This window comes from Triticum urartu, chromosome 3A (assembly GCF_056163025.1).
Source record: "Triticum urartu cultivar PI428250 chromosome 3A, HENAU_Tu73, whole genome shotgun sequence".
Classification (NCBI taxonomy): Eukaryota; Viridiplantae; Streptophyta; class Magnoliopsida; order Poales; family Poaceae; genus Triticum; species Triticum urartu.
In genome coordinates, this window is record NC_141875.1 from 15,772,693 (window position 1) to 15,897,833 (window position 125,141).

General features: G+C 46.3%; 6 protein-coding genes and 2 pseudogenes across 8 annotated transcripts; 2 read left to right on the forward strand and 6 right to left on the reverse strand.

Annotated features, from left to right (window-relative positions):
- Positions 1-15,454: 15,454 nt before the first annotated feature.
- LOC147977849 (uncharacterized) lies at positions 15,455-16,330 on the reverse strand. The gene has a single exon (XM_087545987.1). The coding sequence runs from the start codon at positions 16,328-16,330 to the stop codon at positions 15,455-15,457; it is 876 nt and encodes a 291-aa protein (XP_087402113.1).
- A 1,543-nt stretch (positions 16,331-17,873) lies between these two features.
- Positions 17,874-19,160, reverse strand: LOC147977850 (E3 ubiquitin-protein ligase SINA-like 8). Its single transcript, XM_087514565.1, has 3 exons — positions 18,968-19,160; positions 18,692-18,744; positions 17,874-18,395 (listed from the first exon to the last, which is right to left on the reverse strand). The coding sequence occupies exons 1-3, from the start codon at positions 19,158-19,160 to the stop codon at positions 17,874-17,876; spliced, it is 768 nt and encodes a 255-aa protein (XP_087370691.1).
- A 3,582-nt stretch (positions 19,161-22,742) lies between these two features.
- LOC147977851 (putative F-box protein At1g53370) lies at positions 22,743-26,335 on the forward strand. The gene is made up of 2 exons (XM_087514566.1): positions 22,743-23,724; positions 26,157-26,335. The coding sequence occupies exons 1-2, from the start codon at positions 22,743-22,745 to the stop codon at positions 26,333-26,335; spliced, it is 1,161 nt and encodes a 386-aa protein (XP_087370692.1).
- Positions 26,336-34,185: 7,850 nt separating this feature from the next.
- On the reverse strand, positions 34,186-62,746 carry LOC125546504 (putative E3 ubiquitin-protein ligase SINA-like 6; annotated as a pseudogene).
- Positions 62,747-64,889: 2,143 nt separating this feature from the next.
- LOC125547670 (putative E3 ubiquitin-protein ligase SINA-like 6) lies at positions 64,890-68,592 on the reverse strand (annotated as a pseudogene). The gene is made up of 3 exons (XR_015617969.1): positions 67,671-68,592; positions 66,719-67,498; positions 64,890-66,281 (listed from the first exon to the last, which is right to left on the reverse strand). The product of XR_015617969.1 is annotated as a putative E3 ubiquitin-protein ligase SINA-like 6 (transcript).
- Positions 68,593-69,013: 421 nt separating this feature from the next.
- Positions 69,014-71,686, reverse strand: LOC125542399 (beta-1,2-xylosyltransferease XAX1). The gene is made up of 3 exons (XM_048705427.2): positions 71,302-71,686; positions 70,934-71,194; positions 69,014-70,621 (listed from the first exon to the last, which is right to left on the reverse strand). Exons 1-3 carry the CDS (start codon positions 71,519-71,521, stop codon positions 69,402-69,404), a joined length of 1,701 nt encoding a protein of 566 aa, XP_048561384.2. The 5' UTR covers positions 71,522-71,686; the 3' UTR covers positions 69,014-69,401.
- A 29,824-nt stretch (positions 71,687-101,510) lies between these two features.
- LOC125542398 (disease resistance protein RGA5-like) lies at positions 101,511-106,070 on the reverse strand. 2 transcript variants are annotated; one of them, XM_087545988.1, is made up of 4 exons: positions 105,573-106,068; positions 104,490-105,490; positions 102,100-104,034; positions 101,511-101,989 (listed from the first exon to the last, which is right to left on the reverse strand). In XM_087545988.1, the coding sequence occupies exons 2-4, from the start codon at positions 105,323-105,325 to the stop codon at positions 101,794-101,796; spliced, it is 2,967 nt and encodes a 988-aa protein (XP_087402114.1). In that variant the 5' UTR covers positions 105,326-105,490; positions 105,573-106,068; the 3' UTR covers positions 101,511-101,793. The 2 variants fall into 2 exon arrangements, with proteins under 2 accessions (XP_087402114.1, XP_087402115.1); XM_087545989.1 differs by lacking the exon at positions 101,511-101,989 and having other exon boundaries at positions 102,054-104,034; positions 105,573-106,070.
- Positions 106,071-109,879: 3,809 nt separating this feature from the next.
- Positions 109,880-112,126, forward strand: LOC125546503 (putative E3 ubiquitin-protein ligase SINA-like 6). Its single transcript, XM_087514567.1, has 4 exons — positions 109,880-109,935; positions 110,194-110,281; positions 111,237-111,848; positions 111,974-112,126. Exons 1-4 carry the CDS (start codon positions 109,880-109,882, stop codon positions 112,124-112,126), a joined length of 909 nt encoding a protein of 302 aa, XP_087370693.1.
- Positions 112,127-125,141: the final 13,015 nt, after the last annotated feature.

Consider the following 125,141-nt stretch of genomic DNA (forward strand, 5'->3'; position numbering starts at 1 on the left):
TACTCTGAGCGTTTGAATTCAAAATTTTCAAAACTTTCGAGATTTTTTGCCCGGCATGAGTGTTTCTCGACGGGGGGCGATAAACGTGGTAACCGGGCAAGATAGCGAAATTTCGTTCGGTTACCAAAACAGTAGTCCTGTATGGGTTCGAAGGTGCGCCCGTTACCAAGTAAAGTAAGCGTTCTTGCCTCAAAAAGAAGTAGAGTAAGTGTTCCCATGAGGAAACAGCCACCAAACTCGCCCACGTGCCCTTTCATGCCGGTGAGGTATTCATCCAGCTCCAGAGAGATCTACAAATTTATGCCAAAAACAGAACAATGGATAGATGAAGTGCTAACTTGCCTAGGCGCACGTGTTTATGATTCAAAAATAGTTCGTTGATTGGAATGGCGACCTGCCACGAAGAATAATGTGATGCATGAAGTAGGTACTTGTATCACCTCTGAACGTTGTCCTTGAGGACGACCGCGCCTGCATGCGATCACCTTGACGATGCGGTCGCGGTCACGCACGTCCATCTTCCAGACGTCGCCACCGGGGCCGGCCGCAAGGGCCCATCTTCAGAACCCGCCCCTGCATAACACAACCCAAGAGAACACCACGTCCGATGATTCGCCTTCAGATCGAGAGATTGCCAGATACATCGAACCACGTATGTACTTATATCCTAGGTGTGTGTGCGCACTACCACTAGTAAAAAACAGGGCTATGGTCCAGGCCGGCTCAGCCCATTAGTCCCGGTTCAGTGTAGAACCGGGACCAATGTGGGCATTGGTCCCGGTTCGTGAGCCCAGAGGGCCGGCCGGGCCACGTGGGCCATTGATCCCGGTTCGTCTGGACTTTTTGGTCCCGGTTGGTGGGACGAACCGGGACCAATGGGCCTCGCTCCTGGCCCACCACCATTGGTCCCGGTTGGTGGCCTGAACCGGGACCAAAGGCTCCCCTTTAGTCCCGGTTCATGCCACCAACCGGGCCCTTTGGTCCCGGTTCAGGTCACCAACCGGGACCAATGAGGTGCCTATATATACCCCCTCGCGCAAGAGCAGAGCACAGTGCTTTGTTTTTTCTGGCCGAGGGGGAGAGGGCTTTGTGGTGCTTTAGCTCACCTCCTATGCACATGAGTTGTTCGATGGAATGCCCGAGCCACACTACTTAAGCTTTCTCCTCTCGAAGCTCGACCTCCAAACTTCATTTTCCTCGAGATTTGTCTAGATTTAGCGGTCCGTCATGCCCCGTCCCCGTCTTCACCGTCGTCGATCACCCGCGCCGATCTCATCACCGACACCACCGTGGTGAGCCTCTTGTTCTTATCTTCTTTCTGAAAGGAAAAATATTCTTACTTGTATGTTTAGATAGATACTTGTATCATTTTCTTACATTTATTATTGCATCTTATATAGTGCGATGGTTTTGGTATCCGCCCCCGTTGGCCCTCGTCCTGTCTATGATTCGGATTTGGTATATATATTATCTTTATAACTATTGGTTCATTTATTGTTTATGAAAATTATGCCGACCAACGTGACATAGATTTTATTTATCTAGGATGTATGTGAATCGGAAATGCCAACCGACCCTATTGTTGAGAGGTTAAATTTAGTTGAAGAAGAAAACAATTTGTTGAAGGAAAAAAAATAAAAAAATTGAGGAGGAGAAGATGATATTGGAGTTGCATGTTGCGGATGTCGTCGATGATCACAAGATCAAGATGGATGCAATGCGCTTGAAGATTAGAAAGATTAGAAAATATGCCATTCATACCGAGGCTTGGTATCATTATGCCGTTGGATCAATTGTTACCTTGGTTGCGATTATGATCGCATTTGTTTTCGCATTGAAATGTTTTACATAGTTTCAATGTATGATTTAATTAATTAGATGCTCTGGAGAGCTATATGTTGTTAGATGAGAACTATGTATGCACTTTGGTTTTAATGTGATGATAAACTTCTATTAATTTGGACACTTAATTATATATAATGCACGCAGATGAACCGGCAATGGATGTACGGTGACAGACACACCCGCGAGTACATTAAGGGCGTGCATGAGTTTCTCGATACGGCTGAGGCAAACAAGCAAAATGGTTTTATGTGTTGTCCATGCACTGAATGTGGGAATACGAGGTCTTACTCTAACCGGAAAATCCTTCACTCCCACCTGCTTTACAAGGGTTTCATGCCACACTATAATGTTTGGACGAGGCACGGAGAAATAGGGGTTATGATGGAAGACGGCGAAGAAGAAGAGTACGATGACAACTATGTGCTCCCTGAATACGGTGATGCTGCAACGGGGGGAGCTGGTGAAGATCAAGAGGAACCAGACGATGTGCCCAATGATGCTGCCACGGGTGAAGCTGCTGAAGATCAAGAGGAACCAGACGATGTGCCCGATGATGATGATCTCCGTCGGGTCATTGTCGATGCAAGGACGCAATGCATTAGTCAAAAGGAGAAGCTGAAGTTCGATCGCATGTTAGAGGATCACAAAAAAGGGTTATACCCCAATTGCGAAGATGGCAACACAAAGCTCGGTACCGTACTGGAATTGCTGCAGTGGAAGGCAGAGAATGTTGTGGCTGACAAAGGATTTGAGAAGCTACTGAAAATATTGAAGAAGAAGCTTCCAAAGGATAACGAATTGCCCGACAGTACATACGCAGCAAAGAAGGTCGTATGCCCTCTAGGGTTGGAGGTGGAGAAGATACATGCATGCCCTAATGACTGCATTCTCTACCGCGGTGCATACAAGGATCTGAACGCATGCCCGGTATGCGGTGCGTTGCGGTATAAGATCAGACGAGATGACCCTGGTGATGTTGACGGCGAGCCCCTTAGGAAGAGGGTTCCTGCGAAGGTGATATGGTATGCTCCTATAATACCACGGTTTAAACGTCTGTTCAGAAACGAAGAGCATGCCAAGTTGATGCGATGGCACAGTGAGAACCGAAAGAAAGATGGGAAGTTGAGAGCACCCGCTGACGGGTCGCAGTGGAGAAAAATCGAGAGAAAGTACTGGGATGAGTTTGCAAAGGACCCAAGGAATGTATGGTTTGCTTTAAGCGCGGATGGCATTAATCCTTTCGGGGAGCAGAGCAGCAATCACAGCACCTGGCCCGTGACTCTATGTATGTATAACCTTACTCCTTGGATGTGCATGAAGCAGAAGTTCATTATGATGCCAGTTCTAATCCAAGGCCCTAAGCAACCCGGCAACGAAATTGATGTGTACCTAAGGCCATTAGTTGAAGAATTTTTACAGCTGTGGAATGGAAACGGTGTACGTACGTGGGATGAGCACAGACAGGAGGAATTTAACCTTAAGGCGTTGCTGTTCGTGACCATCAACGATTGGCCCGCTCTCAGTAACCTTTCAGGACAGACAAACAAAGGATACCACGCATGCACGCACTGTTTAGATGACACTGAAAGTATATACCTGGACAAATGCAGGAAGAATGTGTACCTGGGCCATCGTCGATTTCTTCCGACCAACCATCAATGTCGAAAGAAAGGCAAGCATTTCAAAGGCGAGGCAGATCACCGGAAGAAGCCCGCCATGCGCACCGGTGATCACGTGCTTGCTATGGTCAATGATTTACACTACGTATTCTTTGGAAAGGGTCCCGGTGGACTAGCTGTTCCGAATGACGCTGAGGGACACGCACCCATGTGGAAGAAGAAATCTATATTTTGGGACCTACCCTACTGGAAAGACCTAGAGGTCCGCTCCTCAATCGACGTGATGCACGTGACGAAGAACCTTTGCGTGAACCTGCTAGGCTTCTTGGGCGTGTATGGGAAGACAAAAGATACACCGGAGGCACGAGAGGACCTGCATCGTTTGCACGAAAAAGACGGCATGCTTTCGAAGCAGTATAAAGGTCCTGCCAACTACGCTCTTACGAAAGAAGAGAAAGAAATCTTCTTTGAATGCCTGCTCAGTATGAAGGTCACGACTGGCTTCTCGTCGAATATAAAGGGAATAATAAATATGCCAGAGAAAAAGTTTCAGAACCTAAAGTCTCATGACTGCCACGTGATTATGACGCAACTGCTTCCGGTTGCATTGAGGGGGCTTCTACCGGAAAACGTCCGATTAGCCATTGTGAAGCTATGTGCATTCCTCAATGCAATTTCTCAGAAGGTGATCGATCCAGAAATCGTACCAAGGCTAAGGAGTGATGTGGCGCAATGTCTTGTCAGTTTCGAGCTGGTGTTCCCACCATCCTTCTTCAATATCATGACGCACGTCCTAGTTCATCTAGTCGACGAGATTGTCATCCTCGGGCCCGTATTTCTACACAATATGTTCCCCTTTGAGAGGTTCATGGGAGTCCTAAATAAATATGTCCGTAACCGCGCTAGGCCAGAAGGAAGCATCTCCATGGGCCATCAAACAAAGGATGTTATCGGGTTTTGTGTTGACTTCATTCCTGGCCTTAACAAGATAGGTCTCCCTAAATCGCGGTATGAGGGAGACTGACTGGAAAAGGCACTCTTGGAAGAGACTCAATAATATGCAGGGACGGATATTCTTGGTCTCAAGCACACTACACAGTTCTACAGAACTCTACCTTGGTGACCCCGTATATCGATGAACACAGGAACAGTCTGCGCTCCAAACACCCGGAGCAGTGCGACGACTGGATTACATGTGAACACATCAGGACTTTCAGCAGTTGGTTGGAAACACGTCTCAGAGGTGACAACACTGTTTGTGATGAGTTGTACTTGTTGTCCAGGGGACCATCTTTGACTGTATTGACTTACAAAGGATACGAGATAAATGGGAATACATTTTACACGATCGCCCAAGATCAAAAGAGCACCAACCAAAACAGCGGTGTCCGCTTTGATGCAGCAACCTAGAGCGGAAAGGACACATATTATGATTACATACTGGACATATGGAAACTTGACTATGGACCTGATTTTAAGGTCCCTTTGTTTAAGTGCAAATGGGTTAATCTGTTAGGCGGCGGGGTACAGGTAGACCCACAGTACGGAATGACAACAGTGGATCTGAATAATCTTGGGTACACTGATGAACCGTTCGTCCTAGCCAATGATGTGGCACAGGTTATCTATGTGAAGGACATGTCTACCAAACCGAGAAAAAGAAAAGATAAGGAAGCGAATACATCATACGATGAGCCAAAGCGCCACATAATTCTTTCAGGAAAAAGGGACATCCTGGGAGTGGACGGCAAGACAGACATGTCTGAAGATTATGAAAAGTTTCATGAAATTCCTCCCTTCAATGTCAAGGCTGACCCAAGCATCCTGATAAACAATGAAGATTATCCATGGTTACGGCGCAATAAGCAAATGACACAAGCGAAGAAAAAGTGAAGACTTTCTCCCGCAACTATTATGATGATACCATGCCAAATTTGTAACAAACGAACATGCTACCGTTGTCCGTTTTGTACATGCACATGCTATGTGGGTGAAATTATGATACCATCCCAACTTTCAACTTTTTCAGAGTTCATTTGAAATGCTTTCATGTCTTATGGTTTGAAACTTTGATACTTCGAAAGTGATTGTCCATTTTGTACACGAAGTGCATCAAGTTTTTGCCGTAACCCTCTCTACTTTTTGGAACATGCTATGTGGGTGAAATGATGATACCATGCCAACTTTCAACCTTTTCAGAGTTCATTTTGAAATGCTTTCCAATTTCAGAGTCATTTAGCTCAAAGAATGAATTAATAGTAAACAGAATGAACTACAAAACTTTTATGAAAATAAAAACAATCAATTAAAATATTATGTTATGATCAACTAAAATAAAACTATAATATTCTTCAATAGCAAAAAGAATTTTTATAGTATTTAATTTTTGTGACCTAAAATCAAACTATAAGTATTTAATTGTAAGTATAAATAAAAAATAAATAGCAAAGAAGAAAAAAATTCTATTTTTATAGTAAAGTTATTCATAAACTAGTGATTCACACAAATTTTTAAAAATTCAAATTTAAACTATTTGAAATTTAAAACTAATGGCACTAACAGAAAGTTTATAATTTTTGTGACCTAAAATCAAAAAGAAATCACTAAAAAACTATAAGTATTTTGATGCCACGAACCGGGACCATTGCTCTGGCTATATAAGCCAACACTTGTGAAATTTTGGCCAACCGCTCCCATTCGCCCCCAGGCCGTTCGTCGTCGTCGTCGCCGCCCCGAGCCCGTCGTCGCCCCGCGCCCGCCGCGCGCCGCCCCGAGCCCGTCGTCGCCCCGCGCCGCCCCTTCCCTGACCCCGTCGCCGTCGTTGTCGCCCCGCGCCCGCCGTCGTCGCCCCGCCCCGTCCCCGAGCCCGTTGTCGAGCCCGTCGTCGCCCCGCCCCGTCCCCGAGCCTGCCCCGCCCCGTCCCCGAGCCCGCCCGTCCCCGCGCCGTCGCCCCGCCCCGTCCCCGCGCCGTCGCCCCGCCCCGTCCCCGAGCCCATCGTCGCCCCGCCCCGTCCCCGAGCCCGCCCCGCCCCGCGCCCGCCGCGCGCCGCCCCTTCCCTGACCCCGTCGCCGTCGCCGCGCGCGCCGCCCCTTCCCCAACCCCGTCGCCGTCGCCCCGACCACACACCGCCACTTTTGGTCCGGCCGCCGGCGCCCTTTTTATCACTGATTTTAGGTTGATGATATGATGATGTTGATGATGTTTTTTTTTTCTGTTGATGATATGATGATGTTTTTTTCTGTTGATGATATGATGATGTTTTTTTCATATATGCATTTTTTCATATATGTACTAATTTTTTTAAGTTGTTAGTAGATATCGATTTTAGGTTAGTGCATTTTATCACTGATTTTAGGTTAGTTGATCGATTTAGTGCATTTTATGTTTGTTGCATTTTAGGTTAGTGCATTTTATGTTAGTGGAGAGGAAGAAGGAGAAGACGAGGAGAGGAAGAAAAGGAAGAGGAGAAGAAGAAAGGAATAGAGGAGAAGAAGAAAAAATAGAGTTTCTATTTTTTCTTCTTCTCCTCTATTCCTTTCTTCTTCTCCTTTTTTTTTTCTTATTTTTTTTCTTCGATCTTCTCCCCCTCCCGATAGGAAAGTTTTATATAGAAAGTTACAATTTTAGAAGAGTTTTATATATGCAAAAGTTACAATTTTAGAAAAAGAAGGATAGGAAAGAAGAAAATAAGAAGAGGAAAGAAAGAAGAAGAGGAGAGGAAAAGAAGAGGAGAAATAAATAAGAAGAAGAAAAAAGAAGAAAAAGAAGAGGAGAAGAAGAAAGGAATAGTGGAGAAGAAGAGAAAATAGAATATATTCTATTTTCTCTTTTCTCCTCTATTCCTTTCTTCTTCTCCTCTTTTTTTCTCCTCTATTCCTTTCTTCTTCTCCTCTTTTTTTTCTTCTTTTTTTTCTTCGACACGTGGGGGGGGGTCGAGAACGCCGGACATTCATGAGAGAGGCGAGGAAGAAGGAGAAGAAGAGGGAGAAGAAGAGGAGAGGAAGAAGAGGAAGTCTTCTCCTCTATTCTTTCTTCTCTCTTTTTTTTTCTTCTTCTTCCTCTTTATTTTATCGGGAACGAGGGTCGTCGAGAGGTCGAGCGGTAGAGGAGAAACCCTAAATAGAAAGTATCGTCGGTGTGAGATACATGTACCATCGGTGTCGGACACTACACCCACATCCCACAAGTGGCGCGCGCTTCGACGCCCACGTCACTTGTGGGACGTGGATGTAGTGTCCGACACCGAAGGCCACATGTATCTCACACCCACGATACTTGCTAGCTATTTAGGGTTTCCTCTACCGAAAAGAAGAGGAGAAATAAATAAGAAGAAGAAAAAAGAAGAAAAAGAAGAGGAGAAGAAGAGAAAATAGAATATATTCTATTTTCTCTTTTCTCCACTATTCCTTTCTTCTTCTCCTCTTTTTTTTTCTTCTTTTCTTCTTCTTCTTCTTCTTCTTCTTATTCTTATTAGCCGGAAGTAGAGAGAGGTTTCCTAGTGTCAAAGTATTGAAGAAATCCATGCCTTCATCATTAGCCGGAAGTAACCAGGGCATGTTGGTACGAAGTTCTGCAAAGTTATTCTGGAACGGAGACCCGGATAGAATAATCCGCCTTTTGGTACGAATTCAGCAAAGGCCTTCCAAATAGCGATATTCGGAAGGCTCTTGCTGAACTTTGTACCAAAAAGCGAATTATCCTATCTGGGACTCCGTTCCAGAACAACTTTGAAGAGCTTCGTACCATCATGCACATGTTACTTTCGCCTAATGATGAAGACATGGTTTTGTTGAATCCCTTGACACTAGGCAACCTCCCGACCCCTCGGCGATGCTATCGAACATGAGAGGAAGAAGAGGACAAAAAAAGAAGAGGAAGAAGAAAAAAAAGAGGAGATCTTCTCCTCTATTCTTTATTCTCCTCTTATTTTTCTTCTTCTTCCTCTTTTTTTTTATCAGGAACGAGGGTCGTCGAGGGACATAGATGTAGTGTCGTCGTTGTCGATATATACCCCCTCCCGATAGCTTACTATGATTAGGTAGCTAGTTCTACGTTTGGCACTAATATATCCATCTGTGATGTTTGAATAATAATTGCCATGTTGTAAATATTTGTAGAAACTATGGACACCGCCCTAGACGAAGCAACAAAAGAAGCGTTGTTGAGGGACATAATCGCAGAAGGAAGTGATGCCATCTCGTTGTTTCTCAACGAAACCGATGGTCTGGAAGGAGAGGGTGAACAAGCTGGCTACGGTGTGTTGGGGAACGTAGCAGAAATTCAAAATTTTCTACGCATCACCAAGATCAATCTATGGAGAGACTAGCAACGAGGGGAAGGAGAGTGCATCTACATACCCTTGTAGATCGCTAAGCGGAAGCGTTCAAGTGAACGGGGTTGATGGAGTCGTACTCGTCGTGATTCAAATCACCGATGATCAAGTGCCGAACGCACGGCACCTCCGCGTTCAACACACGTACAGCCCGGTGGCGTCTCCCATGCCTTGATCCAGCAAGGAGAGAGGGAGAGGTTGACGGAGATCCAGCAGCACGACGGCATGGTGGAAGATGCAGGGCGTCACAGTAGCAGGGCTTCACCTGTACTGCGAGGGAGAGACGTAACGGGGAGAGAGGGAGGGGCTGCACCAAAGGCAAAAGGTGTGTTTGAGAGGCCCTCCTACCCCACTATATATAGGAATCCCAAGGGGGGGGGGTGCGCCAGCCCCTAGGAGATCCAATCTCCAAGGGGGCGGCGGCCAGGGGAGGAGTCCTCCCCCCCCCCCAAGGCACCTAGGAGGTGCCTTCCCTCCTTGGGACTCTTCCTTAGGGTTTCCCCTTTCACCCTAGGCGCATGGGCCATAAGGGAAGTGGCGCCCCAGCCCACTTTGGGCTGGATCCCTTCCCACTTCAGCCCATGGGACCCTCCGGGATAGGTGGCCCCACCCGGTGGGCCCCCGGGACCCTTCCGGTGGTCCCGGTACAATACCGATGACCCCGAAACTTGTCCTGATGGCCGAAATAGGACTTCCTATATATAAATCTTTACCTCCAGACCATTCCAGAACTCCTCGTGACGTCCGGGATCTCATCCGGGACTCCGAACAATATTCGGGTTACTGCATACACATATCTTCATAACCCTAGCGTCACCGAACCTTAAGTGTGTAGACCCTACGGGTTCGGGAGACATGCAGACATGACCGATACGTTCTCCTGTCAATAACCAACAACGGGATCTGGATACCCATGATGGCTCCCACATGTTCCACGATGATCTCATCGGATGAACCACGATGTCAAGGACTTAATCAATCCCGATACAATTCCCTTTGTCTATCGGTATGTTACTTGCCCGAGATTCGATCGTCGGTATCCAATACCTTGTTCAATCTCGTTACCGGCAAGTCTCTTTACTCGTTCCGTAACACATCATCCCGTGATCAACTCTTTGGTCACATTGCGCATATGATGATGTCCTGCCGAGTGGGCCCAGAGATACCTCTCCGTTTACACGGAGTGACAAATCCCAGTCTCGATTCGTGCCAACCCAACAGACACTTTCAGAGATACCTGTAATGCACCTTTATAGTCACCCAGTTACGTTGTGACGTTTGATACACCCAAAGCATTCCTACGGTATCCGGGAGTTGCACAATCTCATGGTCTAAGGAAATGATACTTGACATTAGAAAAGCTTTAGCATACGAACTACACGATCTTTGTGCTAGGCTTAGGATTGGGTCTTGTCCATCACATCATTCTCCTAATGATGTGATCCCGTTATCAACGACATCCAATGTCCATGGTCAGGAAACCGTAACCATCTATTGACCAACGAGCTAGTCAACTAGAGGCTTACTAGGGACATTGTGTTGTCTATGTATCCACACATGTATCTGAGTTTCCTATCAATACAATTATAGCATGGATAATAAACGATTATCATGAACAAGGAAATATAATAATAACCAATTTATTATTGCCTCTAGGGCATATTTCCAACACGGTGACCTAATGCCGGTGCAAGAAGAAGAACATGAGGACGGCTCCGGTGACCCAATGCCGGTGCAAGAAGGAGACCGTGATGACGGCTCCGGTGACCGAACCGAGTCCGGCCAGGTATATATATTAGTTAAGCCTATGCTGACTAGCTGATTGATGCATTCATTGTTTTGGTATGTACACATATTAATTAAGTCTTTGTTCTTTTTTCTAGCCCTCCGAATCGAGCACAACTTCGGTAAAGAGACGAGGCTCGAAGAAAAAGTTGAGCTCGGATGAAAAGTTTGAGATCATAGCAATCGCGCCCGACGGCCAACCTATTGAACCCCTCCGGACAAAGAGCGCATTTGTTGCTCAGTGCGGGGTTCTGGTTAGGGACAAGATCCCGATAAGCATCCAGCAATGGTTTAAGCCGGCTACAGAAGACCCTGAGGTGTCTTATGTCAATGATATGCAGAAAAATGATCTTTGGACTGAGCTGAAGTCAAATTTCACCCTACCGCCTGAGGATAATCCAGAGAACCCAGTTAAAGAGAAATTAATCAAGTCTTTTGCTCTGAAGAGGATGGCAGAACTATTCAGGAGGTGGAAGAAAGAGCTGAATAGGTTTGTCGAAAATAATGAGACACCAGAATTCAAGGGCAGATATGAGAAGATCAGAGATCACTGGCCCGCATTTGTGGCCCACAAGACATCAGAAAAGAGTAAGAAGATGTCGGCGACAAACAAGCAAAATGCTGCGAAGAAGAAGCTTCACCATCGCACGGGGTCAGGTGGCTACCTCGTAGCCCGGCCTAAGTGGTCCAAGACTGAGAATGATCTGGTTCATAAAGGGATCGAACCAGAGACAATTAACTGGCCAGACCGTTGCCGGACTTGGTTCTTCGGGGCTGGCGGAACACTGGACCCTGTAACAGGGAAGTGCATTTGGACGAACGATCAAATGGACATACCAGTCAGTAAGCTTAAGCAGTATATCGAAGCAGCGCAGGAAGGGACGTTCTTTCCAGACAGAGAGAACGACGAGCTCACAATGGCCCTCGGGAATCCTGAGCACCCTGGACGGACACGAGGCACGCCAGGCTCCATTCCGTGGAAGGTTGGGTTTCCGGACGCAGGCGGTTACAAATCCCATGAGAGGAGGAAAAAAGTGCAGCAGACCCAAATACAGGCGCTACAAGCAAGGGTAGATGCGATAGAGGAACGAGAAGCAAATCGCAGCAAACGTACTGCCGAAGCCTCCCCTGAAGCTACCCCGCCATCTCAGCGCAGAAGCAGCGTGGCTTCCACCGAGCTGCTTCAGCTGGAGCATGCCTTGACGGCTCCTGCCAGCTATCCCGTGGATGCTATAACGGAGTCTCAAAATTGCCACCTTATGACGCAATGGATGAATTTGAAGGTCAAGGCGGCTGTTGGCTCTGTTTATCCTACTGAACCCGGCGCAACTTTTCACTGCCGGCCGATTCCAGAAGGATATTCTAGGGTGATGGTGGATGAGATAACGGAGGGATTTCAGGACCTGCAGCTTGACCACCCTACCGGTGAAGGGGAGACTCGGCTGGGGTCTGCTCTGAAGACTCCATGCCTATGGCGGAAGGAGCTCATCAACCTTCCGAACTGGACGCCACCGCCTCCTCCTCCTCCTCCGGCGAGTCAGGGCACTCCGCCTCCACCGCCTCCTCCTCCGGCGAGTGACGATCAGGGCCCTCGGCCGGCTCCTTCTCCGGCGCGTGGCGGCACTCCGCCTCCTTCTCCGCCTGCGCCGACGCGCCCGAGCAGCCAGCCTCCTCCTTCTCCGCCTCGTCAGCAAGGGCGGAAGAGACCTGCCGCCACTCCAGCTGCTCCGGCGCGTCGTAGTCCTTCTCCTCCGCTGCTTAAGCAAGTAAAGAAGACAACCGCTCCGTCTGCTCGGTCGGCGTCTAGCAGTACAACCAGAGGCGGGAGGACATACAGATTCGGTCCTTCTCTGAAGACTCCAGAGAAGTTACCATATGAGAGGACCCTGGAGGAGAACGCCGAGATCGCGCGAGAAGAAGTGAGGAACTTCTTTGAAGGGGTGAAAGCAAAGAAACATCCACCTCCGGAGGAGAAGGTAGATCGGGTGAAAGTGAAGCGCACTCTGGCTGCCCTGACAAAACCACCGAAGTCTGATCCGCCGAAAGGAAACTATGACCGCATTATTGGAAAGGAATTTGCCGAAGCGGATCGGTCGGGAAGTACTGTCAGTGATCAAAGGCTGAAAGAACGACGAGCTGGGAAACAAATTGCCCAGCTCGGCGAACAAGCGAAGCAATCGTGCCCCCCGCTCAAGGTGCGCCTAGCCACAACGTCGATAATGATCCGAGGATGGTGCCCGGTTATAGCAATCTTGCAGATTACCTGCCCGACGAAGTACATTATGAACCCATGGAGGTGCAGATACAAAGATACGAGTACGGGAAGCCTCTCGTCAAAGATGAAAGATCTCTATCAACGATGATGCGAAGATTGCATGATTGGTACTTGAAAATCTGCAGAGACTCTAGGGGGAGGAGTACTTTGTACGCGAGAGTTAAACCGGAGCATGACCTCGTTGGAATTGATCTGTTGCCTGTTCCATTTGAGGAGTTCTATCAGTTTTTGAATCAATTGGCCCTCGATAAAACAACGGTCGCCTGCTACTGTCTGTAAGTAGTACTACTTCTGTCATTAAGTTTCTCTATATAGCTTAGCTCTTTCATTGCATGTATTTATAATCATCCTCACTATATTATGCAGATTGAAGATCGCTGAATTGAAGAAAAGACAAGTCGGTGATATTAGGTTCATTACCACATATCTCATAGATGCAACTGAGGTTAAACTTCATGCCGCAGCTACCAAGGCCAACTTGCTACGATCGTTCGTAATAAATCAAAACAAAGATATAATACTCTTTCCTTACAACTTCAGGTGAGTGTTACTGTCTTGTGCGTATTCGGTTTCCCTTATATATTAGTCAAGGTTATAGTAATGTAATTAATGAGTTATGCATGTGTGTGTGCAGTTACCACTATATTCTCCTAGAGATTAAGCTTGAGCAGGGAGTAGTAACCGTCTTGGACTCTAAACGAAAAGATCCCAAGGAGTATGCAGACATGACTGAAATCGTCAAGAAGTAAGTTAAATCGATCATTATCCACCATATCAGCAACTTTGTTCATTTCCTAATATCAAGTAATTGTTTTCTTTGTCCGGCAGGGTTTGGAGAAAATTCACCAAAACAGTTCCGGGACTGCCGAAGGAGCTGGAATTTAGACACCCGAAAGTAAGTACTATAGTAGCATGTTCCGCGCATCTCCTAGTGATTCAAGCGCTAGTTTCATCAATACCATTTAGCATTCTTACTTATCAGTTTGATTGACCTCTATTTCTTGTAAAGTGGTTGTGGCAGGAACAAGGGAATGATTTCTATGGATACTACATCTGCGAGTCCATCTGCCACACGACCTGTGAGCGGGGCGGGTACTCTAACGAACAATATGAAGTACGTAAATAACAACATTCACAATTTTATTTTATTACCATCATTTGTGTTGAGTTTCATTCATTTATATATATATATATATATATGTATTGACCCCCTTCTTCAAATTAGATGTTTCGGAAGCGGGATGAACTCCTAGCACCAGCTCGCATGCGAGCAATTCAAGAGGAATTGGCGGCATTCTTTCTTGACCACGTGATCCCTGAAGACGGAGAATTCTATGTGGACCCTGAGTCCGTATGATTATATTTGTAAGAGATAATTATTGTATATATGTAGCCGGTAGTGTCAGATAGATATACGAGAACTTGTTGTTCGACCAATCTCTCGGAGAAGGAGAGGTGGTCGATATCACTTCTCTCTGTATATATGCATATATGTTCATGACGATCTTCTGTTTCCTTCGTTTGCTTACTAGCTAGCGTGTCTAGTCCTCTCTATATACGTATGTATAGTACGTAGCGTCAACCAAGCACGGACATAACAGAGGACACTTCTCTCTGTTAATTATAACTAGCTAACACAATATATGAAACACCTAAATTAACCCCCCCAAAACCCCCAACCCCCTCCCCCTTTCAAAAAAAAACAAAAACCCCAGCCACAGAAGTGCTGACGCGTGGATGCCTACTGGTCCCGGTTGGTGCCACCAACCGGGACCAAAGGGTCTCCTGACTGGGCTCTGCGCACTGCCCACGTGGAGGGCCTTTAGTCCCGGTTCTGGATTGAACCGGGACTAAAGGGGGGAGGTATTAGTACCGACACCGGGACTAAAGGCCCTTACGAACCGGGACTATAGGCCCTTTTTCTACCAGTGTACCTTTGCCTTTAACTTCTTCCTCTTATCCTCGGTGGCTTTCGCCTCGCTGCGATGGTTGCCGATGCTGACAGTGATGGTCGCGAGGGCGCCACAGGTCAGGCAGAACAATCGTGAAGCGGTCCGCCGGCAACCACGTAGCCTGTGTTGGAACCGCCAGTCCCTCGCGGCGCTCCTCCTCCCTCTCTCTGTCGCCGTCGCTCGAGCTCACCGAAGAAGAAGGAGAAAGAGGAAGATGAACACGATGGCACGGTGGTTTTTCCCGGCGCATGAACGCCAACTCCGCGAGCTCGTACTCGCAAAACCCCGCACCATTACAACGATCAGCTGCCACGGCTTTATACCCGGAACCAGCGACTGGGAACGCACCCACGCTCCCTCCCCCTCGCGCCCGCGATCCGCTCGCCTCGCTCGTTCCCACGACGCGCTCCGACGCGCATGGGTCACGACGGGCCACCAGCTGATCGCACGCGATCACCCTCGCGCAGCTCGCCAACGGCCTACAGTCACACGCGCACACACTGCGCACGTCCGCACGGACACGCCCGTGCTGGACCTACACGCACGCACGCACTACTCGCCGCGGTCCCGACGCGTCCACCTCGCCCGACTCGTTCGACGCCTCGCCGCGGCTTATTGCCTAACATTCGCGCCCTAAGCCGCGGCTCAAAGCAGCCCGGCGTCCTCGACGTCGGCGTCCGCCATCAGCACACTCCCCGCGGCCGGCTCCTTCCGCAGCAGGGGGCACTCCCTCTTGAAATGTCCTCTGACGCCGCACTTGTAGCACTTCCCGCGACGGTTGTCCCCTCCGCCTGATGCTGTGCTGGCCGAGCCATCGTCGTCGTCCCTTCCGCGTGCACCGCCCCGGCGCCGCTCGCGCGCCCGCCACTGTGCCACGGTGAGCACGAGCTGCTCACCGTCCGCCTGCTCGCCGCCTGCCTGTCCACACCGTCGAAGCCGTTCGTCGAATGCCTTCAGCCGCCCGAGTGCTTCCTCGAACGGCATCGTCGATGCGTCAAAGAACTGCTCGATCCTGGCTACCGCTGCGTACAAGCGGTCCGGCACGGAGTCGAGCAGCTTCTTCACCAACGCGGCGTCCTCCAGCGTCGAGCCGAGCGCCGCGTAGCGAGCCGCCATGCCACCGAGCTTGCCGGCGAACTCATCCAGTGTGTCGCCGCTCACCATGCGCAGGAGCTCGAACTCCCCGCGCAAAGTGCCCAGCCGCGCCGCCCGCACGCAGTCCGCGCCAACGAACCGCGCCTTCAGAGCAGCCCACACCTCCGCGGCAGTCTTCTTCGCCACCACTTGCAGCAGCAGGTCCTCTGCGAGCGCGCCAAGCAGATACGCCCGCGCTGGCTTGTCCTTTTTCGCGATCACGGCCGCCGCCGCGTCCTCCGGCACGACCACCGCCTCCCACAGCCCGGCCGCATCGAGGTTTGCCTCGACCTTGATCGACCACGCCGTGTAGTTGTCGCCGGTGAGCAGTGGCACCGACTGCGGTAGCGATCCGCCCGCTCCGCCGGCGTATGGGACGATCGACATCGCCGGCGCGCCCTGAGCTGAACGTGGCTCTGATGCCAACTGTTGGAACTGCCAGTCCCTCGCGGCGCTCCTCCTCCCTCTCTCTGTCGCCGTCGCTCGAGCTCAACGAAGAAGAAGGAGAAAGAGGAAGATGAACACGATGGCACAGTGGTTTTTCCCGGCGCACGAACGCCAACTCCACGAGCTCGTACTCGCAAAACCCCGCACCATTACAACGATCAGCCGCCGCGGCTTTATACCCGGAGCCAGCGACTGGGCACGCACCCACGCTCCCTCCCCCTCGCGCCCGCGATCCGCTCGCCTCGCTCGTGCCCACGACGCGCTCCGACGCGCACGGGTCACGACGGGCCACCAGCTGATCGCACGCGATCACCCCCGCGCAGCTCGCCAACGGCCTACGGTCACACGCGCACACACTGCGCACGTCCGCACGAACACGCCCGTGCTGGACCTACACGCACGCACGCACTACTCGCCGCGGTCCTGACGCGTCCACCTCGCCCGACGCGCGCCCATACACGCGCCCGACTCGTTCGATGCCTCGCCGCGGCTTATTGCCTAACAGCCTGCTGGAATAGGAGCACGGCAGTCGATCCTCCCGTCACGCCGAGCATGGTGGCCGACAATCATCTGGCCTGCGTGCCGCTGCCGTGACCCCCCCTGCTGCTTCAGCTTCTCTACTTTGACGGTCACCTTGCTACCGGTCGTCTTCTCCATCTTCTTGTGGATGGACGTCCCCTCACTCCAGGAACTGGCTATGCGGAATTGGTGATCGGCAAGCTACAAGCTACAAGCGACGTGCTAGTGGTAGATGCACCGTGAGGCTTTTCGCTATGTCTTCCACAACATATCAGTTAAGACCGACAGTACCCAGGAGGCAGGGGAGGTTTCCGCTCTCATCTATTCCGATTCCAAGGAAACCATACTTCAAGTTAAAGTGCAGGTGCCAAAGAAAAGGATTTTTTAGGGTTAGTACTCCCCTTCTGTTTCTATGAAAATCGACAACCGCTGAAAGAAATTTCAAGTGACTTACAAGTACCAAACGTGCAGCTTAATTGTATTGTGTTGTGTGAGCAGGTGTTCACAAAAAACTGGTACTGCTCCATTTTTCGAATCGGAAAATTACCAGCCACCACACGATTCAGAAAATTATCTGTAACCCTCGAGATATTGCCGCTATCTGTGACCAAGCAATCTCATTTAATGACAGAAAAATGAAAGAGAAGAGACTTACTCAGTTTTGCAAAACAAGAAGAGGCTTAATGTTATTGTGAAACAACAACAGTACAATAGTCCAAAACAGAGTAACTGCAAAAGTTGGTGTTTCAGACTCGATAAGCATGTAATGCACAGAAATGTACTAACACAACTACACAAGTACTACTATTTTATGGTATCTACTATTGTGCAGTATCCTTCGATGGGACTGCCAAGCCTTTTCTAAATTGGGAATAAATATCGAAGATCGGATACAGTCAGACGACTCGGACCTTGACAATGAATGGTGACTTTAAGCATGATACCGTTTGCATCATCAGAAACCTTAGTCATACACTGTCGGAAGCCCATCAGAGAGTGAAGAGCTCCTTATGCCCGAGCTTGTACTTGCACGATAGCCGGTCGTTTTGCAGTCGTGACTCATTTTATATCTGAACTTGGATTCCGTCCAGTTTGGTTCGACGCACATGACTGAGATGGCATGTCCAAAAGGCTCTGATGTCATGCGGAGCAAGACAAAGTAGTTGTTCCTGCTGCATTGCAGAACATGTAATCCTGGCTGTAAGCAGAGAGACATAGTGCGAGAGTCAAGGAGGGTTGTTGACGGACACATGTGTTGGGTCATCAAATGGTCCAGGAGCTCTTCTGTTGGTCCAGCGAAGCCACATCCAGACTCTGGGCAGAAGCATGGAGCACACGGGCATGCCTTCTTGTGTTCTTCTTTCCTGTAGTAGGTGACCTTCTCCACACATCCATACTTGTCATTGGAGCAAGATACTGTGACCGACCGGACAACATGTTCCATTCCAAAGCAGCGCTGGAATGAAGTTTCTACTATGCGGAGTGCCTTTTATCAGGAGCTCGGTAATGAAAGCACTTTGCCGAGTGCCGAACAGAAACAACTCGGTCTGCACAAATTGTCGCCGCATGGATTGTGTCATTGACTCCATCATGGTGACGTGCTCCTGCGCCACACCTGGTTGTGCCATGACTATTGATCTATTGCCTACCATGAGAAGTCATGCCGGCACGCCTGTTCTTCTGTTCTGCCCGGACCAGTGTTGTGGCTTCGCAGGCACAACCGAAGCGTTGCTGGACCACTTCACCGCTGAGCAATAGTGGCCCATCACGACCTTCAAATACTTCGAGCCGTTCGACTTGCCCATAGAGGCCGGGGTACACGTCCTCTACTGTAGCTACAAGCACGAAGAAGACGAAGACAATGTTAGCAACCTCTTCTTGCTTCATGTGGGGTCACTGGATTACGCGTGCGACTTGCTGGTTCGTGTACAGGCACACGCGCAGGAATACGTTACCCGATGCTCCGTGGGTTTCTCTTGGTTCATGGGCTAGTCGCAGGTCGTGACGCTGGACATTATCTAACGCTCGTCGCTGTTCAATGGGCTGCCGAAATGTTGCCTTTGTACTGTCCCAGGTTCGTCGCCGAGATGGCGAGTGTGTCATGCTCACTATCTCGATCGGGCACGTGGGGCTGCCTCGTCACGCCGGCGAGGAGCTGCCTCATCATCAAGCGGACCTCCAGCTCGGTGTGTCTCCTCCCGAAGCGGTCGTGCTTCATGACGTTCCTGAGGGTTGGCCCCACGAACTCCATGGCGCCCTCGAGGTGGGCCGAGGCGTGCAGCTGCACGATGGATTCTCTCGGGCAGGTGTAGTAGCTTGCTACTACTAATACGATCGACCACGTGGGGCAGGTGTAGTGTCTTTCTACAAACCAGCTAGTCATTTAATTTGTCATCACCCAAAACCTAGCTTGCTAGATGCGAGATAAAACTATGGGCATCCATCCGCAGCAGCATCAGTAATAGAGCAGAGCCAAACTCATTCTAAAGTCATCAAACAGCCCGAAAATTGATAGGCGTGGACGAGCGCCTGCGCTCCTGGTACCAAAGGCTTTGGGAAGTACTCCCTCCGTCCACGAATAAGTGTACATCTAGCTTTTGTTCTAAGTCAAAGTTTTAAAATTTTGACCAACTTTATAGAAAATAATACTAACATATATAACATCAAATTGATATATTCTCAAAGTACATTTCAAAACGAACTAGTAGTACTAATTTGGTTCCATAAATGCTTTTACTTTTTTCTAGAAAGGTGGTCAAAGTTTTTAAAACATTGACTTAAGACAAAAGCTAGATGTACATTTATTCATGGACGGAGGAAGTACGCTGTATTGAAGGCTTTGTAGAGTGTCTGTAAGGCACATTGAATAGCGTATGTATATAACGGAGTTGTTCCTTCAGATGTCCGTTTGATTCTCACGCCGCGGTTTGGGTATGTATATATGCGAGATCCGAAGCTAAAGCAAGTGCTTCACGACATGCTAGAGCTTGCAGTGTCGGTGGGTCAGTAATACCCTGTATTGTGATTACTGAGGAGCCCAAAGAAAGTCCCGATGAGTCCCTGCATACCGCACTGAAAGAACCTTCATTGTGGTTTCTAGCAACAGCACCATCCAGCCTTATCTTTATAGATCCAAGTGGTGGTGCAATCCATCATGGAGAAACCTGTTGCTGATTTGCCACAGTTATTGTTGGAACCCTCTTAGGCTTGCACTCTTCCAGTTCCCGGATGTACCTCAGAAAGAAATTATGTGTGGAAAGTGGACTTTGGAAGATATTTTCGTGCAAAGCTTGTCTCCTTGAGTACCAGAGTGCCCAGAGAGTTACTGCCACCTGAATAAATTCCATCGAGGAAAGCGTAGGCATCATAGCAAACAGCCATCTTTTAGCATCAGGTTCTCTTGTATTGTTTAAAACGTCGACAAGGTCTGCATCCTGTAACGCCCATACGCATCTGGGAACAGTACAGTGGAGCAAACAATGTTGCCACGAATCCTCATAACTGCACAAACCACAACTAGTGTTGATGGACATGTTACGGTGGTGACGTACATCCGTTGTAGGAATTGACTGATGAGAAAGTCTCCATAGGAAGCCTTTAACATTTGACGGCGCCTCAACCTTCCAAAGTTTATCCCAAAGCTTGGACTCTCTTTTATTGTTTGAATTAGCTGACCGTCCTTCAAGCCATGCTTCTTTAAAAAGGTTCACATATTTGAAAAAATAACCGAATTTGAAAACATCACGTGGACTTGGAAAAGGTATCCAAATTTGAGTCGGAACGGTCAAAACCGGGGTGGGACAGCACCAAAACCGGTCAAAACCGTTACCAGGGATGAATCTTGTCCGGTTTTAGAAGTTAAGGGTGCAAGTTGTCCGGTTTTGAAATTGAGGGACCAAATCTAGACTCCGTCAAGAATTGAGAGACGAAAAATATACTTTTCTCTACTTTAATTGTAGAATAGTCAAGCAATCCGTGAGGAATACCCCAAGAAAATTATGATTACAGAAGAGGCAAGCAAACCATTTTAGCTTCTAGACTTAATACTTTTTGACAGTGGTATGTGACAAGGGACATTGTATTGGAGGCGCTCGTCGCAACGTGCAAAGTAGCCCGCTCAGCATATCAGGTTTCAACCGCGCGATGTATTTCTTTTCAAACACGTGTTGGACCGCCGCCTTCCTTGGGGTGGGAACGCCAACGTCCGCGCCGGTCTTCGTCATGTTATCGGGTTCTTCGTTTACTTCGAGCACCACCGTGCTGTCACTCGTCTTCGGCCGCTGCCACCACCACCCGTCCACCCCCTTCGTATTTGTCCAGCACCAGCTTCGTCATCTTCCCCGACCACTTTGTCTACTCTGACCACGGTTAGTGACATCGGCCCCACGTCGATTGGCGCCACAACCATCATTGTCGAGTCTCCTTCTCTGCTAACCCCTCCGACTCCTTCACATGGCGTACAACTCGTGCAGGTCCCTCGTCTACGCATGCCCGTTGCTGGCAACACCGATGCGGTGCTTTTGTCAGCTTCATCTTCGTCCGTCTACGCATGCCCGGTACTGGCACCATCGACGCGTGCCTTCGTCTACGGCGTGTCCCCCGGTTTGGCAAACCCGACGCGATGCCTCATCAACAATGTCTTCTTCCCGGCGCACCACTACTTCGACACCACTGCGCCTATGACTAACATGGCGCCTCCTTGCGCCCACCGCTGCATGACGACTTCATCGACACCAGCAACCCCGACTCGACATCAACCACGGCGTACTTCACATGGCTACCTCGATCATGGCTACGCCACCCTACACTCTCGGCTACCTCTACAAACGGCATAAAGGGCTACCGTCTTGTTTGAGCAACCTCGTCGGTTTTCACTCAAGCCACGATTTCCACGATGCATCGACCATTACGACAGGGGGGGGATGTCCGTCGGCTTACCCTCGGATTCTTCTCCAGTCTCACCATCTGCGTCGCTACCGTTGTGACTGCGACGGGGTGTTGAGTATAATGATTATATTAAAAACATACTAGCAAAAAGGCCCGTGCACTGCAACGTGACAAAAAGATCCTCTCATATCTCTAGCTGGGTCAGTTGGACAAACTGTGCATGGCCGGTTGGCGGGTTATGAGATCGAATCCTGCCATCGGCTTTTTTTTTGCCAGCTCTCCGGACGTGGGCCACAGTGCGACGTGAGGTGGGTTTCCTTCGTTGGGCCAAAACAGGTGGCAAGTAAAGAAACCAAATAGCGTAAGTGAAATTAATTAAAGCGGGACCAAACAAAGCGCGACGAGACTAAGAATATCATCTCCCTTTAATAGTAGGTATATATATAGATGATAGACTAGCAAGTATTCTGACTCCAAATAGATCATGTACTCCTCTATATATATGCTCTCAAGGCTTAAGCAATAAACAACGATTCCACCAATCCCTCTTTATCCCTTCTAACAGCTCTGCTAGGAGAAATCTCACTAATGGCGCCATTCAGCTCGCAGTCGATCGAGGAGACCCCTAGCGCTGGCTGCTGTGATTAATGCGTCTTGCTTCTTCTCGAGAAAATCACATTAGTTTGCCATGATTTTAAGGGGTATTTCTAAGTTTTTTTTTTTTTGAGATGAAGGGGCATTTCTAAGTTTGCCATATGTTTGGCACGATTGGCGTAGGATGGGCTCTGACTAGAGTTCAGGACGCTACAGTTCTGACGGCCCATGAGGTCAAGTAGATCCGAGAATATATCTCCACGCTAACTCAACCTGGTTTTGTTAAAGAACAAAACAACTCAACCAGGTCACGCCGCCGCCTCCCTCAATCCCCTCTGGCTCTGCTTCCGCCATGGCCCCTGCACCGGATGAAGGAGACGCCGGTGTCTCCGTACCAAACGATGTCATCTTCGACATCCTCTCGAGGTTGCCCGTGAAGAATGTCTGCCGGTTACGGTGCGTGTCCAGAGGGTGGGATTCCCTCATCTGCGGCCCAGAGTTCCTCGCCCTGCACAAGTCCCGCTCTCAGCCGCTACTCATCACCAGCGACGACCTGCGTGTGCAGCTGGTGGACATGGGCGGAAACGTCCTTAGGGAGCTCAAGGCAGATCGGTTTTCCCGTCTTCTCCCGAGCAGCGACGGCCTTGTCTTCACGACCAACATGAGGTACAGCGATGCCAAATTGACGGACCTTGTCACGGGGAAGGTGCTGGTCTTCCCCTGCCTCAGACCAGCCACGACAGGGTTTTCTATCCTCGTCTTCGGTCCCGCCAACCTGTCGGGTGCGCACAAGGTGGTTTGCATCGGACCTGAGACTTGCGAAATCCTCACTTTAGAAGATGGCGCGAGGTGGAGGATGACGCTGTCGCCCCCAATTCGCGTCAAAAGTAACCATAATAGTCCCGTGGTGATTGATGGCGTTTTATATGCTCTGGCGTCATCAACACAATCAACAAGACAATACCCAGACACGGTTATCTGCTTTGACCTTGAGAGCGAGGCGTGGAACAAAGTGATCAATAGCCCCCCAAAAGTTGGATTAGAGCATGGGTGGTTCGACCATATAGGCGAGCTCACTGGCACGTTATGCCTGCTTCAGTCAGAGGCGGTGAGCAATTGTCATGGATACGCCAACGTATGGCTCCTGAGCGACTCCGACAAGAGCATCTGGGGCAAAGCATACACTATCCCAATGCCGTTTCTATTCGAATATATTCCGATGCCATTGATGGTGATGCATGGTGGCAAGTTGTTGTTTTACTGCTTATGTACTGTAAAAACAACATCGAGACTCAAAGTCTACGATCCCCTTGACGGAACGTGCATAGATGCAGGTAAGACTCTCGACCAGCATGGCGGTAGATTTCAACTTTGTAACTTGGATTTGGGGGATTTCATCTCCGCCAATAAATAATGCCCTGAATCCTCTTTCCGTATTGTGGACTTGGGTTTCGGAGTATTTGAAGGCGTGATACATAAAGAGTTAGGTAGACAGAAGCAGGCCAGCAACGGCACTCAATATATGTCAGTTACGAAATGGGATTAACTAGAAGGATCGTCTGTCGTGTGGCATTGACAAGAGTATACATCTTTTTTCTCTAACTTAGCTCTTGGTTCAAGTTAATTTTACTATTGTCAGCCATTACCTTTTCCTAATAGTAACAGAAGAGAACTCTTGATTGATGAGAAACACTACATATCAACCAGCTACTTATAACACTACAGATCACAACAACAGATTACCATTCCAAGCACATGATGGCAATTTGACGACTTTTATTAGCAGCCATCGCACCTCTCATGGATAGCAAAACAGTGTCCGCAAGTCGATCAATATAGTTGCAGCTCTTGGCACAGCATCGCCAAGTTCCCACTAACACTCCCTTCACAGTCCAATCAACGACGGAGCTTGTGGTTCTCATCACTACAAGCTGTATAAAGAAAATTCAGACGTATCATGTTCTTTATCACAGAGCACTAGATTGATGAGAAAGACCAAGCTGTTAACATGCATCATACCCTATTTCATTACCTTCTCCATAAGTTCCTCCAATATACGAGTAAAGAAATGGGAAATACACTTAGGTTCCTGGTTGTATATGCACACTATATGAGGAATTTTTTTAATATTTTAATAAAAAGTCAAAATAGGTCAAAACTATTTTGACAAAACACTTGACTTACTTTTGCACTGATATATAAATTTCGACGAAGAAAAAACAAAAGTTGACCTCACAGCAAAAAAGACAAAATTTATTTGCTATTATAGGTCACTATTCACACTATTTTAGCCAAAATTTGTCTTTTTTGAAAAGAAGTCAAAAGGATATTTTTTTGTGGATTTTATTTCTCACGAGTACAATAGAAGGTCAAGTTTATTTCAAAAATATTTTCAGGAATTTTTGAATTTTTGTTGAATTACTAAAAAAAATTCCCATATAGAGTGTATATGTCCCCATAGACCAAAAGTTCCCCTCCGTAAAGAAATCTATCTCATTTTCTCAAGCAGATTTTTCAGAGCCTCTCCTTGAGCAGAAGATGCACCATTACCAACAGACAAAGCTTGCAGAGCGCGTTTCCGCTTCTGCGTATGTGTATGTGAACTTTTCCGCCGTTGTGTTGCGCAAAAAAAATAAACTTTTCAGCCGCTGTGTATGTGAGTTGCATAGTGAAATAGCTCTTGCAAAGTAGTACGAAATTGCATCTTCAAGCATGGACTTCAACTCCCAGACAAAACATACGCGGAAGTTTCTGAGTCCATGTGAAGGAATATTAATAAAAGCAAATATCTACAACATACACGCATTATCTAAACTCACATTGTCCCTGCAGTTATACCAAAACATGTATGTATAACAAAATAAAAGTGACACCTCTCGGCACTTAAATCTTCATCTTAGCTGACCAAAATGTACTGCCCCAAAATCCAATAAATAAACTGACACAAGGATGTACAACAACACGAGGCAGACAATTGACATTGTCATTACCAGAAGGTGGATACAGTTCAACCATCCGACGATGGTGGTTCAACCAAATTCTCCGGGATGCTTGAAGCTTTGAAATAAGAGAAGTGCAAAGCATAGAAGGGTAGAATGGTCATAAAGAGGAAACGTATACCCACCTCGTATTGTACACTACAGGCCGACGTACATATACCCGTGTGCATGCAAAAAAAACGATCTGCCGCCGCCGCGCGTGTACAGGAAAAAGGGAAGTTACATGATTTTCGCGCCCGTCGGCTATCACGCTCCTCCCGTTCCATTTTTCCAATTGGCCGATCGCCGCTGGTTGCCGGAGGTGTGGAATAACGTCGTCTGCTGGTTGCAACATCGTCCCAACCTCGTCCGACGCCGCATCTCACCGTCCTCTTCCGATGCCGCGGACGTGAGCGGCCCACGTCTGCCCCTGCCTCCGCCGCGACTGACCGCTGTCGTCCCCCGCCGCGGATCTGGCCAAAAATCCCGCGACTTCCTCGCCTTGCAAGTCATCGCCGGCTAGAATCAAGCCGGAGATCCCCTACGTGAAGGCCCGTCGTCCTACGCCGGCGACGTCTACACCGCGGCCCAAGGCTTGGCATCTAAACCTAGCATGATGGATGAAAGTGATTTAGTTCATGTAGTGATTTAGGGTCTAGGGTTCATCTAAGCCTTCTGCCGCAGCCCCGCCTCCATGGACGACCGCATGATGTAGAGAACTAGTGTTGCATTTGGACATGATCCACTGTACAAAATTTAACACACGATAAATTATCAATGTTGTGCAGTTTTGCGAGTTAGGTGTGTTGACATGGACGAACAAACCGCATTCACGGGGCATGAGAATAATACTGATAAGATGACTCAGACGGATAATGATCGTTATAACGAAGATGATGACCGCAGCGACAATGATTCGTGCTTGTCATATGATATCTTACCTCTGGAGGATTTTGATAATAAGTAACATGGCACGTATAGTGAAAACATAAGTGGCGTATATTTTGATTTCATTTTTGAATTTGCAAAGTATGGCAAGGCTAACGATTGCCACAACCGCAGCACAGACGCAAGTTCAAGTTTAAACTGGGTTGGTTGCATCGGGATGGATTCCATGACATGGTCAAGAAGGTGTGGGATAAATCGGTTGCCGGGCTTACCCCAATACACAAATGGAACAACAAAATTCGTGCATTACGTAAGTTCATTAGTGGTTGGGCTAGGCACACTGCCGGTATCGTCAAAAAGGAGAAGCTTCGTCTTTCGTCTATCATTGATGAATTAGAAGCCTTGGCAGAGGTTAGACCTCTATCTGAGCATGAAATCGAGATCAAGAGTCATTCGAATGCACAGATAGCTAGCATGCTGCGTGAGGACGAACTCAAATGGTACCAACATAGTAACTCTCAATTTATCCTGAAAGGTGATTCGAATACTAGATTTTTCCATGAAGTTGCCAATGGCAGACACCGGAAGAAAATTATTCATTCCCTACAACAGGATGAGGGCATGATTGAGGGACATGAGCAACTTAAATATTATATCACTAATTACTATAAAAATTTGTTCGGAACCCCAGAGAAAGGTAACTTCTCAATGGATGAGTCCCGAACGGATGACATTGGTCTTTGATGAGGAAAACGACCTTCTAACAGCTCCATACTCCGAGGAGGAAGTTAGAAAGGCGGTTTTCCTAATGGAGCACAACAAAGCCCCGGGTCCAGATGGTTTTCCTGCCGAGTTCTACCAGAACTTCTGGGAAGTCATCAAGTCGGATCTCCTACTTTTGTTTAGCGACCTACATGCTGGCCATCTGGAATTGTTTCGCTTAAACTTCGGTGAGATTATTTTATTACTTAAGGTTAATGAGGCTGAAAGGATACAACAATATAGACCTATTTGCCTCCTTAATGTTAGTTTAAAAATATTCACGAAGGTTGCGACTATTAGGCTAAATTCGGTTGCTGAACATGCACTAGTAGAAAAAGGGCCTTCAGTCCCGGTTCAATCCAGAACCGGGACTAAAGGGCGAGGCCACGTGGAGCTCCACCTTTAGAAATTTTATGATTTTTTTTTTGAATTTTTTTTTTTGAATTTTATTTTGATTTTCAAATTTCTGAATTATTTTAACCTCTAGTCTGTAATCACCACCCCTCATCACTTCTCAATTTATCCTCTAATCACCCCTCATCATTCCAAATCATCTAACTTCCCAAACGGTCACCCATCCTCCCACTCCCCCAGCCTGAGCACGCTTAACTTCCGGGTTCTATTCTCCCTCGCTCCAAGTCTGCATTTGTTGTTTTCCTGACAATACTAAGATGTCAATCCTATTAACCTTCAGGAATTTTGCTTGAGCATGAAGTGACACATTTCATAGTTTTATTTTGAAACTATTGTTTTAAAAAACAATAATTATTTAGTAACACTAATATTTCTTGAATAATTAGTTTGACCATTGTTTGACCACAGTTTGACCAGATTTGACCAAAATTGAAATAACAGAAATAATTATTTAGTAACACTAATATTCTAGAATAATTAGTTTGACCATTGTTTGACCACAGTTTGCCCACTGTTTGAATTTTTCCGATTTTTTTCACTCTAGATCTTAAAAGCCCCGTAACTTTTTTTCTATTAGGTTTTTGAGGATTTTGAAAATGTTTAACGGGGTCCCCAGTTAAATTCGGATGTAACTTTTCGAGTAGATGATTTTTCATATAAAAAACTTTTTCATCCGAGTTAGTATGCAAAAGTTATGCCCATTTTTACAAATTTCAGAGAGATTTTGCAAATAAAGTCAAAATTCACATTTGCAAATTTTCCCAACAACTAGACCACATATCACATGGGAAACTTATTTTCTTTTATTTTTTTGACATTTCCATCATTTTCTTTTATTTTTTTAAAACTGAAAAGGCGATCCACGAGGGGGGGGGGGGTAGAGTTTGAAAATGGAACCTTTAGTACCGGTTCGTGGCACGAACCGGGACTAAAGGTCTCATCCCCATTGGTCCCGGTTCGTGCCTCAAACCGGGACTAAAGGTCTAATCTTTAGTCCCGGTTTGAGGCACGAACCGGGACCAATGGTTGTGGGCCAGGAACGAGGCCCATTGGTCCCGGTTCATCCCACCAACCGGGACCAAAAGGTCTAGATGAACCGGGACCAATGGCCCACGTGGCCCGGCCGGCCCCCTGGGCTCATGAACCGGGACCAATGCCCCCATTGGTTCCGGTTCTGGACTGAACCGGGACTAATGGGGTTACCCGGCCTGGACCAAAGCCCCCTTTTCTACTAGTGATGTGATTCGTCCCTCACAGACTGCTTTTATGCAAGGAAGAAACATTCTAGATGGAGTTGTTATCCTTCATGAAACAGTCCATGAATTACATCGGAAAAAGTTGAATGGGGTGGTACTCAAAATAGACTTTGAAAAAGCGTATGACAAAGTCAAATGGCCATTTTTTCAACAGACTCTCGGAATGAAAGGATTTTCTGCAGAGTGGTGCGCTATGGTCCATAGCTTCGTTTCTGGAGGTAGTGTTGCCATTAAGGTCAATGATGACGTTGGTCACTATTTCCAAACAAAGAAGGGATTACGACAAGGTGACTCGGTATCGCCCATGCTATTCAATATAGTGGCGGATATGCTAGCGGTCATGAGATGAAGGCACTAAGATTTATAAGATGAAGGCACTAAGCAACGAAGACTCAAGAAAGCTATTTTTCAGAAGAGTATTTGGTTCAGAGGACGCTTGCCCTCTGTATTTGGAAGAAGTTTCAACTCAGATTTTAAAAAGATGTGGTGGCTTACCTCTTGCAATTGTGACTATATCTAGCCTTTTGGCTAGTGAGCGAAACAAATTGAAGGAGCATTGGGTGCACATAATGAATTCTCTGGGCCCCAATTTTGAGGTGAATCCAACATTGGAAGGAATGAGGCAAATACTGAGCCTTAGTTACATAAATCTTCCACACTATTTGAAGACATGCATGCTTTATTTGGGTATGTATCCGGAGGACTATATAATCAAGAAAAGTGATTTGGTCAGGCAATGGGTAGCCCAAGGTTTTGTAAGTAAAGCACATGGACAATGGCCAGAGGATGTTGCAGAGTGTTATTTTAACGAGCTTGTTAATAGAGGCATCATTCAACCAGTTGATACAGATCATAATAGTGAAGTCCTATCTTGCAGACTGCATGATATGATGCTCGACTTTATTATACACAAGTGCAAAGAAGAAAATTTTATCACTGCAACAGATGACATCCAAGCCATGATAGGTTTGTCTGACAAAGTCCGCCGACTCTCTCTTTTTCAGGATGACATAATAGATGGTACGGCATTCGAAATCACCCAGCTCTCACAAGTAAGAGCGCTGGTGAGATTTGGTAACTCTGCATATGCACCTCCTCTCTTGAAGTTCAAGCATCTCCGAGTTTTAAATCTTGAATTTGGAATCCTTGGGTCGGAGATGCCTGATCTCACTGGAATATCTCATTTGTTCCAACTGAGGTACCTGAAAATTAAAGCAAATGGTAAAATAATGTTACCAAGGAAAATTCGGGGACTAGAGCAATTGGAGACGTTGGAGTTAGGAGCATATTCTCTTGAAGTTCCGTCAGATGTTGTTCATTTGGGCCGGTTGCAGCACCTGATCGTCCCTCGTAGTACAAATTTGCCCAATGGAATTGGCAACATGAAATCTTTATGTACGCTGCCACAACCTGGACAGGAGCGGAGCGTCCAGGTGCCACAGACCATAACTGAGGAATAAAAAAGCTACGTAAAAGGTAAAACCAGTCATTACGCTGATAGCATAGTTCTGTATCTCGAATTGTCGGTGTTGCTTCCTTGCATTTTTCTCTCCTTCACTTCGATGTAATGTAATACGCACATTTGTACTAGATAGATGCTGCTCCTGTTTAGAAGTTCACTACCTGCACCTGTAAGCTTAATTTGGGGCTGAACATATACAGTTTTGCCTGCTTGGCAGTGTCGCTCTCTTCAGTTAATTTCCAGCACAGTAATATGATGGACTGATGGTGTCACCTTATTTAAGCACAGCCACTATGGCTATTGAAGCTTCAGATCTCGGTATCTGATAATCTCCTAGCTTGTTCCAAGCCTGGGGGAGAAATTCTAGTATTTTACATAGTTTTGCATATGTTTTCCTTTCTGTAGCTATATCTTTTATGGCAACTTTTCCCCCACAAGTGTGCAATCTATAATATCATCCCTTATACTAAATGACATGACTTGTATACTATAGAGTGAAAGTTATTTCTATATTAATGAGAATTTCGTTTACTGTGTTTTGATTATTTCTTTTCTATTCAATATTATTATGGATGTGAAAAATTTTACCCTGAAAGGAAAGTCATGACTTCACTAGCAATCATTAAGCACCTACTTGGACTTAGTTGAGAGTTGAAAGAATATATAGTTGGCTAAAAAGCAAAACCAGTCATTATGCTGGTATCTCAGGTTTGTCGGTGTTGCTTCCTTGCATTTTCACTATTTCACAGCGACAGTGTCGAAAAACGTCTTATATTATGATACAAAGGTAGTATATGTAGTTTAGAAGTTCACTGCCTGTACCTGAAACCTTAATTCGGATCTGAACACATTCAGTTCATTTCCAGTACAGCAATCTGAACATTTTTCACTTCATTTCAGACAAATTTATACATGTAGAAAGCCGCACGTATTGGGGTGCGGATTGCTAGTTATTATAGTCACAAATTGATTACACAAGTTGGGTCTCAGGACTCTCACGAGAAATACAGTCAGAGCAGACAATATTCAGTTCCAGAAACTACTACGTGACGGTGAGGCTGACAGCCTTGTAGTCTGTCCGCTAGCTCGAAGCCATCAAGTAATCACAGGTTGCTAGTTATAATCACAAGTTGATCACACAAGCCGGCTCTGATTACACAAGTTGGGTCTCAGGACTCTGACGAGAAACACAGTCAAGATACCAGACAATATTCAGTTCTGTGGAGGTTGGAGTTTAGGCTACCGACATTAACCGCGCAAACAGAGCAGACAATATTCAGTTCCAGAAACTGCTACGTTGACGATGACGCAGCCTTGTAATCTAATCTTTTCGCCAGCTCGAAGCCATCAAGTAATCAAGCAGCTGCTGAATGAAGTCTGCTCGATCACTGCGTCCACACGTCCGCGCTGTATCTGGAGCTGGCCTTCCTGGCGCGCTTCGAGGCCATGGCGCCGCACGCCGCCGCCGGTCCGGACTGCTGCAGAGCGGCCGCCTTGCGAGCGCAGCTTGCCGCGCCGGCGTCGACGACGACGTAGTAATCCAGCCGCCTCTTCCTTTGAGAAGCCTTCAGCAGAAGAGATGAGGAGGAGGAGGAGGCGCTGGTGGTGAAGCTCGTCGACCTCTTCTTCGGCGGCAACAGCGACTCCTGTATCTGGATGGTGGTGGGGAGGCTGCACCCGGCCGCTAGGTGGAGCTGCAAGCCCGTCGTCGTCGTTGGAGATGGAGATGCCGCTGCGGAATTCGTCGTCGTCGCCCTCTTCTTGGGCGGCAACAGCGATGGATCGATGATGGTGTGGAAGCTGTGCTGGAGCTGGAAGCCCGTGGTCGTCATTGGAGAAAGATGGCGCTGCCTCAAGAATTCCTTCCACGATCTCTTCTCCGTGTATGCGAAAATAGTAGGTAGATCATCGGAGGCCGGGGAAGGCATATAAAGGCCGAGCAGAATCGAAGACGGTCGACGCCAGTTTCGATCCGAGTCCCCGTCCGGAATTTGACAGGAAATGTTTCTTTTTTACATATTTCAGTAATTTTTAAATTGAATTTCAAATCTTTTCAATAAACTGATTTCATTTGTTTCAAAAAAAACTAATTTCACCCATTCCGAAAGTTGTTTCAATTCTTTCACAAAACAGGCTTCAATAATTCCAAAAGACTCATTTCACTCTCTTCGACAGTTCTTTCGAAAAACAGATTCCAATCATTTCAATAAACTAGCTTCATTCATTTTAAAAAACTATAAGTGCATGCATTCCAATAAATTGAATTGATCTCAATACTTCTACAAACCTGATTTCAACTCTTTAAAAAATCATATTTCAATTAATTAAAAATCTATTTTCACTCATTTAAAAAAACTAATTCACATGTTTCGATAAAATCGACTTTGGTAATTCCAAAAACTGATTTGTCTTCCAGAAAACAGATTCAGTTATTTGTAAGAATGAATTTCACTTTGTCCGGTAGACTTATTTCACATATTAAGATTTATGTGAGTGTGGCACCGTGGAATTGTGCCTTGTACACCGACTTGGCCGAGTAGATACCACTTGTGTGAACTTCCAAGAAATGGCATCCTCCACATTCATCCTTGATCTGGACATATATGCGAGAATGTTCCTACTTTTTTGCGAGGTCCAAAGCTGTACTTGAATATAGGCTAGAAGGAAAAATCTCCACATTCATCCAAAGCTCAACGTACTTGAATAAAGGCTCGAGGTCCACGCATTCTCAACAAAGGCCTGGCGAACCATCCACTTCTTCCTCTTGGAGGGGTGCAATGTCTTTCGGTCTCACTGTCGATGGTGATGCGGGTACAGGTGAAGAAGAGCTTCGTGTCCGCGACATCACAAAGGTTACCCATGCCAACCCACGACTTGCTCGGGTCGGTCCACTCAAGCCATGGCCAACGCAACCGCAATGCCCTCGTGAATTTTTTGAGATGGGTCACAATGAGACCCCAAGGTGGGTGGGGCGGCAGACAGTTTCTCAATTAACATTGCAATTCTCTCTCGAGATCTTAGCAAGCCGGCCATCCAATCCCTAAACCGACTCGGGAACCCCCTTCTCTACAGGAGATCAAAGATGTAGTCTCATCTAACTGAATCAAAAGCCTTGCGAATGCCCATCATGAAAAGCAAGGCTGCCTTTTTCTTTTTCTAGAGACGACGGGCAAAGTTTCTGACTTTTTTAGAACATCAAAGTTTCTGATTAAACCTGGCATTCTCCGGGCCAGGCTTTGTTTCGGACGGGCTTTGTAAAGCCCAAGCCGGCCCGGCCTAGCCCAAAACACATGAACAATGCCCTTTTTGATAGCCTCATCTTTCTTGGGCAGAAGAGCAATATCAACATGGTTGAGCCAATGGAAGTTCTCTAAATCCAAGTCACCAAAAAGGTGAATGATGACGGGTTCCGCTGGCGCTAGGTGGCGGAACCAGTAGAAAGTTTTTTTAACACAGTACAGACGCAAACACTCATATATACGCGCATACACTCATCCTATGAATGCACACACGTACACTCTACCCTTATGAGCACCTCGGTGGGCTGGAGTTGCCATTGTCCTCCTAACCACCCAACCACAGGTTGGTTCGCGGTATAAAGTTCTTTGTGGTGCTATGGTTGAATGGGAAAAGAGATATCTACAGCAATATCACTACTTGGCATGAATGTAACACAATTATTTTCTCTACTGAAAAAGCACATGCACATCCTCTTTCACTCTCTGAAAATGGACTTCTTGATAAATAGCTACCGCATAGCACCGCAGCGTTCGCCTGTCAGCCAATAGTTTAGAGGAACTCTTGCCAACCGACGACAACTCCTCCTCAGAAGTCTATCTTAAAGGTGGCAATGTTGCAAAGCTAGATGATCAGCATGAAATATTTAAATTTCCCAAGTGAGAGGGGTTTAGACAAACTCATTATTCAACTACTCTTCTTTTATATGAATTTAACATAAAATTTGGTTCAAAAAATTGACAAGTTTTATCTTTGAACACCAACCAAAAAGATGACAGCGTATCCAACAATGAGCATTTAAAATGTATGCCCAAGTACACTTACATGATCAATGTAACCCATTTCACTCGTTTCAACTGGACACAGCAATTTATGTTCCCTGAGCAGTTTGGTCCATGGCATGACTTTAAAGCAGCAAACAACAAAGATTGGATCAGCCAACAGAACCAAATGGTCACTTAGTACTTCAAGATGCGGTTTCATGGTGGACGGTGGTGTCACAATTTTCACAGCATCGAACATATGATCCGGCGCCTCCTAAATCAGGAAAACATTCCTTACATGAACTGGAACACCAAAACAGAGTGCACTTCATCGAAACAACTACGAAGCAGAGTCTGGGATCATAAAGCCTCTTAGCATATACAAGTCGTGAAACGCAGACAGTGAAGGCCACGAAGGTCCACGCTGAACCTTGCCACTTCAACCATACACCACGTACTGGTTTCAGACATATGGGCTCACGCGCCTTTACTTTAGGATTAGGATCATCAATGGAGAACGTAAGAAAGGTAGTCTTTCCATCATCAGCTATCTCATCCTTGGGCAGAATTAAGTTGTATCCCTTCGGTAGCCCATCAGACAAGGATGAGCTTCGTAACTCGTAAGTAAGTTGAACTTCGAAAATAGACGGTCAGAAAGGAACCATAGGACAGGTTACACATGAACTTGTAGTTTGTAGGTTTAGGTTCGATGCTGACAACAGAGATGGCATGCCCGACTGGCTCTAGTACCACGTTGAGAAGGAAAATTTGTCTGTCTTTGGTACACAGAAAGTGTAAGCCTGGTTCTAGGCGGAACATTACATCTTCAGAGTATTTGATGGTTGTAGACGGCCACTTGTGCTGGGAGGAGAAATCACTACCGGACTCGCGGACTATGCCTACGTCCACGGGCCGTCGGCATAGGCCCCTAGGCCGTCGGCATAGATCTATGCCTACGGTTGCCGTCGGCATAGGCCCGTCGGCGTAGATGTCGTCAGCGTAGTCTTGTCAGACCGTCGACATAGTATAGCCGTCGGCATAGGAGCCTATGCTGACGGCCTGACGTCAGTCGTCGGCATAGTTTAGCCGTCGGCAGTGTTTTTCGTCTGACGGCAACGGATGGCGCCGTCAAAAGCGCTGACGAATCACGAAACGCCACGTGGCAGAGGTATGCCGACGGCTTTGCCGTCGGCATATCTCTGCCACATGGCAACCCGTGGTACTCCTGGTGGCAGGGCTATGCCTACGGCTGCCGTAGGCATAGATGAATCTATGCCGACGGCTTTGCCGTCGGCATAGATTTCCAGCTATGCCTACGGCAAAGCCGTCGGCATAGATATGCCACGTGGCGAGCCCTGGTAACTCCTGGGCTTATATATGCCGACGGCTTTGCCGTAGGCATAGTTTTTTTTATTTTTTTATTTTCCCTGTTTTCTCTTTTCCAATTCATTTGACAGCATTTCAAAACAGAACAATATGAAATTATGCAGAAATATGACAATTCATCATCTAAACATACTCAAGTTCACCATCATCATCTAAACATACTCAAGTTCATCACATCATCTAAAGATCATCACCGACGGAAGTTCATGAACATAAAAGTAGTGCAAGACATGAAACATCGTAAAAGTAGGAATATGAAAGGCATGGCACGATGGCCACATGCACGGAATCATCAAGCAAGACCACCTCCGCCAAAACCACCACCTCCGCCAAAAGCACCACCTCCGCCAAAACCACCACCACCTCCGCCAAAACCACCACCACCTCCGCCAAAACCGCCATCGCGACCACCACCACTCTGCCAGATCGGAGTGACTGGGGTCGACGGAGCAGGAGTCGAGCCACTGGTACCCTACATGTTTCAAAAAAGATTCTAACGGTAAATATGATATGATAGTGTTGAATGAACGAGAACTAGTTTGCCAGTAGTTAGGCAAATGTACTAACCGGACCATCACTGCCTAGTGCCACCCATTCATCGAATGTGGGCACGTGTGGGGGTTCTCCCGCAGGTGGTGGTGGGGGTCCCATTTGTGGTGGATCCGTGCGGTTACTCCAAGACGCCAACATAGCCTGAATGTTAGTTAAACAAGCAAACTAGAAGATCAGAAGGAATGAAAGTGCAAAAATTTAGCTTGGTTTTAAGAGGGCAAAACTAACCGTCATCATCTGATGGTTGTAATCATCGTTTTCCTTCACTCGTTTCATGTACTCCCGCACCTCGAGATTCCTATGCTCGACAAACTCCTTATATGCCTACATAATTTAGGTTGTTTCTAAGTGAGCAATGCTGAAAATAAACTTAGAATGCTAGATAGAAAAAGATAAAGAGGAAGTACTTACAGCATGCTGGCGGGCTAAGGGAGTCTGTGAACGCCCCGTACTCTCTAACTGGCTCGGGTTGGTACCCCGAAGCTGTGTGTACGAGATCGAAGGAGTGATCAAGCCGTCGAAACACGGATACCGGCCATTCTTCTTCCCCTGGATGGCCACCACCGCCGTGTCGTCGATCTGAGACTGGGCGACCTCAGCAACAGGAACATCCGGATGCAACTCCTGATAGTGATGAATGTAAGACCCCAGGTGCTCCTCGGTCTTGCCGTAGTACTGGCTCTCGCCCTCCTTGCGATGACTCCGCTCGCGGGCCAGCTTCCACAACTCCATGTCTGAGAGCGTCCTCTTCAACTTGTCCTCCTACAACGTCAAATAGAAGTTAGCCATACATAAGAACGTGACGGTAAAGAAGAACAAACATGCATCATGCACATAGATATACCTTCATGGCCTTGAAGCCCCAGTGGTTCCTGTTTCCTTGGTCGTGTGTCCCGTCGGCTCCACGGTTAGCCCGGGCCTTGATGCTCTTGGCAGCAAACTCTGCATCGGCGCCGAGCCACCTATCCACCAAACTCGCCCATCCGTCATGCCTTCCATAGCACCAACGAGGAACAACCTATGCAAATTTTGGAAGCATGACATGTGAGCACGAAACATATAGTTGACTGCTTGAAACAATGAAAAGTTAGTAATAGTTACCATCATGAACTGCTCCCTGCTCAAGGTAAGTCGTAGCTTCTGCGCTTGAGTTTTGGTCATCTTTTGGTGCAGGTAGTAGTGGTAGTACTGTGAGATGGCAACCCAGCGCACCTCGTAATGCAACTAACGAGCTTTCTTCTTCGCAGCCGCAAGCAAGACCACGTCGGCTCTGGCCTTGTGCTCGTCAAGAACTCTATAGAGTTGCTACAATCATGCATAAACCAGAAGCAAACAAGGCATGACTTGAGTGATTCAATGATAAACTATGAACGAAACTGAAGACAAGTGATTCAGAAGAGAACTTACCCAAAATTTGGTGATCACGGCCTTAGCGGCCGTCCTGTACTCCGCGTTGCTGTAAGCCTCGTAGTGGGCCCAACTCGTGGCCAAAACCCGCAGCTGCGGGTCCCTGTCTGGCCGCGGGCAGAATAGGCCAGGCCAAAACTCCTTCAACAGGACAGTGATAAGGCCGTTCGGTTTACGGCCCTTTCCGTGAAGGATCCAGTTTCTGCAAAAGAATCAAATGATTGCCATGTGTACAATAAGAAAATGTTATCATGTGTTGAAAATATGATTGAGAGGCACTTACTCTGTCCCCATAGGTTCAATGAGCCACTTGTGCTCCTCGATAGAAGGTGGTGTAGGTAGTCCGGCATTACCATGCAGCCACCCCTGCGGAGCACCCGGTGGCAAGTCACCCCACAACTCGGGATCAACCTCCCCTCCACCCTCCTCGGCCTCCTCCTCACCCTCCTCCTCCTCACCCTCCTCCTCGGCCTCCTCCTCCTCGCCATCAGGAACATACTCCTCCTCAGACTCAGAAGGTGCCTGTGTATAGGAGGGCATCGAAGAAGACCCTCCTATTTTGGACACGGCCCGGAGTTTTTTGCCCCGGTTGCCTCCCCCCCCACCTCCACCTCCTCTAGGGGCTCTCCCCCCCCCACCGCCTCCTCCTCTAGGGTCTCCTACCCCGACCCCTCCACCTCCCTGTGAGGTGTCATCCTCGCTTAGTCGGGAGGGAACCTTGTGGGCTCGTCCACTCCGAGTAAGTCCTTTAAATTTACTGAGGAAACTGGCGCCGCTGGACTTGCCCATGATTAGCAAACCTGCATTGAGAAGAGAATAAACAATTAGTAAGGATATCAATTAAACAAGCATACAGGAAAAACATTAATACCAAAAGAGCACATTAAGCATACTATTGTAATGATCATTAAAAGAACTTACATTTTCTAGAACCCATATGAATCATCACTATTGTAATCTATTTGTGGACCGGTCTCATCATCACTATCACGCATATCTTCTTCGTTGTCTGACGGAGGTGGAGGCTCTTCCTCATCGTCAGCGTCTTCATTTAACTTTTCAAGCATAATTATGTCTCTTTGATTCACAAATACCTCACCATCAATCCGTGCGTCGTCGTCGTTTGGGTTCAGGTCAACATAACCCAAGTCATCATCCTCGTTGTTTCGGACCACGTCATCATGTTCCTCTTGATAGAACACTCCCTCGTATGTCATGGGGTTTATGTTGTAGTAATCATCATGGTTGGGTCCGGTAGCTTACCATGCGGCGACACCTTGAACACAACTTCCCAACCCTTTAGGTACTCTTTCTGGCATGGGTAAGGCAGATAATATACTTGTGTGGCCTGGGTAGCGGCGATAAAGAGATCAGCTCCGGCATAGACGGTTGATGGTTTAACTTCAACTAAACCAACAAAAGGCGTATGTCTCAGACCCTTTTTGGGGTCGAACCATCGGCATTTGAACACAGTGAGACTTAGGTGTTCGCGGCCACGTTTGAATGTAAGCTCGTATATTTTTCCTACCCTTTCGTAGTAATCTACTTTATTATCTCCTTCAGTGAAGACTCCGGTATTTATGGTTTTGGGATCAGGCCGACTGTTCTGGTGCTCCTCTGTATGGAAGCGATACCCATTCACATCATACTTTTCGCATGTCATGACGACAGGATCAAAACCCATAGAAACCCATCTCAATTCTTCATCCATTGATTCGGTCGGATCATTTCCCTACAAGTTTAATTGAAATTATAGGGTGCATGAGTTTAATTGAAATTATAGGGTGCATGAGTTTAATTGAAATTATAGGGTGCATGAGTTTAATTGAAAGTGTGAAAAATTACTTTCTCCATGAACCACGCAACGAAATTTTTCCTTCCATCAGCACCCTTTTGGAGAAGAGCAAGTGCCTCCGCTTCAGTAGGAGGCAGCATTCCCGTCCATTCTTCTTCAACGAATCGACTACAATAAGAAAAGCGGTATAAGAACTAGGCAAAGTGAACATAACGAATTGACTCAAAGAATGGTGCTAAGGTATTGCCTCATCCACTCATCCTCAACTTCCTTGATGTTGTGCAAGATATAGAACATGACATCCTCCCACTCATCTCGTGGCATGAGATAAGGTTTCGAGCATCCAGCCCTACCACCTTGCCCGATGAATAGAGGCAACTTGGGTTTATACTTGGGTTCTTTTGTATTGTATCGAGACACCTTATTGTGCAACGTGGGAACATGGTCCGGATAATAGGCTATCCTGAGGTCTGCCACCTCCTCTAGGATAACTGCCTCAGCTATGGAAGCTTCAATCTTAGCTTTGTTTCCACATTTCTGTCTCAGATGCTTGTTCTGTCTCTCAGGGACGTACTGCCAACGATTCTGCACAGGGCCCCCCAACAATACCTCGTTCGGGAGGTGCAAAATGAGATGTGTCATCGGAGTAAAGAAGCCTGGCGGGAAGATCTTCTCTAGCTTGCATATCAACTCCAGCGCCTTCTTATGCATTTCTTTTATCTTCTCAGGACATACTTCTTTAGCACAAAGCGTGCGGAAGAAATGGCTTAACTCCGCAAGCACACGCCAGACACGCTCGGGAACATAGCCCCGAACCATCACCGGCATAATCCGCTCAATCCATACATGATAGTCATGACTCTTGAGCCCGGTCACTCTGCCCGTTGAAAGATTGACCCCCTTACTTATATTCGACGCATAACCATCAGTGAACTTCACGACGTGTTTCAGCCACTTGAATGCCTCCATCTTATGATCCTTTTTAAGTACGAAGTCAGCATCTGGCTTGAACCAAGATTTTCGACTGCCTGTGGGAGGCTGCATGTGTAGACGTGGTCTATCACAAATATTCTGTTGATCAACTCTAGCATTAACATTATCCTTTGTCTTATCAGGAATGTTGAGGATCGTGCGAAAAAGGGACTCTGCGACATTCTTTTCGGTGTGCATCACGTCTATGTTGTATGGAAGTTTGAGGTCCTTAAAATAGGGAAGCTGCGTGAAGGGGGTAATGTGAGTCCAGTTGTGCGTCTCACCATATCCTTCAAAAAATTCCCTTTACCTTTTCCTTTTCCTTTGCCCTCGCCCTCGTCTTCGCCTGTGGCTTTGCCTTTGCCTTTGCCTTTGCCTTTCCCTTCACCGGCAGGCTTAAGAGCTTTTAGCTGAGCAAGCACATCCGCACCAGAAAACGTTGGAATCTCGTTTACTTCATGGACAACTTTGCCTTTTGTGAAGTTCTTCTTGTCTTCCCTATCAGGATGGTCTGGAGGGAGGAACTGTCGATGCAGGTCAAATGCAACATACTTGCCACCCTTCTTCAGCCAAATGAAAATCAAGGCCTGCATGCACACTGGGCAAGGCATCTTTCCACTTGTACACCATCCGCAGAACAGGGCATAACCGGGAAAGTCATGCATGCAATATTGTAGCCAAACTTTCATCAAGAAATTTTTCTGCAGATGCCGGTCGTATGTCAACCTCGGGAAGTACCAAGAATGGTGCAAATCATCCACCAATGGCTGCATAAACACACTCAAATTCTTCCCCGGATATTCAGGCCCCGTAATTATAAGCGACAGGAACATGGTCTTGCGTTGCATTATGGCGCCGGGAGGGAGATTGAGCGGAATAACAAATACGGGCCAACAGCTGTATGGATTAGACGACATACCATATGGATTGAACCCATCACCTGTTATAGAAATTCTGACATTCCCAGCCTCGGCTGCTTCCTCCAGGTACTCTATATCGAATGACTTCCATGCTTCACCTCCTGATGGATGTACAATTTTTTTTGGATTATACCTTTTCCCTTCCTTGTGCCACTTCATCATTTTGGCAGACTCCTCGGTGATGAAAAGGCGCTACAGTCTTTTTATAAAATTAAGATACCGAAGAACCTTCACAGGGATTTTTAGCTGCTACTTTTGACCATGCTTATCGACCACCTCAATATACCGAGAGGAACCGCACTTCCTACAGTACTTGTCATCCACATACTCATGCCTAAATAAAAGGCAATTCTTTGGACAAACATGTATTTTCTCATAGTCCATGGAGAGCGCCTTCATGATTTTCTTCGTAGCGTACATGGTTTTCGGCAGTTCATGGCCCTCAGGCAGGCTGTTAGCCCATACTCCCAGAAATGCTTCGAAGCAACCTCGGCTACAACCGTACTCAGCGTTGACTGCCATCAGTTGCGAGATGGCATCCGGCACAGACAGCTTGGTACCCTCATAGAGAGGTTTCTCTGACGAGGCCAAGATTTCCAGGAAGGCCTTTGCGGTTTCCTCCGGCTCCTCTGGTTCATTCGCTGAATGTGACGGAGGTGTCGGCTGTGCAGCAAAGACATCATCTAGCATGTCTCTAACCCCATCGTCCTCATAACCAGCGATGCGTTGTCGTATCACATCCTCTCTACCATGGTCCCGCGGGGCAAAGTTTATCGGCATATCAAAGTTGGGCATAAATCCATGCGTGCGAAGGTGCTTAGTCATCTCACTCTTATCTCTGCGGATACGTCTCTTACATTTGGCACACGGGCATTCTGGCACCATCCTCATTGGACTACGGAATATCTCTTTCAAAAACACATCAGTTTTCTCGACCCACTCTGTTGTTACTTGATTCCGATGGAAAAACCCACTATACATCCACTGATTATTTGCCATCTCTGCTTTATTGGAAGCCACACAACAAAATTAAGGATTCATTTAAATTACTCACATCAATATTTTATTTTTTACAAGGTTGACGAGAAATGACATTTAATCCACCTACATCTCTAATAGGTAAAGATGGGTCCTAATCCCACTCGAGAATGTGTAGATTGAGTACGTTGTCCATGCTCTACCCCATTTCGAGACAAAATTTCGGCAGCACCTCCCCGCTGTTCTCCAAATACATGTCTCGGCAAAATGCCGAGAGAATGTGCATCTGGAGAACAATAGGGAGGCGCCACCAAAATCCTGTCTCGGAACGGGGTAGAGCATGAACAACGTACCCAATCTACACATCCTCGGGCTGTCCGTGGAAAGCGCTGGACAATCCGAAAGAGCTGCGGTGATAAATATGCAATTGAATGCATATTTATCGATGCAACCCTTTCGGACGGGAGACCTAGGTTACGTGACTTGATGTGAAAATTTAATCTAGTGACATGGAAAAAAAAGTGGACGAGGTCATGGAATTATTGCTCACCCTCCGATGTAGTCGATCAAAGGAGAGGGACGATCGTGGACCAAGACCTCCAACGTCGACAATCACTCCACGAAGACGGAACACCACAAATCCTGTTAATTACACCGAGTGAAAAAAAATTAGGTCATCACCTCACATTAAGCATTTATACTTTTAACTACGAAAAAAAATCATGTTTCGTCAAGTGTCAAATTTTGTCCTTCAATTTTTTTAGCAAGACCATCATGATTAAATAACCACTCATCATATCATAATTTTGTAGCACATCTCACATAGCTACTTAACATTAAGCATTGACACTTAAAACTATGAAAAAAATTCATATTTTGTCAAGTGTCAAATTTTGTCCGGTTCAATTTTTTTGACAAGATCATCATGATAAAAATAATCACTCATTTTATACCAATTTTGGAGCACATCTCAAATGACAAGATCATCATGATAAAATCTAACATCCAACATCCAACATCCATCTAACATCCAAATGACAAGATCTCAAATGACAAGATCATCATCTAACCTAACAATCTAACATCCAACATCCATCCATGCATTCATTCATCCATCCAACAGTAGCAAAAAATGCAAAAAAAAAAATGTAGCTCACCGAGAGGGGCGTGGCAGGGGGCGCGGCGGTGGAGGGGATGGTGAGGCAGGGGCGGTTGGGGATGGGAGGGACGGAGCCGCGGCCGGCTGCAGGAGCAGCGGCGGGGTCCGGGGAGGCCGGGGCAGCACGAGGTCGGGGGAGGCCGGGGCAGTGGCGGGGTCGGGAGAAGGCCGAGGCGACGGCGGGTGGAGACGGCGGCAACGGCGGGTGTGGAGGCGGGGGCGGCGACGCGGGTGGAGTGGGAGGTGCGGCGGCGGCAAGGGGCGTGGTGGAGTGGGAGGTGCGACGGCGGCGGCAGGTCGGGGAAGGGTGTGCGGCGGCGGCGCATGTCGGGGTCGGGGGGTGCAGCGGCGGCGCAGGTCGGGGTCGGGGGAGAGATGGAATGAGTGGAGGCGGTCGACCGTGAATGGATAAGGTGGATCTATGCCGTCGGCATAGAAGAGGACGCTACGTGGCACCTATGCCGACGGCTTAGCCGTAGGCATATATTTTTTTTCTTTTTTTCTTTTTTATTTTCATTTATTTTTTATATAAATTTTTTAATGTTTTCTTATAGTTATATCTATCCTTTTTTTATTTCATATAGATTTTAATTTTTTATAGTTATATTTTTCCTTTTTAATTTTTTTATGTATTATAATTACATATAGATTTTTTATTTTTTTTAACCGCTCGGCCCTCTCCTCTCCCGAAACCACACACAGGGGAGGAATGAGTGGTGGAGGGTGCGACCGGATGGATAAGGGCAACTATGTCGACGGCCCTCTCCCCTTCGTGTAGACCCGACGCGTCCGTTTCCCCCCTCCAGGTGTCGGCGGTGGCGCCGTCCGTGAGGGGGGCCAAACCCCGGAGACGCGTGCCGCCTCTTCGGACATGCCACCACACCACCCCGCATGTATGAGGGCCCGGTGCGACGCTCCGGTGTCATTGCTACCCCCCAGGGCCCCCGTCCCGCCTAACCCTGTAGCGTTTGACCACGGGATCTAGCCCTTTGACTTTGCACGGACGGGGTTTGACCAGCGGACCTCTCCACCCGGTTGTGTTAGGTTAGCTCATAGGAACATTTTGGAGCAACAACCAGGTCAGACCCACAGCAAGATCCCCTCTGTGTAGACCCGACGCGTCCGTTTCCCCCCTCCAGGTGCCGGCGGCGGCGCCGTCCGTGAGGGGGGGCACACCTCGGAGACGTGTGCCGCCTCTTCGGACATGCCACCACACCATCCCGCATGTATGAGGGCCCGGTGCGACGCCCCGGTGGCATTGCTACCCCCAGAGCCCCCGTCCCGCCTAGCCCTGTAGCGTTTGACCACGGGATCTAGCCCTTTGACTTTGCACGGACGGGCTTTGACCAGTGGACCTCCCACCCGGTTGTGTTAGGTCAGCCCATAGAAACACTTTGGAGCAACATCTGGGCCAAACCCACAACAAGATCCCCTCCGTGTAGACCCGACGCGTCCGTTTCCCCCCTCCAAGTGCCGGCGGCGGCGCCGTCTGTGAGGGGGGGCACACCTCGGACACGCGTGCCGGGCGTTTGCAACCACCACAATACTTCCAAACTTGTGAGAGGCCGCCTACGCAAGATTTGGCGACATGCTAGCCCCCGGAGGCCGCCGGCCACAGTCGTAGACGCGCGAAGGGCAATCCGCGTAGAGGGAATTTTTCGGATACTTCTCCATCACCAAAAATTATGAAAAAAATATTATCGTTCCTATAGCACATGTGTCCACGTCGTGCAAAAAAACTCATGATTTTATCGCGCTCCAAGTATTTAATAATATTCACGCCGCATCGTTACCGCATAATGGCTACTACCGTGTCATCGCCGTCCGTGAGGGGGGCCACACCCCGGAGACGCGTGCTGCCTCTTCGGACATGCCAGCACACCACCCCGCATGTATGAGGGCCCGGTGCGACGCTCCGGTGGCATTGCTGTTGGGGAACGCAGTAATATCAAAAATTTTCCTACGCACACGCAAGATCATGGTGATGCATAGCAACGAGAGGGGAGAGTGTTGTCTACGTACCCTTGTAGACCGCAATGGAAGAATTGACGCAACGTAGAGGAAGTAGTCGTACGTCTTCCCGATCCGACCGATTCAAGCACCGTTACTCCGGCACCTCTGAGTTCTTAGCACACGTACAGCTCGATGACGCTCCCCGGGCTCCGATCCAGCAAAGCTTCGGGGATGAGTTCCGTCAGCACAACAGCGTGGTGACGATGATGATGTTCTACCGACGCAGGGCTTCCCCTAAGCACTACAACGATATGATCGAGGTGGAATATGGTGGCAGGGGGCACTGCACACGGCTAAGGAATGATCACGTGGATCAACTTGTGTGTCTAGAGGTGCCCCCTGCCCCCGTATATAAAGGATCCAAGGAGGGGGTGCGGCCGGCCCTATGGAGGCGCGCAGGAGGAGTCCTACTCCCACCGGGAGTAGGACTCCCCTTCCCTCTTCCTTGTCCAACTAGGAGAGGTGGAGGGAGAATAGGAAAGGGGGGCGCCGCCCCTCCCTCCTTGTCCAATTCGGACTAGGGGGAGAGGGGGCGCGCGGCCTGCCCTGGCAGCCCCTTCCTCTTCTCCATATTAGGCCCATGAGGCCCATTAACCCCCCGGGGGGTTCCGGTAACCCCCCGGTGCTCCGATTTTATCCAATACTTCTCCGGAACCCTTCCGGTGTCCGAATATAGTCATCCAATATATCAATCTTTATGTCTCCACCATTCTGAGACTCCTCGTCATGTCCGTGATCATATCCGGGACTCCGAACTAACTTCGGTACATCAAAATGCATAAACTCATAATAACTGTCATCATAACGTTAAGCGTGCGGACCCTACGGTTCGAGAACAATGCAGACATGACTGAGACAAATCTCTGGTCAATAACCAATAGAGGGACCTGGATGCCCATATTGGCTCCTACATTTTCTACAAAGATCTTTATCGGTCAGACCGCATAACAACATACGTTGTTCCCTTTGTCACCGGTATGTTACTTGCCCGAGATTCGATCGTCGGTATCCAATACCTAGTTCAATCTCGTTACCGGCAAGTCTCTTTACTCGTTCTGTAATACATCATCTCGCAACTAGCTCATTAGTTGCAATGCTTGCAAGGCTTATGTGATGTGTATTACCGAGAGGGCCCAGAGATACCTCTCCGACAATCGGAGTGACAAATCCTAATCTCGAAATACGCCAACCCAACATTTACCTTTGGAGACACCTGTAGAGCTCCTTTATAATCACCCATTTATGTTGTGACGTTTGGTAGCACACAAAGTGTTCCTCCGGCAAACGGGAGTTGCATAATCTCATAGTCATAGGAACATGTATAAGTCATGAAGAAAGCAATAGCAACATACTAAACGATCGGGTGCTAAGCTAATGGAATGGGTCATGTCAATCAGATCATTCACTTAATGATGTGATCCCGTTAATCAAATAACAACTCTTTGTTCATGGTTAGGAAACATAACCATCTTTGATTAACGAGCTAGTCAAGTAGAGGCATACTAGTGACACAAAGTTTGTCTATGTATTCACACATGTATTATGTTTCCGGTTAATACAATTCTAGCATGAATAATAAACATTTATCATGATATAAGGAAATAAATAATAACTTTATTATTGCCTCTAGGGCATATTTCCTTCAGTCTCCCACTTACACTAGAGTCAATCATCTAGATTACACAGTAATGATTCTAACACCCATGGAGTCTTGGTGCTGATCATGTTTTGCTCGTGGAAGAGGCTTAGTCAATGGGTCTGCAACATTCAGATCCGTATGTATCTTGCAAATCTCTGTGTCTCCCACCTGGACTAGATCCCGGATGGAATTGAAGCGTCTCTTGATGTGCTTGGTTCTTTTGTGAAATCTGGATTCCTTTGCCAAGGCAATTGCACCAGTATTGTCACAATAGATTTTCATTGGACACGATGCACTAGGTATGACACCTAGATCGGATATGAACTCCTTCATCCAGACTCCTTCATTTGCTGCTTCCGAAGCAGCTATGTACTCAGCTTCACATGTAGATCCCGCTACGACGCTTTGTTTAGAACTGCACCAACTGACAGCTCCACCATTTAATGTAAACACGTATCCGGTTTGCGATTTAGAATCGTCCGGATCGGTGTCAAAGCTTGCATCAACGTAACCGTTTACGATGAGCTCTTTGTCACCTCCATATACGAGAAACATATCCTTAGTTCTTTTCAGGTACTTCAGGATGTTCTTGACCGCTGTCCAGTGATCCACTCCTGGATTACTTTAGTACCTCCCTGCTAAACTTATAGCAAGGCACACATCAGGTCTGGTACACAGCATTGCATACGTGATAGAGCCTATGGCTGAAGCATAGGGAACATCTTTCATTTTCTCTCTATCTTCTGCAGTGGTCGGGCATTGAGTCTGACTCAACTTCACACCTTGTAACACAGGCAAGAACCCTTTCTTTGCTTGATCCATTTTGAACATTTTCAAAATTTTGTCAAGGTATGTGCTTTGTGAATGTCCAATTAAGCGTCTTGATCTATCTCTATAGATCTTTATGCCTAATATGTAAGCAGCTTCACCGAGGTCTTTCATTGAAAAACTCTTATTCAAGTATCCCTTTATGCTATCCAGAAATTCTATATTTTTTCCAATCAGTAATATGTCATCCACATATAATATCAGAAATGCCTGGCACCCAGCGGTGCTTCCAGGACATAATTCTTCTGTGTAGCAATGAGTATAATCCTCAAGTTACGGACCCAGTCCGTGTAATTGCTACCATCATCTTTCAACTTTGCTTTCTCAAGGAACGCATTAAAATTCAACGGAACAACAGCACGAGCCATCTATCTACAATCAAACATAAACAAGCAAGATACTATCAGGTACTAAGTTCATGATAAATTTAAGTTCAATTAATCAAATTATTTAAGAACTCCCACTTAGATAGACATCCCTCTAATCCTCTAAGTGATCATGTGATCCAAATCAACTAAACCATGTCCGATCATCACATGAGATGGAGTAGTTTCATTGGTGAACATCATTATGTTGATCATATCTACTATACGATTCACGCTCGACCTTTCGGTCTCCGTGTTCCGAGGCCATATCTGTATATGCTTGGCTCGTCAAGTATAACCTGAGTATTCCGCGTGTGCAACTGTTTTGCACCCGTTGTATTTGAACGTAGAGCCTATCACACCCGATCATCACGTGGTGTCTCAGCACGAAGAACTTTCGCAATGGTGCATACTTAGGGAGAACACTTCTTGATAATTAGTGAGAGATCATCTTATAATGCTACCGTCAATCAAAGCAAGATAAGATGCATAAAAGATAAACATCACATGCAATCAATATAAGTGATATGATATGGCCATCTTGTGCCTGTGATCTCCATCTCCGAAGCATCGTCATGATCACCATCGTCACCGGCGCGACACCTTGATCTTCATCGTAGCATCGTTGTCGTCTCGTCAATCTTATGCTTCCACGACTATCGCTACCGCTTAGTGATAAAGTAAAGCATTACATCGCGATTGCATTGCATACAATAAAGCGACAACCATATGGCTCCTGCCAGTTGCCGATAACTCGGTTACAAAACATGATCATCTCATACAATAAAATTCAGCATCATGTCTTGACCATATCACATCACAACATGCCCTGCAAAAACAAGTTAGACGTCCTCTACTTTGTTGTTGCAAGTTTTACGTGGCTGCTACGGGCTTAAGCAAGAACCAATCTCACCTACGCATCAAAACCACAACGATAGTTTGTCAAGTTGATGCCGTTTTAACCTTCGCAAGGACCGGGCGTAGCCACACTCGGTTCAACTAAAGTTGGAGAAACTGTCGCCCGCAAGCCACCTTTGTGCAAAGCACGTCGGGAGAACCGGTCTCGCGTAAGCGTACGCGTAATGTTGGTCTGGGTCGCTTCATCCAACAATACCGCCGAACCAAAGTATGACATGCTGGTAGGCAGTATGACTTATATCGCCCACAACTCACTTGTGTTCTACTCGTGCATATAACATCAAACCAGAAAACCTAGGCCCGGATGCCACTGTTGGGGAACGCAGTAATATCAAAAAAATTCCTACGCACACGCAAGATCATGGTGATGCATAGCAACGAGAGGGAGAGTGTTGTCTACGTACCCTCGTAGACCGCAACGGAAGCGTTGACGCAACATAGAGGAAGTAGTCGTACGTCTTCCCGATCCGACCGATCCAAGCACCGTTACTCCGGCACCTCCGAGTTCTTAGCACACGTACAACTCGATGACGCTCCCCGGGCTCCGATCCAGCAAAGCTTCGGGGATGAGTTCCGTCAGCACAACGGCGTGGTGACGATGATGATGTTCTACCGACGCAGGGCTTCGCCTAAGCACTACAACGATATGATCGAGGTGGAATATGGTGGCAGGGGGCACCGCACACGGCTAAGGAACGATCATGTGGATCAACTTGTGTGTCTAGAGGTGCCCCCTGCCCCCGTATATAAAGGATCCAAGGGGGGGTGCGGCCGGCCCTATGGAGGCGCGCAGGAGGAGTCCTACTCCCACCGGGAGTAGGACTCCCCTTCCCTCTTCCTTGTCAAACTAGGAGAGGTGGAGGGAGAATAGGAAAGGGGGGGCGCCGCCCCTCCCTCCTTGTCCAATTCGGACTAGGGGGATAGGGGACGCGTGGCCTGCCCTGGCAGCCCCTTCCTCTTCTCCACATTAGGCCCATGAGGCCCATTAACCCCCCGGGGGGTTCCGGTAACGTCCGTGAGGGGGGGCACACCCCGGACACGCGTGCCGGGCGTTTGCAACCACCACAACACTTCCAAACTTGTGAGAGGCCGCCTACGCAAGATTTGGCGGCATGCTAGCCCCCGGAGGCCGCCGGCCACAGCCGTAGACGCGCGAAGGGCAATCCGCGTAGAGGGAATTTTTCGGATACTTCTCCATCACCAAAAATTATGAAAAAAATATTATCGTTCCTATAGCACATGTGCCCACGTCGTGCAAAAAAACTCATGATTTTATCGTGCTCCGAGTATTTAATAATATTCACACCGCATCGTTACCGCAGAATGGCTACTACCGTGTCATCGCCGTCCGTTAGGGGGGGGCACGCCCCGGAGATGCGTGCCGCCTCTTCGGACATGCCACCACACCACCCCGCATGTATGAGGGCCCGGTGCGACGCTCCGGTGGCAGTGCTACCCCCTAGGGCCCTCGTCCCGCCTAACCCTGTAGCATTTGACCACGGGATCTAGCCCTTTGACTTTGCACGGACGGGATTTGACCAGTTGACCTCTCCACCCGGTTGTGTTAGGTCAGCCCATAGGAACACTTTTGAGCAACATCCGGGCCAGACCCACAGCAAGATCCCCTCCGTGTAGACCCGACGCGTCCGTTTCCCCCCTCCAGGTGCCGGCGGCGGCGCCGTCCGTGAGGGGGGGCACACCCCGGAGACGCGTGCCGCCTCTTCAGACATGCTAGCACACCACCCCGCATGTATGAGGTCCCCGTGCGACGCTCCGGTGGCATTGCTACCCCCAGGGCCCCCGTCCCGCCTAGCCCTGTAGCGTTTGACCACGGGATCTAGCCCTTTGACTTTGCACGGACGGGCTTTGACCAGTGGACCTCCCCACCCGGTTGTGTTAGGTCAGCCCATAGGAACACTTTGGAGCAACATACGGGCCAGACCCACAACAAGATCCCCTTCGTGTAGACCCGACGCGTCCGTTTCCCCCCTCCAGGTGCCGGCGGTGGCACCGTCCGTCAGGGGGGGCACACCCCGGACATGCGTGACGGGCGTTTGCAACCACCACAACACTTCCAAACTTGTGAGAGGCCGCCTACCCAAGATTTGGCGGCATGCTAGCCCCCGGCGGCCGCCGGCCACAGCCATAGACGCGCGAAGGGCAATCCGCGTAGAGGGAATTTTTCGGATACCTCTCCATCACCAAAAATAATGAAAAAAATATTATCGTTCCAATAGCACATGTGCCCACGTTAGGGGGGGGGGCACGCCCCGGAGATGCGTGCCACCTCTTCGGACATGCCACCACACCACCCCGCATGTATGAGGGCCCGGTGCGATGATCCGGTGGCATTGCTACCCCCAGGGCTCCCGTCCCGCCTAACCCTGTAGCGTTTGACCACGGGATCTATCCCTTTGACTTTGCACGGACGGGATTTGACCAGTGGACCTCTCCACCCGGTTGTGTTAGGTCAGCCCATAGGAACACTTTGGAGCAACATTCGGGCCAGACCCATAGCAAGATCCCCTCCGTGTAGACCCGACGCGTCCGTTTCCCCCCTCCAGGTGCCGGCGGTGGCACCGTCCGTGAGGGGGGCCAAACCCCGGAGACGCGTGCCGCCTCTTCGGACATGCCACCACACCACCCCGCATGTATGAGGGGCCAGTGCGACGCTCCGGTGGCATTGCTACCCCCCCCCCCCAGGGCCCCTGTCCTGCCTAACCCTAGAGCGGTTGACCACGAGATCTAGCCCTTTGACTTTCCATGGACAGGCTTTGAACAGTGGACCTCTCCACCCGGTTGTGTCAGGTCAGCTCAGAGGGACACCTGGGAGCAACATCCGTGCCAAACCGACAGCTACATCCCCTCCGTGTAGACCCGATGCGTCCGTTTTCCCCGTCCAGGTGTCGGCGGCCGCGCCGTCCGTTAGGGGGGCCACGCCCCTGAGATGCATGTCGCCTCTTTCAACATGCAACAACTGAAGGAAATATGCCCTAGAGGCAATAATAAAGTTATTATTTATTTCCTTATATCATGATAAATGTTTACTATTCATGCTAGAATTGTATTAACCGGAAACATAATACATGTGTGAATACATAGAAAAACTTAGTGTCACTAGTATGCCTCTACTTGACTAGCTCGTTAATCAAAGATGGTTATGTTTCCTAACCATGAACAAAGAGTTGTTATTTGATTAACGGGATCACATCATTAGGTGAATGATCTGATTGACATGACCCATTCCATTAGTATGTTGCTATTGCTTTCTTCATGACTTATACATGTTCCTATGACTATGAGATTATGCAACTCCTGTTTACCGGAGGAACACTTTGTGTGCTACCAAACGTCACAATGTAAATGGGTGATTATAAAGGAGCTCTACAGGTGTCTCCAAAGGTAGATGTTGGGTTGGCGTATTTCGAGATTAGGATTTGTCACTCCGATTGTCGGAGAGGTATCTCTGGGCCCTCTCAGTAATGCACATCACATAAGCCTTGCAAGCATTGCAACTAATAAGTTGGTTGCGAGATGATGTATTACAGAACGAGTAAAGAGACTTGCCGGTAACGAGATTGAACTAGGTATTGGATACCGACGATCGAATCTCGGGCAAGTAACATACCGATGACAAAGGGAACAACGTATGTTGTTATGCGGTCTGACCGATAAAGATCTTCATAGAAAATGTAGGAGCCAATATGGGCATCCAGGTCCCGCTATTGGTTATTGACCGGAGATTTGTCTCAGTCATGTCTGCATTGTTCTCGAACCGTAGGGTCTGCACGCTTAACGTTATGATGGCAGTTATTATGAGTTTATGCATTTTGATGTACCGAAGTTAGTTCGGAGTCCCGGATGTGACCACGGACATGACGAGGAGTCTCGAAATGGTCGAGACATAAAGATTGATATATTGGATGACTATATTCGGACACCGGAAGGGTTCCGGAGAAGTATCGGATAAAACCGGAGCACCGGGGGGTTACCGGAACCCCCCGGGGGGTTAATGGGCCTCATGGGCCTAATGTGGAGAAGAGGAAGGGGCTGCCAGGGCAGGCCGCGCGCCCCCTCTCCCCCTAGTCCGAATTGGACAAGGAGGGAGGGGCGGCGCCCCCCTTTCCTATTCTCCCTCCACCTCTCCTAGTTGGACAAGGAAGAGGGGAGGGGAGTCCTACTCCCACCGGGAGTAGGACTCCTCCTGCGCGCCACCATAGGGCCGGCCGCACCCCCCCCCCCACTTGGATCCTTTATATACGGGGGCAGGGGGGCACCCTAGGACACACAAGTTGATCCACGTGATCGTTCCTTAGCCGTGTGCGGTGCCCCCTGCCACCATATTCCACCTCGATCATATCGTTGTAGTGCTTAGGCGAGGCCCTGCGTCGGTAGAACATCATCATCGTCACCACGCCGTTGTGCTGACGGAACTCATCCCCGAAGCTTTGCTAGATCGGAGCCCGGGGAGCGTCATCGAGCTGTACGTGTGCTAAGAACTCGGAGGTGCCGGAGTAACGGTGCTTGGATCGGTCGGATCGGGAAGACGTACGACTACTTCCTCTACGTTGTGTCAACGCTTCCGTTGCGGTCTACGAGGGTACGTAGACAACACTCTCCCCTCTCGTTGCTATGCATCACCATGATCTTGCGTGTGCGTAGGAAATTTTTTGAAATTACTGCGTTCCTCAACAGTGGCATCCGAGCCTAGGTTTTATGGTTTGATGTTATATGCACGAGTAGAACACAAGTGAGTTGTGGGCGATATAAGTCATACTGCCTACCAACATGTCATACTTTGGTTCGGCGGTATTGTTGGACGAAGCGGCCCGGACCAACATTACGCGTACGCTTACGCGAGACCGGTTCTCCCGACGTGCTTTGCACAGAGGTGGCTTGCGAGTGACTGTTTCTCCTACTTTAGTTGAACCGAGTGTGGCTACGCCCGGTCCTTGCGAAGGTTAAAACGGCATCAACTTGACAAACTATCGTTGTGGTTTTGATGCGTAGGTGAGATTGGTTCTTGCTTAAGCCCGTAGCAGCCACGTAAAACTTGCAACAACAAAGTAGAGGACGTCTAACTTGTTTTTGCAGGGCATGTTGTGATGTGATATGGTCAAGACATGATGCTGAATTTTATTGTATGAGATGATCATGTTTTGTAACCGAGTTATCGGCAACTGGCAGGAGCCATATGGTTGTCGCTTTATTGTATGCAATGCAATCGCGATGTAATGCTTTACTTTATCACTAAGCGGTAGCGATAGTCGTGGAAGCATAAGATTGACGAGACGACAACGATGCTACGATGAAGATCAAGGTGTCGCGCCGGTGACGATGGTGATCATGACGGTGCTTCGGAGATGGAGATCACAGGCACAAGATGGCCATATCATATCACTTATATTGATTGCATGTGATGTTTATCTTTTATGCATCTTATCTTGCTTTGATTGACGGTAGCATTATAAGATGATCTCTCACTAATTATCAAGAAGTGTTCTCCCTAAGTATGCACCATTGTGAAAGTTCTTCGTGCTGAGACACCACGTGATGATCGGGTGTGATAGGCTCTACGTTCAAATACAACGGGTGCAAAACAGTTGCACACGCGGAATACTCAGGTTATACTTGACGAGCCAAGCATATACAGATATGGCCTCGGAACACGGAGACCGAAAGGTCGAGCGTGAATCGTATAGTAGATATGATCAACATAATGATGTTCACCAATGAAACTACTCCATCTCATGTGATGATCGGACATGGTTTAGTTGATTTGGATCACATGATCACTTAGAGGATTAGAGGGATGTCTATCTAAGTGGGAGTTCTTAAATAATTTGATTAATTGAACTTAAATTTATCATGAACTTAGTACCTGATAGTATCTTTCTTGTTTATGTTTGATTGTAGATAGATGGCTCGTGCTGTTGTTCCGTTGAATTTTAATGCGTTCATTGAGAAAGCAAAGTTGAAAGATGATGGTAGCAATTACACGGACTGGGTCCGTAACTTGAGGATTATCCTCATTGCTGCACAGAAGAATTACGTCCTGGAAGCACCGCTGGGTGCCAGGCCTGCTGCTGGAGCAACACCAGATGTTATGAACGTCTGGCAGAGCAAAGCTGATGACTACTCGATAGTTCAGTGTGCCATGCTTTACGGCTTAGAATCGGGACTTCAACGACGTTTTGAACGTCATGGAGCATATGAGATGTTTCAGGAGTTGAAGTTAATATTTCAAGCAAATGCCCGGATTGAGAGATATGAAGTCTCCAATAAGTTCTATAGCTGCAAGATGGAGGAGAACAGTTCTGTCAGTGAGCATATACTCAAAATGTCTGGGTATAATAATCACTTGATTCAATTGGGAGTTAATCTTCCAGATGATTGCGTCATTGACAGAATTCTCCAATCACTGCCACCAAGCTACAAGAACTTCGTGATGAACTATAATATGCAAGGGATGAATAAGACTATTCCCGAGCTCTTCGCGATGCTAAAAGCTGCGGAGGTAGAAATCAAGAAGGAGCATCAAGTGTTGATGGTCAACAAGACCACTAGTTTCAAGAAAAAGGGCAAAGGGAAGAAGAAGGGGAACTTCAAGAAGAACGGCAAACAAGTTGCTGCTCAAGAGAAGAAACCCAAGTCTGGACCTAAGCCTGAAACTGAGTGCTTCTACTGCAAGCAGACTGGTCACTGGAAGCGGAACTGCCCCAAGTATTTGGCGGATAAGAAGGATGGCAAGGTGAACAAAGGTATATGTGATATACATGTTATTGATGTGTACCTTACTAATGCTCGCAGTAGCACCTGGGTATTTGATACTGGTTCTGTTGCTAATATTTGCAACTCGAAACAGGGACTACGGATTAAGCGAAGATTGGCTAAGGACGAGGTGACGATGCGCGTGGGAAACGGTTCCAAAGTCGATGTGATCGCGGTCGGCACGCTACCTCTACATCTACCTTCGGGATTAGTATTAGACCTAAATAATTGTTATTTGGTGCCAGCGTTGAGCATGAACATTATATCTGGATCTTGTTTAATGCGAGACGGTTATTCATTTAAATCAGAGAATAATGGTTGTTCTATTTATATGAGTAATATCTTTTATGGTCATGCACCCTTGAAGAGTGGTCTATTCTTATTGAATCTCGATAGTAGTGATACACATATTCATAATGTAGAAGCCAAAAGATGTAGAGTTGATAATGATAGTGCAACTTATTTGTGGCACTGCCGTTTAGGTCATATCGGTGTAAAGCGCATGAAGAAACTCCATACTGATGGACTTTTGGAACCACTTGATTATGAATCACTTGGTACTTGCGAACCGTGCCTCATGGGCAAGATGGCTAAAACACCGTTCTCCGGTACTATGGAGAGAGCAACAGATTTATTAGAAATCATACATACAGATGTATGTGGTCCGATGAATGTTGAGGCTCGTGGCGGATATCATTATTTTCTCACCTTCACACATGACTTAAGCAGATATGGGTATATCTACTTAATGAAACATAAGTCTGAAACATTTGAAAAGTTCAAAGAATTTCAGAGTGAAGTTGAAAATCATCGTAACAAGAAAATAAAGTTTCTACGATCTGATCATGGAGGAGAATATTTGAGTTACGAGTTTGGTGTACATTTGAAAAATTGTGGAATAGTTTCGCAACTCACGCCACCCGGAACACCACAGCGTAATGGTGTGTCCGAACGTCGTAATCGCACTTTACTAGATATGGTGCGATCTATGATGTCTCTTGCTGATTTACCGCTATCATTTTGGGGATACGCTCTAGAGACGGCCGCATTCACGTTAAATAGGGCACCATCAAAATCCGTTGAGACGACACCTTATGAACTATGGTTTGGCAAGAAACCAAAGTTGTCGTTTCTGAAAGTTTGGGGCTGCGATGCTTATGTGAAAAGGCTTCAACCTGATAAGCTCGAACCCAAATCGGAGAAATGTGTCTTCATAGGATATCCAAAGGAAACTATTGGATACACCTTCTATCACAGATCCGAAGGCAAGACTTTTGTTGCTAAATTCGGAAACTTTCTGGAGAAGGAGTTTCTCTCGAAAGAAGTGAGTGGGAGGAAAGTAGAACTTGACGAGGTAACTGTACCTGCTCCCTTATTGGAAAGTAGTACATCACAGAAAACTGTTTCAGTGACACCAACACCAGTTAGTAAGGAAGCTAACGATGATGATCATGAAACTTCAGATCAAGATACTACTGAACCTCGTAGATCAACCAGAGTGAGATCCGCGCCAGAGTGGTACGGTAATCCTGTTCTGGAAGTCATGCTACTAGATCATGATGAACCTACGAACTATGAAGAAGCGATGGTGAGCCCAGATTCCGCAAAATGGCTTGAAGCCATGAAATCTGAGATGGGATCCATGTATGAGAACAAAGTATGGACTTTGGTTGACTTGCCCGATGATCGACAAGCAATTGAGAATAAATGGATCTTCAAGAAGAAGACTGACGCTGACGGTAATATTACTGTCTACAAAGCTCGACTTGTCGCAAAAGGTTTTCGACAAGTTCAAGGGGTTGACTACGATGAGACCTTCTCACCCGTAGCGATGCTTAAGTCTGTTCGAATCATGTTAGCAATTGCCGCATTTTATGATTATGAAATTTGGCAGATGGATGTCAAAACTGCATTCCTGAATGGATTTCTGGAAGAAGAGTTGTATATGATGCAACCAGAAGGTTTTGTCGACCCAAAGGGAGCTAACAAAGTGTGCAAGCTCCAGCGATCCATTTATGGACTGGTGCAAGCCTCTCGGAGTTGGAATAAACGTTTTGATAGTGTGATCAAAGCATTTGGTTTTATGCAGACTTTCGGAGAAGCCTGTATTTACAAGAAAGTGAGTGGGAGCTCTGTAGCATTTTTGATATTATATGTGGATGACATATTACTGATTGGAAATAATATAGAATTTCTGGATAGCATAAAGGGATACTTGAATAAGAGTTTTTCAATGAAAGACCTCGGTGAAGCTGTTTACATATTAGGCATTAAGATCTATAGAGATAGATCAAGACGCTTAATTGGACTTTCACAAAGCACATACCTTGACAAGATTTTGAAAAAGTTCAAAATGGATCAAGCAAAGAAAGGGTTCTTGCCTGTGTTACAAGGTGTGAAGTTGAGTCAGACTCAATGCCCGACCACTGCAGAAGATAGAGAGAAAATGAAAGATGTTCCCTATGCTTCAGCCATAGGATCTATCATGTATGCAATGCTGTGTACCAGACCTGATGTGTGCCTTGCTATAAGTTTAGCAGGGAGGTACCAAAGTAATCCAGGAGTGGATCACTGGACAGCGGTCAAGAACATCCTGAAGTATCTGAAAAGGACTAAGGATATGTTTCTCGTATATGGAGGTGACAAAGAGCTCATCGTAAACGGTTACGTTGATGCAAGCTTTGACACTGATCCGGACGATTCTAAATCGCAAACCGGATACGTGTTTACATTAAATGGTGGAGCTGTCAGTTGGTGCAGTTCTAAACAAAGCGTCGTAGCGGGATCTACATGTGAAGCTGAGTACATAGCTGCTTCGGAAGCAGCAAATGAAGGAGTCTGGATGAAGGAGTTCATATCCGATCTAGGTGTCATACCTAGTGCATCGGGTCCAATGAAAATCTTTTGTGACAATACTGGTGCAATTGCCTTGGCAAAGGAATCCAGATTTCACAAGAGAACCAAGCACATCAAGAGACGCTTCAATTCCATCCGGGATCTAGTCCAGGTGGGAGACATAGAGATTTGCAAGATACATACGGATCTGAATGTTGCAGACCCGTTGACTAAGCCTCTTCCACGAGCAAAACATGATCAGCACCAAGACTCCATGGGTGTTAGAATCATTACTGTGTAATCTAGATTATTGACTCTAGTGCAAGTGGGAGACTGAAGGAAATATGCCCTAGAGGCAATAATAAAGTTATTATTTATTTCCTTATATCATGATAAATGTTTATTATTCTTGCTAGAATTGTATTAACCGGAAACATAATACATGTGTGAATACATAGACAAACTTAGTGTCACTAGTATGCCTCTACTTGACTAGCTCGTTAATCAAAGATGGTTATGTTTCCTAACCATGAACAAAGAGTTGTTATTTGATTAACGGGATCACATCATTAGGTGAATGATCTGATTGACATGACCCATTCCATTAGCTTAGCACCCGATCGTTTAGTATGTTGCTATTGCTTTCTTCATGACTTATACATGTTCCTATGAATATGAGATTATGCAACTCCCGTTTACCGGAGGAACACTTTGTGTGCTACCAAACGTCACAACGTAAATGGGTGATTATAAAGGAGCTCTACAGGTGTCTCCAAAGGTAGATGTTGGGTTGGCGTATTTTGAGATTAGGATTTGTCACTCCGATTGTCGGAGAGGTATCTCTGGGCCCTCTCGGTAATGCACATCACATAAGCCTTGCAAGCATTGCAACTAATAAGTTGGTTGCGAGATGATGTATTACAGAACGAGTAAAGAGACTTGCCGGTAACGAGATTGAACTAGGTATTGGATACCGACGATCGAATCTCGGGCAAGTAACATACCGATGACAAAGGGAACAACGTATGTTGTTATGCGGTCTGACCGATAAAGATCTTCGTAGAATATGTAGGAGCCAATATGGGCATCCAGGTCCCGCTATTGGTTATTGATCGGAGATTTGTCTCAGTCATGTCTGCATTGTTCTCGAACCGTATGGTCCGCACGCTTAACGTTACGATGACAGTTATTATGAGTTTATGCATTTTGATGTACCGAAGTTAGTTCGGAGTCCCGGATGTGATCACGGACATGACGAGGAGTCTCGAAATGGTCGAGACATAAAGATTGATATATTGGATGACTATATTCGGACACCGGAAGGGTTCCGGAGAAGTATCGGATAAAACCGGAGCACCGGGGGGTTAATGGGCCTCATGGGCCTAATGTGGAGAAGAGGAAGGGGCTGCCAGGGCAGGCCGCGCGCCCCCTCTCCCCCTAGTCCGAATTGGACAAGGAGGGAGGGGCGGCGCCCCCCCCTTTCCTATTCTCCCTCCACCTCTCCTAGTTGGACAAGGAAGAGGGGAGGGGAGTCCTACTCCCGGTGGGAGTAGGACTCCTCCTGCGCGCTACCATAGGGCCGGCCGCACCCCCCCCTTGGATCCTTTATATACGGGGGCAGGGGGGCACCCTAGGACACACAAGTTGATCCACGTGATCGTTCCTTAGCCGTGTGCGGTGCCCCCTGCCACCATATTCCACCTCAATCATATCGTTGTAGTGCTTAGGCGAAGCCCTGCGTTGGTAGAACATCATCATCGTCACCACGCCGTTGTGCTGACGGAACTCATCCCCGAAGCTTTGCTGGATCGGAGCCCGGGGAGCGTCATCGAGCTATACGTGTGCTAAGAACTCGAAGGTGCCGGAGTAACGGTGCTTGGATCGGTCGGATCGGGAAGACGTACGACTACTTCCTCTACGTTGTATCAACGCTTCCGTTGCGGTCTACGAGGGTACGTAGACAACACTCTTCCCTCTCGTTGCTATGCATCACCATGATTTTGCGTGTGCGTAGGAAATTTTTTGAAATTACTGCGTTCCTCAACAACAACACCACCTCCCATGTATGAGGGTCCGGTACGATGCTCCGGTGGCATTGCTACCCCCCAGGGCCCCCGTCCTGCCTAACCGTGGAGCGGTTGACCACGAGATCTAGCCTTTTGACTTCCCACGGACGAGCTTTGACCAGTGGACCTCTGCACCCGGTTGTGTCAGGTCGGCCCGTAGGGACACCCGGGAGCAACATCCGGGCCAAACCCACAGCTACATCCACCGTGTAGACCCGACGCGTCCGTTTCCCCCCTCCAGGTGTCGGCGCCGTCCATGAGGGGGGCACACCGCGGACGTGAGGGGGGTCACACTCTGGAGACGGGTGTCGGGCGTTTGCAACCGCCACAAAACTTTTGTCGGCATAGCTGTTTTTGATTTTAATAAAATATAATGATCTATATTCAAAAGAACATGACCGCACATTATTAACGTGCTCGAAAAAATACAAACTATATATATATATATTCATAATATATGAAAAAAATACAAACTACATATATATTCATATGTATGTTTATATTTAACATGCTACATGTTAGTTGATATAATAATACATAAAAAAGCTTAAAAAATATATATGAAAAAAAAGTCTACCTATGCCGACGGCTATGCCGTCGGCATAGAGACGGCCAGGTTTTAGGCGGCGGGCGGCGTGCCGCGGATCGCTGACGTGGCAGATATGCCGACGGCAGCCGTCGGCATATGTTTTTGAACGGTGCGGCCCGGATCGGTGATGTGGCGTGCGGACCTATGCCGACGGCCCCCCGCCTTGGCCGTCGGCATAGCTCTGACGACGTTAGCCGCTCGTCAACAGCGGGGTGGCCGGGCCCACCACTATGCCGACGGCCCTTGTAAGCCGACGGCAGCTGTCGGCGTACTTGCAGATAGGCCGACGGCCGTTCTATGCCGACGGGTGCCGTCGGCTTAGCTCCGTCTAACCCGACGGCCTGGATACGCCGACGGCTAGGACCAGGCTGTCGGCATATCTCCGAGGAACCCGACGGTGGCCGTCGGCATTGTTTTGGCCGTCGGGGTAGCACCCTGTTCCGGTAGTGAATGGTCAAGGAGGGCATCTGTTGCCCCTGCAAAGCTGCAGCTGGACCCCGGGCAGAAACATGGAGTGTTCGGGCATGCCTTTTCGTGTTCATCTTTCTGGTAGTAAGTGAGCTTCTCAGTGCATCCATATTTGGCATTGGAGCAAGGGACCGCGACCGATTCCATGAGACGCTCCATCCCTAAACAGCGCTGGAAGGTAGTTTCAGCGGAGCATAAGTGACACTTGTTGCGCACGAGCTTCGGACGGCAAGAGGAGCATATGAAATGCCCCACAGAACACTGGGACAAACAGGAAGGAGCATAAGTGAGAGAAACTTTTTTAACGGAAATAAGTGTTGAATGAAGTACTACAATAGCAACATGATAAGTCAAGTACCACATAAAATTATGCAACTATTCATGTAGGGGCTCGTGTTGGTCCATGCGACATGCTAATCTGTAAGTCTGAACTTGTGAAGTTTTAGTGTGATCGATATACAACTCCAAAGGGGAGCAGACCAAACATAATGCTATTAGAGATGTAATATATCATCTGCCCCTGATCCATAATTCCATATATAGCCTACTAGGGAACAGCTGCGGGCTAGAAATCGGTGTGCATAACTGCTAACAGTTTCAGTCTCGATCAAACTCTTAGTGTCCTAATTAATTCTCTACGAAAACGAGATCTCAGCGACTCCATTCTGTGCTTTCACAATAAACTGTTTTTAGCAACAAGTAGCCTTCTATCCAATGGTTATTTAATCATAATTTTCTGTTTCATCTGAACTTTGAGAGACAGATAACTAAATATATGCACATGTATGTACCGATATATGGGAGGTCGGAGGGGATGAAAGCAGACGGGGCAGTCGAGGGCGTCCATCCCCATGCTGACATTCTGCCTCTTGCCGCTGCTCTCCCCCTCAGCTGGGGCTCCTACTCGTCTCTTGCTAGAGGCACCAGCATCCATCGCCACCAAAACTCGCTTCTCCTCTCACTGACATATATAGGCAGAATGTGGACGTGGAAGCTGGAGAGACGAGAGCCCATCCGTATTCCGAGATGATAATTAGGCAATGGTACCGAGGAGGAAACTGGTTCGCTTTCACATGGAGAGAAAACCAGGTTGAGGTCCTCCTTGTTGACTGTGCCCTTGACCGCCCATTGCTAGCATACATGTACTCCGAGGGCGTGCAATCAGGTACTTTTTTTAGGAAACTTTTAATCTACTCAAATGATAAATGCCACATGATGTGGCACGAAGCACGAAACACTCCGGCATGACGTTTTTTTACAACTAAAGTTCCATTCGAAAAGAAAAAAACAAACCAAAAAAAAAACCTGAAACTTGTCATCCAAAAAGAAAGTTACCAACTAAAAGTTCCTACGTTCGCATAAATAGGTTCGATCAGATAGTGCTCTTGCCATCAAAAACATTTAAAATTGTCATATGTTCATGCCACACATGTGGCACTTATCAAGGTCCTTAATCTATTCATCAAACATCAAGGTATTATAAAGAACACCAAAAATAACAAAAAATATGTTTAGGTCCGTAGACCATCTAACGAGGACTACAAGCACTAGAGCAAGTCAAACGTGTGCCACCATCATCACCCCTCCCTCACTAGAACATAACAAACCTTATTGTAGTTAGGGGTGGAAACGGATCATATGCGGATCAGATAGTGCTCTTGCCACTTTCGTTTTCATATTTTCAAAACGAATACAAATGTTATCAGATACGGATGTGGCTCGGATGTTATTCGAATACAGATACATATCGGATGTTATTTTCAAATACAGATACATATTGGATGTTTTCCTGATTCGAAACGGATACAAATAATAGCGGCATATTGCTTAAGTAAATTAGTCGATAGCTATGTGACATGAAATAATCAACTTGTGACATATAATAAGCCAATGATAAATAGGTTTAAGAATAAATATTATAGGAATGAATAATAATTTCTAAGTTTAATCATACAAAGAGTAACATTTGACCACTTACTTAGCTTTTGTGTTGGATAATTGCGATATTGGGGCTAGAATTTTCAAAGTTACCTGCCATAATCTTATTCGGATACGGATAGATCCACTTCCATATCCATATTTGTGTCAAAATTTCATACCATTTTTTATTTGTTAAATAATTTCGGATACAGATAATTCCATTTCCATTTTGATTCGGATGCGGATGTTTCGGATACGAATGGGCATTTTTTCGAATATGAATATCAAATATTTTGGATTATGCGCTACCACTTTCCACCCCTAATTATAGTAGACAATCAACAAATCGTTGTGCTAAGGCCCCATGTTCCACTGATGATGAGAAGCGCAGATCGGAAGGGTCCAACATGTAAACACACGAACAAAGATGAACGAATATCGTATCCATTCAGATACACTGAAGTAAAATACCGAACGAATCCCGCAAGATCCGCTAGAGACACACCTCCACGCGCCCTTCGATGATGCGAGATGCACCGCCGGGACGGGAGCTAGGCGGGGAGAACCTTATTCCACCCTTCAAGAAGTTGCCGCCGCCTCGCCTTTCTGTGTAGGATACAAACCCTAAGCAAACTAGAGAAACACCTAAAAAGGAAGTATGAGTCCTACAGCCAGCAAGAGTCGAGACCCACCGCGCCTCCATGGCCCTATGGCCAAAGGAGAGGAGGCAGATCGGCTGGAGGCAGGAAAACCCTAAACGCGCTTACAATTTTCATCTTTAAACGCTAAGGAACAAAAAATATGACCTTGTATCCAAGTAACAAAATTTGAAAATAAGCAAGTAAAATATTTCTTATGAACATTGTAACATATTTTACTTGTTTCAAAGTTTAAAAGGTACTCCCTCCAATCCAAAATAAGTGTTGCGGTTTTGAACTAAGGTTAGTTCAACCTTAGTTCAAAACTGCGACACTTAATACGGATCCGAGGTTAAGGATGAAACAGTGACCCACTATTATGCTTTACCTTGCAATATACGTATGTATAGCTTGGTCTTTGCATGTAAAAATGCACTAAACTTTTAAATTTATGTTCACATGAGCAGTTTGGCCAATGACAGAAACTTCAAAGCATCATACCGAAAATGGCTTCCGCCCCGCTTTATAAATAAAGCCATGACCATTACAGATGAAGGATACAAACTCACCAATAGCTACAACAAGAACCAAAAACAGGGACTAAGCTAAGCCAAACTAAGCACAAAACTAAGGAAGCTAGCTAGTTCCTGGCAATAAGCCGAAGTCTTCTCGGACCGCCTCAACATGCCTTGCCAATCAGGCCACCACTCAAAGGCACAAAACACACAACAAGCCAGGTGAACAAGAAACCCTCCGTTTGACGGAGGAAGGGCCAATAAACGACGCCTCCAAGGAGGGGATCGGCGTCGCAGACGTCGTCGCCGCCGCCTTCAGAGCATCATACAACAGAGGTTTCATCATTCAGCAAAACAAAATGCTCATTTAGAAATCCACATGCATTTTCAACATGATTTCACAATTTCCACAACGTCAAACATCTGGTCCAGCAACTCCCGAACCAGAAAAACGTTACTTCTTGTTTCAAAAAGAAAAAACGTTACTTCTCTCCCTACAAACTCACGTATTGAAGCATGAACTGACGTACTACAACAGAATGCACTTCATCAGAACTACTACGATGCTAGAAGAGTCTGAGGTCATAAAGCCTCTTAACAACATATATATGTATGTCCTGAAACCCAAACAGTGAAAGCCGCGGAGAACGAGAAGTCCGCACTGAACCTTGCGCCTTCATGCACCGTGTACTGGCTTCAGACATATGGGCAGACGCAGCTTTTCTTTAGGATCTTCAATGGACATTGTACTGTAAGCAAGACACCCTTTCCATCATCATCAGCTACGTCGTCCGTGGGCAGGATTATGTACCTCTTTGGTAACCCACCAGAGAGTGACGAGCTTGCTACCTTGTAAATTGAACTCTAATAATACTCGGTCATTGAGCAATGGTAGGACATTTGACATTTGAACTTGGAGTCTGTAGCTTTAGGTCGGACACCGTCAGGTTGGACGCAGACGAGGGAGATGCCATGCCCAAATGGCTCCACCACAACATTGAGTAACAAAATCCTGCTTGTCTTTGGTACAGAGAACGTGCAAGCCTGGGTGTACGTGGAACTCAAGCTCCCTGGAGTATCTGATGGTCGTATGCGGCCGCTTGTGCACGGAGGCGAAATGGTCAAGAAGGGCGGCCGTTGGCCCCGCAAAGCCACAGTTCAACTCCGGGCAGAAGCATGGAGCGTTTGGGCATTCCTTCTCGTGTCCTTCTTTCTGGTAGTAGGTGAGCTTCTCTGAGCATCCATATTTCGCATTGGAGCAAAGAACCATGACTGATTCCATGAGACGTTCCATCCCTAAACAGCGCTTGAAGGTAGTTTCAGCAGAGCATAGGTGACAATTGTTGTGCATGAGCTTGGGACGGCAAGACGAGCATATGAAATGCCCCACAGAACACTGTGGAACAAACAGGAAGGATTAACCAGGTCCTCGTGTTAGAATAACTTTTAACAGGAATAGAAGTTGAAGTACTGCACAGCAACATGACAAGTTACTACCACACAAAAATTATGTGAACACAATGCTATTAGAGAGGCACTATATCATCCACCCCTGATCCATACCCTAGCTAGGGAACAACTGTCGACTAGAAAACGGTGCACATTGTTGCTGACAGTTTCAGTCTCGATCAAACTACCGGTGTCCTAAGTCTGTACACACACAAAAAAAAAGCGACCATAGGCCATAGCTACTCCCTTCCATGCTGTCACAAGAAACTGTTTCTTAGCAAGTAAGCATTATATCCAACTACAGATAATCAATTTTCCTTTCAAATTTTATCTGAGATTCAGGCTCTACCAGAGACAGGTAAAAATATATGCACATGGGAGTACCTGATATATGGGAGGCCTGAGAGGATGAAAGCAGACGGGGCAGTCGAGGGCATCCATCCTCTTGCCGCTGCTCTCCCCCTCTCCCCGGGCTTCTACTCGTCTCTTGCTCGAGGTACCACTACCACCATCCATCGCGAAAACATAAAATAGAACACCTGCACCCAGGCCCTCCCTATCTAGACATCCATTCTGCGCATCGCGATTCGTGCAATGCATTTCTCTTTTTTGTTTCTCTCGCATAAAACATGTTTTGAAGTTCAAACCTTTGCAGCGTAGCCGAGTTTTCTATATAGAATCTAGGATAAATCTTTCAGATTTTTTTGTCAAATATAAATATACAAATTATGATTTTCTAGATTAAAAATTTATATTTTGTATATTTATGTTTGACAAAAAATTCTGAAAGATTTATCCTAAATTCTAGATAGAAAGCTTTGCCACGATGCAAAGGTTTGAACTTCAAGACATGTTCTATGTGAGAGAAACAAAAAAGAGAAAATTTCATATACAAAGTTAGTTGTGTTGCACAGATCTTAAAGCAATATTGTACAGGCAGGATAGCAGGGCCCGGGTGCAGATGTTCTAAAAATCCACACTCCCATCCATCGCCACCAAAACTCAAGTTACCGGTACTACCTTGCTTGATATTCCAATTGCATGCGCAACAGAGCTCCACGCCTATCGATCAATCACAGCGTCACCAATCCATTCCCCTGTTTCACGGCGCATACTGATAATAAGAGTCACTGACTGAAGTGACAATGGCTTCATGTGTTCCTCCTAAACAACAATACAGAGAGCGTGCAATTCACACACAGGGTGAAATCTGTTCAGTGCGTCTACCAGTTTTCTTGATCAATTCAGCAGAGAGCAGAGGACGATGCATATAGCAAGCAGTAAAAGGGGAGAGATTTATTTCTTCCCGTGGGATGGAATTGAAATGTAGCGGTACCTGAGATGCTTGTCGTCGTCCGACCCGACCCGAGGTTTACCCGCTACTGGAACTAGTCGCCATGGCCGGCCTCGGGGTCGTGGTCTCCTGGTGGCGGCGCCATCGGCGGTGAGGTGGGCGCCCCGCCGGCGACACTCTCTCCGGAGGGGAAGAAGGGATGGGGAAGGCCGCTGCTCCCTCGCCGACTGGGCGCTAGCGCGCTCTGATCTGAGCCCGAGGAGAGCAGGGGAGAGAGGCGAGAGATGGAGTGGGAGGAGGAGGCGACGGCGACGGCGAGACGACGGCGGCGGAAGAGTGGGGCGACGGACTGACGGAGGTGCGGTGTCAGAGGAATGGTGGGCTGGGCCAGCGGGCTTTACACAACCTTTGCTTCATTTTCATGGGTATGGGCTGGGTCAGGACCGCTCAAAATCTCAAAAAAAAAAAAACGAACCACTAAAAACAATTTACGACCATGAAGAACCCATAAAAAAAATACCTACCACCATTGAGAGGTTAGTCGGCCTAGCAAGAAACCCTAGCCGTCGTCACACCAATCATCCATGCTGGCCTGCCCCAACCCTTTGATCGTCACCTCGGTGCCCGTCCGTCGCATGGTGATATCCTCTTGGTTATGTTTTGGTGTCACAGCAAGATCGTGATTAGAAGTCACCTAGTTTCAATTTCGTCTCTATGGCGGTCAGTGTGGCGTTTGGGAGTTTCTGTCCCCCACCGTTTTCGCGGACAATGAATTGGTTACTTGTATTGTCCATGGGTGTTGTTTCACGGGCATCGCCGGGGACAATATCATCCTCTTCAAGAGCCTCTTCTTTGAAACTGAAGGCTCAGATATGTCAACTACAGATGGACAAATAGGTAAAATGTTAAGTTCTTTGGAAATGCAACTATAGTTCTTTTTTTGGTGTTGAATGACTTTTATATATCCCCCCTCCCCCCCCCCCCCCCCCCCCCCCCCCCCCCTCTCTAAACTGCCTATTACCCACTTCTATGTGTTACCGGAGGTCCCATTGTTGGGGGTTTCAGGCCTACTTCAGTTGATTTCCGGGTGAGTCTAATGCTCATGGACTCATTCGAAATTCATCTGGAGCTTCGACAACTCAGGTCATTTGGATCCTTTGTTGAGTTCTTAGAGCTCTTGGACTCATTCAGAGGCTGCAGAGATCTTTGAAGTATAACAAGGGCAAACACACTAAATTTTCAGGATCTTTTTTGGGTGGAAGGGGAGGATTCTCTCTCGGATTATTTTTGTGTATCGAATATCTTAGTTATAGCAATTAATTACCGCATTTGCGTCCTTTGCATACCCCCCTCTTTATAATATGATTTTTGCGTCCTTCCCAAAATTGACTACGCGCATCCCAAACATGATGCTCCTACTCTTTCATAGAGACAAGGACATTAGCAACACAGTAGTGGCTTTTTCCCGGGTGTTGGAGAAAGCATACATGATCCTTCCATTTACAGTAGCAAGGACAATTGCACAACAAGACGATCCACTAGTGCAGGTTCCTTGAATCCTCAACATGACAGAAACAACCGTCTACTTTGAAGCCTCCACTTTTGATCAGATTCAAATCATCACCCTTTCCAGCAGCAGCAGTAGTAGCAACTAGTCCTAGAATCACACCGTAGTTTGGGCTGCATTTATCCTTGTTGTGTTTGCTTGTTGTACAGTGCTTGGTGGCTGTGATGTGAGTTTACCTGGGCTGGCTGGGGAGACGATGCTGCTAGCTACTCCTGTAGCTCGTCCATGGCCTGGAGCAAGAAGGGCTGGAACCTGGTGATGTTCACCTTGACGTCCTGCTTCATGATGGTGTCGGCGAGCGCCTGCCACCCCTGTTTGTGGAGGGCCTTGGGGTCCTTGAACACCACGTGATCCCTCGGGTACTTGTCCTTGAGGCTCGTCTCCTCCTCGTCGACGTAGTACTCCACGTACCGGAGCTGCATGTCCCGCGCCGGCTGCCCGTAGAAGTTGGTCGCCATCCAGTCCATGTTCCCCCACGGCACGATCTGCAGCACCACCCCGTTGGTCGGCAGGAAGATCTGGTTGGTCAGCCCGGCGCCGTGCACGGCCAGGAGCACGTCGGCGGAGTTCACCAGGGCCGCGAACGCCGGCACGTCGTCGCCGGCCTCGGCCACGGTCACGTTGAACCCGAGCTCCGACGCAGCGGCGGCCACCTCGTCCTGGTTCAGCAGCTTGCGCGTGCCGGCGCGCGAGATGATCAGCATCCGGGGCTGCATTCCGGGCTCCGCCCCGAGCACCGCCGGCTGGTCGCGGCGGAGCCCGTAGGCGGCTCGGAGGAAGCGCGTGTAGTCCACCATGGTGTAGTTGCGCGGGTTGCGGGTCGGGTGAGGGGCGATGATGAGGTCGCGGTCGCGGTACAGGCCGAGGTACCCGCGGGAGAAGCAGTGCACGTCGGCGTCGGCGTCGAAGTTGATCACGTCGTAGTTGGAGAGCTTGCGCAGCAGCGGCGTGTACTTCTGCACCCACCACGGCTTGTAGTTGGTGATCAGCAGCTGCACCTCGCCTTTCAGGTGCGCCGTGGTGAGGAACAACGGGATCAGCGCGTCCGTGTTGTCGTGGAAGAAGTTGTCCGTGTAGCCGGCGACGGAGAACACCACCGCGGGGACGCGATGCTGCTTCGTGCACTGTGGCGCGGCCTCAGGGGAGGCGACAGACTTGACAGTCACCTCCACCACGGCAGGCAGGAGGAAGTCGTCGTTTCGGGCGTACGGCCGGAGCCGCTTCTCGCCCTTCTCGTCGAAGCCGCCACCGCCGGACGGGTTGATGAGGTACATGGTCTTCTGGCTGGGGCTGACACGGATGTCGCCGGACAGCTCGCAGACCGCCGGCCGCGCGTAGGGGAACCCCTCGTCCACGCCATTTTCGTCGCAGCTCATCGGACCGGCGGTGACATTGCTGCTGCTGCTGCTCTTCCTTTCTCCCTGAGCTGAAATCGCAATCAAAAGTCGCATTAGAACGCAGCAGATCTAGCAAGCACATTTCTTTCTCTACAGAGAGATGTGGCACATCTTCTTTTTCTATACAAAGGTCTAGCACATTTCTATTTCTAACAACTACTAATCCGGGGAAAATAATTAACTGAAGTGGGCAACCAAATTTTGCCCAGATTGCAGAGTACAGAGCATTGAATCTCTGAAAGAGGTTGCCTGCCTACCTGGGATTGATAATTTTGCTCTGCTTTCCTTCTAGTATTAATTAAGGTGCCAAGAAAAAAGAGCTCAAGAAGGGATCCCCTTACATGGCATTGGTGCCGAGGTGTCGGCCGGCGCCGGCGCCTTCTCGGCGTGCTCCTTCCTGGAGACCGCGTCGGGCACCCCGGGCTCTCGAGAGCCGGCCGTTCCCGGGGCCTTCTCCGTCAGATCGACGCGATCCACGGCGCTGCCGTTCCTGCCGCCAGTAAATGCGGGTTCTTCGGGCGCACGCGGAGGGGCGGCCACCGCCCCCGGCGCCGACGAGGAGGAGGACGGCGGGGCGTTCTGGAGCAGGGCCGAGGTGGTGGCTGGCGGCGGAATCAGCAGCAGCAAAGCAGTAATTGTTAGATCGAATCGAATGTGGTACCGCACAATAGAGCTGAGTAATTGGTGGATCGGGACGGAGGGCACGCACCGAAGACGGGGGAGTAGACGGCGTAGAGCTTGGCGAGGGAGACGTAGGTGAGGAGCGCGAGGCAGCAGCCGGCGAGCAGGCCGGCGCCGAGCTTCCTGGGCTCGATCTTGGCGCCGGAGGCGAAGAAGGCCCGGATGAGCCGCGGCGGCGCCGGCCTCCGCTCCCCCGGGCCCGCGCCCGGCAGCTTGGACGGCCGCGCGTACGCGGTCGTCGACGCCATCGTCAGGCAGGCAGGCAAGCAAGGATCTGTCGGCAGTGGCACTCGAAGGAGGGGAGAGTGAGAGAGGCTGGCTGGATGTACTCCGTGGAGAGAGAGAGGTAGAAGAAGAGGTGGTAGGTTGGTGGAAGTGGAAGTGGGGGTGGCGGGGAGCGCGTGGGGGATGGGAAGGGATTACGGGGAAAGCTCCGGTGACCGACCGTGCGGGTGGGGCGCCGCGCTGTGGTGATGTGGCGGTGGCCTTTTCCCACTGACATGACACGCGCTCGCGCTGCCGGCGTTTGACTCACGTGGCCCGCAGCACCGACAGGAATTCTGCCGTGCCCCAAGGAAAACGCCGAGCGGGCCGGTGCGGTGCGCCGCCGTGCTGCCGCCGCGTCACGACGAGCAGAGCAGAGCGCGTCCGTTGCCGACGGAGGTGTGGTAGAGCCCTCGATAGGGACTCACGCAAAATGTTATACCGACATCCTATTATCCTCTTCTCAATGCACATTTAATTGAGAGAAAAGTCTGAAATAAACCTTGAATTCATACTCTCATTCTTAAATCAAACCTTGAACTCAAAATCCCAGGAATTGACATATGTACTTTCTAGTCCCAGTCAATCCCGGTTGATTTCTGCCAAAAGGGCAACCCCGACTGGGATCACACACATGTCTAACTGACCACATGGGCCTGCACGTCATCTCCAACTTCTTCCAACAGTGATTCCCTGGAATCATGGTGGCCCTAGGGCGAATGAGGTATTAGAGGGCAACGTAAATAATCTCACCAGTATATATTGCATATCACGAAAATCATTATAAAGGTATAAAAAATCAAAAATATAATTTTATTAGCAAATAAAACCTTAGTACACCATGTATATGTGATCACATGATGCAAATGCTAATTATGAGATACATATAGTTAACAATAAATAACTATAGAATAAATATAACGTGTGTGTGTGTGGGGGGGGGGGGGGGGGGGATGCCCCTTGTGTACCCCATAACGGTTTTGAATATATGGTCTGCAAATCACATTTTGTATAATTATTAGAGGCAAATCGAATTCCGACGCATATTATTCATTGTTGTGTAAGCAGAATTAGAGGCATACCTTAGCGCCGCCGGCCGCCAACAACGTTATATGATGGAGCACCATGCTGTGGCAGATGGAATGATTAATCGAAGCTAGTACACCATACAATCCCGGACACAATATATTGAGCACCATGCTTTAATCTTGTACTGTAATTTCAGCAGTAATGATAACGAAATTACATTGAACATATAAACAATGCCGATGCGAGATGAATCTGGCTTTCATATTGTACTACCTACTGAGTATGCCTGCATAACAATGATAACGAAATTACAAAGAACGTCGAAATTACATCTTGTACTACCTGCATATCTGCTGCATCTGCACCGCGAGATGAATCTGGCTCGAACGTTTTACCTCGCTGGCGATTTTTCACAGCCCTGTCAAACATCTAGCCGCTCGTTGCTTCCAACGTTGCCATTTGGTGCTATAGCCGATGACAGGTGGGGTTCTTTTCCTGGCAGGCCCAGTATTGCAGCGTGTGTGTCGCGTGGGTTGTGGTAAAAAAAGAGGGTTGACTGCGCGATCGTGGGCGAGGCGGGGTTGGTCCATTCCCGTGGGTGGACCTGTGAATTCTTGCGCGCCAACTCTCACCGCTACTGGCGCTTACCTAGCTGTGTCTCTTGCTCTTCTGAAGCGTTGGGCCCACTCGTCGGTCTGCTGGTAGGTTGCATGCGAGGTAACGTGAGGTCCTTCGCGTCACCATGCCTCACTTCAGATGGCCCTCCCCTTGGGACCGCCCCCCTGTTTCAGATGGGCCCTTATTTAAGATGGGCCTAGGCTGCCGCACCTTTTGCCATGGCCTACAGCCGGCCCGGACTACTTGTCTTTCCCCTCTCTATCGTTTTCCTTGTCCAAATCCATCATTACAATATGCTAATTTAGGTTGCCGAAACAAAAGATGAGACAAGAAATTAGGATCCAGAAGAAACCTGACATGATTGAATCTTGGAGATCCGTAATTCCATATGCTGTAGGTGTGAACTCGACGTGGGCCGCCGTGGTTGTGCTAGTCCCAATTTCTTTAGAGCATGGATAATAATATAGCCAATTGCCGGTTGTATGATGTTGTAATGCTTTTAAAGCTATTATTGATAATCACTCATATAATAAAGTTTACTGTATAAGGCTCCATTCGGACTGCAGGTATTGAAAATAAAGGATTGAAAGAATCTACATGAATAGCAGATGACTGCAACTGTGAAGCGAAGGAACAAGAAAACAAAGGAAATCTTACGAGCGAGGCGTTCGGAGGAGTAGCAGTGTGCCAAAGGAAACGTTGATCTAATCTAGTACTCCCATCGCCCCAAAATAAGTGACTCAACTTTGTACTAACTTTGTATAAAATTAGTAAAAACTTAAGTCACTTATTTTGGGACGGAGGGAGTAGCAAATAGTACTTTTAAGATTTTTTTTTATTTCTTTCTCTTTCTCAGCCCATGCACTGTTAAATTTTTTAATCTCCTTTCTTGGCTCTTCCTTTGAATCACCTCGGGCTTCAGCAAAAAAATGGCTTTGGATGGATGTTTGGATTCCTGTGAAATCTGTAGGAATAGAGAAACTTTCCTGAGTTTTACTATTCACAATTCCCTTGCTCCGAACACATCAAAGGTGAAAATTCCGGTAAAAATCTTTCCTTCAAAGTTTTCTTTGAAATTCCTGTGAACCGAATAGGCCATAAGACTAGTATTTGTTTTCACTTCTCTATTTCTCCTTCATATTTATTACTTCCAGTATCAAAAAACGTTTTACATTATGGAATGGAGGAAGTATATATTTTTTAGACGCATGTGTAGAGGATGACTCCTGCAAGAGAGCCCACCCTCCATATAGGCAAAAATGACACGTAAACAGCTATAAGTCTTCTGTTATACTTGCTGTTAGGGCAGCCACAATGTGATTGAGGCCAAATATGCCACGTTATCATGGACGGTAGTGAACTAGTGATGCCAATTTTGATAGATGTCCGCAACAGTGCCATCGCTAAATTCGTTGCTAGGTGGATCCAAGCTGACACAAGATAGAATAAAAAGACTTTTCTTTTCTGGACACGGTGTTTTGGCTTCTAGGTGCATATGCATTCATTGTCTAAGTACACATTTTGAAAAGTTTGAATGAAAAACGACGTTTTTTATGACTTGTGTAAAAAAGATAAAGAAATGTAAAATGAATAGTTGTAATGAAGCATCAGAAATTGTCTTTTTTTTTACAAAAGCCACAAAAAACCTCGTTTTTCATCAAAAACTTTGTGCACACACATAAAATGTTCTGATATACACGCGGTATTTTTGTTCGGAATTTTTTAATTTTCAAAATGTGTATTTAGACAATGGGTGCATATGCACTTAGGAGCCATTCCCAATTTCCGTTTCTTTCTCAAATATATCCAGGTCTCTTTCCTCACCCATCAATGAACCTCACATTATTTATTTCATCGAGATAATTTGGCATCAGAGCAGCTACATGCTCTGGTTCCCTTGAAATTAGCTTTTGGCACTTGGCTCACAATGTGTTAGAAGTAGTTCCATAGCCTAAAAGCAAATTTGGCACGAGTATTTGGCATACATTGCGGATGCCCTTATAGGACATGCGAGCATAATTGGGGAGGTGGCGCACACCTCGCTCCGTGGGCCGCAAGCCATGTCGGTTTCATTTTTGTATTTAATTTTTTAAAAGAAAAATAATTAAAACAAAACCATAAGTAATAAAAAAATTGTGTATATTTTTGAAGTAAATGTGAAACGTACTATACTAATAGAAATATTATCCTAAAAAAAGTCTCAAAAACTACACTGCAAAATAAAATGATCTGCTAGAAGAAATATTTATTTCAATTAAAAATGCTCTCAAATTTATAAAAAACACTATAACCTTCTAAAATTTCACGAAGTATGAACAATGTTTACCATGTTTTTATAAAAAAATTATGAATTATAAAAATGTTCATAAATTTAAAGAAACGTTCAATAATATTAAATGTACGTAATTTTCATACAAATATGATTAATTCTTCTAGAAAATTCTCATGAGTTGCATAATTTTGTGTGGTGCTAACTTGTTATGTTGCTGTGTAGTGCGTCAACTTTAACTTCTCATGGAATCAGTCATGGTTCTTTGCTCCAATACCAAATATGGATGCACCCAGAAGCTCACTTAGGGCATCTCCAGCCGTTGGCCCCCCCAGGACGCATAAAAATTGCCTCCTGGGGGCGAGCCGGCGATACACTCGGCGCTGGGGGCGGTTTTGCGCCCAGTCGTCGCCCCCAGGCGCCGAAATTGGCCCACTTTGCAGCCCAATTTCAGCGAATAAACGGCTCATATGGGCGAGAATAGGCCCATATTCGGCGTGGTTTCGCCGTGTCTCGGCGTTCAATTATCAACACAATTATTTCTTATCACATATTTCATCACAGAAAAATCAAATACTTCAACAAAATACTACAACAACAAATAGTTCAATACAAATTATATAGTTCAACAAATAAAAACTCATATTTCATCACGCGGCGTCCCCCTTGAGCCTCCATAGATGCTCAATCAGATCTTTCTGCAGTTGATGATGCACCTGTGGGTCTCGGATCTCCTGACGCATACTGAGATATGCAGTCCAAGTTGCCGGTAGCTGGTGATCAACTTCGGCTAGAGGACCCTGCCTGTAGTATGGTTCAGTGTCAAACACTGGGTCTTCTTGCTCGCTCTCGATGATCATGTTGTGCAAGATGACACAGCAAGTCATGATCTCCCACATTTGATCTTTCGACCAGGTCTGAGCGGGGTACCGAACAACAGCGAATCGAGATTGGAGCAGACCAAATGCCCGCTCGACATCCTTCCTGCAAGCCTCCTGAAGCTTCGCAAACCAGGCGTTCTTGCCTCCTGCCACAGGGTTTGAGATCGTCTTCACAAATGTCGACCATCTCGGATAGATGCCGTCAGCTAGATAGTACCCCTTGTTGTATTGGTGCCCATTGATCTCGAAGTTCACCGGAGGAGAATGGCCCTCAACGAGCTTGGCAAAAACAGGAGAGCACTGCAGCACGTTGATGTCATTGTGAGTTCCTGGCATGCCAAAGAAGGAGTGCCAAATCCAGAGGTCCTGTGTGGCTAGCGCCTCAAGCACCACACTGCAACCGCTTTTGGCGCCTTTGTACATCCCCTGCCAACCAAATGGGCAGTTCTTCCATTTCCAATGCATGCAGTCGATGCTTCCAAGCATCCCAGGAAATCCTCTTGCTGCATTCTGGGCTAGGATCCGAGCAGTGTCTTCCGCATTGGGTGTTCTCAAGTATTGTGGCCCAAACACTGCCACCACTGCCCGACAGAACTTGTAGAAACACTCTATGCTGGTGGACTCAGCCATGCGCCCATAGTCGTCAAGTGAATCACTGGGAGCTCCATATGCAAGCATCCTCATCGCTGTCGTGCACTTCTGGATGGAGGTGAATCCAAGAGCGCCAGTGCAATCCATCTTGCACTTGAAGTAGTTGTCGAACTCCCGGATGGCATTCACAATCCTGAGGAAGAGCTTTCGGCTCATCCGATAACGGCGCCGAAATGTTCTCTCGCCATGAAGTGGAGCATCGGCGAAGTAGTCGGAGTAGAGCATGCAGCTGAGACGATGCCGGTTCTTTGCTTTCACCCGCCCCGGCGCCGAGCCACCTCGCCGCGGCTTTTCATTGCTCGCCAACAGCTGGGCGAGGGCGGCGAGCACCATGAGATGCTCTTCTTCCTGGACGTCGGCCGCGGCTTCCTCCTCCAGCAGCGCGGCGAGCTCTTCCTCCTCATCCGAGTCCATCGCCGAGACAGGCAAAACGCCGAACACCTTGCGCTCGGTGGGCATGTACCCGCCGTTAAACCGCGCCTCCGCGGCCGGAAACGGCGGCCGGAAACGGCGGCCGGAAACGCCCAGCTGCTATGGGAGGGGCTGCCATGGCGAAGCGCTGCTATTTTCCTGCGGGGAATGACTATCTAGCGGAGTAGGGCGGCGGCCGTCGCCGGCATATAGCTAGTGGTGGCCGAGGGCGCGGGGGGTGCGAGGCGAGTCGGGGGAAGAAAACCTTGACTTTTCCCCTGTCGGTGTGGGCCAGGCGTGCTTTTCCCTAGCGCCGGAGCCCCCAACGGCTCCCCAGCGCGCCGGGTTCGGCCTGTGACCGCCGGGCGGAAAAAAGGTCCGAACCGGTGATTCTCGTCGTCCTGTGGGCGCGACTGGGCCGTTTTTTCGGGCATTGCCATCTGTGTCGTCTACATCCAACCTAAAGCTATAAACTCCAAGTTCAAGTGTAGGATATCCTATGGTTCCTTTTTGACCGACTATTATCAGAGATCAGTTTATAAGATACGAAGCTCATCATTGTCTAATGGGCTACCGAAGGGATACAACTTAATTCTGCCCAAGGATGAGATAGCTGATGATGGAAAGGGTACCTTGCTTACGTTCTCCATTGATGATCCTAATCCTAAAGTAAAGGTGCGTGAGCCCATATGTCTGAAACCAGTACGCGGTGTATGATTGATGTGGTAAGGTTCAGCGTGGACGTTCGCGGCCTTCACTGTTTGGTTTTCATGACTTGTACTCCCTCCGTTCCTAAATATAAGTCTTTTTAGAGATTTCAATTGGGACTACATAAGGAGCAAAATGAGTGAATATACACTCTAAAATATGTCTATATAGATCTGTATGTAGTTCTTATTGAAATCTCTAAAACAACTTATATTTAGGAATGAAGGAAGTAGTATATGCTAAGAGGCTTTATGATCTCAGACTCTGCTTCGTAGTTGTTTCGATGAAGTGCACTCTGTTCAGGTTTTCCAGTTCATGTAAGGAATGTTTTACTGATTTAGGAGGCGCCGGATCAAATGTTTGATGCTATGAAAATTGTGACACCGCCGTGAAATTGTGTCTGAAGTATTGAATGATCATTTGGTTCTGCTGACTGATGCAATCTTTAAGTCGTGTCATGGACCAAAACTGCTCAGGGTTTCAAATGCTCTCTGTAACAAGTGAAATGGGTTACGTAAATGTACCTAGCCATAGATTTCAATGCTCTTTGTTGGATACGCTGTCATCTTTTTGGTTGGTGTTGAAAGATAAAACTTGTCAATTTTTTGAACCAAATTTTAGGTTAAGTTCATAGAAACATAAAACATAAACACAATTTGATTGGAATATTTTTAATAACTTTCTAACAGATTCTTCGCCTGAAATAGTAAAAAGGCTAAAATTAAGAATAGAAAAAATAATATTCAAAATGGTGCCTGCTTTCTTTAGCATGTACTCCGAGGTCTGGTCAGCAGTCCCCTCTCACTTGAGGAATTTGGATATTTGACGCTGAACATCTGACTTTGCAACATTGCCACTATTAAGACAAACTTCGCAAAATTACCACCCAGACCCAGCTGGTGAACACCTTGATTAACATGCCATTTGCCCTCTTTTACCGATTTCCTTGTCCATTTTTTCCATTCCATTTACAGACACCGGAAAGGGCCAAACTGCCTCTAAGGCTACCTAGTTATTTATTGATTTCGACCAAGCCGCACACCTGCTTGATGTCGCTAAGAGCACCACCTGCTGGTGCGGCACGCCCGGCCGCTGCCGCCTCTTCTTTACGCGTTTGAGGAGGAACTGCTGTCGGTTGGCAGGAGTTCCTCTGAACTACTGGCTGACGCACGGACGTTGTGGTGCTATGCGGTAGCTATTTCTGTACACAGATTCATTTTTGGAGAGTGAAAGAGCATGTACATGTGCTCTTTTAGTAGAGAAAATATAATTGTGTTGGATTCGTGCCATAGCACCACAAAAGGGCTTTCTACTAGTTCCGCTACCTAGTGGCGAGGAACCAGCCGTCATTCGCCTTTTTGGCGACTTGCATTCAAAGAGCTTCTGTTGGCTCAACCATGCAAACATTGCTCTTCTGCCCAAGAAAGATGGGGCTGAGATGAGGAGATTTTGGACTACCACCCTATAAGCCTCATACACACCACTGTGAAAATCATTGCCAAAGTGCATTCCAGTCTGCTAGCTCCTTTCATGAACAACATCGCTTCCCATGCCCAAAGTGCATTCATAAAGAAGAGAAGTATCCACGTTAACATCATGTACCTCAGAAACTTGCTTGTTGCCTCCACGAAAATAAAAAGGTAACCTTGCTTTTCATGTTGTACATTTGCAAGGCTTTTGATTCAATTAGATGGGACTACAAGCTTTGGACGATGCTCTCGTTCTCCAAGAAAAAAGCTCATTGCAGTGCAAGGCATCCGGCGGCGCTGTTGGGGAAGGAGCGCGACGCCAACGGCCTCACTGTCGATCAGGGACAAGATGCGTGTGGCAACAATGGCATGGCCCCTCTTGTGTGGGGAGGAGGGGTGGAGGCAAAAAGGAGAGAGGGAATGGTGCTTGCGGGAGGTGGAAGACGCGTAAGGGGATAAGGTAAAAGAAGACGTGGGTGGTGGGGTGGGCCTTAACAGTGCACGTGGCTATGTGGGAGGTGCCAGTGAACCGTGCGACTGCCGGTCTGCAAGACTTAGCCGGTCACTCGGTGTAAATTTTTTACTTATGTTTTATTGCTCGTAAGAATGCATGGACACCTTACTGTTTGCTTGCTTGCCAGTTTTTGTGCACTTTTCATAATCCGCTGTGATGTTTCTTTTTCTGAAAGATAATCTTTATAAAATGGATTTTCTTTTAGATTATAACACTCTCTGTGTAAATAATAATATTATAATGCTCACAAGGTTGCAGTGGCCGTTGCGTTGATATCCATTATGGTCTCATGCATGGCCAATGAGATTGGGTTCCACGCATGGACCTACTAAATATGTACGTAGAAATCACAATGGTAGATGTTAAGTTAATCGACTCAACTACTATATTGTAAACATGAAAATTCTCAGATCCTGTTGCAACACACAGGTACACACCTATTTAAATTAGAAAAAAGTAAAGGCAACTGAATCTTGAACATGCACCATATTCATCATGTCATCTTGAAATCAACCAGAAGTTCAGCGAAGAACGGTAAGAGGTAGCTGAAACAAATGACACGCTTGGGCGAATCTTATATTACACGATGTTCATCTATCGTTGAATGTATTTATTTTGCTTGTGATCAGGCACCCTCCATGAATCAAAGCCTCAAGGTTAGGTCGACCGCCTCGCCGACTCTGTCACTCAGCTGTGGCTCTGCGGCGTCTTCAGGCGCCCGTAGTGGACCCATGAAGTCTATCTCCACTGGACGGGGACCACCACGGTGGTATTCCTCCCAAAAAGCAAGGTTGGGTGCAAGAACAAGTAGCCACAACCCCAAAAGAGTAGAGTCAGGCATGGAGGATGTTGGTTGGGGCAGGCTTACCGGCATGTTCCGGTGGCGATTGTTGCGGCAGCTCTGCGAGGACATGTGACCACCAAGGGCTTGGTGTGTGACCCACCTCCTACGGCAAAAATGGCATGTGTAGCCCTCACGCGATGGCCGCGGCGGCTGTTGTTGCCATGGGTTTGGTGCACCACCATTGGAGGCCATCTCCTGCGAGAAGGGTTTGGGCATGCGCGTATCTAGCTTGAGTTTATATACGTGTGGCTCACAATGGTCAAAAGCAATGACAGTGTGAAATCTGTAAGATTGAGAATTCAGGCCTGGCTTACATCGATGAAAATGGTAAGTAATTGGTCGAGAGTGAAATGTGTATGCTTAAAGCAAGAAACAAGCGATGTGCATGCACTCCCAAGATCCAGGCATGCTTGGGTCCCACACTGTATACATCAAAACACATATCATGAAAATAAGAATTTAAATAACCAACTATATTAAGAAAGAAACAAGAGTCTTGTTGTGCATGTGCACCCAAGGCACGTGACACAAAGTTTAGCTAATGGCTTGATGAGTGCCAGTAGGGCGACTCGCTTGTCTTGTGCACGTGCAAATCACGTTTCACCTAATCTAAGCCAATCCCTTCATACTGTCAGCAAGAGTTCATGGCAACTCTATAAAAGTCATGTGATATAAAATATCTAGAGCACATCAAGAATTTTCATTGAATACGATATTATCATTTGGTGGTGATGAAGTCAGTTAACCAGATATTCTATTCACATTAGAAAATTACATAAAATGATTTAGATCATATCAACATGAATGATAGATAGTAGCTATTACTAGAGTACAAGCGACTCTTCTATTGCTGGTGCCTAGCTCTCCTCCCCATCCCCCCGCCATCGGCTGACGTTGCCGGAGCGAGGCCCCGTGCGGCGGCGGGCCATCTTGCGCCTCCTCATCCCTCGAACATTAGCAAATCTTGCTTTTCATGATGGACATTCGCAAGGCTTTTGATTTAGTTATACAGGATTACATCTTCGATCTCCTGCAGAGAAAGGGCACCCCGAGTCGGTTCAAGGCCTGAATCGCCGGCTTGTTAGGACCTCGAGAGAAAATTGCAAGGTTAATTGAAAAACTGTCTGCTGCCCCACCCTAGGTGTGATCCATCTAAAAAATTGCGAGGGCGATGCGGTTACGTTGGCCATGGCTTGAATGGACCGACCCAAGCAAGTTGTAGTTTGGCATGGGCAAACTTTGTGATGCCGTGGACACGAACCTCTTCTACACCTATACCTGATTCACCATCGACAATGGGGACAAGGCACCATTATGGGATGCGTGATGGTTGGATGGGACGAGGCCGATCGAGTTAACTAGAGGTTTTCCATCGAACATTTATTCGAGTAACAACTTTGGAACATTCTCTTGCATGTCCAGATTAACGATGAATGTTGAGGATGACGGTTCTTGGAACTGCATGGTAAGAGCATCTCTAGCGGGCCCTGTAAACTTTGGACCCGAAAAACGCGTTTACAGTTTGCTGCAGATCAGATTTGCGGGGGGAATTCATGCGCTGCAGATCAGACCCCGTATATGAAACTGTAAAATAAAAAAAACATTCGCGGGAGAAAGTTGCAACGACGTTCATTTCTACTTCTAATGGACGAGTTGGTTGAATAGTCCCACCATTTTCGTCTGGTTTATTTTTGTCTGGCTTTTTTTCGTCTGGTTTTTTTTGTCCCATCACCCACCATCCCCCTCCCACTGGTTTTCCTCTTTTCTCGTCTGGCCGGCAATACCCAACGTATTTATGGTAATCAATCACAATTAATCCACATATGGTAAGGCTATAAACTCAGAAATCTCAAATATGATAATTATAGTAATAAATCAATCCAGGTATGGTAAGGCCATAACTCAGGAAATTTTGAATATGGTAATAAATTTAAATTACCCCAAATGCTATCAATCCAGGTATGGTAAGGCCATAACTCGGGAAATTTCGAATATGGTAATTATATGGTAATAAATTTAAATTACCTCAAAGGCTATCTCTACTCCTAAAGAAGGAGATTGTGGTAGGTAATTGTATCGTTCGTTTGTCTCGTCCAACCCCCTTTTCCCGTTCTGTCCGGTTTACGAAAGGCAAGTTTCGGTATGATTTGATTGCATGACACCTTTGCCTTTTCCCTGTCCTACAAAATCAGACCGCGATATGATTTGATTGTGTGACATGATGCACCGTAAAAGGAGCGCGGCCTCCCACCAGAACTCACCGATCTTCTCTCCACGCACCACCCGGCTCCCTTGCGTCGCTGCCGCCCCAAGCTCTCCACCGGCGCTACGACGGCCGCGACATCCCATAAGCCGCCGCCTTCCCTCCAGTTCTGGGCTGCCATCGACTCCCCTGCTTCATTCAAGGTCAGGTGGAGGTCGTGGCACCATCCATCTGCCTGCGTAAATGCCTCCTCGCCCTGGTGATGCGGCTATTGGCGTCAGAGGGTCGTCACCCAGTAGTACTGCATCCTCTCGCGTCTCCACCCGACTGATCCGACACTGGAGATTGGCATCTTCCTGCCAACGGACCGCGTCCTGCCCTGCGCTTCGTCCATCCGCCGTTCGCCTCCTCTCCTCTCGCGTCTGACAAGCACATGGGCGAAGCCCATCGAAACCCTGCCAGGCCCGTCAACTCAACTCACACGCATGCTCTATTTCTCTCGTTCCAAACCTCGAATAGGAGAGCTAGGGTTAGCGCCGTCGCCAATCCCAGCCCCTCCTACTTGGCCGCCACTCGGAGTCCTCTGCCGGACCTCGCTGCCCTGGTCCGTCGCCGCCATCTGTACCCCTCGACGCACCTGGTCAGCAGCCACCGACCACACCCCCTCGCACCAGCGTTCATCCCATTGCTTATATGTCCAAGCATTCATGTCTTCTGGAACATGTGTTTAATTTGTGAATTGTGCACAGGGGCGAAAGTGTAGAACCGATCACATCGATCTGGACAACGGCGGTGCTTGAAAGTGTGGCACCGGTTTTTCCCTCTTTGTTCAGAGAAAAAATCGCAAGAGGTAATTGGCAGGCCTTCTTACTGCTGCAATTATCAATTAGCAGAAGCTGCATGTTTGCTTCTCTGGCTAAATTGGTGATGGACGAAAACAATTCTCACATGGGTGTATATCAATCGCATGAATACATGATAACTTGCAGGCTAGCTCATTATGATTAATTCATGCCAGTATGTTCAAAGAGAAATCTGTACGAGCCGCCACTGTAATCGGGTCTAATAAATAGATCAGGTCTAATTTGAGATGCAATCGAGCAGCTGAAGCGAGTTGACGAGGTCTTGGCTATTGCTGCTGACCTATTTGTTTGAGTCGCCACTGTACCGGTTGTTGGTGCCGATGGAGCGGTGAGACGGCGGAAAATCATGGTGAGATATAGAGACTCGATGTACTATCAGTGCATTATTGTCTTGTGGCTGTGGCCAAATGTAAACGGACATCTTCCAGCAATTTGCCATATTATTTTTTGAGTAGTGTATTGTAACATTGCATTTTCGTAATAGGAACACAAAAGGGCCTGATGGCACATAGTCGATGTTTTGTACATATAACAACCTATAAATCTTAATTTAGTTGCTATTGGAAGGCTCTGATGCTTACTTGCTTAGGAACCTTGTATGTTGTGAAATTAGCAACGGCATGTATGTGTTTCTCTCCCTGGCTCCACATCAGAATGTTGCTCTAATATTTGTTTTAGGTTATTTAGTTTCTATTGCAAGGCTCTGATGCTTAGGAAACTTATATGTTGTGAAATTAGCAATAGCATATATGTGTTTCTCTCCCTGGCTCCACATCAGACTGTTGCTCTAATATTTGTTCTAGGTTAAGAAAGGCAAAAAGATGCTTATTCTCCATGGTACAAAGACTAGCGCAGTTAACTCCGTGGTGACGGATCTTTTTCACCCGAAGTGTTATCATGCCGTGAAGTATATCAGGCCATTTGAGAGCATGTGTATCTATCTACAAAGAATACAACACATTTTTCTATCTACAAAAGAATGCACTACCTTGATCTTTTCGTGTTTTTGGAAATGTCTATCGCATAATTGTATGTTACATCTTCTCTTTAATTTACCAACTGTGAATTTTCTATGACATGGCTAACCAGATTTTTACTTTAGGGAAAACAAGCTGGTGTAGGAATCATCTTGTTTGGTGTTTGGTTGCGGCTGGAAGCTTCTCACGTGTTTTACCATCAGACATAATTATTCCTACTTTTCTCATTCCTGATGTGTAGGTTGGCATGTTGTATTGTAGCAGACTTGGATAGTATCACATCATTATTAATTTCATTGTTTATTTTTTATAAGTACCTTAAAGTTATTTGTAGATTATCATCGGACCTTCAACGGTTTTTTTGAACACAATACAAATGCAAGCGCTCATATATAGTCGCATGCACTCACTCCTATGAACACGCACACACACCCTATTCCTATGAGCACCTCCGAGAGACTGAGCCGACATGTGATCTTGAAATTTTACGAAGTCACAATAGGCGTCTCGTAGTCGACGGGAATGTCTCCTCCCACTAAACCAGAAATCCTGAAATAAATTCAGGATAAATGCGAGCACCTGGATTTGAACTCATGTGGGATGGGATACCACTATCCCTCTAATCATGCAATCATAGGTTGGTTCACGATCTTCAACAGTTGAGAGATCAACCTGCATGGAAGTTTTCATAACAAAGGAGTTGTCATTATTTGCAAATGCTTTATTTTCATTATATGTAAATGCTTTATTTGTGGATATGAACTATAGTTTTGAGGTGAATAAACATTGTCGGATGACAATGTTGCTTGATGTGGTTGAGGATATGGTATATCATCGACACCATTCATTTTGAACCATTAGAATATTTGTGCTCCCGTGGCAACACACGAGCAATTACCTCCTATTGTCGGACGCGTAAAGAATGGGTTACATGCAACAATGCCCCTCTGCAGTACTTTCCAATTTATTTTATGCTAAATAATGTCAAATAAATGCAGTTAATTGTAAAATGCTTGGGTGTTGATGGATCCTTTATGTATCTCTATCCCAGTGGGTCCACAGGTGATACTTGCCATGTTCTTTATCCTAATTGGATGCAAGTAGCATGTGTCTTCTTTTCAATTTCTTCCCTGCCTTGATGTTGATTATCACTTTCTATATGTAGTACAACAACTTCTGTCGAGAAGATTTTTTTTGTTGCGTTGGCATGTGTGCGGTGCGGGTGGCGGCCGAACGGGGAGCGAGGTGGCGGCGTGCGGTGCTGGGCGGAGGCGGGCAGAGCGGGGCGGCGGCGTGTCGTGCGGGGCAGAGGCGGGCGGAGCGGTGAGACGGCGGGCAATCATGGTGAGATATAGAGACTCGATGTACTTTCAGTGCATTATTGTCTTGTGGCTGTGGCCAAATTTAAATGGACATCTTCCAGCAATTTGCCATATTATTTTATGCGAAATAATGTCAAATAAATGCAGTGGGGCAGCGGGCGGCGTGTTGTGCGGGGCGGAGGCGGAAGGAGCGGGGCGGCGGCGTGTGGTGTGGGCGAGGGCGGACGGTGGCGTGCAGTGCGGGCGGAGGCGGAGGGAGTGGGGCGGCAGCGTGTCGTGCGGGGCGGAGGCGGACGGAGCAGGGCGGCGGCGTGCGGTGTGGGCGAGGGTGGACGACGGCGTGCGGTGCGGGCAGGGCCGGGCGAAGGCCGGACCGGAGGCGGAGGCGGACGGGGTCGGGGCGGGGCGAAGACGGACGCGATGGGTGGCACGGCGGTAGGCGGCGGCCCAGGCGGGGTGGAATCGGCGGTGGGTGGCTGGATATACGGCGGGCCAGAGTCGGGGAGCTGCGGCGGGGTGGCGGCCGTGACGGGAGCTGTCGTGGGGTGGCGGCGAGCGGGAGGAAGAAGTGGGGAGGGGGGAAAGGAAATGAAGAGCGGTTGGGCGTTGGTGCGCGGCCGCGGTTTTTACATCTCCTGCCTCCGGAGATGTAAATTTGCACCTCGAGGTGTTGAATTTTGCATCACCTGGAGGCGGAGAGGTAATTCTTTTTTGCATATGGACCATATGTTGGACAGCTGTTTTTTGCCTCAAAAGATCTAAAAGTTGGTTATTTTTACATATGGACCGTTTATTGGAGATGCTCTAACCTCATCCGCCGGTGCTACCATTGCTTCTCCTTGTGAAACCAGTGGTCTGGCGGCTATTGCCATGAGGCCTTGGAGCCGGACTTGTGCTCCTCCTCTTGGAGGTCATGGCCGGTGTCCTGAAGCCGATAGTAGGACATGTCTGGCATGCGCTAGGGCAGTGGCATCACAGAGGACAAGACCAATATTGTTTGAGATCGGTCTTGATGGTGTGGTATGATGTAGTCGACCACAACTGTGGGGATGGGCGTGCTGAACGCGCAAATGGAAACGGCGAGTCCATGCCGAGCCCTCCTTTGGCGAGCGAACGACGACGGCGAGTGTAGGTGAATTCTAGAAAGGAGGTCTTTTTTCAGAACTGCAGTGCCACTTTCCCTCTCCCTTACATTGGATTGGGTTGCATCATGCTTTTGGGTTGATCCTTCTGTGTGTTTCCACAGGCTCCACCTCCTGTTATCGGAAGCGCAAGGAATGGGTTACATGCATCAATGCCCCTTTGCAGTATTTCCTTTTACATCGGACTATTTCTTTACTACTCTTTACTAACTGCTAGGATGGGTTCATGTAATCTTTACTACTCTTAGCAATATTACCAATGGGAGTTTGTGGTCAGCAATGGTGGTGGGGACACCCGTTCTCATTTGAAAGGTGGATATTTTAATCATACAGAAGCAAGGAGCATATCAGAGTTATTTGTCGCTATTATGTTACAATATTCAAAAGTATCTTTGCAGAAAAATATTCCTTGGGATTTAGTTCCATTTGCAAAGAAATGCTTTTATTTCTTGTATAGGGTTGCAGAGATATATCGTTTAAAAGAATAGTTTGAGCGCCATCAAATCAATTGTAAACACTTCTTTTTAGAGAAAAGACCATTGCCCAACTTTACAAATAAAGCCATAGAAGGTTCACAACATTGTCACACCCATACAATCTAATGCCACGGGAGCACAACAACAAGCACAACCCAACAGACCAAGTTCAACTTTAGGCACACAGGCCACAACCAGGTACCAAAACTAGAAGCTAGCTAAAGACAACCTGACGATTGCTAAGCAGTAGGTTGCACCCTTGGAGATAGAGAGATCGGCATAGCCCTGGCGCGTGAGATAAGCATATCTGTGGCGTCCACATCGCAGGTCTTAATCAAAGGCTTTAAGAGATTTAAAAATAATGTCAACTGATTTCGAAGGGAACACATGTTCAATGGTAAACTTATTTTGGGTCATCCAGAGAGCCCAAATGACTGCACCAAAGTCAGGCCAGAAAACATGCCACAACTGCCCAAACAAAGAACTGACAAGAAGTAATAACTGAGCGAAACTAGATGGAGACCGCCGAGTACAGCTCCACGACAGGACCGCAAAATCATAAGAAGATAAAATATGATTACAATCTTCTGGCTGAGAACAAAGAGAGTACGTTGCCGCAGCCCGAGCATTACGCTTCCGAATTTGATCCCAACACGCAACAACATGGAGCTTTCCACAAATAGCTTGCCAAAGGAAGATCTAGATTTCAAGCAGAACACAAGCCCTCCAAACACCCTTGAACTTCAGAGTAATAGAACCCGAAATGAGCTTGCGGTAAAGCGACTTCACCAATAAAACACCCCGAGGAGGAATGAGGGTAGACCACCGAATCTGAAGTCTCTGAGAGCGAGGGGAAGGTGGAAGCAAGCTGATGCCACTGTTCCAAATCTGCATGAGAAAGGTGTTGGGGAACGTAGCAGAAATTCAAAATTTTCCTATGTGTCACCGAGATCTATCTATGGAGAAAATAGCAACGAGGGGAAGGAGAGTGCATCTACATACCCTTATAGATCGCTAAGCGGAAGCGTTCAAGTGAACGGGGTTGATGGAGTCGTACTCGTCGTGATTCAAATCACCGATGATCCTAGTGCCGAACGGACAGCACCTCCGCGTTCAACACACGTACAGCCCGGTGACGTCTCCCATGCCTTGATCCAGCAAGGAGAGAGGGAGAGGTTGAGGAAGACTCCATCCAGCAGCAGCACAACGGCGTGGTGGTGATGGAGGAGCGTGGCAATCCTGCAGGGCTTCGCCAAGCACCGCAGAAGAGGAGAAGAACTTGGGAGAGAGGGAGGGGCTGCACCAAAGGCAAAATGTATGTCTTAGAGGCCCTCCTACCCCCACTATATATAGGGATCCCAAGGGGGGGGTGCGCCAGCCCTAGGAGATCCAATCTCCTAGGGGGCGGCGGCCAGGGGAGGAGTCCTCCCCCCCAAGGCACCTAGGAGGTGCCTTCCCCTGCTGGGACTCTTCCTTTAGGGTTTCCCCAGGCGCATGGGCCTCTTGGGGCTGGTGCCCTTGGCCCATGTAGGCCAAGGCGCACCCCCTACAGCCCATGTGGCCCCCGGGGTAGGTGGCCCCACCCGGTGGGCCCCTGGGACCCTTCCGATGGTCCCGGTACAATACCGATGACCCCGAAACTTGTCCCGATGGCCGAAATAGGACTTCCTATATATAAATCTTTACCTCCGGACCATTCCGGAACTCCTCGTGACGTCCGGGATCTCATCCGGGACTCCGAACAACATTCGGTAACCACATACAAGCTTCCTTTATAACCCTAGCGTCATCGAACCTTAAGTGTGTAGACCCTACGGGTTCGGGAGACATGCAGACATGACCGAGACGTTCTCCGGTCAATAACCAACAGCGGGATCTGGATACCCATGATGGCTCCCACATGTTCCACGATGATCTCATCGGATGAACCACGATGTCAAGGACTTAATCAATCCCGTATACAATTCCCTTTGTCTAGCGGTATTGTACTTGTCCGAGATTCGATCGTCGGTATCCTGATACCTTGTTCAATCTCATTACCGGCAAGTCTCTTTTACTCGTTGCGTAACACATCATCCCATGATCAACTCCTTGGTCACATTGCGCATATGATGATGTCCTACCGAGTGGGCCCAGAGATACCTCTCCGCTTACACGGAGTGACAAATCCCAGTCTCGATTCGTGCCAACCCAACAGACACTTTCGGAGATACCTGTAATGCACCTTTATAGTCACCCAGTTACGTTGTGACGTTTGATACACCCAAAGCATTCCTACGGTATCCGGGAGTTGCACAATCTCATGGTCTAAGGAAATGATACTTGACATTAGAAAAGCTATAGCATACGAACTACACGATCTAGTGCTATGCTTAGGATTGGGTCTTGTCCATCACATCATTCTCCTAATGATGTGATCCCGTTATCAACGACATCCAATGTCCATGGTTTAGGAAACTGTAACCATCTATTGATCAACGAGCTAGTCAACTAGAGGCTTACTAGGGACATGGTGTTGTCTATGTATCCACACATGTATCTGAGTTTCCTATCAATACAATTATAGCATGGATAATAAACGATTATCATGAACAAGGAAATATAATAATAACCAATTTATTATTGCCTCTAGGGCATATTTCCAACAGTCTCCCACTTGCACTAGAGTCAATAATCTAGTTCACATCGCCATGTGATTAACACTCACAGGTCGCATCGCCATGTGACCAACATCCAAAGAGTTTACTAGAGTCAATAATCTAGTTCACATCACTAGGTGATTAACACTCAATGAGTTCTGGGTTTGATCATGTTGCTTGTGAGAGAGGTTTTAGTCAACGGGTCTGAACCTTTCAGATTCGTGTGCGCTTTACAAATCTCTATGTCATCTCCTAGATGCAGCTATCATGCTCTATTTGGAGCTATTCCAAATAACTGTTCTACTTGGAGCTATTCTAAATTGTTGCTCCATTATATGCATCCGGTATCTCTACTCAGAGCTATCCGGATAGGTGTTAAGCTTGCATCGACGTAACCCTTTACGACGAATTCTTTTTACCACCTCCATAACCGAGAAACTTCCTTAGTCCACTAGTTACTAAGGATAACTTTGACCGCTGTCCTGTGATCCATTCTTGGATCACACTTGTACCCCTTGACTGACTCATGGCAAGGCACACTTCAGGTGCGGTACACAGCATAGCATACTGTAGAGCCTATGTCTTAAGCATAGGGGACGACCTTCGTCCTTTCTATTCTGCCGTGGTCGAGCTTTAAGTCTTAACTTCATACCTTACAACTCAGGCAAGAACTCCTTCTTTGACTGATCCATCTTGAACACCTTCAAGATCATGTCAAGGTATGTGCTCATTTGAAAGTACCATTAAGCGTTTTGATCTATCCTTATAGATCTTGATGCTCAATGTTCAAGTAGCTTAATCCAGGCTTTCCATTGAAAAACACTTTCCAAATAACCCTACATGCTTTCTAGAAATTCTACATCATTTCTGATCAACAATATGTCAACATATACTTATCAGAAATTCTATAGTGCTCCCACTCACTTCTTTGGAAATACAAATTTCTCATAAACTTTATATAAACCCAAAATCTTTGATCATCTCATCAAAGCATACATTCCAACTCCGAGATGCTTACTCCAGTCCTCAGAAGGATTGCTGGAGCTTTGCATACTTATTAGCATCTTTCAGGACTGACAAAACCTTCCAGTTGTATCACATACAACCTTTCCTCAAAAATCGTTGAGGAAACAATGTTTTGACATCCTATCTGCAAGATTTCATAAATAATGCAGTGATCGCTAACATAATTCTAACAGACTCTTAGCATCGCTATGAGTGAGAAAATCTCACCATAGTCAACTCCTTGAACTTGTCAGAAAACATCTTAACGACAAGTCGAGCTTTCTTAATGGTGACATTTACCATCATTGTCCGTCTTCCTTTTAAAATCCATCTGCACTCAACAGCCTTACGACCATCGAGCTGTTCTGCCAAAGTCTACACTTTGTTTTCATACATGGATCCTCTCTCGGATTTTATGGCCTCGAGCCATTTTTCGGAATCCGGGCCCACCATCGCTTCTCCATAGCTCGTAGGTCCATTGTTGTCTAGCAACATGACTTCCAAGACAGGATTACGTACCACTCTGAAGTAGTACGCATCCTCGTCATCCTACGAGGTTTGGTAGTGACTTGATCTGAAGTCTCATGATCACTATCATAAGCTTCCACTTCAATTGGTGTAGGTGCCACAGGAACAACTTCCTGTGCCCTGCCACACACTAGTTGAAGAGACGGTTCAATAACCTCATCAAGTCTCCACCATCCTCCCACTCAATTCTTTCGAGAGAAACTTTTCCTCGAGAAAGGACCTGATTCTAGAAACAATCCTTTATTGCTTTTGAATCTGAGACAGGAGGTATACCCAACTGTTTTGGGTGTCCTATGAAGATGCATTTATCCGCTTTGGGTTCGAGCTTATCAGCCTGAAACTTTTTCACATAAGCATCGCAGCCCCAAACTTTTAAGAAATGACAGCTTAGGTTTCTCTAAACCATAGTTCATACGGTGTCATCTCATCGGAATTACGTGGTGCCCTATTTAAAGTGAATGTGGTTATCTCTAATGCCTAACCCATAAACTATCGTGGTAATTCGATAAGAGACATCATGGTATGCATCATATCCAATAGGGTGCAGTTATGATGTTCGGACACACCATCACACTATGGTGTTCCAGGCTGTATCAGTTGTGAAACAATTTCCACAATGTCTTAATTCTGTGCCAAACTCGTAATTCAGATATTCATCTCTATGATCATATCATAGATATTTTATCCTCTTGTCACGACGATCTTTCAACTTCACCCTGAAATTACTTGAACCTTTCAATAATTCAGACTCGTGATTCATCAAGTAAATATACTCAACATCTACTCAAATCATCTGTGAAGTAAGAACATAACGATATCCACTACATGCCTCAGCATTTATTGGACTGCACACATCAAAAATGTATTACTTCCAACAAGTTGCTTTCTAGTTCCATTTTACTGAAACCGAGGCTTTCAGTCATCTTGCCCATGTGGTATGATTTGCATGTCTCAAGTGATTCAAAATCAAGTGAGTACAAAACGGTCCATTTGCATGGAGTTTCTTCATGCATATATACCAATAGACATGGTTCGCATGTCCCAAACTTTTCAAAAACGAGTGAGCCCAAAGATCCATCAACATGGAGCTTCTTCATGCATTTTATACCGATATGACTTACGTGGCAGTGCCACAAGTAGGTGGTACTATTATTACTATCTTTTGGCATGAACATGTGTATCACTACGATCGAGATTCAATAAACAATTCATTTTAGGTGTAAGACCATTGAAGGTATTATTCAAATAAACAGAGTAACCATTATTCTCCTTAAATGAATAACCGTATTGCGATAGACATAATCCAATCATGTCTATGCTCAACGCAAACACCAATCTCGATGGTAGAGGGAGCGTGCGATGCTTGATCATATCAACATTGAGAACACTTCCAACACATATCGTCAGCTCACCTTTAGCTAGTCTCCGTTTATTCCGTAGCTTTTATTTCGAGTTACTAACACTTAGCAACCGAACCGGTATCTAATACCCTGGTGCTACTAGGAGTACTAGTAAAGTACACATTAGCATACTGTATATCCAATATACTTCTATCGACCTTGCCAGCCTTCTAATCTACCAAGTATCTCGGGTAATTCTGCTCCAGTGGCTGTTCCCTTTATTACAGAAGCACTTAGTCTCGGGTTTGGGTTCAACCTTGGGTTTCTTCACTAGAGCAGCAGCTGAATTGCCATTTTATGAAGTATCCCTTCGTGCCCTTGCCCTTCTTGAAACTAGTGGTTTCACCAACCATCAACAATTGATGCTCCTTCTTGATTTCTACTTTTGTGGTGTCAAAACATCACGAACATCTCAAGGATCATCATACATGTCCCCGATATATTATAGTTCATCACGAAGCTCTAGCAGCTTGTTGGTAATGACTTCGGAGAAACATCACTATCTTATCTGCAAGATCAACTCCCACTTGATTCAAATGATTGTTGTACTCAGACAATCCGAGCACAAGCTCAACAATTGAGCTTTTCTCCTTAGTTTGCAGGTTAAGAAAATCGTCGGAGGTCTTATACCTCTTGACGTGGGCACGAGCCTGAAATCCCAATTTCAGCCCTCAAAACATCTCATATGTTTCGTGACGTTTCAAAAACGTCTTTGGTGCCTCAACTCTAAACCGTTTAACTGAACTATCATGTAGTTATCAAAAACGTGTATGTCAGATATTCGCAACATCCACAGACGACGTTCAAGGTTCAGCATACTGAGCGGTGCATTAAGGACATAAGCCTTCTAAGAAGCAATGAGGACAATCCTCAGTTTACGGACCTAGTCCGCATAATTGCTACTATCAACTTTCAACTAATTTTTCTCTAGGAACATATCTAAACAGTAGAACTATAGCATGAGCTATGACATAATTTGCAAAATCCTTTTGACTATGTTCAGGATAATTAAGTTCATCTTATGAACTCCCACTTAGATAGACATCCCTCTAGTCATCTAAGTGATTACATGATCCGAGTCAACTAGGCCGTGTCCGATCATCACGTGAGACGGACTAGTCATCATCGGTGAACATCTTCATGTTGATCATATCTACCATACGACTCATGCTCGACCTTTCGGTCTTCTGTGTTCCGAGGCCATGTCTGTACATGCTAGGCTCGTCAAGTTAACCCTAAGTGTTTTTGCATGTGTAAAACTGTTTTACACCCGTTGTATGTGAACGTAAGGATCTATCACACCCGATCATCACGGCGTGCTTCGAAACGACGAACTGTAGCAACGGTGCACAGTTAGGGGAGAACACTTCTTGAAATTTTAATGAGGGATCATCTTATTTACTACCGTCGTTCTAAGTAAACAAGATGCATAAACATAATAAACATCACATGCAATTATATAGTAGTGACATGATATGGCCAATATCATATAGCTCCTTCGATCTCCATCTTCGGGGCTCCATGATCATCTTGTCACCGGTATGACACCATGATCTCCATCATCATGATCTCCATCATCGTCTCTTCTTGAAGTTGTCTCGTCATCGACATGCAAGTCGTGATTCCCTTGACAAGAACATGATCAATCTCATACATCACATCCTTTTGGCCATATCACATCACATAGCATACCCTGCAAAAACAAGTTAGACGTCCTCTAATTGTTGTTTGCATGTTTTACGTGGCTGCTATGGGTTTCTAGCAAGAACGTTTCTTACCTACGCAAAGACCACAACGTGATATGCCAATTGCTATTTTACCCTTCATAAGGACCCTTTTCATCGAATCTGATCCGACTAAAGTAGGAGAGACAGACACCCGCTAGCCACCTTATGCATCTAGTGCATGTCAGTCGGTGGAACCAGTCTCACGTAAGAGTACGTGTAAGGTCGGTCCGGGCCGCTTCATCCCACGATGCCGCCGAATCAAGATAAGACTAGTAACGGCAAGCATATTGAACAAAATCAACGCCCACAACTACTTTGTGTTCTACTCGTGCATAGAATCTACGCAATAGACCTAGCTCATGATGCCACTGTTGGGGAACGTAGCAGAAATTCAAAATTTTCCTACGTGTCACCGAGATCTATCTATGGAGAAACTAGCAACGAGGGGAAGGAGAGTGCATCTACATACCCTTGTAGATCGCTAAGCAGAAGCGTTCAAGTGAACGGGGTTGATGGAGTCGTACTCGTCGTGATTCAAATCACCGATGATCCTAGTGCCGAACGGACAGCACCTCCGCGTTCAACACACGTACAGCCCGGTGACGTCTCCCATGCCTTGATCCAGTAAGGAGAGAGGGAGAGGTTGAGGAAGACTCCATCCAGCAGCAGCACAACGGCGTGGTGGTGATGGAGGAGCGTGGCAATCCTGCAGGGCTTCGCCAAGCACCGCAGAAGAGGAGAAGAACTTGGGAGAGAGGGAGGGGCTGCACCAAAGGCAAAAGGTATGTCTTAGAGGCCCTCCTACCCCCACTATATATAGGGATCCCAAGGGGGGGTGCGCCAGCCCTAGGAGATCCAATCTCCTAGGGGGCGGCGGCCAGGGGAGGAGTCCTCCCCCCCCCCCCCCCAAGGCACCTCTCCTAGGTGCCTTCCCCTGCTGGGACTCTTCCTTTAGGGTTTCCCCAGGCGCATGGGCCTCTTGGGGCTGGTGCCCTTGGCCCATGTAGGCCAAGGCACACCCCCTACAGCTCATGTGGCCCCCGGGGTAGGTGGCCCCACCCGGTGGGCCCCTGGGACCCTTCCGGTGGTCCCGGTACAATACCGATGACCCCGAAACTTGTCCCGATGGCCGAAATAGGACTTCCTATATATAAATCTTTACCTCCGGGCCATTCCGGAACTCCTCGTGACGTCCGGGATCTCATCCGGGACTCCGAACAACATTCGGTAACCACATACAAGCTTCCTTTATAACCCTAGCGTCATCGAACCTTAAGTGTGTAGACCCTACGGGTTCGGGAGACATGCAGACATGACCGAGACGTTCTCCGGTCAATAACCAACAGCGGGATCTGGATACCCATGATGGCTCCCACATGTTCCACGATGATCTCATCGTATGAACCACGATGTCAAGGACTTAATCAATCCCGTATACAATTCCCTTTGTCTAGCGGTATTGTACTTGTCCGAGATTCGATCGTCGGTATCCTGATACCTTGTTCAATCTCATTACCGGCAAGTCTCTTTTACTCGTTGCGTAACACATCATCCCGTGATCAACTCCTTGGTCACATTGCGCATATGATGATGTCCTACCGAGTGGGCCCAGAGATACCTCTCCGCTTACACGGAGTGACAAATCCCAGTCTCGATTCGTGCCAACCCAACAGACACTTTCGGAGATACCTGTAATGCACCTTTATAGTCACCCAGTTACGTTGTGACGTTTGATACACCCAAAGCATTCCTACGGTATCCGGGAGTTGCACAATCTCATGGTCTAAGGAAATGATACTTGACATTAGAAAAGCTATAGCATACGAACTACACGATCTAGTGCTATGCTTAGGATTGGGTCTTGTCCATCACATCATTCAACGACATCCAATGTCCATGGTTTAGGAAACCGTAACCATCTATTGATCAACGAGCTAGTCAACTAGAGGCTTACTAGGGACATGGTGTTGTCTATGTATCCACACATGTATCTGAGTTTCCTATCAATACAATTATAGCATGGATAATAAACGATTATCATGAACAAGGAAATATAATAATAACCAATTTATTATTGCCTCTAGGGAATATTTCCAACAAAAGGGAGCGACGGAAGGCCAAATGACAACCAAAGTAGGCAAGATGATAAATAGTTATCTCAGAATTGCCACAGAAGAAAAAAAGAAAAGGGAAGGAAGAACATAAAGGGGTGGCCCCATGCCGGCCCCATGCCACCAAACAAGCAAAAACCAAGTAGATTCCCCATCATTAACAATAAATTTACGGTATGTTGTAGAGTTAAAATGATTATTATTTATTTGTTTACTAAGTAGCAACGTACCTATTGTGATAGTAGCGGCTGGGTGTGGATATGGTGTTGTAAAAAAGTTCGACAATACCAGTTGATGTGTATAAGAATTGCAAGTACACGACAGGTGTTGAACCACTAAAATATTTATATATGCAACCAGCAAAAAATGTATCCATTGCCTGTGGCAACACACGGGCATTCTACTAGTCATACATAATTGATCATCATACTACATAATAGATAGTTGTTCATCATACTACATCATAGTACTACATAGGAGGGGGGGATCTGCGGGCCGTGCAGCGTATCCGAGCCTAGGCTACCAAAATCGACATGTGCGGTGGCGTTCGAACGCCGGCGGCAGCCGGCTCCCATAGTTGAGCCACTTCCGCACCCCCCGCTTACGTGCGGCACCGTAGATGCGGCGGCGGCGCTCGGTGTCATCCCCACCACTTCCGTAGCCGTCCATGGGTTCGGAAGGGTCGCTTAGGGCTTTTTTTAGACTCGCCGGCGGCGAGAAATTGGGATGGAGGGGGAGGGGAATTTACTAGCCGGGCCCGGGATACGGAGTCTGTTTTGGAAAAAAAAAATGGGCCGAACCCGTATACTCGCCGGAATTATACGGGTTCGGCCCTTTTACGGGGTCTACTAGAGATGCTCGAAGTGGTATCTACTCGGGCAAGTCGGCAACAAGGTACAGTTCCATGGTGCCACACCGACTTAATCCTTAAAATGTGAAATAAGTTTATTGAACAAAGTGAAATTCGTTCTTACAAATAACTGAAACTGTTTTCTTAAAGACAAATTGGTTTTTTAATTACCAAAATTGATTTATTGAAATGCGTGAGATTAGTTTATTGGAATACTTGAAATTAGTTTCTGAAATGAGTGAACGTAGTTTTTTAATTAATTGAAATATGTTTTTTTAAAGAGTTGAAACCAGTTCTTTAAAACTATTGATATCAATTTATTGAAAGAGTGAAATTAATTTTTAAAAACTTGTGAAGTTAGTTTATTGAAATCTATTTTTGGAAAGAACCGAAATCAGTTTATTGAAAAGAGTGAAAATGGCCTTTTGAAATTATTGATATCTGTTATCTGAAAGAATTGGAACAACTTATAGGAATGGATGAAATAATTGAAATCAGTTTTGGAAAGATTTGAAATTAGTTTTCTAAAATTACTGAAATCCGGTAAAAAAAATATAGCATTTCCAGGCCGATTCCGGACGGCACTCGGAACGAAACCGCCGTGGACAGTCTCCGACTCTACTCCGGTACCACCATACGGAACTGGAGGACGCGTTGACCGGCCTTTATATACCTTCCCCGGCCTCCTTCCTTCCGATGGCCTACCTAGCTAGCTAGCTGTTTTCTCATACCCGAAGAAGAGATCGTGGAAAGAATTCTTGAGGCAGCGCCATCTTTCTCCGATGATGACGACGATGGGCGTTCAGCTCCAGCCAGCCGGGCACAGCTTCCGCACCATCATCGATCCATCGTTGCTGCCGCCCAAGAAGAGAGCGACGAATTCCGCAGCCGCGTCTCCATCTCCACCAGCGCCTCGTCCTCCTCCTCGTCTCCTGTGCTGAAGGCTTCTCCAAGGAAGAGACGGATGGATTACTACGTCGTCGTGGATGCCGGCGCGAAGATGGCGGCCGCTCTGCAGCAGGCCGGAGCCGGACCGACGGGGGCGTGCGGCGCCACGATGATGATGGGCTCCAAACGCGCCAGGAAGGCCAGCTCCAGGTACAACGCGGACCAGTGGACGCAGTGATCGAGCAGGCTTCATTCAGCAGCTGCTTGATGGCTTCGATCGAGCTGGCGGACAGATTACAAGGCTGCGTCACCGTCAACGTCTATATCATCACTATATAGTGTGCGAATAACTTTGAATAACAACCATTGGATGAAGCCGATCTAACGGTGGAGACGTGGCAAATCCGAGTGTTATTGACCGTTGGATCTTCTCATTACTTCACTGGATTCTTCCACGTGTACTATCTAGAAGATTCTATGGTTGGGCTAAAGCCATATGGACATTTTGCACAAAATTTAAAGCACACTTCTACTTTATTCTAGACTCTTCCATACTCAGACTCTCCTAACTTCTTTTTCTATCGAAACTATCATTCATTTTACTTCGTATTCAAGTCTATGTACCTTCATAAATCATATTTATCTTTACAGATACTGTAGAACATTAGCTTTGAGATAGCCAAAAAAGATACCTAGATAAAACACGCTCAGTATATTTTACGTGATTTTTGTATGTTATACTTCATGCATATGCCTCACAATTTCATTTGCCGGCATAACTAGCCAAAAAGGATACCTAGATAAAACAGGCACAATATATTTTACAATAACAATATGTCTATCTTTGGTTGTAGTTTGACTATATGAGCTCTCACGTGCTATGCACGTATAACTTACTAGTAGTAGTAGTTTCTGGAACTGAATATTGTCTGCTTTATTTCAGTGGTTAATGTCAAACTCTTGTCGTGAGTCCTGGGAGCCGACTTGTGTAATCGACCTGTGATTATAACTAGCAATCCGGCCCCCAATGTGTGCGGCTACTCTTCTACATGTATAAATTTGTATGAAATGAAGTGAAATATGTTCAGATTGCTGTACTGGAAATTAGCCGAATATGTTCAGATCCGAATTAAGGTTTCAGGTACAGGTGGTGAACTTCTAAACTACATATACTACCTTTGTATCATAAAGAGAGAAGTACATATTTCAACCCCGAACTCTTGCCCTAGTCTAATTTACAATCCCAAACTTCAATACCGTCTAAATTACAACCCCCAACTCTCAAAACCGGTCAGGATTCAACCCTTCACTACCTCTTGACCGGTTTTGACCAAGTTGACCGGTTTTGACCCATTGACTAGGTGAACAGTAAATTTAAAAAAAATCTATTTCTTATTTCTTTTCACATGGTGAATAGTATTTTTTTTAAGTTACAATTTTTTAGCTTGTTTGGACATTTGAGTAGTTCTCAGAAAAAAGACAAATGTGGAGTCTGTGAAACAGTTAACTGTCGTGCACTGTTCGGGCTGATTTTGTTTTTTTGGCTGAGAGCTACTCAGATGTCCGAACACGATGAAAATTGGCACGGACCTCACACATTGATACATCTTCCATGAAAAAAATATTCTTTTTTTAATTTTTTTTGTTTTCTGAATTTACTGTTCAGACGGTGAAAAAATCAAAATTATTTTTTGAATTTTTTTACTTTTTAAAATTTACTGTTCACCTTGTGAAAAAAATAAATTATTTGTGATTTGTATATTTTTATTTTTTAAAATTTTCTGTTGGCTAGTCAAGGGGTCAAAACCCGGTCAACTAGGTCAAAACCGGTCAACGGGGAGAGAAGGTTTGAATTCTGACCGGTTTTGAGAGTTGGGGGTTGTAATTTAGATGATATTGAAGTTCGGGGTTGTAAATTAGACTAGGGCAAGAGTTCGGGGTTGAAATATGCACTTCTCTCTATCATAAATAAATAATATACGACGTTTTTCGACACTGTCGCTGTGAAATAGCGAAAATGCAAGGAAGCAACACCGACAAACCTGAGATACCAGCATAATGACTGGTTTTGCTTTTTAGCCAACTATATATTCTTTCAACTCTCAACTAAGTCCAAGTAGGTGCTTAATGATTGCTAGTGAAGTCATGACTTTCCTTTCAGGGTAAAATTTTTCACATCCATAATAATATTAATATTGAATAGAAAAAAAATCAAACCACAGTAAACAAAATTCTCATTAATAAAGAAACAACTCTCACTCTAAGGTATACAAGTCATGTCATTTACTTATAAGGGATGATAGTATAGATTGCACACTTGTGGGGGAAAAGTCGCCATAAAAGATACGATGTAACTACAGGAAGGAAAATATACGCAAAACTATGGAAAATACTAGAATTTCTTCCCCAAGCTTGGAACAAGCTAGGAGATTATCAGATACCGAGATCTGAATCTTCAATAACCACAGTGGGTCTGCTCAAATAAGGTGACACCATCAGTCCATCACACTACTGTACTGGAAATTATCTGAAGAGAGCGACCCTGCGAAGCAGGAAACTATATATGTTCAGCCCCGAATTAAGCTTACAAGCTAAGGTAGTGAAGTTCTGAACAAAAGCAGTGTCTAGTAAAAACATCAAAGTGCAAAAGAGAGAAATGCAAGGAAGCAACGCTGACGAATCGAGATACAGAACTATGCTACCAGCATAATGACTGGCTTTACTCTGCTTTTTAGCTTTCTTTGTGCTCGGTTATGGGCTGTGGCACCAGGACCCTCTGCTCCTGTGAAGCTTGTGATGTTTCCATGATACACGTGTGCTTTCCTTTATACAGGACTAGGAAGAGCTCCGGATCATCGTCTGTGCGCTGCACCTGCTTCTGCGCTTGGCATCCCTGCAAAGTCTTATATGTGCAGCGGAAGTAAGCTCTGCAAAAGGTCAATTTAAAAGAACACAGGTCAGACTCCCTCATGCACCACGTGCAACCAGGAAACAAAAATGTTAGTTTCAGGTGAGTTCAGAAGAAGCCTTTGGTAACCTCGGGTGCTTGGCGTCAAGGATATCTTTCTGGCCGTACTTCCTCCAGCTGAAGCCGTCATCAAGGAGGCGCCCAAGGAACAGCCAATTGTCAACACACTTAATGTTAGCTGTAGGACGACTTGAGCGCATATCAATGGCCTTCCTTAACGCTGACAGTGCAGCTCTTGTACTGCAGGATCCCTCGTCACCACATCCCCCAATAATTACAAGGATTTCCTTGAGGCCTAATAGGTGCTCGATGCCCGTAGGTGCAGCACCGTACGGCGAATTGATTCTTACCTCGAGCTTTTCGAGACTGGGCATTGTCCCTGCCTCAAAAGTCAGTTGTGACATCCTGATGCAGAATAGCCAGAAATGCTTGAGAACAGGGAATCCCTTTCTACAAATGACTACCTTCTCTTCAGTTTCAGGTTTCCCTTCGATGTGCAATTTAAGGCGGTTAAGAGATTGCAACTGCGCAAGGATTGCAATATCATCTTCCAACACCTCAATTGTGAGATCAAGGTCAAAGAGGTTATGGAGCTCTCCAATCGCGTTAGGAACCTTTGGAAACGGACACAACATATGAAGCCTTCGAAGAAATAGCGAACTTAACACATAACTAACTTTGATCTTATAATCCATGTGCAGATATCTGAGGTCGCAAAGTTTTTCAAGGGAACATGTCAAAACATCCAAACGCTGTCTTCTCTCCATGTCATGCAATTCATCCATTTTGGAAAGATGATCACATATTCGAAGATCCCTCAAATTGATGAGATCTCCGAGGTCTCTGATGTTGTCTATAGAATTCAAGCCCACATCAAACTCTTGCAGCGTACATAAAGATTTCATGTTGCCAATTCCATTGGGCAAAATTGTCCTACGAGGGACGATCAGGTGCTGCAACCGGCCCAAATGAACAACATCTGACGGAACTTGAATTTTACCATCTGTTTTAATTTTCAGATACCTCAGTTGGAACAAATGAGATATTCCAGTGAGGTCAGGTATCTCCCACCGAAATTCAAGACTTAAAACTCGGAGATGCTTGAACTTCAAGAGAGGAGGTGCATATGCAGAGTTACCAAATCTTGCAAGTGCTCTTACTTGTGAGAGCTGGGTGGTTTCCAATATCGTGCCATCTATTGTACCGTCCAGATAGAGGGAGAGTCGGCGGACCTTGTCAGACAAACCAATCATGTCTTGGATGTCATCTGTTGCAGTGATAAAATTTTCATCTCTGCACTTGTGTATAATAAGGTCAAGCATCATATCATGCAGTCTGCAAGATAACACTTCATTATTATGATCGGTATCAACTGGCTGAATGATGCCTCTGTTAACAAGCTCGTTAAAATAGCCCTCTGCAACGTCCTCTGGATATTTCCCATGTGCTTTACTTACAAAGCCTTGGGCTACCCATTGCCTGACCAAATCATTTTTCCAGATTATATAGTCCTCTGGATACATACCCAAATACAGCATGCATGTCTTCAAATAATGAGGAAGATTTATGTAACTAAGGCTCAGTATTTGCCTCATTCCTTCCAATGTTGGATTCACCTCGAAATTGGGTCCCAGGGAATTCATTATGTGCACCCAATGCTCCTTGAATTTGTTTTGCTCACTAGCCAAAAGGCTAGATATAGTCACAATTGCAAGAGGCAAGCCACCACATCTTTTTAAAATCTGAGTTGAAACTTCTTCCAAATACAGAGGGCAAGCGTCCTCTGAACCAAATACTCTTCTGAAAAATAGCTTTCTTGAGTCTTCGTTGCTTAGCGTCTTCATCTTATAAATATAGTCACGTTGATTGCAGCAGCAAGCTCTAGCCACAGAATTAATTCGGGTAGTTGTTATTATCATGCTACCGTACAAATTTTCTGGAAGAGCGCATCTAATAACATTCCATGTAGTTTCATCCCAAATGTCATCAATTACAATGAAGTACCTGCAAAATTATTAGATATAAACTAGAATAAGTACAAGGCTAAACTATAGGCAACAGCAAAATATACATGAAAGCATACGCAGTCTCTGCAACTGCATCTCAAACAGACAAAACACGAAAAAAGAACCTTTATAAGTTGAAAGTTGAAAGTTGAAAATGCAATGACTTGTCTACGCAATGAAGTAACTGTGGCTAAAGTTGAATCTTATACCTGCATTTGTGAGAACCAAGTTTATTTGAGGAACTTTATTTTCAGAATAGATGGAAATCAATTATCAGATTCTAGCATTTCAAATTAGTGTTTAACTAGTTTCTCTAGTGAACCACGAGCATAGAACATCTACAGAAGTGTACATAACTTCCACCAAAAGAGTACTAGCAATATAAAAAAATAACAATTATACAATACCAAACAATACAAATTACTTTGGCCAGTCAATTCCAAACAGGCGTACCTCTTATCCATAAGGAATTTTCTGAGTTCACTGATCAGTTCATCCTCAGCCCATATTTCCATGTCGGCTCCCTCACGCGCTACATAGCCAACTTGAGAGAGCATTCGTCTCAAAATAATTCTTATGCTTGGCTTCTGGGACACAGAAACGAAAGCTCGACACTGGAACTGCCACTTTAGCTTCTGGTAAATCTGGTTCGCAAGTGTAGTCTTACCAAGCCCTCCAAACCCCACTATAGAGAGGACCTTCGTCAGTTGCGCAGAACCACCCTCTTCACCCGCCATCAGTCGAATTAATTCATCCCTCGGCCCGTCGATACCCACAAGGCCCGCAGTGTCTGCGTAGAGTGCCAGGAGGCGAAGGTCTATGGTTGTCTTGTTTTGCTTTGAGACAGCATCATCAATCTTGTACCTCATGCGCCGCTCGCTCACCTCCACGACACGGCTCTTGAGGCCTCTGAACTCCTTGGCGACCCTATGCCGAGTGTTCATCGTCGTCAACAAGTTCATGCTCCTATGAATGAATCCCTTAAATCCATGCGGCTCGCAGTCCGACTCACATTCCACCAGGACTATGAACTCGTCAACACTGTCCTCGATGTCGTACGACAAATCACACACCTCCTTCGCCCATAACTTGGCTTGCTTGTCGGGCTCCTCCTCCGCCTCCGACATCCTCTCCAGGAATGCTCGCATGCTCTCGAGCTCAGCTTTAAGGAACATGATCTCTCCTTTGGCTCCCTTGAGCAGCTTGTACTTGCCGGCGAGCAGATCGCCAAGCTTCGCAATCACAAAGCCTATGGCGCCCCGCGACACGCTCACCACTGCTGCCTCCATGCAACCAGCAGCAGCACAACCAGGACAGATTTTCCTTCTTTTTTTCTAACTATAGAGGAAATAACTTAAATCATCTTTTCAATTCTGAAGTTGCTAGCCACACCCAGGACTGATTTCACTTTCTGGTTGCAGCCCTTACTCTAGACGTGCGTCCGTTGACTGCATCTGCCATGTTGAAATCGGTCAAATCAGATCACTGAATCTCATGGTAGCCGTGCTTGATAAAGAAAAGGGAGTGGAATCGAACCTGAATCATGAATCGACGCAAGCGGCTAGCCAAAGTCAAACGGATCCCAGCTGTCGGAAACTCGGATGCAAATCCTGTTTCACCGCCGCCGCTCGCCAGACGGAGCTCGTCGGAGCCCCCGCCGCCCCGGCCTCCGGGGCGGGCTCGTCGTCGCTGCAGCCGAAGGAAGATATTCGACCCGACCACCGGCGAGGAGCTCTCAGGGTACGGGCAGCTCCAGATCTGGGGGATTGGTTGCCTTTCCCCTCGTCTCTCGTCGTCGGTGCTCCGGATCTGGTCTGGAGATGAGGAGATGACTAGTGAGGACTGATGACTGTGTGCACACCCGATTCTCAACTGTAAAGCAAGCGTACATGGGACCCCATGATTGTTTTCCTAGAAAAGTCGTCATGGCGCATATCCTTCACAAGAAAGTTCAAAATAAAACTAAAGATTCATCATCGACCTAATTGCAATTTGCAATTGATTTTCTCAGCAAAAACTCTTACAACAAGTTCGTCAGCCACATGATCTGTTCCCTGAGACAATGCGATAATTCAACAATTCCAATCTCTGTGTCTAACTCCATACAACGTGCAAATGTTAATAATTCCAATTACTGTGTATGAGGGTGCACTAGTAGAAAACAGGCCTTTAGTCCCGGTTGTGTTATGAACCGGGACTAAAGGCCCTCCACATGGCCGCTGTCTGGAGCTCAACCTTTAGTACCGGTTGGTAACACCAATCGGGACTAAAAAAATTTAGAATTTTTGAATTATTTGCATTTAATCTCTAATCATCCCTCATCACTGCTCAATTTATCTATATCTATACCCCTATATAGTATGGGAATAACTAACGTTATCATCCATTGGATCTTCTCAATCGAACGGCTGAGAATTGGCAAATCCAAGAGTTATTAGCCGTCAGATCAGTTCTTGTGTTGCACGAGATCCTTCCACGTGAATAGGGTAGAAAGTTGCTGCACGCGCCCGCGGTCTAGGGAGTCTACGCCACGCAACTAGAACAACCTCGAACCCCGACTGACAAAGTTATCTCTTGTGGACTCTTTTCCCGTGCGATAGCTCATACCACCGCCGATCATCCCACCGTCTCTCTGCATTCCCGAAATCGATCGCTGCATCACTCCCACTCGGTCGGGCATGTAGATCACAGGTCCATCGCCACCAAAATCCCAACCTTTCCAGCCGTGCTCCCCCAGTCCCTCACCATGATCCACACCCTCCCAGCCGTGCCAACCCTCTACAGTATCCCTTTCCATGTCCGTCGCTTCTCCGGTCATCAGACCCCCTTACGTTCCTGGCATCTTCGAGTCGTGCTTTGCGTGTGGAACACAAATCCTGTGCGATGGGCATCATCCTCGCCACTGTACCATCCCGTGAGCAGAGCTGCCATTATTGTTAGTGGTGCATGAGCACTGTTGGAATTTGGATCACGTACTACTACTACTGCACCTTCAAAACTATCAAGTTGGAAAACAGGTAACGTGGAGTCATTCTCATAGTAGAGCCAAAATTTTGTTGATCTGTGCCTTCTAATCCAACATCGAAATAATACCTCACAATCTAAATTCTGAACACCAAGTGTTTGTGTTTATGTTCACAAAGCTTTTCAATTTCTATTTTGATGATCTGTACTTTCTAATCAAGGAGAAATCTAATAATGCCCTGCAATCCTGAATTCTGACCGCCAAGTGTTGGTGTTCATGTATAGAAAGCTTTTCAGTTTTTTTTTCTGTCCTATCTTATAAGCTGCCATGTAATTCTAAATATCCCATATCAAGTATATTTAAGATGATATACACTATGATGCAGCGACTCGATTTAATTTGTGCACAACTGGTTATGTATGAAAAATCATATATGAATGAACGCAAGGAAATCTCAAACAGTCATTAGCAAGGACCATTGAGGTACATGCACTTATTCAGTAGAAGCTATAAAAAAATTGTATGTATAACTGTGCACTCTTGTTGCTCAAGAAATTGAAATAATTCACTTCCCAAAAATTTAGGGGTTTATCTTTTTCAGCGGATCAAAACTTCACATATATTCATTTATTGCTACTAATTTTTCATGTCATATATTCCTGTTGAGTCTGAACAAGTAGCAATAAAGAGATGAACCCATTTCACTACAAAACAATTAGAAAAATATTAGGTGTGAGCAAAAAAATAAGCCGTGCCATGAGGAAAAAACATTCTGAGCTACCAAAACTTGACATAAGTGAAATTATGTTTATATGTTCCTCGGTTTGTTACATGCGACGTGCAAAGCACGTGCAATTTACTAGTAATTTCTAATCTCTAATCACCCCTCATCATTTCAAATCATCTAACTTTCCGGCCGGTCACCCATCCTGTCACTACTCCAGCCTGAGCATGCTTAACCTTCAAGTTCTATTCCGTCTTGTTTCCAAGACCGCACTTGTTGTTTTCCTAACAATAGTAAGCTGTCAATCCTATTAACCCTTAGCAATTGAAGTTGAGAATGAAGTCACACGTTACACCGTTTGAGTTTGAAACTATTATTCTTAAAATCAATAATTATTTAGTAACACTAATATTTTTTGACTAAGTAGTTTGACCATAGTTTGACCAGATTTGACCAAAATTCAAAAAAACTGAAATAATTATTTGGTAACACTAATATTCTTGAATACTTATTTATTAACACTAATATTTCTTGAATAAGTAGTTTGATCACAGTTTGACCAGATTTAACCAAAAATTCAAAAAAACTGAAATTTGAGCATAACTTTTTTTCTTTTAAAATTTGAGGATTCTAAAAAATCGCTAAACGGCCTATGACCGTCAAAATCGGATGCGGATTTTCGTGCTGAACATTTTGATATATTATACGTTTTTTTCGACATCGTATGCAAAAGATATAGTCGTTTTACTTTTTCATCACACTTTTTTGCAAAACATGTCCAAATTTATGTTTTTTTAATTTTCCTAACTAGTAGATCTAGTAACATAACTACATCTCGAAGGATTTTAATTTTTGAAGTTTTTAACGAGCGCTCCTTCGGGAGCCCCGCAATGATTGTTCGTCGTGTGTCAACTTTGGCTCATTCATGTACATTGATAGCCTGATGAAAGAGATTTTTATTTTAAACAAATTGTTTAAACTTTTCATTTTTCTTCTGTTTTGTTGTTACCATATGTTTTTACTTTTCTAAAATGTCTTCTATGTAAAAAAATGATCATGTTTTCTATGTTTGTCGAGTTTCGGCTAAGTGAGGCTCGACACATGCATAGTTGGTTTAGTCCCACCTCACCACGCGAGGAGCGATGCGGCCTGCTTAAATAGTTGCGCCATGCAAAGGCGGCAAGTTTGAGTCATCATTGCACCCTTTGTGGAAGAAATGACTGTCATTATGAATCTACTCTGCTTATATGTAGAGAAGATCATAGTCATAGATTGTATCTCTCACAAAGTGAGCATTGATGATACTACTCGGCTCTTTTTCAAATCATTTCATCTCAAGCTCTGTCAGTCCATACTGCCCGTCTGGATCGCTTTTTTTTACCGGGCCGTCCGATTGATGGTTTGAGTGGGGTTTGCGGCGCCCACTCAGACCTCAAACTGCATGCAGCGTGCATATCAACACTTAGCTCATGGCTAGGATATCGGCTTCGTACATACGAAACCTGGCGAAGAAAGTTGTATCCAGCTAGTCTGTGGCTGATGAGAATAGCAAAAGCTCGCCGCAGCCGGTGGACTTCATAAATGCAATTATTCTAGCTAAGGACGAGGTGGTAGTTAAATATGGTCAAGAGGGTGGAAGAGTAGGAGAGAAGCAGCTGAAGCCACCGTGCATCACCTGAATACATTGAACTTCACTTGACCCAATTCCAGCTGACCAGAGTCAAGGGGTACATGTTTTGGCCTTAGATTTTTCCTTTAAAAAAACTCGCACGTATATGCCGAGTTTCATGCGATTTCTCCCACGGGAAGAATAAATTTCTCCCCTTTTACTGCTTCTTCGCTAGGTTGTACTGCTTGCAATATGCATCGCCCTCTGTTCTCTGCTGAATTGCTCAAGAAAACTGGCAGACGCAGTGAACAGATTTCACCCTGTGTGTGAAAGTCAGCACATGCGCACGCCCTCTGTATTGTTGCTTTTCCATTGCTAGTTTAGGAGAAATACATGAAGCCATTGTCACTTCGGTGACTCTTATTATCAGTATATGCTGTGAAACAGGGGAATGGATTGTGGTTGATCGATAGGCGTGGAGCTCTGTTGCACGTGCAATTGTAATATCAAGCAAGGTGGTACCGGTAACTTGAGTTTTGGTGGCGATGGATGCTAGTACCTCTAGCAAGAGACGAGTAGAAGCCCCAGGAGAGAGGGAGAGGAGCGGCAAGACGAAGAATGTCACCATGGGGATGGACGCCCTCGACTGCCCCGTCTGTTATCATCCCCTCAGGCCTCTTTATACCAGGTACATACATGTGTATTTATTTTTACCTGTCTCTCAATGTTCAGATGAAATAGAAAATTATGATTAATAGCAGTTGGATATAATGCTACTACTTGCTAAAAACAGTTTCTTGTGAACGCACGGAATGGAGTAGCTATAGTCGCTGCCCAAGGACACTAATAGTTTGATCGACAGCGTCAAGAATCAGAATGTCACCATGGGGATGGACGCCCTCGACTGCCCCGTCTGCTTTCATCCCCTCCGACCTCCCATTTACCAGGTACATGTGCATTTATTTACTTGCCACTAGTAGAGCCTAAAGCTCAGGTAAAATTTAAAAGGAAAATTGATTATATGTAGTTGGATATAATGCCTTACTCCCTCCATTCCTTTATATAAGGTGTATTTGTTTTTAAAAGTCAAAAGAGTGCACGTTTGACCGAGTTTTTAGAAAAGTATATCAACATCCACAATATGAAATTTATATCATTTGATACATCATGAAAAGTAGGTTCGTATTTTATCTATTAGGTATTGCAGATGTTATTATTTTATTCTATAATCTTGGTCAAACTTTCAAGTGGTTGACCTGCACGGAAATCAATACACCTTATATTCTCAAACGGAGGGAGTACTTGCCAAGAATAGTTTCTTTTGACAGCATGGAATGGAGTAGCCATGGCCTATGCATGGTCACTTTTTTTTGTGTGTGTCCACGGACTTACACTAGCCACAATGAGGAATAACATACACTAGTAACATACACATATCCCTAGACTATATTACTGCCTTTTTAGTGGGTAGTAACATAAGTGTGGTGTCATGCAAAATTTTATTTATTAGGTTATAGACTTATATTGTATTGGGACATGTGATGTTACAGTAACTAGCTAAGTTACTCAGACCACCTCTCTCCTAATTAACTCATTGTCGCATAAGCAAATTTGCATGTTACTGTTGAAGTTACTCCCACTATTGGTAGTCTTAGGACACCGGTAGTTTGATCGAGACTGAAGCTGTCAGCAACAATGTACACCGTTTTCTAGTCCACGCTTGATCCCTAGGTAGGGTATGGATAAGGGGTGGATGATATATCTCTCTAATAGCATTATGTTCACATAATTTTTGTGCGTGGTAGTAACTTGTCATGTTGCTGTGTGGTACTTCAACTTTTATTCCTGTCAAAAGTTATTCTAACATGAGGACCCGGTTAATCCTTCCTGTTTCTTCCACAGTGTTCTGTGGGGCATTTCATATGCTCGTCTTGCCGTCCCAAGCTCATGCACAACAATTGTCACCTATGCTCTGCTGAAACTACCTTCAAGCGCTGTTTAGGGATGGAACGTCTCATGGAATCAGTCATGGTCCCTTGCTCCAATGCAAAATATAGATGCGCAGAGAAGCTCACCTACTACCAGAAGGAAGGACACGAGAAGGCATGCCCGAACGCCCCATGCTTCTGCCCGGAGTTGAACTGCGGCTTTGCGGGGCCAACGGCCGCCCTTCTTGACCATTTCACCTCCATGCACAAGCGGCCGCCTACGACCATCAGATACTCCAGGAAGCTTGAGTTCCACGTACAACCAGGCTTGCACGTTCTCTGTACCAAAGACAAGCAGATTTTGTTGCTCAATGTTGTAGTAGAGCCATTTGGGCATGGCATCTCTGTCGTCTGTGTCCAACCTGATGGTGTCCGACCTAAAGCTGCAAATTCCAAGTTCAAATGTCAAATGTCCTACCACTGCTCAATGACCGCAGAAAGGACAGCCCAGTTCCCGATTGTGTTCAAGATCTCCCTCAACACACACCGGGTTGACAGAGATCTAGGGGGTGTTATTGAAAATCATGTACCGCATCCTACATGCACTATATATCCTCCTCTCGTTCGTTCTCTATCCATCCATCGGAATCAAAGCAAGCCAGATTCAAGTCAAAGCCCAACATGTACGTACGTACCTCAATGCATGGACAGGCTCCACAAGGTGGACTGGTCACTGGAGAGAGCCGGGTCGCTTGTCTGCTGCCGCTGCCGCTGCCGCCGTTCCTCCCCGCCCGCCCGCCCGCTGCAGCTCACGAGTGGACCAGAGACGGCACTTCGCCTGCATCCCGCGGCATGCCAACTTAGGACTTGGGGCTCCTCATCCACCAAGGCTACATACTGCTTCCTCGCTGCCACAAATGCGTCTCTTTTTGCCACAAATTACATCACTGTTAGTTTTTTTTACATTTTTGTGCTGGTTATCTTGCTTATTAGGTACAGATTGCACTCACAGTTATACATTTTTGCACATGCACAATCATGATAATCTAGACTTGGCATCATGCAAGTTTTTTCTTTTCGGAAATTTCCTTTCTCCGCAATGTGTTTTCACAGAAAGTACGGTCAGAAAACCACTGAAACTATGATGCACCACTTTCCACCCTGAAACGGACCCTTTGGCGGGAAGGTAGCCTAGCCAGATGTCTAGGGTAGACATTTACTCCCCCCCATTTCGAATTATAAAATGTTCTAACTTTCTTTCAGTGTGTTCGGTGTACTCCATATCAAAATATCCCAAATGCCTTATAATTCGGAACATAGTTGATAAGTACGTAACACGACATTTTGGCTCTCGGGTGCATTTGCACCCGTAGATAAACAGTAAATTTGTTTAAAATAGTAAAACAACTAAAAAAATCCGATTTTCTTGTGATGCTAAATGCTCATGTTGTGAAGTCCGTGCCAAATTTCGTGGAGTTTGGATAATTTGGTAGCTCTAAGCAATTTCTTTTTACAAATTTTGAGGCTGTCAGAAAGTTTACAGTTCATGTATTGTTTTGACCGATTTTATCTTTTTTGCCATGAGCTCCTAAGACGTCCAAACAAGTTAAAATTTGGTACGAACATTACACACTGGAACATCTTACACCTAAAAAAATGAGAAAATTTTGGAATTTTTGTAGTATTTGTATTGAATTTATTGTTCTTCAGGTGCAGATGAGCCCGTGCACCCACTGGTAGAAAAAGGGCCTATAGTCCCGGTTCGTAAGGGCCTTTAGTCCCGGTTCCGGAACCGGGACTAAAGTGTCGGTACTAATACCTCCCCCCTTTAGTCCCGGTTCAATCCAGAACCGGGACTAAAGGCCCTCCACGTGGGCAGTGCGCAGAGCCCAGTCAGGAGACCCTTTGGTCCCGGTTGGTGGCACCAACCGGGACCAATAGGCATCCACGCGTCAGCACTTCTGTGGCTGGGGGTTTTGATTTTTTTTGAAAGGGGGGGGGGTTGGGGGTTTTGGGGGGTTAATTTAGGTGTTTCATATATTGTGTTAGCTAGTTATAATTAATAGAGAGAAGTGTCCTCTGTTATGTCCGTGCTTGGTCGACGCTACGTACTATACATACGTATAGAGAGGACTAGACACGCTAGCTAGCTAGTAAGCAAACGAAGGAAACAGAAGATCGTCATGAACATATATGCATATACAGAGAGAAGTGATATCGACCACCTCTCCTTCTCCGAGAGATTGGTCGAACAACAAGTTCTCGTATATCTATCTGACACTACCGGCTACATATATACAATAATTATCTCTTACAAATATAATCATACGGACTCAGGGTCCACATAGAATTCTCCGTCTTCAGGGATCACGTGGTCAAGAAAGAATGCCGCCAATTTCTCTTGAATTACTCGCATGCGAGCTGGTGCTAGGAGTTCATCCCGCTTCCGAAACATCTAATTTGAAGAAGGGGGTCAATACATATATATATATATATATATATATATATATATATATATATATATATAAATGAATGAAACTCAACACAAATGATGGTAATAAAATAAAATTGTGAATGTTGTTATTTACGTACTTCATATTGTTCGTTAGAGTACCCGCCCCTCTCATAGGTCGTGTGGCGGATGGACTCGCAGATGTAGTATCCACAGAAATCATTCCCTTGTTCCTGCCACAACCACTTTACAAGAAATAGAGGTCAATCAAACTGATAAGCAAGAATGCTAAATGGTATTGATGAAACTAGCGCTTGAATCACTAGGAGATGCGCGGAACATGCTACTATAGTACTTACTTTCGGGTGTCTAAATTCCAGCTCCTTCGGCAGTCCCGGAACTGTTTTGGTGAATTTTCTCCAAACTCTGCCGGACAAAGAAAACAATTACTTCATATCAGGAAATGAACAAAGTTGCTGATATGGTGGATAATGATCGATTTAACTTACTTCTTCAGGATTTCAGTCATGTCCGCATACTCCTTGGGATCTTTTCGTTTAAAGTCCAAGACGGTTACTACTCCCTGCTCAAGTTTAATCTCTAGGAGAATATAGTGGAAACTGCATACACATGCATAACTCATGAATTATATTACTATAACCTTGACTAATATATAAGGGAAACCGAATACGCACAAGACAGTAACACTCACCTGAAGTTGTAAGGAAAGAGTATTATATCTTTGTTTTGATTTATTACGAACGATCGTAGCAAGTTGGGCTCGGTAGCTGCGGCATGAAGTTTAACCTGAGTTGCATCTATGAGATATGTGTTAATGAACCCAATATCACCGACTTGTCTTTTCTTCAATTCGGCGATCTTCAATCTGCATAATATAGTGAGGATGATTATAAATACATGCAATGAAAGAGCTAAGCTATATAGAGAAACTTAATGACAGAAGTAGTACTACTTACAGACAGTAGCAGGCGACCGTTGTTTTATCGAGGGCCAATTGATTGAAAAACTGATAGAACTCCTCAAATGGAACATGCAACAGATCAATTCCAACGAGATCATGCTCCTTTTTAACTTTCACATACAAAGTACTCCTCCCCCAGAGTCTCTGCAGATTTTCAAGTACCAATCATGCAATCTTCGCATCATCATTGATAGAGATCTTTCATCTTTGACGAGAGGCTTCCCGTACTCGTATCTTTGTATCTGCACGTCCATGGGTTCATAATGTACTTCGTCGGGCAGGTAATCTGCAAGATTGCTATAACCGGGCACCATCCTCGGATCATTAGCGACGTTGTGGCTAGGCACCTTGAGTTGGGGGCACGATTGCTTCGCTTGTTCGCCGAGCTGGGCAGTTTGTTTCCCAGCTCGTCGTTCTTTCAGCCTTTGATCACTGACAGTACTTCCCGACCGCTCCGCTTTGGCAAATTCCTTTCCAATAATGCGGTCATAGTTTCCTTTCGGCGGATCAGACTTCGGTGGTTTTGTCAGGGCAGCCAGAGTGCGCTTCACTTTCACCCGATCTACCTTCTCCTCCGGAGGTGGATGTTTCTTTGCTTTCACCCCTTCAAAGAAGTTCCTCACTTCTTCTCGCGCGATCTCGGCGTTCTCCTCTAGGGTCCTCTCATATGGTAACTTCTCTTGAGTCTTCAGAGAAGGACCGAATCTGTATGTCCTCCCACCTCTGGTTGTACTGCTAGACGCCGACCGAACAGACGGAGCGGTTGTCTTCTTTACTTGCTTAAGAGGCGGAGGAGAAGGACTACGACGCGCCGGAGCAGCTGGAGCGGCGGCAGGTCTCTTCCGCCCTTGCTGACGAGGCGGAGAAGGAGGAGACTGGCTACTCGGGCGCGTGGGCGCAGGCGGAGAAGGAGGCGGAGTGCCGCCACGCGCCGGAGAAGGAGCCGGCCGAGGGCCCTGATCGTCACTCGCCGGAGGAGGAGGCGGTGGAGACGGAGTGCCCTGACTCGCCGGAGGAGGAGGAGGAGGCGGTGGCGTCCAGTTCGGAAGGTTGATGAGCTCCTTCCGCCATAGGCATGGAGTCTTCAGAGCAGACCCCAGCCGAGTCTCCCCTTCACCGGTAGGGTGGTCAAGCTGGAGGTCCTCAAATCCCTCCGTTATCTCATCCACCATCACCCTAGCATATCCTTCTGGAATCGGCCAGCAGTGAAAAGTTGCGCCGGGTTCAGTAGGATAAACAGAGCCAACAGCCGCCTTGACCTTCAAATTCATCCATTGCGTCATAAGGTGGCAATTTTGAGACTCCGTTATAGCATCCACGGGATAGCTGGCAGGAGCCGTCAAGGCATGCTCCAGCTGAAGCAGCTCGGTGGAAGCCACGCTGCTTCTGCGCTGAGATGGCGGGGTAGCTTCGGGGGAGGCTTCGGCAGTACGTTTGCTGCGATTTGCTTCTCGTTCCTCTATCGCGTCTACCCTTGCTTGCAGCGCCTGTATTTGGGTCTGCTGCACTTTTTTCCTCCTCTCATGGGATTTGTAACCGCCTGCGTCCGGAAACCCTACCTTCCACGGAATGGAGCCTGGCGCGCCTCGTGTCCGTCCAGGGTGCTCCGGATTCCCGAGGGCCATTGTGAGCTCGTCGTTCTCTCTGTCTGGAAAGAACGTCCCTTCCTACGCTGCTTCGATATACTGCTTAAGCTTACTGACTGGTATGTCCATTTGATCGTTCATCCAAATGCACTTCCCTGTTACAGGGTCCAGGGTTCCGCCAGCCCCGAAGAACCAAGTCCGGCAACGGTCTGGCCAGTTAATTGTCTCTGGTTCGATCCCTTTATGAACCAGATCATTCTCAGTCTTGGACCACTTAGGCCGGGCTACAAGGTAGCCACCTGACCCCGTGCGATGGTGAAGCTTCTTCTTCGCAGCATTTTGCTTGTTTGTCGCCGACATCTTCTTACTCTTTTCTGATGTCTTGTGGGCCACAAATGCGGGCCAGTGATCTCTGATCTTCTCATATCTGCCCTTGAATTCTGGTGTCTCATTATTTTCGACAAACTTATTCAGCTCTTTCTTCCACCTCCTGAATAGTTCTGCCATCCTCTTCAGAGCAAAAGACTTGATTAATTTCTCTTTAACTGGGTTCTCTGGATTATCCTCAGGCGGTAGGGTGAAATTTGACTTCAGCTCAGTCTAAAGATCATTTTTCTGCATATCATTGACATAAGACACCTCAGGGTCTTCTGTAGCCGGCTTAAACCATTGCTGGATGCTTATCGGGATCTTGTCCCTAACCAGAACCCCGCACTGAGCAACAAATGCGCTCTTTGTCCGGAGGGGTTCAATAGGTTGGCCGTCGGGCGCGATTGCTATGATCTCAAACTTTTCATCCGAGCTCAACTTTTTCTTCGGGCCTCGTCTCTTTACCGAAGTTGTGCTCGATCCGGAGGGCTAGAAAAAAGAACAAAGACTTAATTAATATGTGTACATACCAAAACAATGAATGCATCAATCAGCTAGTCAGCATAGGCTTAACTAATATATATACCTGGCCGGACTCGGTTCGGTCACCGGAGCCGTCATCACGGTCTCCTTCTTGCACCGGCATTGGGTCACCGGAGCCGTCCTCATGTTCTTCTTCTTGCACCGGCATTAGGTCACCGTAGCCAGCTTGTTCACCATCTCCTTCCAGACCATCGGTTTCGTTGAGAAACAACGAGATGGCATCACTTCCTTCTGCGATTATGTCCCTCAACAATGCTTCTTTTGTTGCTTCGTCTAGGGCGGTGTCCATAGTTTCTACAAATATTTACAACATGGCAATTATTATTCAAACATGACAGATGGATATATTAGTGCCAAATGTAGAACTAGCTACCTAATCATAGTAAGCTATCGGGAGGGGGTATATATCGACAACGACGACACTACATCTATGTCCCTCGACGACCCTCGTTCCCGATAAAAAAAAGAGGAAGAAGAAGAAAAATAAGAGGAGAAGAAAGAATAGAGGAGAAGATCTCCTCTATTCTTTCTTCTCCTCTTTTTTTCCTTCTTCCTCTTCTTTTTTTATCCTCTTCTTCCTCTCATGTTCGATAGGATCGCCGAGGGGTCGGGAGGTTGCCTAGTGTCAAGGGATTCAACAAAACCATGTCTTCATCATTAGGCGAAAGTAACATGTGCATGATGGTACGAAGCTCTTCAAAGTTGTTCTGGAACGGAGTCCCAGATAGGATAATTCGCTTTTTGGTACAAAGTTCAGCAAGAGCCTTCCGAATATCGCTATTTGGAAGGTCTTTGCTGAATTCGTACCAAAAGGCGGATTATTCTATCCGGGACTCCATTCCAGAACAACTTTGCAGAACTTCGTACCAACATGCCCTGGTTACTTCCGGCTAATGATGAAGGCATGAATTTCTTCAATACTTTGACACTAGGAAACCTCTCTCTACTTCCGGCTAATAAGAATAAGAAGAAGAAGAAGAAGAAGAAGAAAAGAAGAAAAAAAAGAGGAGAAGAAGAAAGGAATAGTGGAGAAGAAGAGAAAATAGAATATTCATTCTATTTTCTCTTCTTCTCCACTATTCCTTTCTTCTTCTCCTCTTCTTTTTCTTCTTTTTTCTTCTTCTTATTTATTTCTCCTCTTCTTTTCGGTAGAGGAAACCCTAAATAGCTAGCAAGTATCGTGGGTGTGAGATACATGTGGCCTTCGGTGTCGGACACTACATCCACGTCCCACAAGTGACGTGGGCGTCGAAGCCCGCGCCACTTGTGGGATGTGGGTGTAGTGTCCGACACCGACGGTACATGTATCTCACACCGACGATACTTTCTATTTAGGGTTTCTCCTCTACCGCTCCTCGACCTCTCGACGACCCTCGTTCCCGATAAAATAAAGAGGAAGAAGAAGAAGAAAAAAGAAGAGAAGAAAGAATAGAGGAGAAGACTTCCTCTTCTTCCTCTCCTCTTCTTCTCCCTCTTCTTCCCCTTCTTCCTCGCCTCTCTCATGAATGTCCGGCGTTCTCGACCCCCCCCCACGTGTCGAAGAAGAAAAAAGAAGAAAAAAAAGAGGAGAAGAAGAAAGGAATAGAGGAGAAAAGAGAAAATAGAATATATATTCTATTTTTCTCTTCTTCTCCTCTATTCCTTTCTTCTTCTCCTCTTCTTTTTCTTCTTTTTTCATCTTCTTATTTATTTCTCCTCTTCTTCCTCTCCCCTCTTCTTCTCCTTTCTTCCTCTTCTTATTTCCTTTTTCCTCTCATTCTTTTTCTTCTTCTTCCTTCTTAAAAATACAAGAAGTAGTATTGCCTAATTCATTGTTCATATGAATATACAAACATTTGCATATTTACAATAATTAATATCACCAAAAAATCTATGAACAGAAAAAATCCTAATTTTTCTAAAAAACAATCTTTTGCATTGTTCACATACACATATACATTATAGCCACATACACATATACATCACATATGAACAAAAAAATTAAAGTAATAAAAATAAAAAACAGAGTCGGGCGGCGGCTCACAGCGCAGGGGCAGGCGAGGGCGCCGGCGTGCGGGGGCGGGACGGGGCAGGGGCTGGGCGACGGCGAGCACGGGGCGGCGACGGCGAGCCCGTAGCAGGGGAGCTCGAGGCGACGGCGGGGGCGGCGAGGGCGCCGGCGCGCGGGGGCGGGACGGGGCAGGGGCTGGGCGACAGCGAGCACGGGGCAGGGGCGCGGGGCGACGGCGACGGCGAGCACGGGGCAGGGGCGCGGGGCGACGGCGAGCACGGGCAGCCTGACGGCGTCGTCGGGGCGAGCTCGGGCAGCCTGGCGGCATCGTCGGGGCGAGGAACTGGCGATGAAATCTGAAAAAACGCTAAGTCTTTGCTTATATAGAAAAGGCTTTGGTCCCGGTTCGTGGCACAAACTGGGACCAATGCCCCCCTTTAGTCCCGGTTGGTGGCACCAACCGGGACCAAAGGCCGCCGCTTCCCGCCCTTTGGGCTGCTGAAAATTGGCCTTTGGTCCCGGTTCGTGGCACCAACCGGGACTAAAGGGGGGCATTGGTCACAGTTGGTGCCACGAACCGGGACCAATGCCCCCTTTAGTCCCGGTTGGTGCCACCAACCGGGACCAATGGCCTTTGCTGCCCCGAGCCCAAAAGTTTAGTCCCACATCGCTAGCTGAAGGGCGCCGGCACTGGTTTATAAGCGCTGGTGTGCCTACCCATTCGAGCTCCTCTCTAATGCAGGCTTTCGGGCCTAAACTTGCTACTGCCTGTGGGCCTATTGGGCCTTCTGCGGGCCTGAATCCTGGCCCATGTAGGGTTTCTAGTCGTATTCAGGTCGTGTAGGCCCAGTAGGAGGCATTTTTTTGGTTTTTTCTTTTTTGTTTCTATATTTTTTTGGTTTTTTATTTTTTATTTCTACTTACAACTAAATACTTACAGTTTTTTAGTGATTTCTTTTTGCTTGTAGGTCACAAAAATTATGAAACTTCCTGTTAGTGCCATTAGTTTTAAATTTTAAATAGTTTAAATTTGAATTTTTAAGAATTTGTGTGAATCACTAGTTTATGAATAACTTTACTATAAAAATAATTTTTTTTTCTATTTATTTTTTTATTTCTACTTAAAACTAAATACTTACAGTTTTTTAGTGATTTCTTTTTGCTTTTAGGTCACAAAAATTATAAACTTTCTGTTAGTGCCATTAGTTTTAAATTTTAAATAGTTTAAATTTGAATTTTTAAAAATTTGTGTGAATCACTAGTTTATGAATAACTTTACTATAAAAATAGAATTTGTTTTCTATTTTTTTTTATTTCTACTTACAACTAAATACTTACAGTTTTTTAGTGATTTCTTTTTGCTTTTAGGTCACAAAAATTATAAACTTTCTGTTAGTGCCATTAGTTTTAAATTTTAAATAGTTTAAATTTGATTTTTTAAAAATTTGTGTGAATCACTAGTTTATGAATAACTTTACTATAAAATTAGAATTTTTTTCTTCTTTGCTATTTATTTTTTATTTATACTTACAATTAAATACTTATAGTTTGATTTTAGGTCACAAAAATTATATTATTTTTGCTATTGAAGAATATTATAGTTTTATTTTAGTTGATCATAACATAATATTTTAATTGATTGTTTTTATTTTCATAAAAGTTTTGTAGTTTATTCTGTTTGCTATTAATTCATTCTTTGAGCTAAATGACTCTGAAATTGGAAAGCATTTCAAAATGAACTCTGAAAAGGTTGAAAGTTGGCATGGTATCATCATTTGACCCACATAGCATGTTCCAAAAAGTAGAGAGGGTTACGACAAAAACTTGATGCACTTCATGTACAAAATGGACAATCACTTTCGAAGTATCAAAGTTTCAAACCATAAGACATGAAAGCATTTCAAATGAACTCTGAAAAAGTTGAAAGTTGGGATGGTATCATAATTTCACCCACATAGCATGTGCATGTACAAAACGGACAATGGTAGCATGTTCGTCTGTTACAAATTTGGCATGGTATCATCATAATAGTTGCGGGAGAAAGTTTTCATTTTTTCTTCGCTTGTGTCATTTGCTTATTATGCCGTAACCATGGATAATCTTCATTGTTTATCAGGATGCTTGGGTCAGCCTTGACATTGAAGGGAGGATTTCATGAAACTTTTCATAATCTTCAGACATGTCTGTCTTGCCGTCCACTCCCAGGATGTCCCTTTTTCCTGAAAGAACTATGTGGCCCTTTGGCTCATCGTATGATGTATTCGCTTCCTTATCTTTTCTTTTTCTCGGTTTGGTAGACATGTCCTTCACATAGATAACCTGTGCCACATCATTGGCTAGGACGAACGGTTCGTCAGTGTACCCAAGATTTTTCAGATCCACTGTTGTCATTCCGTACTGTGGGTCTACCTGTACCCCGGCGCCTAACAGATTGACCCATTTGCACTTAAACAAAGGGACCTTAAAATCAGGTCCGTAGTCAAGTTTCCATATGTCCACTATGTAACCATAATATGTGTCCTTTCCGCTCTCGGTTGCTGCATCAAAGCGGACACCGCTGTTTTGGTTGGTGCTCTTTTGATCTTGGGCGATCGTGTAAAATGTATTCCCATTTATCTCGTATCCTTTGTAAGTCAATACAGTCAAAGATGGTCCCCTGGACAACAAGTACAACTCATCACAAACAGTGTTGTCACCTCTGAGACGTGTTTCCAACCAACTGCTGAAAGTCCTGATGTGTTCACATGTAATCCAGTCGTCGCACTGCTCCGGGTGTTTGGAGCGCAGACTGTTCTTGTGTTCATCGACATACGGGGTCACCAAGGTAGAGTTCTGTAGAACTGTGTAGTGTGCTTGAGACCAAGAATATCCGTCCCTGCATATTATTGAGTCTCTTCCAAGAGTGCCTTTTCCAGTCAGTCTCCCCTCATACCGCGATTTAAGGAGACCTATCTTGTTAAGGCCAGGAATGAAGTCAACACAAAACCCGATAACATCCTCTGTTTGATGGCCCATGGAGATGCTTCCTTCTGGCCTAGCGCGGTTAGGGACATATTTCTTTAGGACTCCCATGAACCTCTCAAAGGGGAACATATTGTGTAGAAATACGGGCCCCAGGATGACAATCTCGTCGACTAGATGAACTAGGACGTGCGTCATGATATTGAAGAAGGATGGTGGGAACACCAGCTCGAAACTGACAATACATTGCGCCACATCACTCCTTAGCCTTGGTACGATTTCTGGATCGATCACCTTCTGAGAGATTGCATTGAGGAATGCACATAGCTTCACAATGGCTAATCGGACGTTTTCCGGTAGAAGCCCCCTCAATGCAACCGGAAGCAGTTGCGTCATAATCACGTGGCAGTCATGAGACTTTAGGTTCTGAAACTTTTTCTCTGGCATATTTATTATTCCCTTTATATTCGACGAGAAGCCAGTCGTGACCTTCATACTGAGAAGGCATTCAAAGAAGATTTCTTTCTCTTCTTTCGTAAGAGCGTAGCTGGCAGGACCTTTATACTGCTTCGGAGGCATGCCGTCTTTTTCGTGCAAACGTTGCAGGTCCTCTCGTGCCTCAGGTGTATCTTTTGTCTTCCCATACACGCCCAAGAAGCCTAGCAGGTTCACGCAAAGGTTCTTCGTCACGTGCATCACGTCGATTGAGAAGCGGACCTCTAGGTCTTTCCAGTAGGGTAGGTCCCAAAATATAGATTTCTTCTTCCACATGGGTGCGTGTCCCTCAGCGTCATTCGGAACAGCTAGTCCACCGGGACCCTTTCCAAAGATTACGTAGTGTAAATCATTGACCATAGCAAGCACGTGATCACCGGTGCGCATGGCGGGCTTCTTCCGGTGATCTGCCTCGCCTTTGAAATGCTTGCCTTTCTTTCGACATTGATGGTTGGTCGGAAGAAATCGACGATGGCCCAGGTACACATTCTTCCTGCATTTGTCCAGGTATATACTTTCAGTGTCATCTAAACAGTGCGTGCATGCGTGGTATCCTTTGTTTGTCTGTCCTGAAAGGTTACTGAGAGCGGGCCAATCGTTGATGGTCACGAACAGCAACGCCTTAAGGTTAAATTCCTCCTGTCTGTGCTCATCCCACGTACGTACACCGTTTCCATTCCACAGCTGTAAAAGTTCTTCAACTAATGGCCTTAGGTACACATCAATTTCGTTGCCGGGTTGCTTAGGGCCTTGGATGAGAACTGGCATCATAATGAACTTCCGCTTCATGCACATCCAAGGAGGAAGGTTATACATACATAGAGTCACGGGCCAGGTGCTGTGATTGCTGCTCTGCTCTCCGAAAGGATTAATGCCATCCGCGCTTAAAGCAAACCATAAATTCCTTGGGTCCTTTGCAAACTCATACCAGTACTTTCTCTCGATTTTTCTCCAATGCGACCCGTCAGCGGGTGCTCTTAACTTCCCATCTTTCTTTCAGTTCTCACTGTGCCATCGCATCAACTTGGCATGCTCTTCGTTTCTGAACAGACGTTTCAACCGTGGTATTATAGGAGCATACCACATCACCTTCGCAGGAACCCTCTTCCTGAGGGGCTCGCCGTCAACATCACCAGGGTCATCTCATCTGATCTTATACCGCAACGCACCGCATACCGGGCATGCGTTCAGATCCTTGTATGCACCGCGGTAGAGGATGCAGTCATTAGGGCATGCATGTATCTTCTCCACCTCCAATCCTAGAGGGCATACGACCTTCTTTGTTGCGTATGTACTGTCAGGCAATTCGTTATCCTTTGGAAGCTTCTTCTTCAATATTTTCAGTAGCTTCTCAAATCCTTTGTCAGCCACAGCATTCTCTGCCTTCCACTGCAGCAATTCCAGTACGGTACCGAGCTTTGTGTTGCCATCTTCGCAATTGGGGTATAACCCTTTTTTGTGATTCTCTAACATGCGATCGAACTTCAGCTTCTCCTTTTGACTAATGCATTGCGTCCTTGCATCGACAATGACCCGGCGGAGATCATCATCATCGGGCACATCGTCTGGTTCCTCTTGATCAGCATCATTGGGCACATCGTCTGGTTCCTCTTGATCTTCACCAGCTCCCCCCGTTGCAGCATCACCGTATTCAGGGGGCACATAGTTGTCATCGTACTCTTCTTCTTCGCCGTCTTCCATCATAACCCCTATTTCTCCGTGCCTCGTCCAAACATTATAGTGTGGCATGAAACCCATGTAAAGCAGGTGGGAGTGAAGGATTTTCCGGTTAGAGTAAGACCTCGTATTCCCACATTCAGTGCATGGACAACACATAAAACCATTCTGCTTGTTTGCCTCAGCCGCATCGAGAAACTCTTGCACGCCCTTAATGTACTCGCGGGTGTGTCTGTCACCGTACATCCATTGCCGGTTCATCTGCGTGCATTATATATAATTAAGTGTCCAAATTAATAGAAGTTCATCATCACATTAAAACCAAAGTGCATACATAGTTCTCATCTAACAACATATAGCTCTCCAGAGCATCTAATTAATTAAACCATACATTGAAACTATGTAAAACATTTCAATGCGAAAACAAATGCAATTATAATCGCAACCAAGGTAACAATTGATCCAACGGCATAATGATACCAAGCCTCGGTATGAATGGCATATTTTCTAATCTTTCTAATCTTCAAGCGCATTGCATCCATCTTGATCTTGTGATCATCGACGACATCCGCAACATGCAACTCCAATATCATCTTCTCCTCCTCATTTTTTTTTATTTTTTCCTTCAACAAATTGTTTTCTTCTTCAACTAAATTTAACCTCTCGACAATAGGGTCGGTTGGCATTTCCGATTCACATACATCCTAGATAAATAAAATCTATGTCACGTTGGTCGGCATAATTTTCATAAACAATAAATGAACCAATAGTTATAAAGATAATATACATACCAAATCTGAATCATAGACAGGACGAGGGCCGAC

Coding starts and splice junctions, on each gene's coding strand:
- LOC125542398 (XM_087545988.1), bottom strand. CDS start 105,325: ATGGAGGCAGCAGTGGTGAGCGTGTCGCGGGGCGCCATAGGCTTTGTG. Junction 104,035..104,489: donor AAATTCCTTATGGATAAGAG/GTACGCCTGTTT, acceptor ATAATTTTGCAG/GTACTTCATTGTAATTGATG. Junction 101,990..102,099: donor CTTGACGCCAAGCACCCGAG/GTTACCAAAGGC, acceptor GACCTTTTGCAG/AGCTTACTTCCGCTGCACAT.
- LOC125546503 (XM_087514567.1), top strand. CDS start 109,880: ATGGATGCTAGTACCTCTAGCAAGAGACGAGTAGAAGCCCCAGGAGAG. Junction 110,282..111,236: donor TCCGACCTCCCATTTACCAG/GTACATGTGCAT, acceptor TTTCTTCCACAG/TGTTCTGTGGGGCATTTCAT. Junction 111,849..111,973: donor GGGGTGTTATTGAAAATCAT/GTACCGCATCCT, acceptor ATGCATGGACAG/GCTCCACAAGGTGGACTGGT.
- LOC125542399 (XM_048705427.2), bottom strand. CDS start 71,521: ATGGCGTCGACGACCGCGTACGCGCGGCCGTCCAAGCTGCCGGGCGCG. Junction 71,195..71,301: donor CGTCTACTCCCCCGTCTTCG/GTGCGTGCCCTC, acceptor TTCCGCCGCCAG/CCACCACCTCGGCCCTGCTC. Junction 70,622..70,933: donor CACCTCGGCACCAATGCCAT/GTAAGGGGATCC, acceptor TTGCGATTTCAG/CTCAGGGAGAAAGGAAGAGC.
- LOC147977851 (XM_087514566.1), top strand. CDS start 22,743: ATGGCCCCTGCACCGGATGAAGGAGACGCCGGTGTCTCCGTACCAAAC. Junction 23,725..26,156: donor CGGAACGTGCATAGATGCAG/GTAAGACTCTCG, acceptor AATGTTGTGCAG/TTTTGCGAGTTAGGTGTGTT.
- LOC147977850 (XM_087514565.1), bottom strand. CDS start 19,160: ATGGAGTTCGTGGGGCCAACCCTCAGGAACGTCATGAAGCACGACCGC. Junction 18,745..18,967: donor GAACCTGGGACAGTACAAAG/GCAACATTTCGG, acceptor TCGTGCTTGTAG/CTACAGTAGAGGACGTGTAC. Junction 18,396..18,691: donor GGCAAGTCGAACGGCTCGAA/GTATTTGAAGGT, acceptor TCCTGATAAAAG/GCACTCCGCATAGTAGAAAC.
- LOC147977849 (XM_087545987.1), bottom strand. CDS start 16,330: ATGTCGATCGTCCCATACGCCGGCGGAGCGGGCGGATCGCTACCGCAG.